This window comes from Panthera onca, chromosome B1 (genome assembly GCF_046562875.1).
Source record: "Panthera onca isolate mPanOnc1 chromosome B1, mPanOnc1 haplotype 2, whole genome shotgun sequence".
Lineage (NCBI taxonomy): Eukaryota > Metazoa > Chordata > Mammalia > Carnivora > Felidae > Panthera > Panthera onca.
Window position 1 is genome coordinate 142,115,124 of NC_138342.1, and position 144,179 is coordinate 142,259,302.

Sequence of the window (144,179 nt, forward strand, 5' to 3'; positions counted from 1 at the left end):
AGACAGTATGTGCAAGATGATAGAATGCATTTTTATTCTCTTAAGCCTCTAAATCAAAGTGCACAATGTTCTGTTCTCCAGCAAGACCTTGCAATAACTGAAAATCCAACTCTTGGGTTTGTGTTTGGACTATCAATACAGTCATTAGAGATCCATCAGAGGGACAAGGTAACTGGCTGCCAATACTTCTTTTCCTTCCTTCCTTCCTTCCTTTCCTTCCTTTCCTTCCTTCCTTCCTTCCTTTCCTTCCTTTCCTTCCTTTTCTTCCTTTCCTCCCTTCTTTCTTTCTTTCTTTCTTTCTTTCTTTCTTTCTTTCTTTCTTTCTTTCTTTTTCTGGAATATTCTCTAATTATCGGTGCATCAAGATGGAAACCCCGGTCTTAGAACAGATGTTACTTTAAAAGCCTCCACCAGCAACCCAAGGGTACTTTTCCGGTGCCGTGGGTCTCTCAATGACATCAACGTTCGCAGACCCAGCCCTGAGCTGTCACTTCACCTGCGTCGTCCCCTGCGCCATTCCGCGTTTGACGTGGTTCCGAGCCAAGCCCGCCCGCAGCCCTCCCCGACCACTACCGAATCCCGCTCGCGGGCGCCGGCCCCCTCCTCGCAGTGGTTTCTCCTGCTGCTCCCCTGGGCTCGGCGGCCGGTAGTGCGGCCCGGAGCCGCCGCTTCGCCCTTCCCCTGTGGGTGGCCCCAGCGCGCAGCGCGCACTCGGTGGCCCCGGGAAGGTGAGGCGGGCGGAGGCTGCTGCGGAACTTGGCGCCCCCAGCAGCGCCGGCCGGCAGAGTCGCCGAGCGCAGACAAAAGAGGCCGCGGGCGCAGCGAGGCACGGGAGGCGGCGGCGGCGCGGGGCGATGGCCGCGAGAGGAGGCCGGGCGCTGCTGGCGCTGTGCGGGGCACTGGCCGCCTGCGGGTGGCTGCTGGGCGCCCAAGCCCAGGAGCCCGGGGCGCCCGCGGCGGGCATGAGGCGGCGCCGGCGGCTGCAGCAGGAGGACGGCATCTCCTTCGAGTACCACCGTTACCCCGAGCTGCGCGAGGCGTTGGTGTCGGTGTGGCTGCAGTGCACCGCCATCAGCAGGATCTACACGGTGGGGCGCAGCTTCGAGGGCCGGGAGCTCCTGGTCATCGAGCTGTCCGACAACCCCGGTGTCCATGAGCCTGGTAAGGGCGCTGCACCCTGCCGTCTCTGGGGGGCGTCTCGGAGGGCCGCAGAGGGGTGGACTGGTGGCGGTGGGGCAAGGTGGGGCCCGGGTGCCCTATGGGAAAGGGCGGCTGGGGTGGAAGGTGAAGAGTGCAGGGAGGGATGGCGATGGAGATGAACCTGACCTAGAGCGTTGCGGGTCGCCGGGTCCCCCGTCTCTGCGGTCCTTCCTGCCCCCCCCCCCCGCCCCCCGCCTCGAGCCCACCCCAGCCCTTAGCTCGCCCTTTGGTGAACATGGGCCAGAGAGGCTGGCGGGGTGGAGGTGGGATCGCGGAGCAGGCGAATCTGCGCGCGAGCAAAACGCGGTGTTCACTTGGCCGAATCAACGACCCGGGAGAATAATTGAGAGTCCCCAGCGAGGACATCAGTCCTCCTTGCAGACGAGAGTAGAGAGACGAGGTGCAAAAGTCAGGGACTTAGAGGAAACGAGGAAGAGCCGTTTATCATTCGTTTCCTCATTTGCAGAGGACCAGCTTACTGGGTCCTGCGGGCTCTGCATACCCATCCCTACCTGTGTGTGTGTATGTGTGTGTGTGTGTTAGGTATGCGCGCCGCTGGCGTGCTCCCGGGGTGTTAAAGATAGCGGCAACACGGGGGGGGGGGGGGGGGGGAGTGGTGGGCAGACACGCAGGTCTTCCTTCCCAGGGTGCGAAAGTGGCCTCTTGACAGACGTTTCCATTTTGAAACCGCAGAAGGCCTAAGGAAAAAAAGGAATACCCCATTTCCCCTGCTTTAGCCAGTTGACACGAATAGTTTGTGACCAGGTTTTTATTTCAGCTGATGTTCCCATAAGGAACATTCCCATAAGGCGTTCTTAAGCACCTTCTTTCTAAATATGTTAAGCACGTTTTATTTACATTAAATATGATTCATTTAGTATCAATAAAGGGATTTAAAAAATGTTCTTGGGGCCCTTTTCAATATGCTTCTGCTCTTTGGAAATGATGTAACTCTTAGAGTGATATAAGGCCTGTCTTCTGATAGTAAAGATACTGTTAAAATAATCTGGCCTACTAATATCATCATGGGATGCTTGTTTGTTTGTTTTTTTATGACAAAGAAACCTAGAAAATAGGCTAAAAATTCTCAGTGTAGGGCCAGGATAGTTTTATAATGATATTTAAGAATCAAATTGAAAAAAGATGAAAGTAAGTGACTAATAGGGACACTTGGATCTTCAAATGCAGAGTGTATGGGTTGATCCATAGTAAATCTTCAAACAGGAAACATTTCTTACCTTCAGCTAATAGAAGAGGAAAGGTTTGAATAAATTTGCTGTCAAAACCCTAAAATGAAATCCTAGAAAACATTTTATGTAGTAAGGTCTAGTAGGACTCAGCGTGTAGACTTAGAAAGTTTGAAGATTAGTTTCTTACTTACTATTATCTGAAAATAAAGGAAAATTTAAAATGCGATGACTCCTTTTCGGTTATTTCCAATAACCAAAGTCCAGGTACCTCAAATAACCAAAATCTCCAATAACCAAAGCCATGATATCCCAGTCACAGATAAAGCTAATCTAAATATTTGTGTCTCCTGTTGCCTGCTTAATAAGAACCTTTTGTTATTCTGCTTTTAGAGACTGTTCCTCAGAATTTGTTACATTGTTTCTTCAAGATTATATGAAAGCTAATGTTAACGTTTTTGTTGTCTTGTTTCAAGTTTAGAAATAAAATTCTTAAAAAAACTTTTTTTTAATGTTTATTTATTTTTGAGAATAAGAGAGAGAGCACAAGTTGGGGAGGGGCAGAGAGAGGGAGACACAGAATCTGAAGCAGGCTCCAGGCTCTGAGCTGTCAGCACAGAACCCGTTGCGGGGCTGGAGCCCACGGACTGTGAGACTTGAGCCCAAGTCAGATGCTTAACCGACTGAGCCACATAGGCGCCCCTAGAAATAATATTCTAAAGTGATATTACTCTTAGAATGCAATGTGCTTTTGAAGATGAAAACAGTAATTTTTTTACTTTAATACCTGGAACGTATAGACTTTCAAGATTTGCCAATTTTTCTTTTAGATTGCAAACTCTATAAGCGGAAGGGAGGGGGTTGGTGGATGAGGGGGACTATGCCTCCAACACCTAGCCTGAATCTGGCACACAACAGGCACTCAATATGTATTACGGAAAAAATGAACTCAGTCATTAGTTGAATAACACAGTGTTTTAAAATAAAATGTTTTATTCCTCATAAAGACAACAACAAAAAAACAAGCAAACCCATTTTATAAAAGTGAACTCAAATGTTTTACATTACGTGCTTTATAGTTCCTTGTTAAATGAAGGGAACTTTAAGTTCATGGTATTACTTAATAACAAAATACAAATGTCTATCCATTGTATTTTCATTTGTTTTTATTTTATTATGATTTTTAGTTAGGCTCCACACCTGATGTGGGGCTCGAACTCACCACCCCAAGATCAAGAATCTAATGCTCCACCGATTGAGCCAGCCAGGTGCCCCATCCATTGTATTTTTAAAGGTAGAAATGACCTATTATGACCCAACACTAAAAATATCACAGGGGTAATTTCTCCCTCTACCACTTATAAGAGGAAATAAGTAGGTTAGAAATTTTCAGTGAACTAGTGTTAAAAAACAAAATTTAACAGTAAATTTTAAAGATCTTATCGGCTTTATTCACCGATTCATGAATGGGGTAGCATCCAATCTAGCAGATAGAAAGGAGCTCCAAGGAGTTGTGCAAAATGAGCACATTTTATGCAAAATAAGCAGTAGGGAGTGGGAAGAAAGAAGTTAGGCAAAAAAGCAGATTGATTATTGTAAGGTTACTTTCCTTTAGGGGATGGTAGGGATCTATCAGGCAGAATCCTTAACTAGTGCTGATCACTAGTTTTGATTGACTAGTGGTTCCTGATTGGCCAGTTTAAGATTTTATTTCTGGAACAGATAAAACTGTAAGTTAAGTCTTGGTTTGGTGATGTGGGGCTTAGCATAAATGACTCCACTTTGGGCCTGTTGTCTTATTTCTAAAACTAGTAAACAGAGAGGTCTGATTAATACATAAGTTTGATACGGGGCACCTGGGTGGCTCAGTTGGTTAAGCGTCCGACTCTTGGTTTCAGCTCAGGTCATGATTTCACGGTTCGTGATATCGAGACCCACGTCAGGCTCTGTGCTGTCAAGCTTGGGGCCTTCTTGGGGTTCTCTCTCTCCCTCTCTCTGCCCCTCCCCTGCTCCTGCTCTCGTGCTTGCAGTCTCTCTCTCTCTCTCTCTCAAAATAAATAAATAAACTGAAGTTTGACAGTACTTGTATGAATAACTTCTTAGGAAGTTGGAGAATATCCACCTTTCTCAAATGGTTTTCAAATTCTTTTTAGAGTAAAATATTTTAAGAAATGAAAAAGAAATATGCACACTTATTCTGAGGTAGAAATGGATGCATTCAATGCTTTTTTGTTGTTGGTTTTTGTTTTTGTTTTTTTGAGCACCCCACACTCTAAGTGGACCAAGTTCTTTTTTTTTTTTAATTTAATTAATTTTTTTTTTTTTTACATTTTCATCCAAGTTAGTGTATAGTGCAACAGTGATTTTGGGAGTAGATTCCTTAATGCCCCTTACCGATTTAGCCCATCCCCCCTCCCGCAACCCGTCCAGTAGCCCTGTTTGTTCTCCATATTTAAGAGTCTCTTATGTTTTGTCCGCCTCCCTGTTTTTAAATTGTTTTTGCTTCCCTTCCCTTATGTTCATCTGTTTTGTATCTTAAAGTCCTCATATGAGTGAAGTCATATGATATTTGTCTTTCTCTGACTGACTAATTTTGCTTAGCATAATATCTTTTAGTTCCATCCACGTAGTTGCAAATGGCAAGATTTCATTCTTTTTGATTGCTAAGTGGGCCAAGTTCTATGGGCTCTCAAGTGATACCCAAGCTACTCCCTGTGCTCTGGAGAATTGAGAATTAGGAACTGGAAGAACAGTGTGGGAGGACTGGGTAAAGGAGATTGGGAGCATTAAATTACTGAAGACTGGATGACAAGAGGGCAAGAAATGTGCAGTTGATGTATGTTTTAACAGAGTCCTGTGCATCTAAGGTCAATGTCTTAACTATTTTCACCTTGTAAGTATCCTTTTGTTTGTTTGAAGTAATATTTCTTTCCTTTTTTTTTAACTTTTTAATGTTTATTTTTGAGAGAGAGTGGGAGAGAGACAGAGCATGAGTGGGGGAGGGGCAGAGTGAGAGGGAGACACAGAATCCAAAGAAAGCTCCAGGCTCTGAGCTGTCAGCACGGAGCCTGCTGCAGGCTCGAACTCACAAACTGCAAGATCATGATCTGAGCTGAGTCGGATGCTTAACTGACTGAGCCGCCCAGGCACCCCTGAAATAATATTTCTGATTAAGCTAGTAGGAGATAATATTGGGGTTAACAAATTCATTTACTTGATTAGGACTTTGATCAACTTGCCAGTATTCATTTTACCTTCCAGTAAGAGAGAAGTGTCACTTTTGTTAGTTTCCTAACCAAAATTGTAGCGAATGAACTTTAAACTTAAAAAAAATGAACTTTAGAAAAATGTAGCAAATGACTAAGGATTTAGTTATTATAATAGAAGAGCTCTCCCAAAACAAAACAACATCTACAGTACACATAAAACTTTCCCTGTGGTAGAACTGGCAAGTAAGAGGTTTACTTGGTTAGATTAGCAGGTTACGGATGGAAGGTGTTGGTTGACATCATCAACTGTCTTTCTGAGCAGAAAGAAGTGACCATCATACTTGCTTGGTACTAGGCTGTGGGCTGAGCTCTAACTTCTCTACTGAAAATGATTCATTCTCTCAGATATTCTGCATTTGAATTCATCAAAAGGGAAAGAAAGTTCCATTTTGAATTGATCAGCAAGGAATATCCGTATTTATTCTGTCGTGGCCCCGGAGGAATCAACTTGATTCTTGACTGGTTGAATGTTGGGTCTTAGTTATTATTTTGTATCACTTGGAGACCCACAAAACTGTATTGGAGGAGGGTTGTGGGTATCAGCCATCCTCAGTTAGAAGAACCACAAGTAGTCCTGGAACCAGTTTCATCTCCTCACACTTTGTGAGTCTGGACCCCAGATGCAGGACTAGAATGAGGGCTGGGTTAACAGTGAGTGCGTCCTCCAACTGGGCTCTTGGCTGATCCTAGATTCTTAGATGTGTTCCCTTCCATACGATACCTTCCAGGACTTGTCATGTTCCTTATTTTTCTTCCTGTTTGCTTATATCTTATACTTTTAAAATATTTCTACACCTAGGGACTCATGTGCTCAAACCCAAACATATTCTCTCCTAAGCATGCATATCCATCATCGCAATACTCATAAAAGAAACCTATAGTATTAATTTATGTCTATGCAATGAATCTTTATTCCCAGACCACTCCTCCCAGAGTTGAACTGGAGTTTAGATTGGTGCATTTGAAGAAATAAACTAATTTGAAGAAGAAGACGTGAATTCTTTTACATGTAGTTTAAGATGGCTCTTGGGAAGTAAATCTGATTTATAGCTAAAATGCTATCTTAGAAACATTCTTTGGAGCATAGATTTTTCTCTCTCAAAGGCTGGAATGATTATTTTGGACCTATTCCTTCCAAAATCTGTTAAAATTGAAAGTGTACGAATGCCAGTATTCATTTGCCAAATATTGTGATGGAACATTTAATGTTGGCAAAATTTCTGTCCAAATTAAAAACAAAGTGGGGATTTTGATTATTTCGTATGGCCTTTTTCATACCAAGTTAGTATGTTATGTATTCATGGGAAGTGATTACAACTGAATAACACCTTATAGTTAGTGAACATAGAGGTTAGATTCTGGAGAAGGATCTAGATGTGTACCACATATGGTCAAGAGTTATTTTTAGACCTGAGTCATTGCAGCTCTTGCCAGAAATTGTGTATTTGATTGACGTGTGATTGGCTTATGGAAGCGAGGAAATGGGACTGGCCCCTAACATTATATCCTGTGCTCAGTACCAGTTTTTTATGGAAACTGATTTGAGAGATGGCAAAGGAATCACCTCCCAGCATCCCTTATTGGCATACCCTAGGGGTGAAATCCCCACATTTGCAGTTACTTCCTTTGGGAATGATATTTGTGACAAATACAAAAATAGCCCCCATAAAGGGTTACACATAACCTAGCTTTCCCCCAAGTATATTCAATGGAACATTTGGTCAGCTTGGCTTGAGAAATATTAGGTAAACAAAAATAAATAGGCTTGTATATTGCAAGCCTTATCAGAGCCCTTAAATAAGCTAGCCTATATTTCAAATCTCCAAGCTAGATGTATACTATACAGTATTTTCCAATATTTTTTCCCCAAGGGCTCTCCTCCCCCAACCCTCCCCTTTTTTTTTTTTTCCAAGGAACTCATCTTGGAACTAGTATTGCACAGAAGCATTAGTACATTATCATGCATTAACATATTATGCAGGATTAGTTTGGCAATTCTGTAGCTGAGAGACTCATACAAGGAGTTCCTCAGGGATGGAGAGCATATGTTTTCCTTTTTTATTTTTGCCCATAAACATCTAGCATAGTGATTTGTGTAAAGACTTTAGATATGCTTATTGAATTGAGAAATACGGTTCTGAGGCAATCATAGGACAGATAATTTTGATAGGAAAGGTTAAACTAACAAATGCGTTCCAATTCCTTTACTGGGAAGTAGCGTTATGCCTTTTTTTAAAACTTTTTTTTAATGTTTATTTATTTTTGAGAGAGAGAGAGACAGAGTGTGAGTGGGCGAGGTGTAGAGCGAGAGGGAAACACAGAATATGAAGGAGGTTCCAGGCTCGGAGCTGTCAGCACAGAGCCTGATGCGAGGCTCGAACTCATGAGCTGTGAGATCTGAGCTGAAGTCGGATGCCCAACCGACTGAGCCACCCGGGCGCCTCAGTAGCTTTGTGCTTTCAATTTCTGTTTACCTGTTCTTATCTCTAAAACAGGAATACTTAAAAACTCAGACCTCGTAGGGTTGCTGTGAGGCCGAAGTAGTAGAATACATAGCAAATAATTTAGTGAGGTCGCTTGCCTCTAGTTATTGAGAAGACGGGCTAATTTGTTAAAAATCTTCTCTTTCAGTCAGTCTGGAAAATGTGCTCCATTGGCTCTGCTCATTTGGAGAAGGCCTTCTTGGCCGTGTTTCCACGTGATACCTGACGGATGCTTACCTGTTCTGATGGTACCGCACAAGGCCAGCTGACAGCCCAGGGGGACTTTTCCCTGCTTGTCACTGTTTCTTGTTCACAAACGTTTGCCTTTTATCGATTTTTCAAATATGAGGCTTTTCTGCTTTTCTTCAGTTTAACATCTTCTTTTGCTTCATTCAGTAAGAACAGTGAAAGTGTTCATCGTTATTTGCGAATGTCTTTATGCTTGTTCCTTCAGGTAGCTAAATAAATCCAGGGCAATCCCAGGATTTACTTTGGCAGACTAACTTGTTTTTCCAAAAAGTTTATAATGAAACTGTTCAGGTCCTGAATACTTTATTCTTTTACAGACTCAGTGTGAGTGAAAGCTCTTTGAAACCTCCTTTCTCACCCCTCCCTCATTTTGTTACTCTCAGCGGGGTCCATTCTTTGTTTTCCATAGTTCTTTGAATAGCTGTACCATAAAGGTTTATAGTACACACATTGATGTCAGGAGGGTGTTGTTCAAATTTTGTCTCTTCCTATTTTTTTTTTTTTCTTTTCCATCTCTTCTTAGTTTTAATAGTTGCTCTTGGGTGAATTACTTAACTTCTCTTTAAGTCTGAAATTCATCACCTATGAGATGACAATAATCTGATGTTTAAATGAAATAGTAAGTATAAATTCCTCAGTCTATTATTACCTCTATTATGGTATTTTCCAATGTTGGTCTGTGTTCTCCTAGTGGACTGTGAGCTTTTTGTGGGCAGGGATTGTATTTATCCTGAATGTTTACTACTGTGTGTAAGACATAGTGGCCACTCAGAGAATGGTTGTGGAATAAATAAAATTTCTCAAACAGACAAAAAATGGTGCATCACAAAATGAAGCTGTATTGAAGGTCAGTGTTGATTTCATGCATGCTAGCATACCAGAAGTGTGACAACAAGAAGGGGTAGAACTGGGATTTTTCTTATATATACACTGATGCTTTACTGTGATGCATCCAGTTTTGCTTAATGGAGAATCCACCACCTGTACGTTTCAGTAATGGCTTGCTGTGTTTGTTGTCTGCTATAACTAGACTCCTCCCCTTGAGACATTGTAGAAAAATTAGGTGGCTTCTTAAGCATGAAATAAAAGTTCTAGAGATAATCAGTAAAAATTTACTTAGTAAAATTTTTGACCTTTAAAAAATCTGCATGAGCCTTTGGTGTTGTGTACTCTTTAAAAAAAAAAAATTAAGTTTATTTATTTTGAGAGAGAGACAGAGAGTGCACAAGCGGGGTAGGGACAGAGAGAGACAGGAGAGAGAGAGAATCCCAAGCAGTCTCTCTGCACTGTCAGTGGGGCTTGAACTCAGAACTGTGAAATCATGACCTGAGCTGAAACCAAGAGTTGGATGTTTAACTGAGGCACTCAGGCTTCCCTAAAACTGTATGCTCTTTTGAACATAGAAAGCACACTACCCAGGTTTTAATCATCCCTTCCTTCATGAGATGGCACTCAAATCATGCCTTTGAAAATGCCATAGAAAAGGAGGTTTATCTCAAAGCCAGCTGATGGGTCGAATGAGCTCAAATTTGAAATACGTTTAAATTTGCTCTTTCCTTCCCTTGTTAATTACTGTAATTGCTGCCAGTCCATTCCTCTGCGAATGTTTCTCTTTCTTTCAAAGTTCAGGCTATGGTGTTTTGTAGGCAATCCAGCAGCCAGCTCTTTCTAATAAAATGTGGCTTCAGAAGAGATCCTGTCTGTATTACCAGAGCCTTTTATTATTTTCAAATGATCGCCTACATCTTTAACTGTCCTCAAATAGTGATCCTTAATGGATAAGGTGGCTCATGTAGAGAATTACAGAGTTGATTCTTGAAGAAGAAATGAATGAATTATAATAAAACTCAGAAATAATTTTCTACTGCCAATAAATACCTTGTGTTCTTTTTATATAGAAATCTGTTTACTCTAAAGTCACTGCTGAGCATCATAGTTCTATAATAATAATAATAATAATAAAACAATAATAATACCTCTCATTTTTAAGACATTTGCTTTCAAAGACAGATTATTTAAAAAATGGATACAGATCGCTCATTTCAAAAATGAGACTAAGTATCTTTAACTTAAATCCTGGTTCCTAAAAAAAATCCCTTGTTGTGGTTTTGTGTGTTGGGTAATTGGGAAAAACAACAATGATCTCACATATTTGCATTTGCAGGCAACGACTCACATGTTCACATCCCAGAGTGATGCTGTCTGATTGGACCTACCCCATTTCTCTTATTACATGGCTTAAATTATTCAACACCAGAAAATTTTCTCTTTACCACATAGCTGCTATTCACTGCCATTGTGTAATTATTTTCTCCCAAGGAATATTTTGTTTCTAGAGCTCATTTCAACAACTTGCACAAATCATGAGCTTCACCATGAGTTCAGAGTAGGAAAACCTCGATATAAATATTGGGCTGTCACCTCCCTGACCAATATTCTGAAACTATACCCCCTCCTTTTTTTTCTTTTTCTAGTCAAGGGATAGTTTTAAAAATGGCCTGTTCTCATAACCATTATAAAAAATTGCTATGTAACATCTCAAGGTAAAGGCATCTTTCCAAGATGAAAAGAAAATGTAGGCTTTTGTCAGTGTAGCTAATACCATTCATTTAATTTAGAGAACTTTTACTGAATCCCCATTGAATCCCCACAATAAAATGCTATTTTATTTTCTCTGCTAGTCACCCCTTCAGGCAATGCCTTTGCATATCATGAAATGAGTTATTTAGTTTCTTGACTTGCATTTACTCTTTAACACACATTGAGCTTAATTTACATGCTGTGTCACTAGTGGTCACATTACTTTATTCTGTAAAATGTGTGCTGCATATAAATATAAGGGTCAATGGGTTCCCTATTCTATTCTTGCTGGATCACTCGTAAAAACAGTATCTGGAGGGGAAACTACTGGAAATGTTAGACATTTGCAAAACAAAATGTCTTCTGTCCTTTTTGTGTTTTGAAGGTGCAGTGTTGGACATCTGTTTTAAAGTACAGTCTTATTGAACTAGTTTAATTTGTCTCAAATTGTGACATTATTCAGCACAGATCTTTATTTTATTTTATTTTTTTTTGAAGTTTACTAGAGCAAACCAGTCTCATTCATTGTGGAAACTCAGTCAATCTTAAGCCAGATTCTTCCCATAATCAGCTTTATGGGAATTAAGTTAAGGGACTTTTGGGAACCTGTATTAACTCTACACAGTCAACAGGACCTCTAGAGTGCTCGCACAAAGAGAAACCCAATTGTTAAATGTATTTTCTCAAGAGTCAGGTTCAGTCTTTGGAAGATGCTAAAGCAATACAAAATATAGATAGATAATTCTCATGTGAATATTTTGTGGATGTGAATGATACTACATAGACAAATAGACTAAAATACTATATAGACATACAGGCTTTGTCTAGATGATGGCAAGATAATCATGAATGGAGAAATAATTTTAAATTATTTGAAATTTCAAATTGGTTTAAGTATTTATATTCAGAGATTCCACTTGCATCTCTAAAATAGCCTTCATTTTCCTTGTTTTCACTCCTACTCATAGCTACCATCAGGAATGAAAGACGTTTATCTTTTATCTAAGTGGCTTATTAAGAAAAAAGTCTTGGGGCGCCTGGGTGGCTCAGTCGGTTGGGCGGCCGACTTCGGCTCAGGTCATGATCTCGCGGTCCGTGAGTTCGAGCCCCGCGTCGGGCTCTGTGCTGACAGCTCGGAGCCTGGAGCCTGTTTCAGATTCTGTGTCTCCCTCTCTCTGACCCTCCCCCGTTCGTGCTCTGTCTCTCTCTGTCTCAAAAATAAATAAACGTTAAAAAAAAAATTAAAAAAAAAAAAGAAAAAAGTCTTGGGGCACCTGGCTGGCTCAGTCGGTAGAGCTTGCAACTCTTGATCTCGGGGTTGTGGGTTTGAGCCCCACGTTGGGTGTAGAGATTACTTAAAATTGAAATCATAGGGGCGCCTGGGTGGCTCAGTCAGGTGAGTGTCCAACTTCGGCTCAGGTCATGATCTCACAGTTCCTGAGATTGAGTCCCACGTCAGGTTCTGTGCTAACAGTGTGGAGCCTGCTTGGGAATCTCTGCCTCTCCCACTCTCCCTCTGCCTCTTCCCAATTGTGCGCTCTCTCTCAAAATAAATAAATAAACTGGAAAAAAAATTTTTTTAAAAAGTCTTCTCAGAAGCTTTTTTCTTTCAGGAAGGTTTTTTGAGTTATTGTTGCTTTCTCTAAATCTGGTCAGATATTCCACCAGGGTTTTAGATATTTGGTCAGAGTTGCCTTTATTTTCATGAGGATTCCAGCTAGATACCCTCTGAGGTAGGTTTGGAGAACCTAATGGGTTAATGTGGGCCCACATTGTGTTCCCATGCCACCTTTGGCTATTCCTTTCTTCTGTGGCTATTAGAATAGAGTCGTCATCGGAATAACGATTGGGAGGCTTTTGTCTGTTTCCTTGGGGTTGTAAACACTCAGGGATGTGTACCAGCTCTTTTACTGCCCAGCCTTTATTCAGCAGCTCTCCCTCTCTTTGTAAACAGCCTCCAGTTTGGTCCTACATGAACTGATTTTCCATACCCGTCACAGGTGAGGAATTGGAGAGTATTTATCTTAATGGGAACTTAAAGATGCAGAAAGAGTCTGCCTATTGTTGAAAAAAAAAAAAAAACCAAAACATTTGAAAGATTTCCTTGTGTGTTTTTTTTTAGGATCTTGTCACAAGTAATCTTAATTAATCCCCTGTAAAAATGCACATAACTTGCTGTTCTTTATGCATTAGAAAAGACTTCATAACCATATTAAGAATAGTTACACTATAAAAAAGACAGGTAACTTGAGGAGGTTATTTTTTAAGACCCTGAAATCAAGAGTCAGATGCTCCACCGATGGAGCCTGCCAGGCACCCTTCAAGGGGGTTATTTCTAAGATGTGGCATGGGGCCGGGCGCCATGAGTGGCTCAGTCGGTTAAGTGTCTGACTTCACCTCAGGTCGATCTCACAGTTTGTGGGTTCGAGCCCCCCATCGGGCCCTGTACTGACAGCTCGGAACCAGGAGCCTGCTTCGGATTCTGTCTTCCTCTCTGTCTGCCCCTCCCCTGCTCACACTCTGTCTCTCTCTCTCTTTCAAAAATAAACATTAAAAAAAAATTAAAAAAAAAAAAAAGAAGTGTTATAGGGCTGCAGAAAGAACAGTCTGAGTCCTCAGGCACATTTGGTTTAAGTCTATACTGCCTTTGTTTATCAAACAGGGACAGCCTATTATCAGCTACACAAAAAAGCCGAATTTCTTGGCTTCCATGTCTGGAGCATCGTCATTTCATTTATCGCAAAAATCAGAGTTGCAAAATGAAGTTTCAAAAATCTGGTTGTATATTCAGGTACAAGTTAATAATGTAAATCATTGCTTGTGCTGGAGTTTTCCTTTTCTCCAGGGGACTAGGCCTTCTTGCTAATTTCTTAATTGATTTGACAAATATACTATATACTATATTTAGCATGGAATTGAATACTCTTTCAATATTTGTAAGAGTAGTGTGGCATTGTCAAACAGAGTGATAATGGAAAGAAAGAAAATAGCTTTGAAACAAGATGGAAATTTCTTGGGGCATCTGGGTGGCTCAGTCAGTTAAGTGTCCGACTCCAGCTCAGGTCATCATCTCACTGTTGGTGGGTTTGAGCCCCTCGTCCGGCTCTGTGCTGACAGCTCGGAGCCTGGAGCCTGCTTCGGATTCTGTGTGTCCCTCTCTCTGCCCCTCCCCTGCTTGTGCTCTCTCTCTCTCTCTCTCTCAAAAATAAATAAACATTTAAAAAAATAAAAAAAATATTGAAAAGAAAGAAGCAAGATGGAAATTACTGAATTATTTTGAGAGCCAAGGAAGTACGAAGTCAAATTAGTGGTATAATCCCCTGGGAGGGAATTGCCAACTCCAATTTGTCTTGAAAATCAGATGAAGAGAGGGCATAAACCTAGGGAGGTGGGAAGGTCACCATTGCTCTCTTAAGTTTTGCAGTTCATGAAGTAGAAATTGAGCTCAACGTGACAGTCAAGGTGGTGACAAAAATTGCCCCCAATAGCTGTCAGCTTCATTTGACCAGAACTTCAGCCAACTGAGGTGGTAATGTGCCCACATTAGTCGAAAGATTAATCTTGTAATTCCAATAGGAAAGTGTGTTAATTATGATTTTTAAGATGAAACTTTAACAAGTTTGTAAACTGTATTAGAACATTAAGAGAACTTAAGAATCACCATGTATGGAGTAGGGTGTGGGAGAAATGGGTGAGCTGTTTTTGTTTTGTTTTTTTTTGTTTTGTTTAAATAAAATCAAAAGAAAGAATGATCATGTACATTTAATATTAAATTTACCATATTATTTAAGAAGGAATGCTTGTCAATCAGTCAAACAAAGTACTTAAAAAGGAAATTGAACGTGTTAAATTTAGTTTTACAGTTTGAAATATTTAAGATAATTTAATTCAGTGAGCAGATTTCCCTTGAAGGTAAGATTATAGAATCTGCTAGATTTGTAAATACATCCGTATGATTTATCAACTGAACTTAAATGCTTATGGAATAACTAGGATTTTGAGTTTATAATTTGTAGCTCTAATAAGTTCAATCTTGAATTTTAAAAAACAAATTAATTTCTAAATTGTTTCTGTTTGCATAAATCACTCTTTCGGGTGTCAAAAAGCTTGCATTTAGCATTACTTTCTGTATGCAGTGGCTCAGAACTCAGTAGGGAGATTAAAGTAGGGAGACATCCCCCTCTGAAAGAATTTTTGCTTCCCAATTCAGGAGCTATAGGAGATTTTGGAAGCGTTGTACATTTGCAAAATATCTGATAAGATGTTTCCTTCTGTCTGCTAATGCATGGGAAGGATCCTATAAGCTTTTCTTACATCACCTTTCTCCAGGTTAGAACAACATCTGGGCCTGTGTGTTGCTTAGAAGGTCTCCCCAATATACTTACCTGGTGTTTGGTTGATTCCAGTGTTTCACTGTCCACTGTAGTGTCTGGGATTAAGAGGTTCATGTTTTCATACAAGTGAGTGATGCACAATTTTACTGTACCTCTCAAATCCATTCCAGCAACTGATTTTTCTCTCCTCTGGTCACTGTGGACTGAACTGGAGAACCTTCATTAAAAAAGTGCAATAATTTTACTCACGTGTCTAAATTGGTGGTGTATGTTGGGAATGACTCTAAGCCTTGCACTTGCAGTGAAAACCATGAACTATGTGTCAGTTGTTTTTAATATTTCTGAGACCTTTGTTCCATTATTTTTAGACTTCTGGGTATGCTTTTTATAGTTGATTCAGATTGCTGGATAGATGGGAGTTGGGGTACTTGATACTGTTCTAAGAAACATTTCTCCTTCTCTTTTGACTGTATTTCAGTTTGCAAGACAGTATCTTAAAAAAATTACATGTAGGGGCGCCTGCGTGGCTCAGTCGGTTAAGCGTCCGACTTCAGCTCGGGTCATGATCTCACGGTTTGTGGGTTCGAGCCCCGCGTCGGGCTCTGGACTGACAGCTCGGAGCCTGGAGCCCACTTCGGATCCTGTGTCTCCCTCTCTCTCTGCCCATCCCCTGCTCATGCTCTGTCTCTCTCTCTGTGTCAAAAATAAGTAAAAATTAAAAATAATTAAAAAAAAATTACATGTAACTTTCAGGAACATTAAGTATTTCTTCCTGAATAGTTTTATCATTGCTGCCATTGTTATTTTAATATCGAAGGTGAACCATTGATCGCTATAATTCAGTGAACTCTGTGTACAGGGAGAGGGAATGAATGAGAATGTGTTTCTTAAATGAATGTACAGAAGGGTGAGACGGGCTGGTATTTCCCCCCAAATTCATAGAATAAAGTTGATGTATTTATGGAGTCTGTAAAGACAGTAGTATAAGCAAAGCATTTATACCTCTGCCAACATTTCCAAGAGGACAAGAAGGCTCTCATTTGTAGACCATACCACATTTTCCATGATGTTCTTAGTTCCCAGACCAAGGTAATAAGAACACTGTATTATCAAAAAAGGCCCTACTTATAACTTGCAGGTATAAATCACCCTAAATGCATAACTAAAAACATTCATTCACTAGGCATTTAGAAATGCTGGAGAGAAGTGCTTTTAACCCAGTTCACATTTGGAAATCCAACTCTGGGTAGTAGAAGTCAGTAAATGATGTGCATCTTTTATTACTGTATATTATTATATTTGTATCTCTAATGAACCTATTTAACAATAATAACAAGGTACTTATGACCGACATTCTGCAAATTGAAGAGATACTTACAAAAGGGAGCAACAAACGACAGTTTACCAAGTACTTATTATGAAAGTATTGACTCAGATTCTGTAAGGGGTTGATAGAGGAATCATGAAGGGAAGGCTTTCAGAAGGAAGGGGGACTTGAACAGGTCTTAAAGTGAATCAGATCTGGAAAGTGGAGGAGAGGAATTCATTCTATGCCAGTATAAGATCATTGTTGTATCTTTTTCTTCACTGTCCCTGTTAGTGGTGATATGTAAGTATTCAATAAATGTTGTGATAGATAATTACTTTTCACTAACATGTGAAATTTTTACCTCGTTAAAGAGAATACAGTGTTTAGAATGTTGTCCCTTGGGATAAATTTCCCTCCTCAGGAGGGTAAAACTATTCGGGATGGAGATTATGCTAACATTATATATTATAATGTTATATATATATGTAATATGTAACATATTGTGTACATTATATGTAACATTTTATAAATTAAGCATATAAATGATATGGTCATATCAGATATCATAATTATATTAAGCACATAATATATATTATATTGTAATAAGTAACAATTAATTACCAATAGTTTTCCACGTCTACCTAGCTATTACTGGAAATTCGCTAAAAGTCTTGGAGTAAAAAGATGTCAAGTAATTTTGATTTTGTTGGACCAAGTTCCTGCAGTTAAATATAGCTCAATTATACTTGACTATACATTTCAAAAACTGTCCTTAACAACAAAATAAGAGCAACACCAAAAAATGATGCAGTTTGAGTTATTGAAGGAGAATTCAGCCCATAGCTCTTCTCCATGTGTTGGCAGCCATTCCAGAATGTTCATCCAGATGTATTTGTGTAACATTTGAATAATGATCATGTAGTTTGTCAGACGATTTTGGGAGAGAAATTCACTATGCAGAAATATTTAGTATTTAACTAATTTTTCAAATTATAGCTTTTTGATTAGGGTAAAATTATTTTAAATTGTTCCTAATGTTAAGCCCAGTCTTTATTAGTGCTACATAGAATTGTGAAATGGAATCATAGAATTTTTTTTTTTTTTTTCCTATCTGGAAGGAACACTCACATTTTATAGATGAATAAATTGAACCCCAGAGACAGATTAAACAACCTGCCAAAGCTTATGTAGCCTAGGAGGCCTAGAACCCGTTTCCTGATAGACAGTTGGGCATTCTTTTTAGAGCATTTCCCATAGCGATGTGGATACAGAGAGGGGAATAAACATGACTGTTTCTTATGTGGCCGTTGAGGGTCATAAGCTATTTGCATGGACTGAAGTCTGTGCGGGAGTTTACAGGAATGTGACTTGTCCGTGTTTTCAATTCCTTGGATTAGATTTTCCTGCCTCTTGTGCTGTAATTGGGTATGGGTGTGCTGGAGGTGGATGGACAAGGCCAGGCCCGGGGAGGCCGGACAGTGTGTTAAGTGGCCGGATCAGGAAAGGATTGAAATGAATCACTTCAGCACACTCTTAAGTGTATATAGAAAATGTTATTTATTTCTTTCTTTTGGCTGTAGTAGCTACTCTCTAGGAAGAAATAAGCTTTTGTTGGAAGATTGCTCTGATGAACTCTTTTGAGGGCTGGACATTCAACCCTGAAGAATCCGCTAACTTGAATAATAAGGAGAGGAACATGTTCAGAGACGGTGTGGATGGTCAGAGAGGGAGAGAAAGACTTAACGGCTGATGGCTTACGAAACTTTGGGGAGGACAGAAATGCCGAATGCAGAAGTCAGCAGAATCTACTATCCTCTGTGATGCTTTGTGGAGTACATTACTTTGGGAGACAAGATGAGGTACTTTATCTTGCTTCAGGATAAACACTGACAAAACCAGAGGTTGTCCAAAGGACAGTTACACATACGCTACAATACATTTATGGGAATTTATTAACAAAGGTCAGATATGCACTATATCACAGCACTTCCTAGAAAACATATAGGCAATTTGGGGGGAATGTAATCCAGACATCTCCCATCTCACTGACCCTTTATAGTGATGTCTTAGATTCCTAAATTATGTATTCCAAATTGGAATCCTAGTCCCAGGAGAATGTAAACAGCGGGAGAAGACCATTGTGAGGGTGTTGTGGTTTGTAAGGCCAGCTCAAGGTTTGTGTGCCCCATGCAGAATGAATCATACATTGTGTTGTTGGAAGTCAGGGGTACAGAATAGAAATACGTAATATTGGGTGAGGTTTCTTTTTCAAAGATAGTACTTGTGTTGTCCTGTTCCTATGTCTACATTAAATTTTAATGTAAATAAAGTTACTTGTGCTAAAGAAGAGTACATATTTACTGAGAATTTTTTCAAACCAACAATCAGGACACAGTTTCTTAAAGAACTTTATTTCTAAGGGCACCTGGGTGGCTCAATTGGTTAAGCATCCAACTTCAGCTCAGGTCATGATCTCACAGTCCATGAGTTTGAGCCCCGCATCGGGCTCTGTGCTCACAGCTCAGAGCCTGGAGCCTGCTTCAGATTCTGTGTCTCCCTCTCTCTCTGCTCCTCCCCTGCTTGCACTGTGTCTCTCTCTCTCAAAGATAAATAAACATTAAAAAAAGAACTTTATTTCTATATTTGTGTATGTTTTATAAAACATAATGGTAGAAGAATTATTAATATTATACTGCATATCTAATAAATAGGCTATATCTAAAGGATACAGTTTTGTAGGTACTATACCTCGGAAAAATGCCCCTTAAATTATTGTACAGAAAATAGTGGTATGCATTATTGGAAGACATTAAGAATGTATATGAAATATATATGGGTGAATCATTTTTGTTTTGTGTTTTGCCATTTGCGAGACCCTATCACGATGATTCAATGATAGATTCTGTTGGTAATTTACAGGCAGCATTGGGCAAGCAGTAAAAATGCTAGAATCTTCAGGCTGATGTTTGAGTGAGAGGGAGGGTGTGTTCTCATGAGCAGGAAATGGGTTCATACTACAATGAAAAGAGTTGAGATAAGTTTAAGTTAATTCAGGATAAAATAACTTGCCTTCTGGTTATCATATTGTTTCAGATGAAAGCATTGTGTCTGAATTATTCAGACTCTGGCTCTAATTCCCCATTTGCTCTGTGGTCATTTGGGCATCCATGAGGGTGGGAGTCCAGAGGCCAATTGGCGTGAGGTCAGGAAGAAGGGGTGGGGAGACAGTCTTCTGTGTGTTAAGGGTCAGGGAATAATACTGGTAATGATTTGCTTGGGCAGTTTCGTCAGCAGCTACTTCTTTGCCAACTTAATAAAAAAGTGACTTTTTAGGGTCGTTTTCCAAGTTCTCTTATAGCAATGGATTAGAATGAAAAAGAGTGTGGATTACATTTCAGCTTGTTTCTTACTTTCCGTTAAGGATATACTCTGCTTAAAAGCTGAATAGACAACGCAGGATTAAACCTGAAATCACAGATGCTGCATTTTTATGTAGTTCAAAGGTTTTATGTGATATTTCACATAGAAAATTTTACAGGACTCTTGTGAAATTTCTTTTTGTTTTAAGTTTACTTATTTATTTTGAGAGAGAGAGAGGCTTGTGAGAGAGTGCACGTGAGTGGGGTGGGGACAGAGAGAGGACCCATCAGCACAGAGCCCGTCATGGGGCTTGATCTCAGGACCTACGAGATCATGACCTGAGCCGAAATCAAGAGTCAGACACTTAATAGGCTGAGCCACCCAGTCGTCCCTGGAAATTTTTTTCAGAGAATGCTAGCTGGGCACATACAAGGCCTGTTGATGACTGAAGGACTTCAGAAGTAGAATGACCAAAAATATTTATAGTGTTTGTGACAACCCAGTCTTGCGTGTATGGGCCAAAGCGTGGTCTAATTCTAGTATGAAGAAGAGCCATCCCTTGTCGTAAGTAAATAAAAACGAGTAGACTTTTTATCCAGTCAGTTATTCTAAGACCACTGCAACTTTTTTCTCCTCAAAAAAGGACTTCTTTTTTTCCTCATAAAAAGGAGTTACCACTCAAATGTTGCATTCACCCTTTCTTTTTTCCTCCCTTAAAAGGAAAAAGAAAGTGTGTTTGTATTGTGTGTGTTTACATATGTTGAAATTTTAAAGTTAGTTGTGTTTTCATGGAAAAAAATAAGTTTTAGTTAATCAAATGTGTTCTTTGTGCAATGAGGTTTTTTGTTCTTGGGAGATATATTACATCCCATTTCTGAATTCGTTTCCTGAGTTATCTTTAACTGGACTGAGTAATCTATTAGGTTGTGTGCTTGTGTCAGACTCATCACGGTTTACGGCCTGGGGTCTTTCTGCTATAGCTTCTACAGCCTATCTTTGAGGTAGCTCAAAATGGTATAAATAAGATAGAGTGAAAGAGAAAACATAAGCAAAATTATCGAAACGTTGTAAAAGGAATAGGAATTGATTTTATGTCTTTGCTCATACTTATATAATGCATAGTATGTGCCAAACACTGTTCAGAGGCTTAACTCCTCTAATCCTGAACCCCTGTGGGATTGGTACTATTATTATCCCCATTCTACAAATTTGAAAACAGACGCACAGAGAGGCGACATTTAACATCACAGGCTTGTAAGTGGCAAAATCCAGATTAGAATATACATGGGTATATAGCTACATTGTTAAATCAGTACACGAAATCAGTACATTAAGACACCTGTTTGCTTCATCCATCCCTTTCTTTTCTGCTCAGACCAGTTCCTCTCTTCTTGCCTTTCTCTCTCTTTTCTCTTTCGAGAAATTCTCCTTCTCATATGTGATTTGAGCAGGGGTTGCTGCTATGTTCCTAGACACCCTCTCTCCTTGCTTCCAAGGTCTCCTTGCTACCCCACCTTCATATCTTGAGTTTACAGTGTATTTCCAAACACTAGGTTCTCTGCATTTTCATCAGGTAAAACGAGGTTATCTGCCCTTGGGCAAATTATCATTTCAACTTAAAAATGGAGTTGAATTAAAAATAAGATTTAACTTATGTAATGTAAGTTATGCAATTTTATTCATATTAGATAGCTTAGAGGCTGGTAATAATACCATTCTGGTCGTTTGTACATTATTTATTTCCTTGATTAATCTCTTTAATCAGATATAATATTAGCAACAGACTCCTAAGAGTATGTACCAGTGAAAATTTTCTAAGACATTTGTCATTATATTTAGGACTTAGCCTACCAGTGTATGCACACACACACACACACACACACACACCTTTAAATGGAGCGTGTTTATCTAGGAAATCAAGAGAGTTAGAAACAGTATAGATAAACATTTCAAAATGGAAGGGCAAATGACTCTTCATAGGTGGACCTGATGTGAGATGAGTGAAAAGATCTAGTCAATTACTTTAGCTAAAGTAACCTGACCATCATAGCTTGGAGCATACTGGAGTTTTAAGATGGGTGCTCATTTTCACTGGAAGATCCAATATTTTTTCTGAAGTAGGTGTTGCCATGGTGACAGAATGGCTTAGCCACTGAAGACTAATTTCATTGGTTGAGTGTCTGAAGACTTGCTTGTTGAGTAACATTAATATGTTGCCTCCTGCTGTTTTTTTATTGAGGAGACCATCTGGCATTAAGCCGTATTTAAAGGTACAGTTCTGTTAGACAAAGACTATCGGGTGACGTACGCTGAGGTGTTAAAAATAGGTTTTGCAGGAATTAGTTGTTTTAACTAATCCGTGACTAAGAAGTTCTACTTCAAATTACTGCATATTGTAGCCAATTTTATTAATTCATCTAGGCTTTGACACTAGGAATTAAAAGCTTTATTTTTGAGCTTGTTTATGTTATACAAATTTATTTGCCTAAATATACACCTTTACATGATCATATTAATCTTGATGTGTCTAAAAATGAATCCACTTGATAAACTGTTCTCTCCCATTGTATCTCCACAAACCATATGGTTAGAGATATATTGTAAAAATAATGATTATTGAAGATGTTCAACATATTGGAACAGGAATAGTTGTCAGTTTTTCTTTTGTGTTTGAGGGTGATAAAAAGAATGGATTTTCAAGTAAGAAGTGAAAAGATGTGAAATGCATGTATTATCTAAATAAGTATCCATTCTAAATAATAAGTGTCTGTTGTGTATAAAGAGACATACCCAATTTTTAAGAAGCTTCCAATATGGTAGGAGGGGATAAGGTGCATATATATGATAATCAAAACAGAATATGGCAAGTACTTTAATAGAAATGCAAAGTGAAGTTTGAGATTAAAGAATGGAGGAAGATATATTCAATAAGGATTCCAAGAAGTCTCTGAGGAAGAAGTGGTGCCTGATTGGCCTGGATCTTAGCAAGCTTAGATGAAGAGAGGATTCTAGAAGAAGCAATAACACTCATGTAAATTATAACCCTTTCCCCCGAATTGTAACCCCAAGCTCTCTAAGAATGGGTTCCAAGGTAATTCATGTTTGGAGAATAACAACAGCATACTTTGTGTCCAGCGCTTACCGCACATGCAAAGGCAGCAAAATCTTAACAGACAGGCTTTAGTCATATTATGATGTCCTTAAGTAGAAAACGTATGGGCTGCTAGTTTAAGAAAAAAGGAATGTGTGCTTTTGACAGGTTTAGTGAGGTGTTGTGGACCAACCACCAGGAGAGAGATGTATGGTCATTGGTTTGAAATGAAAACTCTCAGGAGAGAGTTTGAAGACAGAGGAAGAGTTTGGGGAATCATTGGCATGGCTGGTGCAGGTGAAAGTGGTGGTTGTGGATGAGACCGCTGAGGGAGAGAGAATAGACCAAGGAAAGGAGGTGTCTCAGGGGAGAGCCTTAGGATTATATTGACATTTTAAAGATTAGAGGTGGTAGATGGAGCAGAGAAGTAGAGAAGTGGAGACAATTGATAAAATTCAGTGCCATAGAAATCATGGGAGGAGAAAGTTTCAAGGGCCGGGGGGCTAGGGCAATGCCAGGTGCTGTTGTGGAAGTTGATGAAACAGAGGTCTCAGTGAAGGTCACTGGCTTCCTGGACCAGCTGGAAGTCACTGTGACATGTCGGGGAGCAGGTTCAGTAGAACCGAGAGGAAAGAGCCAGACCAAGGAATAAGGAGTGAGTGGAGGGTCGTTTCCCCTCAAACACGAACCTTTTCTTATTCATCCATCAAACCAAGCTTCTTGAAAGATTAATCTCTCTCTGCCTCTTCATTGCACTCATTCCAAACTCACAGCAGTGTGATTTCCATGGCATCACGCTATTGAAACTGTTCTCATGAAGGGCACTCATGATCTCTTCCTAGGGTGACCTTGGGTCCTGGCTTTCACTGGAGCCATAATCTGTGGTCCTCGATCTGTGGTCCTTGAGTATTTGTTAACAGGGCCTCGCTTTGCTCTCGAAACTTCCTGGTTTGGGTGATAAGTTCTGAGTCACCTTGGCTCTCAACTACAACTTCCACTGAACAGTTTTCAGTCTTTGTTATACTTAACCTTATTTATTTATTTTTGCTTTATACAGTTGATCACATTCCTTTATTGTGACTTGTAGCTCCTCTTCTTTGAGTTGGGCTGGGTAAGTCCCCTGGTTCTCCTTTTATCTTCTCAATCTTTTATTTATTTTATTTTTTGAAGTTTATTTATTTATTTTGAGAGAAAGAGAGAGAGAGAGAGAGAGAGGCAGAGAGAGGGAGAGACAGAATCCCAAGCAGGCTCCGCACTGTCAGTGCAGAGCCTAATGCACGGCTCGATCCCATGAACCGTGAGATCGTGACCTGAGCCGAGATAAAGAGTCAGACACTTAACTGACTGAGCCACCCAGGTGCTCTTCTTATCAGTCTTTTTGAGGTATCCTCCTCTGTCTACTCTTTCAGTAGTGGCATTGCCCAGAGTTCTGTTGGTTTCTTCTCTTCTCGTTACACAGCTTCTCTTTGGACAAGCTCCTTCATAGAGATAGGTACAGTTAAGTACAAGCCAATGCCTGCAACACATAGCTCTAGTTTCTCCCCTTTAACTTCAGGTTTGCATATTCATCTACTTCGTCAACACCTTTACTATGAGGGAAACTCAACATACAGGCAAGAATTTGAGCATTGGAATAAGACACACATAGGTTGCCAGCTCTGCCATTTAGTAGTTTAGAGACCTTGAAGAAGATATTGAATCTCTCTATGGCTCAATTTTCATTCTGTAAGATTAGAAAACCTATCACATATGAATGGATAAAGAAGATGTAGTGTGTATATATATATACATATATATATATATATGTATATATATATATATATATATATATATATATATATATATACAATGGAGTATTACTTAGCCATCAAAAAGAATGAAATCCTGCCATTCGCAACTCTGTGCACGGAACTAGAGGGTATTATGAGGACTTTAAGACACAGAACAGATGAACACAAGGGAAGGGAAGCAAAAATAATATAAAAACAGAGAAGGGGACAAAACATAAGAGACTCTTAAATATGGAGAACAGAGGGTGATTGGGGGGGTTGTGGGAGGGGGGATGGGCTAAATGGTAAATCACTGTTGCACTGTATGCTAACTAACTTGGATGTAAATTAAAAACAAATAAAATAGAATAAAAAGAAAACCTATCACATAAGGTTTATGTGGGGATAAAATGAGATAGTGCATGTGAAGTGCTTTACATAGTTCATGGCACACAATGTACATTTAATGAATAATAGGGATTGTTTTTATTCCCCAAACCTTGTTCTCCTCCCATGTTTCCTGTTTTGATGAGATATGAATACCTATTCGAGTGGAGGAGGGCCCATGTTTGGGGGAACATGAAATATTTTTGAAGATTGGTGTGAGATGCTGAAAGCTGGACAGAGGAGTTTAGATATGATGGTGGGTAACAAGGGCTCTTGTGAGCTTTTAAGCATAAGGGTAAATCTATGAAACGTGGTATGTTTGTAAAATTTGTTATTTTAATGTTAAGCTAGATGTATTAAAAGTAAGGGTGGGGTAGGGGAGGCTGGCCAGGCAACTGTTGAAGTAAGAGTCAGATAATTTGAGGAGGAAAAGATAGGTAAAGAAAAGTGATAAATCTACAGATTATTTTTTTCATATTAGTTCTTCTTCAGCAGACTACAACTTTATTTTCATCTGCAAGATATATTTAATAAAGATTTAGTAATTTTTTATAGACCAGGATGTCATTACGTTTTGTTCCAATCTATTAGTGATAGAAAATGAGAATGTGCCAGTGATAATGATGGCAAACATTTTCAGCCTGATTTACTCACTATTTAACTTAGATGTTAACTTACCTCTTCAGGTTCAATCTTTGAATGAATTTTGTAAAAGACTGGTCCCATTTGTGGTACATTTACTATTGTCATAGTTACAGTCTGTTCGTGATATGTAATTCACTCTCGGAGGAGGTTTGTACTTCAAATGATTCTGGCCTATTGCATGGCACCATGTGAATTAAAATACAAACTTTCAAGTATATCACAGGAAGATATACTCTCCACTGAACAGGAAAGAGTCAATATTAAAAACTCAGAAATTTGGCAAATTGAAAAATGGAAAGGAGAAAACTAACCATGTCTTTAAAAATATTTGTAAATTTCCTTCTTCCCTCCCTCCCTCCCTCCCTCCCTCCCTTCTTTCCTTCCTTCCTTCCTTCCTTCCTCTTTCTTTCTTTCTTTCTTTCTTTCTTTCTTTCTTTCTTTCTTTCTTATTACTGTTTTGAAATCTGTAATGTAAAATGCAAGACTTTTCCTCCCTTTTTCAGGTTTTGAAATAACCAAACATTAGGAAATATTTGGTCCTGAAGTGAAGAGCAGACAGACCAAATTTGAACTCAGATTTAAAAAGTCAGCTCTGGGAAACACCTAACAATAATGGTGATCATGAAGATTATTTAGGGGCTACTGGGTGGCTCCATTGGTTAAGCATCTGACTTTGGCTCGGGTTGTGATCTCATAGTTCCCGAGTTTGAGCCCTGCGTTGGGCTCTGTGCTGACAACACAGAGCCTGGATCTGGCTTCCAGTTCTGTGTCTCCCTCTCTCTGTCCCTTCCTGCTCGCACTCTGTCTCTCTCTCTCAAAAATAAATTAACATTAAAAAAAAATGTATTTAGATGGCTACTTGATTCTTTCATAGCTCTGTATAAGTATCTAGACAAATTATTAAAAGGAAAAGTTTGAATGGTGGATGATTTATGATTTGTTTACATTACAAAGGAAACCATCACAGCAAAGGTTTAAGTCAATTAAGTGTGAAAAGAAGACAGTGTAAGAAATTTGAGATAAAAAAAATCCGCATTCTTCAGGCCGTGAAACATATGTTCCAGAAGACAGTTTATTAGAATTTCATTAAATAAAAACTAATGTTTGCATACTGATGGGGAAGCAGTGTGAAATGAAATGAAAAATGTTAAAGAAGTGTATTTTTATAAAATTAGGGGGTTGGAAATAGACCCTCACTGGAGCCCCTGCTCTCAAATCCTGCCATTACCATTAAATGTGACAGTTGATTTCATTGTTAAACAGAATTTAAGTTATGACATATGCTACTGATATTTGTTTTCTGGCTTGCTAATAACATAAAAAGAGGAAGTCAGAAACACTTTATAATTCATTTTTTTGGTCTCATTTTCTTCTTTGTATTTCTTTTGATACATTATAACAAGGAGTATATAATTGAACTGACTTCATAGTTTTTTTCTTGAGATTTCAGAGTTATACTGTTCTCAATCTTTATCCTAAAACTTTCCTCTTTTATTTTAATGGCTAAAAATCCTTGCTGTTATCATTTTTATTACAGATTTATTGAGATAGACTTCACACACCAAACAAGTCACATAGCGAAGGGATAAAATTCAGTGGTTTTTAGTATATTCACGGACCTGTGCAGCCTCCATCATAACCAATTTTAGAAAATTTTCATCCCCCTGAAAAGAAACCCTATGCTGATCAGCAGTCACTCTCCATTTCCCCATTTCCTCTCCACAGTCCCCCACCAACCCTAGGCAATCTACTTCTTTTTTGTCTTTGTAGATTTGTCTATTCCGGATACTTCCTATAAATGGCACCTTATTATATGTGTTCCTTTGTGACTGGCTTCTTTCATTTAGCATAATGTTTTCAGGATTCATCCATATTACAGCATGTATTAGTACTTACTTTTTATTACCGAGTAATATTCCATTATATGGATTTTTCCACTGTTTACTTATCCATTCACCAGTTGATAGACATTTGGGTTGTTTCCATTTCTTGACTATTATGAGTAAGGCTGCTATGAACATTTGGGTACAAGTGTTTGTATGTACATATGTTTTCATTTGGGCATATACCTTGCAGTGAAATTTTTGGGTCATATTGTAACTCTTAAACATTTTAAGGAACTGCCAGACTGTTTTCCAAAGTGGCTGCACCATTTTATATTTCTACCACCAGTGTACCAAGGTTCTAATTTTCCCACATCCTCTTGAACTTGTTATTTTCTGTCATTTTAATTATGGCCACCATCCAACTGAGTGTAAAGTAGTATTTAATTGTTGTTTTGATATATATGTCTCTAATGACTAATGAAATTGAGTATCTTTTTATGTGCTTATTGGCTATATGTATATCTTCTTTGGAGAAATATCCTTTCAAATCTTTTGCCCATTTTTGGTTGGGCTATTGTCTTTATTGTTGAATTGTAAGAGTTCTTTATATATTCTGGAATCAAGTCTCTTATCAGACATATGATTTGAAAAGTTTTCTCCTATTCTGTGGATTGTCTTTGCACTTTCCTCGTGGCATTCTCTGAAGCACAAATGCCTTTAATTTTGATGTAATTCAACTTATCTATTTTTTCTTTTGTTTCTTGTGTTCTTGGTGTTATATCTAAGAAGCCATTGCCTAATTCAAGGTCACAAAGATTTACATATATGTTTTCTTCTAAGAGTTTTACAGTTTTAATGCTTATACTTAGCTCTTTGATCCATTTTGAGGTAATTTTTGTATATGGTGTGAGGTAGGGGTCCAACTTCCTACTTTTGCATCTGGATATCCAATGTCCCAGCACCATTTATTGAAAAGAATATTGCTTTTATTTTTTTTTAACTTTTTATTCTTTATTTTTGAGAGAGAGAGAGAGAGAGAGAGAGAGAGAGACAGAGTTCAAGCAGGGGAGGAACAGAGAGAGAGGGGGGGACACAGAATCCGAAGCAGGCTCCAACCTGATGCGGGGCTTGAACTCATGAACCACGAGTTCATAACCTGAGCCAAAATCAGATGCTTAACTGACTGAGCCACCCAGGCGCCCTTGAAAAGACTATTTCTTTAAAAAGTAACTCTCCTTCACAATATTTTCACCTGTCATGAATAAGCTTTTTTGGTTCCCCCAGATATAAATGATTGAGATAACTCCCTAAGACCTTCTCTAAATCCCAGAATACAATATGGGTGGATAGTTATCTATTTCTGACTGAAAGGAGTTATTTAACAAACAACTTCTATAGTATAAAGTTTATGTGGATACTGTAAGTATTTGCAGTGACTGTTTAGGGATTTGGGATATTGATGTCTAAACTTTAGTCCTTTATGTCTAACAAAGAATGGAATTCTTATTGTGGCAAAGATATGTCAGGAGTTTGAGATAACAGGAGAGTCACTATGAGATAAAGCAGTAAGGATTATTGACCTAGAATATTTCCCCATTGGCATTTTACGTGACTTTCCTCTTCACCCATTACCTGTATCTATCAGTGGTGTTGCTTGCAGACACATGATTTGGTTCCCAATGGTCGTGCCTATTTTTTTAATTTCATTCAGTTCATTTGGTTTAGTTAGGTAAATAAATGTGAGAACAAAGTATTTTCAGTGTTGACTAGATACCTGGGGTTGATGATACAAAATACAAAGACAGCAGTATAAAAATAAAGACAGACATTATTTGTCATGCATCGTTTAGTGTTCTTTCCATTTCATAGATGAGGAGGGGCAACTCAGAGATGTCAAATCACTTACTTAATATCATCATGGTACAGTAGGAATTAAAAAAAACCAAACAAACAAAACCTTAGATTATCTGCTTCCCAAACCCATAGTTGTTTAAATATAGCGGAGGTTCTCAAACTTGAGCCCGCATCAGAATCACATCAAGGACTTGTTAAAAACGTAGGTTACTGGGACCCATCCCTAGAGTTTCTGACTCAATAGATCTGATGTGGAGCCTGAAAATTTGCATTTCTAACAAGTTTCCAGGGATGCTGATGCTGGTGGTCCAGGGACCACATTTTGAGAGTCACTGTAATATACTCTGATGATTCCCCTAGATATATGTATATGGTTTCCGATGCTCAAGGAGCTATTAGTTGGAGTGGAAGGAGACTCAAGAGAAAATAATATAAAGTCAATAATAGTTACAAAGTGCTAGGAGTACATAGAGGGAAAAAAACATATTAACTCTGATTATAGGATTAGGACAAGTTTCTGCAGGAGACATTGTGGGAATGGATTCATTTATGTATCACAAGAATTTACCTCCAACTGGTGAAATCACAGAGCAGCAACTGACCTTTCTGATACTCATTTTGTCACAAATATGTCTAGAGCAGCTAAGTGCATGACTGTATGAGCAAGCTCATCATGGAGGGCGTGGTGGTTCTGGGGAAGTATGGAAAGCAGCCAGATTATGAGGCTGAATACTAGAAAGTAAGGTGAGTGAAGCTGGTTGGAATCTATTAGGCACTCTTATATCCATGGTCAGGTTCAGTGACTTGATGCCATCTGTATGAAAGACTAAAAATAAACTTAATTTGATGATTCTTTTTGCTTCTGAGTCTTTCAGTGTACAAATGAAATCTTGATAAAGAAAACATCAAAAATAGCCGTGTCGCAATGCTTTTCGAAGAAGCTGCGAAATACTGTGGTGGTCTGGTCTACTATGCTAAGCTGGTCTTTATTGAATTGTTTTATGCCATAGTTTATTTAGGGCGTATGCTCACCTGGTACCCTTCATATTGCTGAGTTCTGTAAATACAGACTCAGTATTAATGGGCTATCCATAATCTCAGGACTGTGAACCTGTTGTCCCTCTTCCTGAAGTAGTTTTGTCTGTCAACTATACAAAGCTTTTAAATGAATTAATTTAAAAAAATTAGAGATCTTAATGGGTCAGTTTTGAAATGTATGAACAATTCACTCAGAAGAAAAACTTCAATTTATAAAGGGTCAAAAAAATAATCATTGAAACCCAGAGCTATGAACTGATCCCTTTTTAATGCAGCCTCATTATTAAAAGCCCTATTCACAGCTGTGCCTAAAGTAGAAATCACACTGAGCTGAGTGAGTAAACGAAAGGGACCAGTGACTCTCTCAGCTGCTAAAGGTCCAGCTATTAATGGAGATTTATTTTTGTTACACATTTGGAAACTTGTCATCCCAGAGGGTGCCGAAGTAGAATCTCAGTACTACTTGATTTAGGAGGCAGAGGTTTTATACGTGCAGTTACTAAAAAAAACAAACCAAAAAAAAAAAAAAAAAAAAAAAAAAAAAAAGAGGGAGGGGACCATATTTGTCTTTGTATTTGTTCCTTTCCCATAATGGAAAATGGAGTAATTTATCAGAAGATATTTTAAAGGCCTCACAGAAAACCTGGGATTAGTTTAGAGAGTGGGGAAATCTTGTTCAAAATTAATTTTCTTTTCATTTATGGTGCTGTCATCTCTTATGTGTGTGTGAGTGTGTGCACGCCCATGCAGGTGTATGTGTTGGAGTTTTTGAGGATGCCATAGGATCTGTGGCTTAAAGGACAACAATTTTGTAGAAAGCCTGGTTTCAGGGGATGTCAAAGGTAATTTCCTGGTGGCACTGGTAGATGAATCCAGGACCAGAGAGAATGGTGAATGTAGGACATTCTACAGTCTTTCCAATGTTCAAGGAAATAAGGAAATGACTATTTCAATATTATCTCATGGGATCTTGATCCCAGTATTACTTAAGATCAAAACCTAGCTCATTGTATCTAAGAGATGGTCTCTTTCTCTTCTCTAGAGGGAATATTCTCCCCCCCCGCCCTTTATTTTCTCTGAGGAGAGAAATTATTAAAATAAAAGACATTATTGGAAAGGAAGTTTTTGTTTGTTTGTTTTTTAGTAGCATAAGAGAAGTGCTATCAGTTCTTGTTTACTTAAAAATGGATTTTTTGGTCAAGTTTTTTTCTTTCATCCTTTCCTCTTCCGTTCCTTTGTTCCTTTTCCCCCTTTCTCCCTTCCTTCCCCTTTCTCTCCTCCTCTTTTTACTCCTTGCATTCCAACTTCCCTTGATTCCTTGTTTTACTTGGTTTATCTCACTCTGTGGAACTCACAGTCCATCAGGTAGACTATACTTGACGTTCTACACAGCTGATAAATCAGTGCCATATACATGGCTAAATCACTGGCCAAGAACAGCCTTGATCAATGAATGCACTTCCCCTCCTCATTCTCTGTTGAATGAAGATGGAGACCAGTTTTCTCCTCTTTGGGGGTGGGGGTATGGCCACTTGAATTCTAATTCTTTATAATACACAATGGAAACCTTGTGATGGGCTCAGAGCGGTTTTCTCATGGGTATCTAGATTCCTGTAAGGGTGTAGGCTACATGGCAAACACATTCTGTTTATCTGATCAAATGATTAATGAAATAGTTTTATTCAAAATGAAGAGTGTGCTCTCATAGTATGTGGTAAATTGTTCAGTGGATTCTAGTCCTGCTAGTTGAAACTCTACACCTGTTGCTGACAATTTGAGAAGCAGACCTTCCTTTACCAGAAATGGGGAGAAGAGCAGTGTGGGGAAGAGAGTGGGACCCGAGTGTCCCTTAGGTCCATGAGGATGAAACCATCTCTTTCAATATAAAAACATGTTCTGAACACAAGGGAACCGTCTTTTTTTGTAATTACTTGTAACTTTTAGCAGGGCTCATTGGCTGAGCTAATATGGCTTTTAAAGGTGTTGAAGCTGCATCCAAGGTCTTCCAGTGGAACAGCACCTCTGCACATGCAGAGTGGGTTTAGATGATTTTAGAGGGCACTTGGGTGCTAGCCAGCCTGAAGTTAAGGTGTACCAACTCATTCAACAGAAGAAGTCTTGTCTGAAGGAGTAAAGCACATTCTGAAAAACATAAGAAAGAAGCAAAAGAGAAGAATGTAAATGAACTTTCATGTTTAAAAGAACATAATTGTGTGGTTTATGTAGAGGCTGTGGATTTTTTTTTAACGTTTATTTATTTTTGAGAGAGAGAAAGAGACAGAGCGCGAGCAGGGGAGGGGCAGAGAGAGAGGGAGACACAGAATCCGAAGCAGGTTCTAGGCTCTGAGCTGTGAGCACAGAGCCCAACATGGCGCTTGAACTCACGAACTGTGAGCTCATGACCTGAGCTGAAGTCGGATGCTTCACTGACTGAGCCACTCAGGTGCCCCGAGGCTGTGGATTTTTAAAAATATAGTTTGGTGGCAGGAAAATTTTGGGCAAGTATATTCTACAGTTACAGTGACACCTTACAATGATGTAGTCCTTTATAGTATTACTAGTATCAGTAAGCATTTTCTACTTACCAGGCAGAGTTCTAGATGCTGGAGAAGGCAATAAATAAAACAGGCATTGTTCCATTAAGTCCTCTCAAGAAACACGATGAGTCACCTTCTATTATTATCTCTATTTTGTGTATTTTATGTGTTAAGAAACTGAGTCACAGAGAGGTTTCAGAGGAAGAAACTGAGTCACAGAGAGGAAGTAGAGGAGCCAGGATAACACCCAGACTGTCTCACTCCAGAGTCTGTGCCCTTCACCAGCACACTGTCCCATCTCATGCGATCAGCTCTGTCCCCACGCATTGAATCTTAAAAACAACCCTGTGAAGGAGGCAGTGTTTTATTCACACTTAAAAAATGTGCAACTACGAAAAAAATTTAAAAGTGACCTATTTAAAATTCTATGCCAGGAAGAAGTTATACAGTCTTCCTCGTCTCTTGCTTTGATTAATGCCCGTCTCCTTGGCTTCCCAGCCTCTCAGCAGTCACATCCCTCCATTGCCCTTTCTTCCAATTGTGGCAGAGTGGTTTTTCTCAAACACAAAATCTTTGTTGCTCCTCTGCTTAAAACCGTTTGCTTGTACTCTTAGGATCGTGCCCAAACTTCTCAGCATGCTTTCTTGCTCTCTCTCATTTAAAAAATTGAGATAGAGTTGACATATCACACTGAATGAGTTCAGGGTATACGATGTGTTGATTTGATACATTTATCTGTTGCAGCAGAGCCGCCGCAGCATCATGAGCTGTCACATCTGGTAATTGTCATTTCCTTTTTTTGTGGTGAGAACAATTAGGATCTAGTGTCTTAGCAGCCTTGAAGTTTCTGGTGCAGTACCGTGGAGACTTCTTGACGGACTCTTGCTCCCCTCTGCTGCCTCATCACTTGCTACTCCCCTCTCCCCCTCGAGCTCTGGCCCTACTCAGTTTTGTTTATTTTAAACTTTTTAAAAAGTTTAATTATTTTGAGAATGAGAGAGAGTGGGGGAGGGGAAGAAAGCAAGGGAGGGAGAGAGAATCCCCAGCAGGCTCCGCACCAGAGGCATGAAGCCCCACATGGGGCTCGAACTCACAAATCGCGAGATCATGACCTGAGCAGAAGTCCACTCTTAACGGGCAGAGCCACCGAGGCGCCCCTCAACTTTGCTTATTTTAACAAGACGTTCCATTTCTTGCCTCTTCCATGTTACATATGCCTTTCCTCTGCCTCAAGCATCTTATCTTCCCTTCCTTCCTCTTACCTGCCTTTCTTTTTAAAGTTGTTAAATCCTATTTCTTTTTCAATCTTCACCTAGATACCACTTCTCCACAACGTGTTGTATGTTCATTACTTCCTACCCTGGCCTGGAAACCCCATGACGATGGAGCTGAAGTGGAGGCTGGGGGGACAGGGGATGGCGATCTTATTCACTCTTGTTCTCTCTAACACAGAATGCGATGCAATCATACGTTTACTCAATACACGGACATCTTTTGAACAACAGCATTGGCAGGTACGATGCTAGGTATTGAGCAGAAGTGAAGTATAATGGGGAGTGAGGGACTTTGGCATCAGATAGCTCTAAACTGAATTCTAGCTTTTTCACTTACTACTTTCGAGACTTTAAACCAGTTATTTAACCTTTCTGTGCTGTTTTCCCAAATGAAAAAAAACAAGGATCACTCAAATGGCTTGGAAACGTATGTGTGGGAAACTGACTTGTGCATAGGTGATTACGGCACATGCTATGTGTTGGGCATGGGCAGATTGCTGTGGGAACATAGACTGAGGGGCAGCCAGCACAGCCCAAGAGATCAGGGAAGATACCATTGAAGCCTTTCCATCGTCTTCCTCAGAGCTTCTGGCATAGAGGTGCCTCGAGATACCTGAAAATTGGCAAGCTGCTCATCTTTATGGAAAAGGGTAGTCCAAAGTCTTTCTGAGCAAGTGATCTTCCATTCATGCATATTTATGATTCTACTCTAAGTTAAATTATTAATAACATTTGGAGAAATATTCTATTTTTAATACGGACAAGAAGAATGTTCAGTTTGAAACATTTCCTGAGCTTTCTTATGGCATACTGAGAAAAATTGTCTTAGCTTTGTTATTTTCTCAAGATAGTTATATGTTTTTCCTGCAATAAAATAACAAAATAAAATCCATGAAGGATTTAAATTACATAAAGCTTATGTAATTCACATTTTAAGCTTTTATTGTTTTATTAGTTTTCCTAAAATAACTTAAAGGATTACTATTTGAAGAGAGTCTTAATCTATCAAATTGACCAGATGAATGTATCTTGAAAATAATTCTGCATGTTTGGATAAAATTGGTTTTATTCCAAAGAAAGCTTTTTTATGATAAACAAAAGCAAAGCTATATAATTTTAAGAATCTTATGATAAATAGGATGATCTGCTTTAAAGAAGGGTGAGTTTAAATAATCTTAGTGTATTTGTATAGAACTTAAAGCCAGATGTTCTTACTTGAAAAGCAAAATTTTGTTATGCTTCTAAGAATAGTTTTTATGTAAGAAAAATGAAAACAGCGATGCAATCAGGAAGCTAAGAACATTTTCTTACATAAATTGTGTTGTGTGTGTTAATAGCTTGAATTGTGTTCCCTCATAGACTACCTGGCTCCATCAGTACAATATTTGGTGAAAATCAACTGGTTTACACAGTTTGTCCAAAGAAATGTTGGACAGAAATAACACACACACACACACACACACACACACACACACACACGCAAAGTAAAGTAATCCAGAAGAAGGCATCCAGAGATAAAATGGAGCTTGAAAAGTACCACCTCGCATGAGGAAGGGATAGCTGGTTATTTGCTTAGGATAATATTTGCATTTAGAAGTGACCTGTAGTGACTGCAAAGTGCCACGTTGGGAGAGCAGGAAGCCATTTTTTTAAAAATAAAGTATAATTTACAGTAGAAGAATGAGTTTTCCTATAACTACCTAATTATAAGTGCATTCCAAATGAATATGTTGAATGAGACATTGGTCTGGAGTCTGTATTTCACCCTTAGCCTTGAGGCTCCCAAATTGTAAGCAAGTACAATGGTGAAGATGTCCGTAGTGCCAAACCTGAAACTGTGTGTGGGTCATTGACCTGATTTGAGGAAGAGTCTTCAGAGAAAGGTTTTTACAGGTTTCCACGGCAGGGAGCTAATCTACTTCCAACATGGGGGCAGCAGACAAGTGTGTTTCTTCCTATGTTACTTTGTAGGATCCGTTGCTGTTCTCTGGGGAGCTATTGTGTAAGAACTGACTTGAATTATCTTTTAAAGCTACTGCTACCTGGAGGGTAATGTTAATAAATTCTTTTATCATGTGGATTAAATGCAGCAAAGTGAAAGCAGCACTATTCAGGGTAAGTGTCACCACAATCCTTACTATTTTCTCAGCATTATTTGCCCTGAGAGTATGCTTTGGGATAATTAGCAATAAACTAATACTTAAGTTTTCACCATGAGTACAAGCTCATTGGTGAACATTTGTATTCCGTGTCTCTCTCTTGTCTCTCTCCCAATCATCACCTAATTATTTTATAGCTTGAAAGTGTATAATTTCAATGTTCATTTTATTTATATTTTGAGAGAGAGAGCAGGGGAGTGGCAGAGAGGGAGACAGAGAATCCCAAGCCCTAACACTGCAGAGCCCGATGCGAAGCTTCAGCTCATGAAACATGAGATGATGACCTGGGCCAAAGTCAAGAGTCGGACACTTAACTGACTGAGCCACCTGGGCGTGCCGAAAGTGTGTAATTTCAATTGAGTACAATGTGTAGATAAAAATTAGTACAAATACATTTAGTTAGTGACATATTACATGCTATCTTTGCCGCATATAGGCCTTCATCTACTTTGTAAGTAAGAACTGGAGACAGTAAGAACAGGAGAATGAACTAAGCATCATTATGCCATTATATACACTCTTCAAAGGAGACAGATGTTTTTGTTTGTTTAGTGTTGTTTAGGATGGAGACCCACCAGAGGTAAACACTAAATGCAAAGAAGAATTCAACCTTGGCTTTAGTTTTCCAGTTCTAGGCGTGGCATTAATGTTTTTTTGGAAATGTAGGTGCCGGACGAGGTCAGGGATGTTCTCATCTGTCCTCCCTTGGCAGTTCAGCCACCGTCTACACTCCTGTACCAGCTCACTCATAACTTTTGATGAGGCCAAATCAGTGCTGTCAGGTGAGGGAGGTGTAAGGAAACTCTCTGGCCTCCTCAAGAAGGCTAAGCCACATCTTCCGCATCCAGTGCTGGAGGAGAATGTAAATGGGGAGGGTTTAGCCGAGCCTCTGACCCTGAATCTGCCCACCTCCATTCACCTGCCTCTCTGAGTGTCTCCTCAGCTACGCTGCCACTGTGGGGCCAGCTCTATGGTGCTGCTCTCCTTAGCTCTGTCCCAAGTAGGGACACATAAAATACTGTTTCAAATTTCCAGTAGCACAGCTCCTGGTAGGGTGAGATACTTAAACAAAAGGGAGCTGGAGGCTTTGAGTTAACAGAAGGAACCAGCAAGGGGAGAAAACGCAGTGGACAATTTAGATCCCTCCATGTAACTTGCTTGATCTCCAGAGTCCCAAAGCCTTTTCCACGCTAGGCTTTGCACTTGCCTTTCCTCTGCTGACACTGTTCTTCTCCATCAATGTCTGGCTATCTATCCCATTCACTAGATTTCAGTGTCGCTGTGATGTCCCCCTGATTCTCCAGGCCTGGCTTGGGTTTGTTTGTTCCGTATGCTCTAGTAACCCTACACATGCCTCCTCATTGCCCCGGATATCCTATTTTGCAGTTGGATATCTTATTAGGGCCACAACTCAGTGAGGTGGGAACTTAGTTTTTTCCCTGCTGTACCCTCAGCACGGTGCTTGGCACAATGTGGCACTCAACAGATATTTTTGAATGAGTCAGTGAGTGAATGTCCAGGATTCCAGAGAAAAAGAGTCCATCTAGCTTCCCTTCACTAAATGGGATGCTTCTTTTACTGTAACCTTGCAGGATCGGGGTTGGATTTTATTTAGAGAATTGGTGGGTTTCCTTACAAAAAGTGCACATCAACCAATGAATTTAAGAGGCAGAGAGAAAAGCCCATTTTTGTTATCTTTTTTTTTTAATTGAGATGCAATTGCCATATAACTTTATATTAGTTTCAGATATACAATATAATGATTTGATATCTGAGTTTATGGCAGAATGATCACTATGATAAGTCTAGTTAACATCCATCATCACACAGAGTTAAAAATTTTCTTTTCTTCTGATGAGAACTTTTAAGATCTACTCTCAGCCCTTTTCAAACATACAGTGCAGTATTATTAACTGTAGTCACCATGCTGTATGGCACATCCTGTGACTTATTTATTTTATAACTGCAAGTTTGTACCTTTGACCCCCTTCACCTGTTTTGCCCACTCCCCACCCTGCCTCTGGCAACCACCGATCTGTTCTATCTATGAGTTTGATTTGTTTGTTTCTTTTGGAGTCTATGTATGAGTGAGATTATACAGTATTTGTCTTCCTCTGACTTATCTCACTTAGCATAATAGGGCCATTTTCTCAAACTAGAAAATAATATGGAAGGGAGTCGGGGGTGAGGGATCACTGCCAGGTGTGGTGTTGATGGTTATGGAAATTGGGAAACTGTCCAGTTCCTTAGTTGGGATTTTTTTTTTTTTTTTTAATGAATGAACTTCCTAACAGTCAGATGTAGCCTTATAAAAATATTTGGACTAAGTTAAATATGATTCCTTTGATATTATTGGATGATATCTGATGTAGAGACAGATCATTATTGAACAATATCTATGGGCCAGGACTTCATATGGACCATCTCCTTTAATACAAAATCTGATGAAGTGGGAATTGTACTTTCATTTTACAGATATGGAAACAAGCTCAAGGAGATTCATTAACTTTAGAGTTGTAAAACAAACAGTAAAGCTGGAGCTTTCATTTATTCATTCACTCATAAACAAATATTTATTGGCAGTAAGTGTTTTTCATCACTGGTTTTGTCTTTTTGGATGGCATTTCACTTAGAACCATGATTTAATTTAAAAAATTGTAATGTTTATTTATTTTTGAGAGAGAGAGAGACAGAGACAGAGTGTGAGTGGGGAAGGGGCAGAGAGAATGGGAAACACAGAATCCAAAGCAGGCTCCAGGCTCTGAACTGCCAGCACAGAGCCCAACGCAGGGCTTGAATTCACGAACCGTGAGATCATGACCTGAGCTGAAGTTGGACACTTAACCGACTGAGCCACGCAGGTGCCCTGATAACCATGATTTTAATCCAGAGAAAGCTATATAAACAAGAGCATGAAATTATAGTACATCACACATCAGTATAACTGTGAAGCTGTGCCTGGACGTTGGTGGGAACTTAGCAAATGATGGATAGTGGAAGAGAGAAGTCAGAACTGTAAATCATTTTCTGTTCAGTATTAACAAAGTCTGACATATTTGGGTTTGGTATCTGGGTTTTGGTTTAGTTCTGTGTAAGGAGTATTTTGTCAAATGTACATTATGAAACACTTTAAGGATCAAATTCATGTGCCACTGTTACACACACGTTTGAATTGAATTCTGAGGGGAAATGAGAATTTCTCATCTTCTAAGCATTTACCTTAAGACAGATGACATCAATGTAGGAAGTCGTGAAGAATAACAGATTTAAGAACTTAATAAATGTGTTGATTTAAAACACAAATGTCATCAGCTAGCAGTGAGGCAAACAGATTCTGTGTGAATGAGAACTTAGCCCACTGGTTGACATTCAAGACCCATTGGAAAAATCAGGAAACACAAGGGTGGAAAGAGCCCAGAGTCAGATTGGAGCAGCTATCCAAAAACACAGAAGGCCAGAAGGTGGTGAGAAAAATGCCAGACAACAGACTGTGGAGAAAAATAAACAAGCCAAGAAATGTCCTATTTGGCCTTAAAAGAGGCAGATGGTGACAGGAAGTATTCAGTGAGCAGTGATTGTGCTAAAAATCACAAAGACTGTAAAATTATCCGTCTGTAGTTTGCAGTTTTGGGGAAAAATGAAAACTCTTTGCTAGCATTACAGGAAAGGATGATTGGTACAGAAACAGAATATTAAGTAAGTATGCATTTAGTCAGGATAATAGAAATGTGAGATGCATTATTCTATTAGAACAGAAGTTTTGTTTGTCTAGAGATTGTGACCAAAATTATCAAAAGTATTTTGTTTTGCCTAAAAAGAGTTGGATTAGTATTGAGTCTGTTTCTTTCACATTTTTGACGTAAGAAAGAATTACCCTGAGAATATTAATAGGTTGCTAAGGTAACAATCATAATTTTCTAACTAAAGAGTGCACAAAACACTCTTTCTCAGTCTTTCTCTCTCTCTCTTGCTCTCTCCTTCCCTAGAAAGGTCTTTGGGATGGGAAATAGAAAATGAGAAATAACAGTGTCGAGGTTTGAAGTAAAGAATATTAATTTGAAAGTTGAGATTGTAGCAGAGAAAATCGATGGTTTAAAGTAGTATTGGGAGAATTTGAAAAAAAAAATCATTGTCGGTGTTTCAGGATAGACACAGTCGAACGTTTAGAATGGGGAATAGTTTTTACCTAACGGACCTAAGTTTAAATTTTGATTGAGAACTACCTATTTCATTTTCTTACAGCAGTGTCCAGCTTATGAAGTCAGATAAAGCGTGGGTTTTTACAACCCTATTCTGGACCACTGAAGCATTTCTGCTATGTGCTGGAATATGTCTCTGATTTCACGCAGTGGAGATGTTAGGTGCTTCACTTCCTTCTCTAGAAGAAGCAGTTAATAATGTAATATATTTTATTCTTATCTATTTTCATTGTTTTGCTCTTGGTTTTTTAACTACTTAAGATTAAGTATTGTATTTTAAGTTGGAATGAGTCAAGTAAAAGACTGGGAAGTGCATTATGTGATGATGTTTCAGCCCCTTTCCTTGAGAACCAAAGGCAAAGAATTAGATATACTAAGAAAATTTGTTTTACTCAAAAAAACACAGTTTTCAGAGAAACAAGCTTATATATCAGTATACTTTTAAATGAGCCAGAATCATGAGATCTGGACACTTTACATAAACTATTTTATTTGATCTTAAAATAACATTTTGAAGTAGGTATTATCATCCTCATTTTATAATAGGGGAAGCAGAGGATCATCTAAACCAAGTCAGCGCCCTCAAGTCACATACCTAATAAGTAACAGAGTCAGGATTTGAACTCAGTTCTATACGTCCTCCAGCTCTTGCCATTATGTCAGTGCTTCTTAATAGGGGAAGGGGAGCTGCACATTACAGTACTTAATTCCATTGTCCATTGGACTACTTGACTTTTACACTTATCCAAGGGTGGTACCTTGGCAGATGAAGGGTGAAAAAATTTCAGAGGATGTTCTGATTCCAGCCTTTAGTTGGCAACTGCTGAATGCAAAGTTTCAAAAACCAGCCAACCAACCAACCAACCAACCAACTAACCAGCCAGCCAACCACCCAGTTAACCAACCAACCAACCAACCAACCAACCAACCAACTGCCCCACTCATCCACCCACCCACTCAATTATAGGGTGGTAGGTGAAGTGCTAAACATTATTTTCTGCAAGTTGCTAGCCAATTGATCTTGTATTTTTTAACCTCAGATTTAGAATGCCTTTTTTTTTTTTTTTTAAATCAGTGATTAGGAAATATAATAGGTTATTTCTGGGAGGTATATACAGCTAATTATTTTTCTCTTCTTGTTCTCATATGTAGATTTTTCACTTCTATGGCTTTATATGTGTGGGTATCTCTTAATATCTCAAACGATTAGTGCTATCCTCATGCTAATTCTCAGGTCTCATCTCTTTACTGATTTTCTTTGTTTTGTTATTCCCACCATTTTTATTTTCTTTTTTTTTTTTTTTTTTTTTTTTTTAATTTTTTTTTCAACGTTTTTTATTTATTTTTGGGACAGAGAGAGACAGAGCATGAACGGGGGAGGGGCAGAGAGAGAGGGAGACACAGAATCGGAAACAGGCTCCAGGCTCCGAGCCATCAGCCCAGAGCCTGACGCGGGGCTCGAACTCACGGACCATGAGATCGTGACCTGGCTGAAGTCGGACACTTAACCGGCTGCGCCACCCAGGCGCCCCCCCACCATTTTTATTTTCTAAGAGGTCTTAAGAATCATTTTGTCGTGTGAAACAAAAATATCTTCTTTTATTTTGACCGAAGATACATCAAAATACGAATCTGGGAAAAATGGAAATATTTTATGTCTTTTTTCCAGAAAATTTTAGCAGTTTTGTTAATATTGGTAATCTACTTCTCATTGAAGTCATGGCCATATGAACAGTATTTTTCTTGCTACTGTGGATTAATTCTCTTTCATCGTATTTGTAACTCGTTATTTCTGCAGTAAAAGAACTACTAACTTGTCATATCTATCTATCTATCTATCTATCTATCTATCTCCTGTTTTGGCCATTGCTGAGCTTTCTTTTTAAAAAAAATTTTTTTAACGTTTTTATTTATTTTTGAGACTGAGAAAGACAGAGCATGAATGGGGGAGAGGCAGAGAGAGAGGGAGACACAGAAACAGAAGCAGGCTCCAGGTTCTGAGTCATCAGCCCAGAGCCCGACGCGGGGCTTGAACCCACGGACCGCGAGATCGTGACCTGAGCTGAAGTCGGACGCTTAACCGACTGAGCCACCCAGGCTCCCCTGAGCTTTCAATTCTAATGGTTGTCTGGTTGATTCTTTTCAGTTCTTCTGAGTATACTGTGTAATCTGTATACAATGTTTGCATGATTTGTCAAAGTTTATATATCCCAGTTTATTTCACACACACGTATTAAAAGTGCAGAATTTCTAGTACGTTGTTACATGGTAACATCAATAAGCATCTTTGCCTTCTGCCTTCTTGGGAATGGATGGCCCTTCTGCTCACCGTGTATAAGCGCCAGTGTGCGAACCTGAGCACATCAATGACTGTACTCCTGTAGTTGCAGATGAGATACGTTACACCTTTGCAATACTTAATTAGTTTTATCAAATGTCATTTTGATTTGAAATGAATTTTTATTTAAGGGATACTAGGAATAAACTGGGGCAGATTATTCTTTTAATGTATTTCTACTCTGATATTTTATTTAGATATTAATATCTACATTCATGAAGGAGATTGGCCTGTACTTTATGTAAACGTCCTCAGATTTGAAGTTGTAACTTATTTTGAGAAAATTATTTCATTGAGGTCTACCTATTTGTTAATGTAATAAGAAATGGCTCTATTTAGGTCTGCATCATACAGGAAAATTATAGTTCTTAGCACTCTGCCAGATGACTAGTTATTTCCCTTTGACTGCCTCGGACTGGCCAAATTAAGCATTCTCTTAAGGCAGAAACTTACTGGGAGTGCAGTAATAAAGTAGAAAATATTTTACAGTCCACCTAGGATTTGGAGACTTTTCATTACTGTGCTCTGCAGGCTAATGGTTTCTTTAGGGCAGAAAACAACAAATCTATTGAAAGGTGTACTTTTAGGGCAGGGAAGGTACTGAATCTTAATTTTGATGTACCTTGTATGGTTGGTCAGCAAATGACCTCTGCCCCCATTCCACCTCCTGGACTTGGCAGTTGATAGTGTGGGTCCTCTGCGTCCTCCTGTCAGAGATAGGGTTCATTCCCAGATTGGTGGATTTCTTGTTCTTCTTTAGGTTTGCCCAAAGAACTCACATTGCCTAGAAAACCACGTTTCTTTCCTGCTTTTACAATAGGGACCCTGGACGTTTGTCTCTCCTCACATAATATAGCTTTCCACCCAGGAGAGGACAATGTGAGTTGTAGTTATAAAATGCTCACTTAAAGTTTGATATAAGCTAATATTTTCTGCTCACATTTTCATCCATTTCATAATTGGAGTTAAAATCACATCCTAATTTAAATCCCAAGTTTTATATAACCTGGAAGGCATATCTTGACAACGAGCACTTTCTTAAATCATGTTCTCCCATTTAAATTAACGTGTAATTGTGCACAGACTTCCTTTTAACACATACTTCCATTTCATTGTTTCTAATCTATTTCTACTTTTTCTCCTTGATGGTTTTGCTAAGGGTTTTTCTGTTTCAGTATTTTGCAAAGCTCTTCTCCTCTGAATACTAAAAAATGGCAAGTGAACTTGGGAAATTCTACTAAATACCCCTCTTGAGGATTCAAAGTACATATTAACATAAGAAAAGATCAGAGAAGTTTTAAAGTAAAAAAGAAAACTTGTGAAGTCTATTTAATGTTTTAAAGAACTTAAAAATAAAGAACTTATTTGTGTAGAGGAAGACTTTTTCTTGGCATGGTTATTGGTTTTTTTTTCTTAACACCAGTTTGAGAAGTGCTAGCCCATTCCATCATTATTATCACTTCAAATGAGGAACTTTGGAATTTGTTTATTCAATTCATTGTTTTTCTTTCTTATTATTTTGTGCTTATATTTTAATTATTTTTTACTTTTTTTTTTTTTTTTTTTTTTTTTTTTTTTTTTTAAGAGAGGGAGAGATAGCTCCCATGTGAGAGGGGGCAGAGAAAGAGGGAGGGAGAGAATCCTAAGCAGGCTGCATGCTCAGCACAAAACAAGGTCTCAATCCCACGATCCCGAGATCATGACTTGAGCTGAAATCAAGAGTCATATGCTCAACCAGCTGAGCCACCCAGGGGCCCCTAATTTTTTTTTTTTTTACTTCTTAAAGAAGTTTTTCCATCTTTTTACAATTTAAAACTAGTCTTGCTCATTTATTTTCATATGTAAACTTGAAAAAAAATTAAAGCTATGACAATGTCTCTGAGAACCAATCCTAAAGGTTTTAATATTTAGCAACCTCATTATTGTTCTTTTATAAATACTTTTTTATATTTAATTTTTCCTTTGCTCTCTAAGAAAAATTTCCAATTCTAGGCTTCTTTTCAAACTTTTATTAATTTCTAGTTTCGTTGTATGATTATTGGAGAATATGATCTAGTCTTATGTAAAATTTTGCTTTCTAAAATATATTAAATGTTTCTTTATGACCGGTTATGTAATTAGCCATCATGTTTCATATGTACATTAGAAAGTGAATTCTCAGGGCACCTGGGTGGCTCAGTCAGTTAAGCGTCTGACTTTAGCTCAGGTCATGATCTCCCAGTTCATGAGTTCAAGCCCTGCATCGGGCTCTGTGCTGTGACAGCTCAGAACTGGAGCCTGCCTCTGATTCCGTGTCTCCCACTCTCTCTGCCCCTTTCCTGCTCATGTTTTGTCTCTCTCTCACAAATAAAAAATGAACATTAAAAAAAAATTAAAATAAAAAGAAAGTGAATTCCCCATTTCTAGATTATCCAGTTGGATATGTTTTGGTTAATTTTATCTTTCTTTTAAAAACCTCCACTATCCCTTCTTTTTGTCTACTTGACTGATTGTAAACTGGTGAAGGCGTGTTGGTCTCTTATGTAACTGAGCTTTGACTGTTTTCTGCTTTGATTTCCAAGGGTGTTTGTTGCATATGCTTTTCTTAATGCATTATCCAGAGTTACATACTCAGTAGATACTGTGACTTCAAAATACTGCTTACTTCTTTTTTAAAAAAGTTAAAGTCAACTTGGCATAACTACTTTACTTGTTTTTTAGTTTTGGGTTTGCTTAATATGATGTGCAAATTCTGGTTTTCTGTTTTTGTTTTTTTTGTCTCTCCATATAACTTTTTTAAGGTATATTTATCAGAAGTTGTAGAATCAGTTATTTTCTCATGATGTTATAAACTTCTTTTCCTCTTTTATATTTAATGTTTATTTATTTTTGAGAGAGAGAGAGACAGAGACAGAGCACAAGCAGGGCAGCGGTGGAGGAGGGCAGAGAGAGAGGGAGACACAGAATCTGAAGCAGGCTCCAGGCTTTGAGCTGTCAGCACGGAGCCTGACATGGGGCTCAAACCCATGAACTCCAAGATCATGACCTGAGCTGAAGTCGAATGCTTAACCGACTGAGCCACCCAGGCGCCCCTCATTGATGTAATTATTATTATTGATCCTATCATTATTTTTATGCTTTTATTTTTTATTACTATTTGCTTTCTATTCTGCATTGTCCAATGAATGACATCTTCTTTACTTTTAGTTTCTGTAATGATTTAAAAAGTCAAAATCTCTTTAAAAAAAAATTTTTTTTTAATGCTTATTTATTTTTGAGGGAGGGAGAGAGAGAGCAAGCAGGAGAGGGGCAGAGAGAGAGGGAGACACAGAATCTGAAGCAGGCTCCTGGCCTCGAGCTGTCAGCACAGAGCCCGATGCAGGGCTCGAACCCATGAACCGTGAGATTGTGACCTGATCTGAAGTCATACGGTTAACCGGCTGAGCCACTCAGGTGTCCATAAACCTCTTTTTTTTTTTAAATGTTTATTTATTTTTGAGGGAGTGCATGAGCCGGGATGTGCAGACAGAGGGGGACAGAGGATGTGAAGTGGGATCCTCACTGATAGCAGAGAGTCTGAAATGGGCCTTGAACTCACTAACAGTGAAATCACAACCTGAGCTGAAGTATGAGGCTCAACTGACTAAGCCACCCAGGTGCCTCAGAAACCTCTTTTAAATTACATTGTTTCTTACCATAAATATAGATCTGTATTTTCATAGTAATAAGGAAATTATAAATCTATATTATCTTTCAGCTTTTGTTTGTTCTTTGTATTTAACTCAGGAGGTTTTACTCTGATTTTTAAGTCTTTTTATCTTGTGAAAGAAAATGCTATAGGGCCTTTTTTTACTACTTCTTCTAGTTCTTAAATTAATTTCTTGAGCCTGAGGAATTTACAGAACTCTGCTCAAGCAATATTTTGGGTAAGTATTCCCTTTATGTACCTACAGATAGAAGAGAGAGTGAAAGGTTTGCCTGCTTTTTATTTAGGAAAATAGAAAATTCCACCTGCCTATTTCTTAGTTGGATAAAGATGAGCAAGAAGTAAAAAATAATCTGCCAGAGTTACTAAGATGTTGATAATACAGTGAGACCCTGCAAATATTGTTTAAGGTCAGATCCATTTGAAAACCAAATATTTCTTCTAAAAGTCACTTAATACCAATAAAGTCCAAGTGGACATTTTATTTTTTTATTTTTTATTTAAAAAAAAATTAACGTTTATTTATTTTTGAGACAGAGACAGAGCATGAACGGGGGAGGGTCAGAGAGAGGGAGACACAGAATCTGAAACAGGCTCCAGGCTCTGAGCTGTCAGCACAGAGCCCGACGTGGGGCTCGAACTCACGGACCGCGGGATCATGATCTGAGCTGAAGTCGGCCGCTTAACTGACTGAGCCACCCAGGCGCCCCCCAAGTAGACATTTTAGACTAGTGGTTCTCAACCGGGGGAGATTTTGCTCCTCAGGGAACTTGTGGCAATGTCTGGAGACATTTTTGGTTGTCACAACTCATGGAGAGGTGTTACTGGCATCTGTTGGGTAGAGGCTGTAGATGCTGTTAAACATCCTGTAATGCATGGAACCACCTCTCACAACAGCGGGTGATCTGGTCCCAAAGGTCAATAGTGCCAGTTACACCTGCTTTGGCTTAGGTGACTCCTTAAACTAAATGAATATGTACAACAGGAAAAATAGATTTTTATAATGTAGATGTGCATTGCGAGACAGAATGTCTTTTCTAAGACAGAAGCACACATCTAAATACCTATCTAAATACCTGAAAGAATTACTTGAAGACTTGAGTAATAAGCTTTTCTGTATTATTCTCTGTATTTTGGATTTCAGGGCTCTCACCAGCAACACTGTAGGGTCTTCAGCCAAATCAAAATAGCTGATAATTTTCCACACTCAAAAAAATTCTCTTGGGGAATGTCGTTCAACATTAGAATTTTAAGTCTCTGTCAGCTCTATCTTTAGTGGTTCAACCAAAACTTTATGTAAATCTGTAAATGCTATTCCTTCAAGAGGGATGTGAAACAAGCTTCTGTTCTGTATTTTTAAAAATGTGAAATTGAAGGCCAGGTTATTGGAGCAATCCTTTTCACTGAATTATAGTTTAAAGTTAGCCTTTGTTATGTGTAGTGATTTATTCTGTTTAAACAGCTGCGGAAGACGATAAACCAGTCCAGTTATAGTGATTAAGTCATCTCAGGTGCCCCACGCCATCTGCTCCCTGTGTCTTTCCTTGTTGCTTAGTGTGGTGCCCACCCCTGTCCCTTCTATCGGTGGCATCACCAACATGTAGATCTTGCTCAAAATGCAGGCTCTTGAGTCCCAGACCTGACGCCTCGAATCAGAATCTCCATGTAAGTAATCCCCAGGTGATGGATATGAACAGGAAAGTTTGAGATACAGCTCTTTTGTTGGCTTCGGTTTTATTTTCCATTTCAGTGGTCTAGTGTATGTAATATTAAATCGTATAAAATGCCGCAAATTCATTTAGAAGTAGGAAGAAGTAAAACTTTTCATTTCTATCTGAGGGGGGCCATTTTTGTTTTATAAAAGAAACATACACACACGCACGTGTTTGGGAAAATTCAAAAAAGTAGAAATAGTTTAGCTGTAGTAATCCTTCGGCATTGTTCCCTTTTTGTCCTCTTTTTATGTGTATATATGTACATGTTATAATTTTGTTCTGCCTTTTAAAAATATTGTGTCATAAACACTTTCTCAACCGTTTTCTACAGTTATTTGGAGGACATATTAATTGTTGTGTTAAATCTTGTTTAATGGATATGGCATAATTTAGTTACTTATTTTGTGGAGGATTATTTCTAAATTAAAGTGGAAAAAAAATAATGTGGGCATTGGTTAAGACTCTACAAGAATTTTCAATTATTTCTTTCTGAATATTAGATTCTCTAAAGGAGACCCTGTCTTCTACAGTTTGTATGGATCTCTTTGTCTTTGATGCTTTATTCCTCTAAGAACGTATCAGAAGTATCCCGTTGTACTAGTCGGATGAAATAGAAGTGGATATAATACTTCCCAATATTTTCTATGACATGTTTCCTAGCAATAAGGTATAGTGTAGTGATTTAGAACCTACACCAGTGTTAGGGTGTAGTCCAAAGCAACTATATCTTGCACATTTGATATTTATTTTAGATGTCATTTTCTTCTTGAAAATATTCATATGAATTCATATTTCATTCTACAAATGTGAAAATAATGTTCTTTATTACTTACTAGTTAAATGGGCACTTTCCTTAAATTTTCCTTAAGATTATACACTTTATGTTGTATTTTCTTAAACTCCTGGGCAAGATTTAAATATTCCGATGTGAAAATACCCAAACATGACCTGGTGCTCAACAAAAAAAGACTTGTCTATAATGGTGTTGCAGGATTTTTTTTTACCTCAATATCCAGGATTTGTTGTCTCGCCACTTTGAAAAATGAAGAGGTGGACCCAAAATGAGCTGCAAGCAAAAGTTTATTAGATTATAAGGTCAGAAAGGAAGACTAGTATGAAAGTTCTCTTTACAGAGAGGAGACATCTGAAAGTGAAAGCCCGCGACTATGAAACCTTGTTTTATAAGGTTCTGGTCAGCTCCCCCTTCCCTTCCCCCTTCTTTTTTCCCAGGTTCTATCTTTATTGGCTTGATAGCTCTAGGTGCTGTGTTGTCCATTCCCAACTGGCTCGTTTCCATTGTGTGAGGGGTAGTCTATGGCCGTACCTTTACTTGTGGGTCATGTGTTTTATGGTCTACCACTTATTTTTTGTCAAATTCCTGAGGGGAACCAGAGGTGGAGTAAGTGGTGTCTGTTACTTTCTTTCTTTTCTTTTTTTAAACATTTATTTATTGTTGAGAGACAGAGACAGACAGAGCATGAGCAGGGGAGGTGCAAAGAGAGAGGGAGACACAGAATTCGAAGCAGGTTCCAGGCTCTGAGCTGTCAGCACAGAGCCCGATGCGGGGCTTGAACCCACAAACCGTGAGATCATGACCTGAGCCGAAGTCGGACGCTCAACTGACTGGGCTACCCAGGTGCCCCTGTCTGTTACATTCTTAAGAGGAACTTTATGCCTGAGGGTGTTTGCTGTGGTCAGACACTCCCAGAATTGTTCCAAAATATGTGTTTTTCCCCACCCAGGACCTCAGGTATGAGGTCCTAATCTTTCCCTCTCTGCCTATTTTATCCTATCTTTTCCCTATCAAAATGGGAGATAATTTTTCCCTTGGCATCACAACATAAAGACCTCCTGGTCTCCCATATACATGCATTACCCAATATATTAGTTTCCTGTGGGTTCTGTAACAAATTACCACAAACCTGGTGGTTTAGAACAGATGTTTATGCTTTAAGATTTTGGAGGCCAGGATTTCAAAGTTAGTATTTGCTGGGGTGAAATCAAGGTGTTGGCAGGGCCACTGCTCCCTCGAGAGGCTCTAGGGGAGAATCCCTTCCTTTCCTCCTCCAGCTTCCCATTCCTTGTCTTCTCCTCTTCTGTATGGGAAACCTCCATTATAAGGACATGTGTGGTTGTGGCTAGGACCCACGCAGATAATCCAGCATAATCGCTCCATCTCGAGATTCTCAACATAATCACATGTGCAAAGACTCTTTCATTTTTGCCACATAAGACAATACTCACAGGCTCGAGGATTAGGGCATGGATATCTGTTAAAGGGCCATTTTCAGCCTACTACCCTGTTAAAAACAAAACAGGCCCAAAATGGAGTTGCTTATGCTTAGCCCCACATCACTAAACTGAGATTTAATTAGTTTCATCTCTTCCAGAAATGGAATTTTAAGCCAGTTAGTCGGGCATCATCAGATCAGCACTAGTTAGGTAATCTTGATAGACCCCTGCCATCACCTAAAGGAAGTAACCTTGCAGTAACCAGTCCGCTTTTTTTTTTTCTTTTTTGCCTAGTATAACTTCTTTGTTCCTGCTCCCTTCTGCCTTTACAAGTCATTTCGTACAGCTCCTTGGAGCTCCTTTCTATCCACTAGATTGGATGCAGCCTGATTCGAATTAATTCGTGCTCAAATGAACTCCTAATTTTTACTGTGCCTGAGTTTATCTTTTAACAGCACCAATCTTTACTATTTTTCTTAACCAATCTTGTCACTCTTCTCTCTTATATTAGTTATCTATTGTTACCTAACACACCACCCCCAAAACTCAGTGGCTTAAAAACAGTCATTTGCTTTTCTCGTAAATCTGTGGGTCAGCAATTTGGGCTATGCTCAGCCGGGCAATTCTTCTGCTAGCTTGCTGTAGTTCACTTAGAAACTGGCTGGTTCAGGGGTGCCTGGGTGGCTCAGTCGGTTAAGCGGCTGACTTCGGCTCAGGTCATGATCTCGCGGTGAGTTCGAGCCCCGCATTGTGCTCTGTGCTGACAGCTCAGAGCCTGGAGCCTGTTTCAGATTCTGTGTCTCCCTCTCTCTGACCCTCCCCGTTCATGCTCTGTCTCTCCCTGTCTCAAAAATAAATAAAACGTTAAAAAAAAAAATTAGAAACTGGCTGGTTCAATGGTTTCAATTATTCCTGTCTATGCTGGATAACCAGCTGTGGATAACCAGCAGGCCAGGGGGCACTATACATGGATGCAGGCTCAGGGAGTTGTGACTCTGAAGACCATTAATTTAACAATTTCTAATTCCCTTCATCTCCTGTTTTCAATGCTTTTAAAAATTGAAGTTTGTACAATAACATTTCCAGACTAAATGTATTGGCAAGATTCTTTGTTCTTTTACACACACTTTATTTAAAAAAAATTTTTTTTAATGTTTATTTATTTTTTTGAGACAGAGCATGAACGGGGGAGGGTCAGAGAGAGAGGGAGACAAAGAATCCGAAACAGGCTCCAGGCTCCAAGCTGTCGGCACAGAGCCCGACGCGGGGCTCGAACTCACAGACCGTGAGATCTTGACCCGAGCCGAAGTCAGATGCTGAACCGACTGAGCCACCCAGGCGCCCCTACACACACTTTATTTTTATTTTTTTAAAGTTCTTATTTAAATTCCAGTTGGTTAACACATGTAATACTAGTTTCAGGTGTACAATATGGTGATTCAACGCTTCTGTACAAACACCCAGTGCTCAGCACAAGTGCCCCTCTAAGTCCCCATCACCTGTTTCGCCCATCCTCCCAGCATCCCCACCCCTGAGCCATCAGTTTGTTCTCTCTATAGTTAAGAGTCCTTTTACACATACTTTAAAGATGATTAAGCTCCTGCCAGGTTAACAGCACTTCAAATTTATAAGAAAAATTAAATACACACATAAAAAATAAAATATAAAGGCGATGATAAACACCAAGACAAAATAAGGAATTATTATAAGTCCTTGTTTATACTGTGCTTGTGCTTTTGGGTTGTTTTTTTTATGCTGTATATATGACTCATAGGTAAGAACAAATTTTATGCCTGACATCTAATCCCCAGGAAAATCGTAACCTCAGCTGGCAAGAGGCCTGCCATGACTGTGTGGGAATCATTCCACAGGTAATTGTTGTGCACCTGGAGAATCTGATTGTTTGAAAGCTGAGTGGAAATATCAAAGAAAAATAGAATAATGTTATCATTATTGCTACTTTACTTTTTTTTTTTTTTTTTTTAATTTTTTTTCAACGTTTTTTATTTATTTTTGGGACAGAGAGAGACATAGCATGAACGGGGGAGGGGCAGAGAGAGAGGGAGACACAGAATCGGAAACAGGCTCCAGGCTCCGAGCCATCAGCCCAGAGCCTGACTCGGGGCTCGAACTCATGGACCGTGAGATCGTGACCTGGCTGAAGTCGGACGCTTAACCGACTGCGCCACCCAGGCGCCCCGCTACTCTACTTTTTAAAACGGATTGAGTCTAGTCTTTATTTTTCTACCAGTTTTTACTAGCTACAGAAATTACATAGCCTAGAGGTAGTTTTCATTAAAAAAAATTACTGCTTGCAAGTAACCATATGTGGCCAAATTGATTGCATGTGTTAACTCAATTTTTGGAAGAGGTACTCTTAGCTACACTTAACTACAAGACTTTCTTGTTCTCTGAGGAAAATGTCACTTTGGGAAGTTTGCATAAAATTTTTTGAAAGCAGTGCAAAACAACATGTGACAAAAATAACATAAAAAATATTGTTTTGGGCCTGATTCCAAACTTAAGTGCTTGTGTGGGATTTCAGAATGATGTTTATAGATATATTCTGCAGGATCCCATTTCAGTGACATTTTGAAGGTAACAGACTAAGAGTGTTGTCAATTAATATTTAAGCTTCATCATTTCTAGCACAAATCTCCAAAAGAAGATAAGGACTATGATTGATAGTTGAAATTGGGTGGTAGTAAAATATATAATTGTCACTCCATGTTGAAGTTTGCAAAAAAACATAGATCTACATGAAAGTGATTTTTATTTGTATCTAATATATGGTTCACAGAAGAAATATAAAAAGCAAGTTACTTTAAAAAAAAAAACAAAGAAAGCTATTTTAGGGTATATACTTTCCAGGCCTACTAAGAGAAATGAAATTAAAAATTTTTTTAATGCTTATTTATTTATTTATTTAATTTTTTTTTAACGTTTATTTTTGAGACACAGAGAGACAGAGCATGAACAGGGGAGGAGCAGAGAGAGAGGGAGACACAGATTCTGAAACAGGCTCCAGGCCCTGAGCTGCCAGCACAGAGCCCGACGCGGGGCCCGAACTCACGGACCGTGAGATCATGACCTGAGCCGAAGTCGGACGCTTAACCGACCAAGCCACCCAGGCGCCCCAATGCTTATTTATTTTTGAGAGAGAGAGAGAGGGGGGAGGGAGGGGCCGGGAGAGAGGGAGACACAGAATCTGAAGCAGGCTCCAGGCTCTGAGCTCAAAGCCGTCAGCACAGAGCCCCACGTGGGGCTCAAATTCACAAACTGAGATCATGACCCGAGCTGAAGTCGGATGCTTAACCGACTGAGCCACCCAGGCGCCCTGAGAATGAAATTTAGAGTGAAGAAGTTGTAACTTAAAAGCAAAAAAGAACAATCGGAAAATGAGTTGAGTTAAATATTTGGACACCAAGGTTGAAGAATGCTGGCACGGTCCTGAGGAAACCAGGGACTGAATGGAACTATGGGTAAGGCCTGAGCCACCATCTTGTTATTACGAATGCAGCCCCCCTGCCTGACTGGAAGAAATTCTGGCTTTCACGGTTGCTCATGACTGGCTCTATCTTTTCACTTTTTCCAATAAACTTGTCTTACCTGAGTGGAGACTTTGTGATCATTCCAAAGACAGCTCTTCAGCACCTGGCACCAGCTCCCTGCTGAGAGTGCTCAGTCTGGAATGGAGCCTGAGCCCCATTTCTGGTGTTTCCAATGTGTGCCCTGCCTTTTCCCAGCCTCCTGGCTTTCTTACCTTAGATGTCCTTATGTTGAGCTATGAGTCATATTTCTACTAAGCTTCAGGAGTTATAGTGTTGAGTTTTCTCCATATCTCTCATTTTCTACTCTGGTAGGGCTTCTCTGTCCTAAGGTGGTACCTCTGTTTTCCACTGTCTTACATTATGCCACCTGGGTTAGCCTCAGCATTTGTTTTTGTATCTAAATACTAGCCTGGCTATGGTTCAGGCATGTCAGTGCTACAAAATCACCCTTTCAAGAAAGGGGAAAGGACTAGCAAAGCTATCTTTCTGTATTAGAGAGGGAAAGAGAAAGGGAGAGATAGACGAAAATATGTTGAGGGCATTCGGCCAGGTGCTTTCCATATATAATCTCTGTATTTAATTCCCATAGCTTTCTGTGAAGAGGTGTTAATATCCTCATCAAGTAAGAACACGCAGTTGATAATGGGGGGAGTTTTTCTGACAAAGACCCAGCTTTTTTTCACCAAAAGATGCTGTTTTCTCACAAGTTTGAAACATCTGAAATAGATTCTGCTCTTTCCATACAACATAAATGGCAGCAACTGAAATGAAGTAGCTAAGAATTTGGTGTTTGGAGCAGATATATGTGAAAGTTGATTAGATTTCTGTTTGAACACAAAGACATTAAAATATGGTAATGGGTGATAAAGGCCCCAGAGAATAATGAGAATATTTTAAATATATGAGAAGAGAGCCGAAGGAAGGGAAGTACATTGAAGGCTTTATGGAATAAAGTAGTCATTCCTATCCAGTGCAGTGGCTAATAGAGAACCTAGGTAACAAAGATACGAGAGATAAATATAATAGACAAACAAAACAAAAAGCATCCCCTTTCCTGTTTACACACCACCCCACTGAAGAAAAAAGAAACCGTCAATGTAAGACAGACAGTGTAAGACTAACAATGTAAGACTATCAGGATGATGCCAGAGAAAATGGTCCAGGAAGACATAAACACTTCTAAAACATTTCAGCTCCTTAAAAAATGAGAAGCTCATTGGTGTAGGTAGATTTATTTGTGCCTGTCTTCCATCATTCCATATTCTAGTCATTGTGCTGGGCACAGATAATAGATTCACCAAATATGGATTATTCTTATTTGTAGCTATAGTTCAAGACCATTTTGATCTGCTCCCTTAAACTCAGTTTATTCTTTGTTTCCTAATTGCATAAGTGGTACCTCCTTACCGCTTGCTGCTCCTACCAGAAACCTGGGAGTCACAGTGGATCCCTCCTTTGCCTCACCCCAGCCATCACCAAAATCTGCCAGTTCTAGTTTTTAATCTTTCTCAAATCTGTCCATGTTCTCCAAGACCCCCACCACTATCCTAATCCAATAGCATCTCCTGCTTGGACCATCACAGTGTCTCCTGACTTCTTTCCTTATTACCTTCTTGGTCTTTGCAAGTCATTATCCACACCAGAGGTCGGCAAACTCTTTCTGTAAAGGGCCAGATCATAAATACTTTTAGCTTTGTTGGCCATACAGTTTCTGTCTCAACTACTCAGTCTGCCACTGAAGGGGAAGAGGCCAGAGACTGTATACAAACCAACCCATCTGCCAAACGGATAGCAGCAGGGCTGGTGTTCTGGCCACCGCTTACTGAGGATCCTTGCTCTACAGCGTGGCTAGTAATCCTTCTGAAATGCAAATCTAACCGCTTCTGACCCTTTCGGGAAGCTATTTAATTGCTTCACTGCTCTGCAATAAATAGGCAAAGCGTGGTTTCTTTGGTTTCTTTATTCTGCGTATCTTGAGCCCCTTCCTTCTTGATCATTTTGAGCCAGTCCTAGTGGCCCTATTTCATTCAGATCCATGAAAGCTTCAAGTTCCTTCCTGACTTGGGGCCTTTACACAAGCTGTTTTCCTCTCCCTGGAAAACTTCACTTTCCTGACTCCCACTCAGCCTTCTGTTCTCAGCTTAAATGGTTTCAGGGAAACCTTCCCTATCCTTCCAGACTTAGATTTTTTCTGTTATATCCATACTTATTTCATAACTTCTATCTCACTTTTAATTAAGTAAGTACTTGTGTGATTGTTTGTCTGACATTTAGTTCCTTGTTAGACTATGAAATCTGAGGGTCAGGGAACATGTCTGGTGTTTTGACTATCAGTTCTCATCATCAAATCCTGTGCTTTGTATAGTAGTCAGTTAGCAACTATTTGCTAAGTGAATACATTTCTTTTTCTTTTTGTTTATTTTGAGAGAGTGTGTGAGAGTGGAAGCTGGGGAGGGGGAAGAGAAAGAAGGAGAGAATCCCAAGCAGGCTCCATGCTGTCAGTGCAGAACCCTACTTGGGTCTCAATCCCAACAACCGTGAGATCATGACCTGAGCCGAAATCAAGAGTCAGATGCTTAACTGTCTGAGCCACCCAGGTGCCCCAAATGAATACATTTCCATCTATAATTTGTATCTATAATGTGAAAATTGGTATTAGAGAAACTTGCCAGCTGGAGAATCAAAGTGAAATGGAGATGTGGTAGTGTTTGATTAGTGACCATGAAGGACACACAGGTTTTGCAAGAAAAACTTTTAGGCCGAACCGTATGAAACTGCCTATATTTGGCTATTCTTGGCCTACAGAGAGGGCAATTTCATGTGCCTCAACCTAATACTAAATATTTTGTGTGCCCTCTTTCTTCTAGCTATTCACTTCTAGCACCCGAAGAACTCGGTGGAACTGATGAGCATCAACCGTGGGTCACAGTGCCCACCTGGCTTATGTTGCATTGAAATTTGTATTTCATAAGCTCTTGGTGGATGTGAGGTCCTGGAAGTACGAACAAGGGAAGCTGCCAATAGGGTATAAACAAGAAGACAGGTAGCAACAACTGGTAATTGAGTTCATGATAACGAACGATCTTCAGAGCTAGTTGGTCAAAACTATCGGAAAAGATATGAAAAAACCATAGTCTCACATAATTTACATGGACTCAGTTAAATGAAAAGGAACCATGGTTTTGCCTATATGACTTTCTGAGAGAATTCAGATGCCAGTGTGTTTCAGGCTGCAGTAGAAAAGATCCCTGGAAAATAATTCAGAGAAGCAAAAGAAGAAAGGACGAAAGCTTGAGTGTGTGCTTATAAAGGACAGATATATAGTGAATTAATTAGTGGAACATGTTATGGGTTGGTTAATAATAGGAAGGAATTATAAACATGATGTAAAATATTAACAACCCCTGAAAGTTCTGGGAGTACGAAGACTGTAACCACTCACGTGCCCTTTTAGCTTTATGATTCATGAAAGGTGTAGAGGGAAGCAAAAAAATAATAAGTTTGAACATATTTGATATACCATATGTGATATTATGTGTGCTGACATTTGTTCAGTTTGATATCATGTTCCTTAAAAATTTTAAGTAGCAATCTGTGCCATTTTACTGCAAAACTTTTTTCTGTCAGCCTTCACTCTCCTTGTTGTTTTGAATAAATTTCAATTAAGCTTTTGAGCCTACAGCTCCATTGAAGGTTACCATCTCTGTCACTGTCAGGATCATCGGTACCCACACTGCTAAGTACGATAGTAATTGTTTGGCAGTTGACTTTGTTGACCATGCCTTCTTTCTTAAAAAGCAAATACTTTCATGCTTGATTTCCAGGACTTGGTGGTTTCTTAATGCTCCTCTTCCCCTATTGGGTGATTCTCCTCTACCCCTTTCACAGTTTGCTCTCCACTTCCCAAACTTAAATATTTAGAATACTCTCGGACTTTGTCCTCGATCTCTTCTTTCCCTGCACACATTTCCCAGGTCAGTGACTTTCAAACTTGTTTCGATCCCTATGCAGTAAAAAACGCATTTTCCAACATTGCTGAGTACACACACACACACACACACACTGAATCAAAGTCCTCACAAAACAATGCATTTTGATATATTCTTTACTCTTTTCTATTTCATTAAAAAAGCCTCTTCACACCCACAAGCTTGATTTCACTACCCACTCAATGAGTCACAACTTACAGTTGAAAAAACATTTTTCTAAGTAGGTCTCGTATAGTCTCATGGCTTTAGATGCCACTTTTATGCAGATGATGTCAAAGTATATAAGCAGTTTTCACTTTGCATGGGAGTGTAGGATCATAGAAATGACTGTACAAACTGGAAGCATGCAAAACAATCTTCATAATCAAGGGAACAAGTCAGTCTTTGAAACTTTTTGTTAAAACGTTAAAAACTCTTTTAGGTTCTGGTCATAAATATAGAGGGAAATGGAAAATAGTAAGCCTCATATTGTTTAGTGCACTGTAACTGAAAATTATAGAAATACTGAGAATCAGTGTTCTATTGCTTGGTAAAGAATGAATCAAGAGTAGTTTGAACAGTTCTTGCTTGCTTCTTGTATAACTTACCTTGTAGAATGAACTAAATGCCTTGGTAAGTTGTAGTGCTGCTTTCTGAATTTGGATCAGCTACCAACATTTTATTCTTTGCACTTTCGGTGTTGTAAAACATCTCCAAAAGTTCCTTTAAAGCTGAATGTTTTGCCACCGTTGCTTCCTCTAGGACCCCTTTATCTTTTTCCTCACCACCGCTTTCCTCATTTATGTAGATCCGTTACCCTTCACTAAGTTCCTGTGGCTTCAGAGCTAGAGTCTCTCACATGGAAGCTGTGTCCTTGTAGCTAGTATTCCCACGGTCAGCTGTCTCTTCCAGGACTCCATTGGAGTTCAGTTTGAATTTTACTTCCCGCAGTATTACCCTCCATTGCTTTGGTGCAATCTCATCTTTGTTGACCATTTTTCTCTTTTAATGATCCCATTTGTGAAAAGTCATACGTGTTTATTACTGTGAGGTAAGAAGGCAACACAACGACGTGCTTTGCTGTCTGGGCATAAACAGAATGACAGATGTCCTGTAGCCAGTCACCAAGAAACTTTAAAAGAAGGGACATGATTGGTCACTCATCATGATTCACACCCGTTATTTTAAGGAGTTATTTGTGGACAGAAGGGTTAGCAGTGACATTTGGACTTTATGCAAACACTCACACCTAATACACCATGAAATTTGAGCCATGTTGTTGGGGACTGGTGTTTTTTAGCTAAACCATGGTAGCCAATATTCATGCATACTGGATCGATGCAGAGTGAAGACTGCATGTGTAACCCCAGAGAAGTTCAGACTTCTCTCTGAACTCCAGCATAATATATCTTAACTTTAATTTCTTATAGGTGGTTTGAACTCAATTTGTCTAAAACAGAATCTCTGAGGAGCAGAGACTGACGAGTCAGTCCTAAAGAGAGGTAGCCAATCTTTGGTTTGGGTCACTTTCATTCCTCTAATGGTCTCATTTGCCTTTTCTTCTGAAGGACCAGATAATAATTATTTTTGACTTTGTGGTCGTGCAAAAACAGCCATAGACAATACATAAGTGAATAGGTGTGGCTTTGTCCTAATAAAACTTTATTTACCAAAAACAGGTGGCCAGATCATGGACTATAGATTGCTAAGCCCTGATCTAGACTATTCCAAAGACTTTTTGGCAGAATCATTATTGAATCACTTTAGACATAGAAAATATGTTTTCGAATAAATCTTCGAACCGAGGAAATAGCTTTCATAATTCCTTTCAGAATATCTACCCTAATTTTACCAGCCCTACGATCATCTACATTTCTAACACATAGCCTGAAGATACACCAGAGACCCATTTCTTTTTACCCGCTTTTGATGGACCTAGGAAAGACCCAGTTATTAACTTTTGTTTAATGTTTCCTCACATTGCAATGAGTATTATTAAGTCAGACTCCTGGCTTTTCTCCTGAAGGAAAACAACTGTGTTCTTTTATTATAGCATTCTTTTTTTCCAAACTAAACTATGCTTTGTGACTTTTTCCAATTTTAGGTTCTTGCAGTGTTCTGTAATTTTGTAATCTTGGTTATGTAACAATCGAAATGGTAATAATAACTGCATATCACGGGTGAAAGGGATGCTTTTGTATAGAGTCAGAATAAATGCTTTTTAGCTGTGTGGATAGTCGATATTTTTCAGAGCAACAGCCTGGGATGGTGAGGGTATCTACTTTTGGGATAGGAGGGTCCAAATCTGGATTCTAGTATTGCAACTTGCTGGCAAAGCGACCTTGAACAAGTCACTTTACTTGGTTTCTGTTTTCTCACCTATCAAGTGAGATTATTAATATCAGGTCTGCATCATCTCAGAGGCTTGTGCTAAGGTAAAGTGATGATCAAATATAACAATAATGTATAAAAAATACCCCATAAATTGAAGAACACTATGTGAATATAATAAGGTTTTTTTCTGCTTACTTCCTTTTATCTGTGTAGGCTTGGTGTACAATATTTGCTATCTCTTTCTACAGTTTACCAGTATTCTAACAACTGCCAACTTGCATTGTGAGTAAAACCAATTCAACTGTTTTGTTCAATGTGAACCACGTTTGGGAGGGGTGTGCCCTATGCCATTGTCTGTGTTCAGCCCTGAGCTGGATGGCATGGTCACCATATAAAGCTCTTTCTGTGTCTGAACTTTCACATGTCCCAAGGGCTCACCTTCCACTGGGGACCTCTCTCATGCCTGCTGCCTCAATACCAGACTTGCTCCCCTTCATGTCTGTTCTCCAATCAGGGATGGCTGCCCTGGCTGCGGATGAGAACCTTAGGGTAGTTCATTTTCCTAAGCTGAAGGTGAGAAGCCCCCTCTACTTCCGGCCCAGACCCCTGCCCATCTGTGGATGGAGGTCAGAGGTGAAGGACCTTAAACCAGTGGCCTCTACAGACCCTGTGACCAAAGGTGGCGCTAATTCTTGGCATCCTGAAAGACTTCCTTGTGTTTGGGAGTTTTGTATCATTATGCAACTTCACCTTTAAAGCTCTTCCATCAAACAGTTTTTCTTCAAGTTAGTGTATGATGCTTTTACTCTACTTAAAATGCCCCTAGACATTTAGTCTGTTTCCTATCAAAACACATTTAAAGAATAACATTACGTTATTATTGGGCCAGAGTTTTCCAAAGCCCAGCCAATTTCTTATTTGGTCTATTTTAGAGACAGTCCAATGTAAAACAGATTTTAATAATTTATTTAATGTGTTTCAATTTTTATTTTATTTTTTTGCACCTCAAGTGTATTATAGAGGAATTCGGGGAGTAAAAAAACCCTCAATTTTGACATACAGAAGAATTTTAATCTTCGCTAGTTACTATTCTTTATTACTTTATGTATTCAAAATTGGTCTGGTTTGGGAGTTTTGATATCTCAAGTGGTTATTTAAGTTGGACACTGTATAGAAATTTTCACGGTGAGTGACAGACAGCCTAACTCCAGGGAAAAAGAGGATATATTGGTTTGTAGAAATGGCAGATCCTAGGATAGATCTTGCCAGCTTCAGGCATGGTTGGATCAGAGTGAAAGTGAGATCTCAAGGACTTGGTCAGGGAGAATGTTCTTCTCCTTGTTGTCTGCTATTTCAGACGGGCACTTCTCTTGGGAAGGATAAGTTTCCACAGAAGTCTTTCACTGAGTCTTCTTGGTCTGACTTGTATCACATGTTCATATCTGAAACAGTTGTTGTAGTCAGAGAGACGGAGTATGCTGATTGGGTGTGGTTCATATGAATTGAGAGTGGAGGAAATCATGGTGCTATTATTACTCAACAAAGGGAATATGAATTCTGGACCAGCAAAAGCATCAGATGTCCACTTTAGATCTCGTTTAAGTTAGGGATCTTTATTGAGGGTATGGATCCTGAATGAACCAGCTCTATTCTGTCAACCTCCCTGCACCTGAGTTTATTGTTTTCTCAAGGACTGGAAACTGGAAGTGGGGGGGGGGGGAGGATTAAACTGAATACTTGTTAAATAATAAATTCAGGCAGTCTGCTAGATCTTGGATATATAAATAGAGAAGGCACCGTTGTGGCTCTTGAAGTCATTATGTTTAATAGGAGCCATATAAACATATGAATTTAAGACAATGGAAGATTTACTATGATGTCATCGTGTGCTGGGTATCATGGGAGGAAAGGTATACAGCCAGTCTGGGGGCAGCGAGTGGGGTATGGAAAGAATTCAGGCAAGGTTTTCTGGAGGAGCTAACATCTTAACTGAATCTTGAAGTCTGAGTAAGTTCTTTTGGATGAAAAAGTGGGGAATGAAGAATCTGGGCGGACAGAACATAATGTGCACACATATGGAGATGTGATAGAACGAAGTGTAAATGGTGAGCTACGAATGATTTAATGTTGTTGAGGATGAAGTATGAGTCAGAGAGAGGCTAGAAGGGGTGGATGAGGGCCAGATATTGGACATCAACATAAGCTACCTAGAGTTTAGATTAAGTTCAAATACAAAATAATTTGAACTTTATCCTGTGAGGGCTAAGGAGATCTCAAAGGAGCTTAGTTAGGGGAAAGGTAGTCTGATGTGCATTTCAGAAGCATCACTCTGGCCATCGTGGGGAGGATGAATGAGGGGAGGGTCAGTTCTGGTAGGAAGTCACCTTAGGAGACTATTTTAATAGACTCAGTGAGAGATGATGAGGAGAGTGAAAGGAAGAATATTCAGAAAGGATATAAGAATGGATATAAGAAATATTGGCAAATTGTGGTAATTGGATCAATGTAGGGGGTTTGTTTTGCGGTACAGATCTCTTCTAGGTGCCAACGCTCAGGTTAGGGAGACCATTTTGGTCTAGCCAAAGCAACAGGTGTATTTAGAAGTACAAAAAAGCCACTGAGGAAAGAGTAGGGGAAATAATTGGGCATCTCTTCTTCTTTATTTGAGGCACAGATATGCTGCACCACGTTTCCCCCTCTATTGATCATTCCATCAACATGTATCTATTGAGCATCTTCTTTTATGATGGTCGCTGTGCTAGGGTCCTCATAATGGACAAAACAGTCACAGTCCCTGCTCCCATGTACCCTACAGTCTAGTGGAGAAGACAAATGGATAATTTGAACAGGAAATTTCAAACATTAGTGTTACAAATCCACGCAAAAATATGGTTTTAAAAAGATAAGACAGTTTTAACTCAGTGAAAGGGCGCATTCTGGCTTTAAGGCTAATGTGTATTAAGAACTGGATGGCTTTAAGGCTAATTAAGAACTGGAAAGATTCATGCCAGTGGCTGCTACTGGGGCAATATATGGAACTGATTTTGGATTTCTTGTAACTCATGGATGGCAGAGTTCCTAATAGAGTTTCAAGGAGTGTTTGCTCAACGGATGAGCACCAACAGCCAAAAGCAGAGGTGGAGATACTTAGACTGACCTGTAGTGCAAAGACTTGTCCCTTTAACCTAGGGCAGACTTGGTGCAAGGCACTCCTGACTGAGATGTGTCCTGGTATTTTAAAAGAGCGTGTGTAATTTTCCAAGATGTCTGACCAGTAGTCAGGAAGAGGGCATAAGCTTTCAGAGAATCTGGCTCTTATAATTCTGACCTAGAAAAAAGGGAATAATGAGGAAAACTTCATTTGTCTGGTTCATGAAAGGTGTTTTTGGATAAAAAGCCTAGCTTTATGTTTGAAAAAACCAACCAATCAACCAACCACCCCAATATGAACAACTATAATAAAAAAAAAACCCAAAAGCCCAAACCCCAAATAACAACATAAATGTGATTTGTCTCGTAATTGCCAGAAGGTAGCCTTGGGTTGAAGCAACTTTAAACTTGGGTAAGGCAACAGAATATATGAAAAGGGAAATGGGTAAGGTAAAAGAAGAGGAGGTAAAGACCAAAGACTTAACTGGGGATAGTAGACCATGTCTTTGTTGTTCATCATTCTGATTTGTAAGTCAAGAGGAATTCATTTCCTAGTTAAATTGTTAGAAATAAATTATTCATGGAGGAGCCATCTGTGTTCTCTATTGCTGATTTATTCACATAGAAGGAACAATATGTTGTAGCAGAAGTCTGCTGAAACAATTTTTTATGTGACTCATAACACTTTGAAGATATACTTCAGTTTCAAACTTTTATCTTATATCTCAATGTGACAGGAAGTTCATGCTATACTTCTCATTGTTACAAAAAATTCAGAGAGACTACCAACAAAGGATACCGTTACTAGTGAGAATATATGTTTATTGTGGGTGTTAGAACTTTCTATATACCGTGAGATTGGGGCAGCCATCTGATTAGAAAAGGGGAGCAGCTTTCTTAAGTTGTACGCGCCAGTGTTCTAGATAAAAGAACGTTGAGGTGATGGGGAGCTGGAGGAATAATGAGAGCTAAACCATTCCCCAGATCAGCTCTAGACTGATGAATGAACACAATGTAATTTGTTTGTTTGTCGAGTTAGCTTCTCTGCTTTCTAGAATTTTTTAGATTTTAATACCTTAGCTCAAAGCTTATCATTTGCATAATACAATTATGCTGTTATATAGCTTCATGTAACACTTCCACATCAGCCTGTCTTGCTTTCTTTAGTTTTTCCTGCTAAAAACACTGTGCTGTGTGTGTTTTTCTCTTTTCACTCTCCGTGTATCCTCTCCAAATTTTCAACATGCATCTCATGCCGTGACGTATTTAACCAGAAAGGCTGTGTTTTTGTCAGTGCTGAATCACCGGGAGGGAGGAAGAAAGGTGGTTTTAAAGTTACTTTGTCATTATAGAACATAACCTTGTCTCTTCATGTATCCAGAAGTCAGATCAGTTTGAGCCATGTCCCTCTTATAATCCAGATGTTGGCCATTGGAAGTGTTACCAAGATAATCATTCATAGCAGAAATGAACCAAACGTTAGTTTCAGAATTCCCCCAGCTACCTGCCATACCGCTCCCAATAAGGTTTCTGGAGCAGTGGTATGATTGCCAGGGCTTGAGAAAATGTCACTGGTATCACGGTTCATAGGAACATGACGGAATAAACAAGAGTACATTTCCATAATAATGTATGCACTTAAAGCCCTATGCACTTTATAAGATATCCTCCTCATACCCTCCCAATTACATTCCCATATGGTGTCATGACAACCTGCAGCCCTTAGTAAACATGAGAATCAGTGCTGGGAGAATTCCAGGGAGTGCGCGAGAAACTACCACCTCTGCCCCTATTTCTCAAATTGGGAAGTATTTGCCATGAGGGATTTTGCTCAGGGTCATTTGAGTCCTTAATAAACACTGGTGATTATTAGTGCTTGAAAATTCCCTCTGAGATTGGGACTTTTCAGTTCCCAGAGAGGCTCTGGTGCTCCTTATCTCATGGACAGCATCAGCAAATGGCAGCAAAAAATTTATGACAAAAATCTTAAAAATTCAGTCTTGACAATTTAATCTCAACAATAAAAGAAGGATACAAAATACTGTTATGTTAAAGGAACTGCAGGATGTCTCTGGATGGAAAATTCATGGAAGAGGAGTGAAACCTAACAGTGGCACATCTGTCCCAGAACTCAGAATCCAAGACCTAGGATACTTTCAGGTTCAGGTCTAAGTCTGTTTTGTTTTCCATTGTAACCCCAGAGTCTGGCACATAGTAGACATTCAATAAATACTTCTGTGATTGAATAAATGAAGGGGCTCAGCCAAGTTCATTTAAAGGGGCCGACTACAAAAATGTGGGCACTCGTTGGGGTTTGGATCATTCTGAAGGTTCTCAAGGAATTAGGAGGAAGAGTAAGTAAGAGTCATTGGAAAAGTCTATATAGAAGTCAACAAAGAATAGAGCATTTTCTTAGTGGTTCTTCCTTTTCCTTCTCTTCCTTTTCTTTCATCTTCCCTCACCTTCACTGCCATCATTATCAAGTAGCTAAACTTTTTGGACATTTATTACATGTAAGCCACTGATCTGTTTTTAATAGATTTTAAAAGTTGAATCCTCTCAATAATCCTGTATGTAGGTATTCTTGTCATTGCTACATCTGAGTTGAGGAAACCGAGGTACAGAGAATAAATAACTTGCCCAAAGTCTCACAGCTGGTAAATGTTGGAACACAGACATGTAGCCTAATTCAGGACTTCCACGTTTAACCACTGGGGAGCGGTACTGCATCTTCTTAAGTTGGCAGCCCATTTGGGTTTGAAACTAATTAGAAAAAGAAATAACTGCTGATTGAGGTGGGGTATGGAGGGTAATGACAGCCAAGTGGGGGAGACAGGGCACAGCCATTGTTGTTACTGGCTTCTGCTATTCTTTGTTATGCTTGCCAATTCTAGTTCCCGCAGACTTCCTGCTACCCCAGCCATATCCTCTCTTCCTAGCCTCACTGTATTCCCCCCAGTTTTATTTGGTGAGCGGAGGGATTCATCTTGGGCTGTAGCAATGCTCAGTTGCACTAGCCCCGTGAACAGGATGGCTGTAGCAACTGAAGAACAAGATGCTCGTTATTGAAAACTGGATGACATTCTCCAGTTGCTTTGCTTTTCTTCTTCTATTATTATGGTAAGAACACAACGTGAGATCTATCCTTTTAACAGATTTTTAGAAGTACAGTATTGTTGGGGTGCTTGGGTGGCTCAGTGGGTTGAGAGACTGACTCTTGATTTTGGCTCAGGTCATGATCCCAGGGGCTTGGGATAGAGGCCTGCATTGGGCTCCAAGCTGGGTGTGGAAGCCTGCTTGGGATTCTTTTTCTCTCTCTCTCTCTCTCTCTCTCTCTCTGCCCTTCTCCCCCACTTGTGCACACACACACACACTCTCAAAATAAATAAATAAACAGTTTTTAAAAAAGAGTACAGAATTGTTAACTCTAGGTACAGTAGATCTCTAGAACTTACTCACTTTGCATAACTGAAGTTTTATACACGTTGACATGGATTTCCCCTACCCCAGCCCTGGCAACCATCATTCTCTTTTTTGCTTCTATTGAGTTAGACTATTTTGGATACTTCATATAATTAGAATCATACAATATTTGTCTTTCTGAGACTGGCTTATTCCACTTAGCATAATGTCCTCAAGATTTATCCATGCTGTCACATATTGCAGGATTTCCTTCCTTTTTAAATTTTTTTTTTAATGTTTATTTAATTTTGAGAGAGAAAGAGAGAGACAGAGCACAAGCAAGGGAGGGCAGAGAGAGAGGGAGAACAGAATCCGAAGCAGGCTTCAGGCTCTGAGCTGTCAGCACAGAGTCCAATGTGGGGCTTGAACCCATGAACTGTGAGATCGTGACCTGTGCTGAAGTCAGACGCTTAACCAACTGAGCCTCTCAGGTGCCCCAGATTTCCTTGCTTTTTAAGGCTGAATAATGTGCCATTGTATTTACCCGCTTTCTTTATCCATTCATCTGTCAACGTTCACTTAGGTTGCTTCTACATCTTGGCTATTGTGAATAGTGCCACAGTGAACATGGGATTGCGATACCTCTTTCTTACAGTCCATACCATAGCTGCATCTTGTGATGTGTGGCACCTAACTGGGACAGGAAATGCCTTACTTCTGTCTGGGGAAGGGAACCATAAGAAGGAGACGCTGCTGGCTCTGACCCTGCTGGGAACTAATAAAGACTAAAACAAAAGGCGACCTCATTTATTACTGGGTGTACTCTTATCCTTCCTACCTGACCCCTTCGTTCTACCACACCTGTAGCAGTGGGCTGCCACGCTAAGACACTTTTGATCTTTCATCCAGTGTCCAATGGATTATTGGATATCAGTACCCTAGAATTTGGATATTCAGGACAAAGCAGAATGGAATATTAAAATTTGATTAAGTGAGGCAGATAGCAAGGTAGTTAAATAATTTGCTATGGTGCTCAGTCATGGGTGTTGAATCCCAGCACTGCTCTTAGTAAGGTGTGTGATATTGAGGACACTAGATTCCCAAACCCTTGGTTTCTTCATCTGTGAAATGCAGATGAAAGTAGTGCCTACCTCATAGGATGTGTGTGCATGTGTGATTAATTAATAAATAGAAAGTCCTTGGAACAACCCCTGCCACAGGGTAAGACCTTAGCACGTGCAGGCCGTTGTTAATATCACCAAACCTAGGTCTCATACACGGTATAGTTGTGACATGATTAGTCTGTGTTTACGATGTCGTAATGATAATGCCTACATGTATACCATGAGTTGAAGAAGGATAAGATGAGATGGAGGTTAATAAACATTTGAACATTGCCGTGTGTGTTAATGGGTTCACGTGTGACACCAGAAACGTTGAGCTGCTAATTTTGCTTTCCAGAATACCAGTTTATCTAAGGAGGGATCTAATTCTTTTTGTGACTTCTGTTTGTTAATTTTCATGACTGCCCTTCTTGCTCTGTTAGGTATGTCTTTTCATATTTACACGCTGTGGGGATAAGACATATATAGATCGGAGAAGTGAGTATGAAGACAGGAGAGTCATTGGTAAATAATGAAAGGAGAGTACCAGATATTTGAAGGAAATAACTGTACTTTCTACCTTAAAGTTGAGATATGCGATGAAACTATGTAGATAAAGCTGTAAAAGTTTTCGTGCGTTTGCTTTGGTGTCGTGCAATTTCATGAAGGATTTTTTGGGTTGTTTTTTGTTATTTAATTATCTTACCAGAAAAGAAATTCTTTTCTTGCTGGGCTTGGGATACAGTTATTTATCCTTTTTTTTTTTTTTGAGCGGTTAAGCACTTAGAAATTATTTTTAAATGGCAACTTTTGATATAGATGATTATTTTTACCATTACACTTGAAAACCAATAGCCATTTATTTTGTTTACAAAGAAATGTTTCAATAAGAATATTTTGGACATCATATCTCACACCATCCAAATACAGAATCTTAAATAACTTTAAAAGAATCATGAACAAGAAAAATGACAAGGTTTCAATATAAAATATTATATTGATGTTTTGGGGTTGTAGGTATTGTTTACTTGGGGACAAATGAAATTAAAGACAATTAATTAATACTTAGTAACTGTCCTTATTTGTTTTTTTTTAAATTTTATTTAGCAGAGTATTTCCATATTATTTTTTTATATAAAAAAATAAAACGTATTATAGGATCAGAAATCTCAGTCTTTGTTGGGGAGTGCGTGTATCTGTTTAGTTGCCAACTTGTCCTTGGATGAGATTTTGTTCCCCTCATTGTACTACCCTCTCCTTTTCATTGCAAAAAAAAAAAAAAAAAAAAGAAAAAGAAAAAGAAAAGGAAAGAAAGAAAACAATAATCTCAAGTGCTTATCTTAGTCCCCAAAGAAATAAATAAAAGAGTAGCAGAAGATGGGTGAGATGGAGTGGGAGATAAAATTAGGATAGGTGCAATATGTAAAAATCTTGAAAGTACTTTACTGGGAGAATTATACACAAAATATGATACTGCATAGCCTATAAGAATCCATGACTATTCATAATTTATTCATAACTACATTAAAAATGTAGAGCCATGCATAATTATTTAATGTATTTTTAAAATTTAAATATTGGATATAAAATTGAGAAAAGCCATATACTTTCCTATAATCTGACGAGTTCTAGAGCAGTATAGGGATGTTTCAAGAAGTCCTGTAATACTCTACCATCCTCTTGTATCTAACATTGGGTTCAGTATACATCAGCAGATATTTTTTTGTTCATGCAGTTTAGCATTTACAGTGAATCTTAGGCCTGAGGCCATGTAGCGGCCTCCAAAATTATACTGTGTGCCTTTGGGTGGGCGGGCACACAAGTTGGTTGCAGCAAGCCAACACTAAGAAAAAACACTCAAGTTCCCAAAGAGTCTTTTTGTTATTTGAAAGTCAGTCTCTTGGGGCACCTGGGTGGCTCAGTCAGTTAAGCGGCTGACTTCGGCTCAGGTCGTGATCTCACAGCTTGTGAGTTCAAGTGATCTCACAGCTTGTGAGTTCAAGCCCCGCATCGGGCTCTGTGCTGACAGCTCAGAGCCTGGAGCCTGCTTTGGCTTCTGTGCCTCCCTCTCTCTGCCCCTCCTCGACTCACTCTGTCTCTCTCTCTCTCTCTCTCAGAAAATAAATAACATTAAAAAAAATTTAAAGGAAGTCAGTCACTTGCTTTTTCTTTTTCTCTCTATCCCCCACTCTTGATTCTGGAGGTTCCGAAAGGCCCTCCTATACTCAGAGTGCTCCACAGACCAGCAGCAAGTGCACCCCCCCCCTCCCCGCCCCACCCCAGCACACACACACAAGGGGGCTCATTAGAGTTTCAGGCGGGCCCTCCTCCAGATCTGCTGAATTGGAATCTGCATGTTAACAGGATCTTCAGGTGATTGACAGCCAAGTTTGAGGAGCCTGCCCTATGGAATAGGTCAACACTAGGCTGATATTTTTATCTATACTCCTAGAAGGATTGGTTAATTTTCCAAACTCACTTAGGCTCCACAGCTCTTTGAAAGATCCCAGGACCACCTTGTATTACTGTTGGAAGCTTCTAGCTTCTATCTGTTTCCAGTATGGAAGATTGTTTATATTATGTTAATAGCGTCAGTCATGAGCAACCATTTATTGGTTACCTATTGGTTGTGGGCATGGCACAAAATGTCTCAAGCTGTATATTTTCTCACTTAATCTTCTCAAGAACTCAGCAAAATAAGTTTTAGTAAGCCAATTTACAGAAAAGAATCCTGAGGCTTGGGGAAGAGGTTATTTGCAAAAGCTTAGATATATCATGTTAGAGCTGAAATTCAAACCCAAGTCTGTCTTCTTTAAGTCCATGCTCCCCAATCTCCTAACTTTCTTTTGAACAGTGCTTTGTTGCTGCCGTATTGCTGTGTTCCATTTGCAGTAAGGAAGGGCATGAAATAGTCTATTTATCTGGATCAGGAAACAAGCTTATGTAAGAAATGTATGTTGATATTTATCTGGGCTGCGATTTCTCTCTTTCCAGATTCTGACTTCTAAATGTCTAGTACAAATTCCTTAAGTCTGTAAGATCTTTGTATAGTTTTGCGAACTTTTTTTTGCAAATGTGAGGGAAGAGAACTCATACTTTTGTTTAAATCAAATTTTAACAAAAGCTCCAATGACTCAAATTAAGAGCTATCATCCTACTCAGTCTGTATCCCACTGACCCTCACCATTGGAATTCCCAATTTTCGGCTGGCATCATTGAACTCCTCTCCATTACTAGACTTTCCCTGAACCTACTCCCAAATCATTCTTTCTTAATCCCAGAAGGGCATCAGGATCATCTCAAGATCTTTAAAAAAAATACAGTTGCTCAGACCTCTTCTCAGACCTCTTGAAGTATGATCTTTGGGACTGGCACTCAGAAATCCGTATTTGTAAGAAGCCCACAACTGATTCTTACCTAGAGAGCAGTTAGTCAGCAGTGTTTTCTTTAACAACTTTGAATAAAAGGGGATACTTCACGCATGCCCTGGTATGGAATAATCTCCCGGCGGGAGACCTAGAGGAGACCCAGCCCTCCCACAAGGGAATCATCACCACCTAGTACAGGCTTTCTAAGGTGCTGAGGCATGCAGAGAGATCTGGAGGGCTCTGTTTTGCTCCTTACTCTCTAAAGTATACTCTCTTATATTGCCCACTGCTTCTGATACTAGTGTGTGTTTAGCGTTGCCAGCCTTTAGTTATGATTGAGAAAATAACAACCTGAAGATGTTTTGATAAGTCCGTTTGACCTTTGAGTTATCTTCTTCCTGAGAAGAAGGAAAAGAAAGTTCCAAGGAGTTTCTGGGAGGAGACTGTTCAATGAAGTTTTTGTGCTGCTGATACTGTTTTAGGTAGTTGGTATTGCTACCACTCACCTGCTTATTAGCAAACTGAAATTTTTCTCCACTCATCCGTGTCGCTAGAAATGCTTGACATTTTCCACCCACATAGGTTCTGATGACATCACTTTCACTATCACCTTTGGAGTAAGATGGGCTGCTTTTTCATACGCATGCAGAGTGGTGATTGCTGGATACGGACTTGTGTTTTTCCATTACTTTTTTGTAATCTTGTTTTAGTTCACGATGATGATCTACCTTTTTCTCTTTGTTCCAGAGAACTGTACAAGCTGTCAGGTAACATTTATTGAGAACTACAATTTGTGTAGGGCAAGTTTAGAAGCTCAAACACCAATAGTTTGTCAAAGAAAAGCTATTAGGCTCTGTTTCTGTGGAATCCTAGGATCTGAGGTCATCCAGTCCAGCTTCTGCAGCATGGCTTCGAGATGACTCTGTGCCTTCTAGGGGAGTTGATGACTTCACAACAGCCGTTCTGGCTTTCAACAGCTTGAGCTGAAAGAAAGTCTGTTCTTTAGCTGTGCTAAATACTCTCTCTTTAGACTTTCTAGTCACGATTCCAGTTTTGTCTTCTGGAGCTTTGCAGAATTGTCCAGACCTTTCCCCTCACAACAGCCTTTGGGAACCCGATGCTGCACCTAAACTTCTCTTCCCAAGCTACAACATGACTCCTCATGGACATTATTTTCTAAAACGGACACATTAATCACAACCACATATGTTAGTGAGAGATCCAGCAAAGACTGAATTGTCATCATTTGCTAGAAACCAGGTCCATTTATGTTTTCTTTCCCTGTCTTCTGGTGCCAGTTCATTGAACTCTTCTGTTCTTGGCCCCTTAAATATGTTAATCCTCACATTTTATTTTATATAATAAAAATACTGGTGAAAGACAAGAGAGCCTTTAAGAGTTATGTAAAATACAATTACTTTTATTTTTATTTTTTATTTTTTTGATTAAAATTTTTTTTAATGTCTACTTATTTTTGAGAGAGAGAGAGAAGAGAGAGGAGAGAGGAGAGAGAGAGAGAGAGAGAGAGAGAGAGAGAGAGAGAGAGAGAGAATGAATGGGGGAGAGAAAGACACAGAATCCAAAACAGGCTCCAGGCTCTGAGCTGTCAGCACAGAACCCGATGTGGGGCTTGAACCCATGAACCATGAGATCATGACCTGAGCCAAAGTCAGATGCTTAACTGACTGAGCCACCCAGGTGCCCCAAAATAAAATTACTAAAAGATGCTTTAAGGTCCAGAATCCATTTTCTGTAAATACTTGCACAAAGGCATTCTGATAAACATTTGATGTTATAGATATAACTATTATAGTACTTTAAAAATAATTCTGTCTTTCCTGGTGATTAATATCTGCAGAAAGATTTCATGATACTGCATCATTAAAATAATCTCTGCCTTATCTGGTTTCTATATTAAAATTTGTTCTATGTTCATGTCACGATGCTCTTAAACAAATCAAAGATTTTTTTGAATCTAAGACTTTTCTAGTTAGCCTTTCTTTAGATAGTAACTATAAAAAGTTTCATATTACTAATTTTAAATAATCAATTACTGTGATTTTTAAACTATGGATTTCTGTGAGTGGGCATGGGAATTATACTGCCTTTTTCATTGTGAAGATAGACTTGAAGGTCAAGACAATAGGAAGAACAGAAGAAATTTTGAATACCTGGAATGATAAATTTTTAGAAAAACTACTTCATAGGTTAAAGTAAATTTTTTTCATTGATTTATTATAATTAGCTTTACACCAAAGAGTGATATAATCCAGTCAATCAGTAACTGCTAGAATAAATCACTCAGCCCCCCCACCCCCCCAAAAAAAATTTCTCTACTCTTCTCTTCCTTTCCTTCTCCCTAGAATGAATGGATAATGGTGCAGTGCTTTAGTAAAAAGCTCTATCTCAATAGAAAAAAAACTCAAACCTCTTTTAATTCTTACTGCATAAAATGAAACATAATGAAAGTATGGTAGATGCTAGCCTAAAAAAATATATAAATATAAATAAGCAAAAACACACATATTTAAACAAATCTATGTGTGTGTTTGTTTTTGTTTTTGTTTTTTTTGAGAGAGAGAGAGAGAGAGAGAGAGAGAGAGAGAGTGTGCATGTGCCTGCATGCGAGCTGGGGAGGGAGACAATCTTAGGCAGGTTCCTCTTCCAACTCGGGGCTCCATCTCATAACCCCAGGATCACAATCCCGCAAAAACCAAGAGTCGGAAGCTTAACCGACTGAGCCAATCAGGTGCCCCATGGTTTTATTTCTTATAATGTGTTTGAAAATCCTTCAGATTTCTTAGACCTCAGATTCCGCTCCTGGAGAACTGGTGAAGAAACTGTAAACCATATATTCCAAATGATTGCTCTCCATATGCAGTGGTGTGTGTAGTCTTCAACTGGTTTATGAGACCTATTTTTAATTTTCAGGAAATTTGTGAGCTGACTGACCTCACATTGATAGCTTCAGATTGGCCATGATGGGTGTATTTATACCATGGAAATTGGCAAAGAGCTCAGAGCTGGTTGTTAAACATTTACTTGCTCATCATTGAGTATGGGTATTTGTAAAAAGTTTCTAGGATACTTGTATAAAAACAAATGTTTTAATTTAAAAAATTAAAGGTATATGTTAATATTGGGAACTCTGACATTGTTTTTATAGACTTGTAAGGCTAGGAGTATCTTCTGCTCTTTTGTTTATCCGTCTTTCCTCAGGATCTTACTAGACACATGCTAGATGTCATTTGTAAGAGAACTTTAAAATTACATGTTATGGCTAATGCATAACTAATATTTTCAAAAATAATTCTGGAATGCATCTCTGCAGGAAAATTCTGTAATGCATTCTCTTTTGGCTGCCCATTAAAAATCAGATGAAGTAAGATTTTACTTTCAAGATGTCATGTAAATTTAGTTATTTTAAAATAGGACTATGAAGGAGGAAGCAAGGGGAGGTAATATAATCTTCCATACTCTGTGTTGTCTTCTGCAACTGATTTGTTCTTCTTTTGCCCTTCTTTGGTTTATTTTCTCGCCTTCCTTCTTTATTCTCTCTTCATCTTTTCCGTGGAAGAAGAATCTATTTTCATGTCTATACCCACCCTCTTCCGTTACTTATTTGACCCTTGGAGATTTTTTTAGGAATATGCTCAGCATTTTTGGCCGCTAAAATGTGCTAAAACGTGAGCCAATTAATGACATATTTATTGACAAGTTTTAGGAAACTTGCAGGGTTCATTCTGTGAGAATGATTTGCAAGCTATAATATGTTAGAATGTCAAGCAAGTGGAAACAATTAGTAGCACTAATGTCTTAACCCCAGGTTTACCACTGAGAGAGGGAGATCATTGATGAAAAGGCCCATCTGTTCCATAGATGGTTCCAACTTGCTTGCATAGCCATTTGTAAAGCAAATCAGTTCAGAGATTATACTGCCTGTATAGCTATTTATAGATCTATTTCTCAAAATCGTTGGTTTTGTGCACATTTTACCATGTTTTTGAGATATAAGACTTTATTTTTGGATACTATAGTTATTCAGCAATGTGTTTAGTATATTACACGCACCAGGAACATGTATTTTGAAATTGTTGCCAGCTCTAAGAATTGTGAAATCAGTGAGTTAAGTATACCTTTCAGATGAGTTAGTGGACTTAACATTTTGGCAATAATTTGATGTTGGAGGAATAGATTCATCTCAGGATGAGTTTCATTTCTATTTACAGAATGAAAGATGGTAGAGTTCTGTTACTAGAATCAAGTTCTTTCTTAAAATACCCTTAACCTACTTATCTTTTTCTAAATAATGATGCTACACTTCTTACATAGAGTTTCACGGTTTACCACCTGTTTTTACATTTATCTCATTTTTCCATTAGGTATCTGTCCTCTGCTCTTTTCTTCCCATGTGGAAGTCATTGAATTATTGACTCTAAGATTTGAAAGGGCCTTACAAGTCATCTGATCAAGTCCTCTACCCAAGTGATCAGCCTGTCAGCTGTTTCCAAGAGGAGAAAATATTAGAGACAGACAGGGTGACCACTGGGTCAAATAAGGTAGTGAAAGTAGAATTTCTTTTTTTGTAAGAAAGGCAGACAGTATGATTTCTTTACTTTTACCCCTTTATTTGATGATGATGATGATGATGATGATTAATTATTTTGGCTCAGCCTACTGAGCCTGTGAACTTCTGCTTTAGAGGCTCTCCGGTCACTTTAAGGCCATCAATTCCTACCATTCGGGGCCTTTGTCAGTCTGTCAGCTTCAACCTTTACCCATGGGCCAAGCCTAAGGCGTGTGACTTTCTGGGATTGTAAAATACTTGTGTTTTATTCCTGCAGCGATTGATATTTCTTCAAGTTTTTTTCTTTTCTTTCTTTCTTTCTTTCTTTCTTTTTTTTTTTTAGTGATTTAGTTATTTCAAATCACATTAATAAACAATTGGAACAAATGAAGAGTTAAAAGTACGGAACGTAAAAATCGTTTGCCTGCTCCAGTTTGAAATTTACTTATTTCTGACTTCAGTAAATCTTTGGCTCTTATTTTAAAATACTTGTCAGTTATTCTTCTCTTGTTGAGATGAGGATACAAATCCAGGCAGGTACATTGATTGTTCTGTGACGCAGATGGAAAAGACAGAAGCCCAGCCAGGCTGGGGCTTGGTTTGTCAGGTGATTATCTTTTAATCGTGGCTTGATCGATGACTGTATGCCATGTGCAGTCACTGGAAAACTGATGGTTACGTGAAATTGTGGAAAGATTGATGCAACAGGGGGACCTGTGCTTCCTGAGTCAATGCAATTGGCAATTTGGCAAATTGCGCAAATATGATTCGTCAGCTGCAGGATCAGGAACTCAGGGTAATCACTGTGTAAAAAGGAAAATGAATTCGCTAGCGAGTGCAGAAGGTAAGATGAATGTAAAATCGACCATCTCCAACTGCACTAAGAGTAGTTCCTGCCGCCTTGGCTTCCCGTTGCCAGGAGAGGGATGAGCTAACACCTGGGTGTGTGTGCGTTACCAACTGTGTCCACAGGAGATGATACACCTGCTAAACCCGGGATTCGTTCTGTATGGACACCGTAAACAGGCATGCACACGTCCTCCATTTCACAGCCCATTGTTAACTACGGCTTTAGAGCCACAGAAAAGAAAATGAAGTGTTGATGAAAAGCCGTCAGTCGTCCTGTAAACAAGTGTAAGGTAAACGGACTTAGAGGGGCTTATTGTAAGTTCAGAGTCTTCAATTTTATCTCTGTTTCCAAATGAAGGATTCTGAAGCAAAGCCTCTCCAGGACTCTTTGTTTAGACTTTACAACAAAAATAGTCTTAGGGAGTTCTTGCCTAGAGGTTTTGTGGTTCTCTTGTGACCATGGAGATTAATCTTCTTCCTGGGAAATCAGCTGTTCACAACACTGCTGCTTTCATTCCCAGAGAATTTCCATTCCCGCCTGGGAATGTCGGATACAGCAACAGGCATTGAGGTCTCTAAATATTGCCCCCAAGTCACGAACTCCCTGACCCTGTCTCAAGTCCCCTTCAGTTATTCATTTTCCTCCTCACTGTGCCAGAAAGTTTTCAGGTGGCCACAGCCCAGCTGCATCTCAAGGGCACTTTCTGCTGTCGGTGATACTGCTGGGAGGTTGGGAGTGAAAAGCAAGACCCTTCATTTATTCATTTACTCATGGATTTATTTAGTCAGTATTTATTGTGCTCTTGTTGTGTTTCAGGCTCTACGTTGGGTAGGAGTAGTGCACTAGTGAGCTAAAAGAGACACCATCCCAAGACTGACAGACCGTGTAGTCTGGGGGTGCAAGATCGAACAATCACACTGATTAATGTATATTTTCACACTGAGGTATTAAACATAACAGAAGAACTGGAGTTAGACTAGAGATACTCTGAGGAGACCATAGTTTTCCATGACTGGAAGAATGTGAAGGCAGAATGGGTGGGAGAGAAGTAAAGAGGCCAGAGCCCCAGTGAAGGAGGTGCCTATGGAGACTAGGGAGGTGCAGTAGGCCGAACTGCAAGGAAATTAAAGCCCTTGTAGAGAATTTTGGTCTTTATGGTGAAAGCAAATGGGAAGCTAGTTTGCTGACGGGTTTTAGATGGAGGAAACCCAATGGGGGTTGTGTCATGAAAAGATAATTTTGGCAGTGGGAGGGAGGAGGGCCATATAGGTGGCAGGGATATTCCTTCCACTTTAGAACCTTGAAGCTGGTTGGTTATGTATCCAACATTTCTTCATCGTTGCCTCACTGCCGAATACTGTTTGTGTGCACATCTGTGTCCTCCTCCAGCCCCTACATTCTTTGAAGTTTGGGACGCTCTTCTATTGGCTTTCGGGTCTCCTGTAGTGTCAGACACCAGTTTTGCATGTGCATCCAACAGATGCTTTATTTAAATATTTATTTATTTTTGAAAGAGAGAGACAGTGTGAGTGGGGGAGGGGCAGAGAGAGAGGGAGACACAGAATCCGAAGCAGGCTCCAGGCTCTGAGCTGTCAGCACAGAGCCCGACACGGGGCTCGAGCCCGCAAACCGTGAGATCACGACCTGAACCAAAGTCAGCACTTAACCGACTGAGCCACCCAGGCGCCCCCAACAGATGCTATATTTAAAAAGTGTGGCTCTTCTTCATCTCACAAGACACGTCAGTAGGCTTAACACAGCTCTTCTGTATTCTGGGGATGGCATTATCTAGCAATCTAATTTGTTCCAGAAGACAGTGGAAGATAAAAATACACTTGCCTTTTTCTTTTGCTAAGTCACATGTGCCTTGAATTCCATTTCCATACATTAATGTCTTCTAGAAAATGACCTTTACAGTTCTCTCTTCACGTCGAACTAAAGCATTGCTATTGTCATTATTATTACTATCTCCTCATAAATATAAGAGACATTTTAGGGGAGATTTGCTTCTCAGAGAAATTTCCTACAGAGTTGAGGAAACAAAATCACATCGGAAATTTTCTGACTTTGAAAACTAGGCGTTTTTGAGGCCATAAGGATGGTAATGCCTGTGTCAGAGCCTAGAGAGCAAGTTCTTTGCAGAAGCATTCAGATTCAAATATAAAATATACTGTGATGACCAAACACACACTGGGGGGCTAAGCGAGTATGAGTTTGCTATTTCTCCTTTAAATGAGTAAATGTGTATATATATATGTGTATGTGTGTGTGTATGTACATATATATATATATATATATATACACATTTTTTTTAACCAGAGAAGTAATACAAAATTTCAGTGAGTTAATCTATCTTATCTATATCTTATATATATCTTATATATCTTATATATATCATATATATATATCATATATATATATATATCATATATATATATCATATATATATGATATATATATACACATTTTTTTTTAAACCAGAGAAGTAATACAAAATTTCAGTGAGTTAATCTACTATTTTGGGTTGTGGGCCAAGCTCCTCTGAGTGACTGAAGCCTCCAGCAAAGCTGTGCTTAGGTGAGGGGCAGGACCAGACTGCCTCCCACAGTGCAGTCTTCTCAATAACTTTGTCAAAGAGGCTTGTAATCTTCCCCTGGCTGTTTGATCTCTATTTTCTTTTGTAGTGGACTGCTACAGTTTCTTTTGTGCCTCAATCAGATTAATATCCAGTAGGGGAAGGTATAAAGCACATGAGTTTGACAGAAAGGAAGAAGGTTATTATGACATTTGAAATCAGAAGCAAAGAAAAGATCTCTTCTCATATACCTTGTGGGCAAGTCCCTGGGGGTAGTTTTATTAGCGACTTTCACTGAAAGTAAAAAAATGAGGGGCATATAAATAGCACTGATCCTGCTCCTGCCTAGATTAAGATTAGCTTAAGTGCGGGCTGAAAGGTCACACAAGGGCATGGTTCTCTGTAATAGGTAATCATTTAAATCACACACTCAGGAATCTCATGCAAAGGATGTTCAGATAACATATTTCCAGAAGAAAAATATTTCCAGCTTTTCTTTTACCAGGGGTGAGAAGTTCTAGTTGATTTTGTAAGTGGGAAAATTCTTTCCACTGCAGAAATTGGGCCTGGGGGAAGGATAAAGCAGAAGGGAACAGAACAACAGGATTAATTAAGATCATTTGCTGCTCTGCTCCACAATTTTATTACTCCTCCTAAAATGCAATGGAGAGCAGCAGAAACGGGCCACAGTGATTTGTGTTTGAATTCTGAGCCCTTCAGCAAAACGTATCCTCTATGGGCTGCATTTGTGCAAGAAGAATGGCAATAAAAATATCTGTCTTTCCCATTTTAGTGGGCTTTTGTAAAGAAAAAATTAGATTATGTAAGGAAAACACCACACTTGTTATTTGCCGGGCACCGTTCTAAGCATTTATACTCATTCTTTCACTTGGTTCTTAAAATAATCTTGTAGGTAGACTCTATTCTCTCCTTTTATAGGGAAAACAGAGCCACGGAGAGCCAAAGTAACTTGCTCAAGGCTGGCCAGTAAGTCTTGGTGCTAGGATTTGAACCCATGCGCTCGGGTTCCAGAAGTTCATGCTTTTAATCACTCGGATTAAAAAGAGGAAAAACAACAACAACAACAACAACAACAACAACAACAACAACAACGACTCTTAACTAAATGAGAAGACCAGTTTTTGAATCCTGGCTTCATGGGCTGTGTTACTGTGGTCAGGCCTCTTAAGCACTCTGAACTTCAGTTTGCTCATCATAAAATAACACCTACTTTTAGATGTTTGGTGAGGACTAAGTAAGAAAAAAATGCAAAGTTCAGTTTTCAACCAATAGGAGGCATGCAGTATATTATTATTTATTGAGGGTGGGATGGTATATTTGTCTGCTCGGGTTGCCCTAATAAAATACCGCTGACTGGGTGAACAGTCAGAACAACAGAAATCGATTTTCTTACAGTCCTGAAAGCTGGAAGTTCAAGGTTAAGGGACAAGCAGGGTTGATTTCTGAGACCTCTCCCTGGTTTTCAGGTAGTCTTCTCGCTGTGTCCTCAAATGGCCTTTCTCCATGCACCTGGGGAGAGAGAAGAGGGATTGCTGGTGTCTCTTCTTCTTGTTGAAAGGATTAGGGTCTGACCCTTATGATCTCATTTAACCTTAATTATTTCCTTAAAGGTCCTGTCTCCAAATATAGTCACATTGGAGATTAGGGCTTCAACAAATGAATTTGGAGGAGACACAGTTCAGTCCTTATCAAGCTGGTAAGCTGGGGAGAGAGAATTGGAAGGAAAGAAGCATTTGGAGTATTTTTGATATTTAAAGTAGATTTCTTAGGTAGCAATTCGGGAGGCAGAAGAAACTGTCAGCTATGTGTAGTAAATTAGGAGATATACAATATACTCATAACTGTATGCCATTTGTATTCCATTTGGAGCTATAGAAAGTGTCTCCATACTATCGATTTTTGCTCTTTTAGGTGAGCCTGAATTTAAATACATTGGGAATATGCATGGTAATGAGGCCGTTGGACGGGAACTGCTCATTTTCCTGGCCCAATACCTGTGCAACGAATACCAAAAGGGGAACGAGACCATCGTCAAGCTGATCCACAACACTCGTATCCACATCATGCCTTCCCTCAACCCCGATGGCTTTGAGAAGGCTGCATCTCAGGTGAGTTCTGGCCAGCTCAGAGCAGGGCACGCTTTCTTCATTTCGTATGTTTGTACCTATGTGCTTATGTGTAAGTAATATACTCATATGAAGTTTACATAGAGGGCAGAGGAGGATATAAGGGACATGCCATTCAACTTGCTGGCAAGAAAAAAAATTAGAAGGAAAGAGATGGTGGGTGAGTTTCTTCAGCAGAGATTGCCAATGAGAAATTTTGTTAATAAGTCAATATTCAATTAATGTTTTGTTGTTAAATAAATCATATTTATTCACCCACGTTTGTGACTAGATAAATTTCCTTTCTTCTAAAAATCTAAAAATAGGACTATTGCCAAGTGTTGAAGAGTAATGCCATGGCTGTCTCTGAATGAGGTGATGTCATAGCGCCCTCTACTGACAACGAGGAAGAAATATTTTGGCCAGATGAATGTTTAATTCTTGTCTATGTATGATGAGTAAAGTAAAAAACAACAACAACAAGAACTCTTCCTACATCAAACATGAAATTAATTTAATACATTGTAACTGTTAGAGAACCTGGGAAGTAATGACAAAATTGTAAGAGAAAATATATGGTATGCGTTCCCTTTTTGTTTGCACAGGTATGGAGAACCTTAGCTGCAGTTTTCTTATTTCATAGGAAGGTACTAAAGTATATAATAGGATGCTTATCTCCAGGTAGAAAGTTGATTTGTACTCTAAAAATGAAAGATCCAGTGATCTGTCGGTTTGACATTGTAAGAAACCCAGACAGTGAATTTCTGTAAATAACATCGATACAATTTCTAAAGTGATAAAAGGAAAATTCTAATAATAGAGAATTAAATTATTTACTATCTTAAGAACTGTAATATTATTTATTATAATTAATAATTATAAATATAATTATTTATATTCAGAATTGTGAGACAGAAGGACAAAAAGGTTATCATTTTTATTTTCTGTTTTAGATTTTTATTCCTTAGAGTCTAAGTCATCTGGGCTTATATAATCTCAAGAATATGGGAATTAGCTCTATATCATAGATTATGTATAATTTAATAGTAAAACAAGAAATATGCATTATGGAATATAGCTAAATGTCTTGGAAATTCATTAAATTTCCAGATTATGCCATTACTGGAATAAAGGGCTTAAAATTGAACAGAAATTTTTGAACTTACAGAGCTCTATGAAATTGTTCATGAAGACTGTAAGAGGGAGGTATATTACTAATACGTAAATAATTTATGTTAAACTCATTTAAAACCTCCGATCTTTAGTAATTTCTTTTGAATACTAAAAAGATTGATTGCTGTGATTTACAAAGCCAATGAATATTTTACTTAAACCCAAATCTAGACTGGCATGATTCGTTTAATAAATTTTTTTTTAAGTGTTTTTTACTTTTGAGAGAGAGACAGAGACAGAGAGAGAGAGACAGAGCATGAGCGGGGGAGGAGCAAAGAGAGAGGGAGACACAGAATCCAAAGCAGGCTCCAGGCCCTGAGCTGTCAGCCCGATGTGGGGCTTGAACCCTGGAATCTTGAGATCATGACCTGAGCTGAAGTCAGATGCTTAACCGACTGAGCCACCCAGGTGCCCCTAGATTGGCATGCTGTGAAAGGTATCATCTATTACTAATATACACAGATATTTTTTGCAGTTTGATGATACATATCTTTTAAATGTAATTATTATTACATTTAAAATATTATTATTTAAAATATTATTCATTGAAAATATTTTTGAAATGAGCATAACAAATACTTTAAACCTGATACCTTCATGTGTTTGTCAGTAAGAGAGTGAAAATGCAGCTTTGAGAGGATATTGCTGAAATAATTAATCTTAATAAATTATTTTAAAAATCATTAATGAAAACCTTCATTAGATAGTAACAGTGGTACTAAATAACTTATTATTTTGCCCCTTGATCTTTTTCAGCCTGGTGAGCTCAAGGACTGGTTTGTGGGTCGAAGCAATGCCCAGGGAATAGATCTGAACCGGAACTTTCCAGACCTGGATAGGATAGTTTATGTGAATGAGAAAGAAGGTGGTCCAAATAATCATCTGTTGAAAAATCTGAAGAAGATTGTGGATCAAAACACGAAGGTAGCGAATATGTGTAGTTTTCCTGGGTTCTGTCCTCTAGCCTAAGGAAATGTGTTCTAATATCTTCAACATAATGGAGGACTTAAGAGTAATACTAAAGCTTGTATGGGATAATTAGCCAGTGCCTGGAAAGTCAAGGCTGGAGACCATGGAATTGGGCAGGGGGTCAGGGGAATAAGAAGTGGGGTGGGGACATGAAGGAAGAACCCAGTTGGGGGTGTCTTAAAAAGTCTTCACGGCCTTTCAGAGGTGCTTTATCAGCACATCAGAGCATTTCACACTGTTGATCTTTTTCTTTTTTTCCAGAACTTTCTCCTTCTTTGCTTTGCACAACTCCACTCTCTCATGCCCCTTCTACTGCCTTTCCAATTACTGCTCAGCTTCTTTCCCTGCTTCCTCTACCTTGGCTAAGTGCTGGCCTTCAGGGTGCAATCTGCTACCCTTATCTCTTTCCCTGCAGACCCATCTCTGCAACTCCCGATCTCCTGTGGAGTTCTCTTTCTCTATTTTACTTACTCACTGAGTCCCTTTATCTGGCGACACCCAGGGCCTCAAAAAGAAACATTTTCCATAAGAAAACAGTGTTTTCTCATTTACCCTATCATCAAAGCCTTGATTTTCTCATCACTGTTACCACCCACCAGCAATCAGTTGGATCCCAGTGATTTGAGGGCCATAACACTTCTTCAGTTTCCTCTACTCTGCAAATTCATTCCACTTTTTGGTTCAGGCCCCCACTGTCTCCTGCTCTGATGAATACAGTAGTCCCCTATTCTTGCTTTGGGTTTCAGCCTCTCCCAATTCTGTTCAATCTTCTCAAATTCCTCCAGAGTGATCTTCATACACAGATTACTGCCCCATTGCTTATAAAGCCTTGCCAGCTGTCCACTGTCCAGAGGATAAAGTAAAAACTCAGTATGTCAGAATTGTGTGATGGCTTGGCATGGAGACTCTGGAAGCAGCCACCTTGGCCGTCCTGGCTCCATATTTGCTGCATGAGTTTTGGAAAGTTATTTAACCACTATATGCTTCTGCTTCTTCATCTGATATGGAGATGATAATGTCTACCCCATAGGATGGTTACAAGGATTGAACGAGTTAATAGATATAAAGTACTTGAAGTCAGGACCCAGAACTACTGTTACTATTTCAGCATACTTTCTCAGTGCTCTGTGTTATGTACGTCAGAGTGAGATGGATGCATTGACATCTCCACTAAACTTCGATGCTCCTTCAAACCAATATTGTTTGAACGTTGTTTTCAGTTACCTGGAGAGAGATAGAGCCCATAGTGGAGGAAAGGTGGAGAACCGCTGTTGGCAGCTTTCAGTTCCTCTTCGATTTTTCTAGGCCATTCTGCTTTGGCTCACCAACTACTTCTTGTACCTTTCCTAAGTGAGAATGTGGAAAGTATGATTTCTCCATTTTACTATAATGCCAAGGCTGCTCAAGTGTCCCTTGGGGTCCGGCAGCTGCTGGCCGACCCGTTCCTTAATTGGGCTCTCATAGTCCATATACCTAGTCCACCGACTCCTTTTTTGCTCCCTAAGCACACCATTTTCTAATGATTTTTTTAACGTTTATATATTTGTGAGAGAGCGAGTGAGTGGAGGAGGGGCAGAGAGAGAGAGAGGGGGACAGAGGATCTGGCTGCTCTGCACTGACAGCAGCCAGCCCAACGCAGGGCTCAAACACACAAACTGTGAGATCATGACCTGAGCCGAAGTCAGACACTCAACTGACTGAGCCACCCAGGCATCCCCCTTTTCTTATTATTTTATGCCTATTTATGTGTTGTTCCAACTGTCTGGCATGCTCTTTCCTTTCTTTTCCATGTCATCTCCTCTGTGAAGCCTTCTTCAGCTCTTCCAGACAGATCCTGTTAAGCTTCTTCGATGTTCTTTATAAATACTTCAGTGTGGTGCTTACAATTATATAGAGCTTTGTGTTTGTTATAATTACTTCTATAACTATTTTGCCTTTTAATTCTAGATTTCAGTCTTTTGGTTGCAAGAATTATAGTTTATATTTGAGCCTGACATAGCAGGCTGGAAATCTGTTATGAATGAATGCAATCGAGCTTGGCAAGCAAATCACAATATCTGAAAATCCACAGCTGGGGTTTCAGACAAGCATTCATCATGTGGTTGGGGCACCAGAGAGAGGATCCAGGAGATAAGGAGGGTCCTGGATTCTTGGTGTAAAGTTCTTAAAACTCTCCTGCCTATATTTAGGATTCATTCCAGAAACTTGGGCTATGCCTACAAGTGGAAACTGGTCTCAGAAAAGGGCTGGCAGGGGCTGAGGATTCTAGTAGAACCTGGTGAGTGGGTGACTTAAACATTCCTGCTTCTGATTCACAGATACAGTTGCATTTTCTCAGTCCCCATGCATCTTTCCTGGATGAAGGGAGAGCTGGAAAGGCAGGGGAGTGGGTGGGGTCAGCAGAGGTGAAAAGAGGGCAGTCCTGTGTGATAAGCTGTGAGGGAGCAGGAAATGAAAAATTGTTGTGGGAGCCCAATGCTGATATTAGCCTACAGACTTTACCCACTGCTTGCATTAACCTGCCTGTGCTGTCTTCACCAAATCTGAGAAATGAGAAAAGCAATTCCTGTCACCTCGCAAAGAAGAATCTATGAAATAAGTTCATGTTGACAGGACATTTGATTGGCAGCCTTTGTGCAATGCCATTATTTTCTGTCAGCACTACCTTCCTCTTCCCCAATAGAGCTTGTGTAATATTTGCATAATCTCTGTATTGGATATTTTCTTATTTCCAGCTTAAGCAATACTTACTTAAAAGGTGTATCTTCATGATACTTAAAAAAAATTAGAGCTTTCATTGAAACAATCTCAATGCCAATACTTTTTCTGGGTAAAGGTAAATTAAAGAGAAATACGTAAAAATTAAAAAATTGGTCTCTTTTCTGGAACAGAAGCAAGGTGTGTTTACATTAGACTAAATCTTCAGTAAACCTGCCTAATAATCCTGGGATGATATTGCTCATGTCTGGCTCATCTTGTCTTGTTTCCATCTCTGTCATTAAGACTGAGACAGTGTTTAGACTGTGCCTGGTAGGAGACATATAGTAGGCATTTACTTAATATTATTACACATTTCCCCTTTTCTGACTTCTCCTTCTCAGCTTCTATATCCCTATAGTAGTTTCTATGTTTATTTATTTATTTTTATGGAGATACAGTTGACATATAACAGAACATTAGTTTCAAATGTGCAGCATAATGATTTGGTGTTTGCATATATTGTGAAATAACCACAATAAATCAGTTAACCATTAGTCACCATACATACAGTTTTTTCTTGTGCTAGAACATTTAAGATCTACTCTCTTAGAAACCTCAAATATAGAGTACAGTATTATTAATATAGTCACCCTGTTGTACATTATATCTCCATGACTTATTTTATAACTGGAAGTTTATACCTTTTGACCACCTTCACCCATTTCCCTCCCCATCCCCCAACACTGCCTCTGGCAACCGCCCATCTGTCCTTATAATGGTTTTTAAATGTCCAGATTTGTAGGAATTAGGGGTTAAAAATGCAGATTAAAAAAAAAAGTTTTTATTTGTTTATTTTGAGAGAGAAAGAGAGAGCAGGGGAAGGGCAGAGAGAGAGAGAGAGAGAGAGAGAGAGAGAATTCCAACCAGGCTCTCAGTGTGGAGCCCAACACCGCTGGAAACCACGAACCGTGAGATCTCGACCAGAGAGCTGAAATCAAAAGTCGATGCTTAGCCTATTGAGCCACCCAGGTGCCCCCCCCCCCCCAACATGCAGATTTTTATGAATGCTGATTCAGGAAGTCTGGTGTGTGTGTCCTGGGGAAATGGGTGATGAAGAGGAGTCTACATTTTTACCAAGTGCTCCAGCTGTTTCCTTGTTCTTCTGAGCCTCTGAATAAAAGTTCTCTCTTGCTCCTGTCTTTTCTCATCTGTTCTTGAGCTCTTTGGCCTGGTCACCACCACTGTTATCTGGGTTTAGTACATGAGCCTTGGCCTGGATTGTTTCAAAGCAGAGTGGATTAAATCAAACAATTTTATTAAATTTATACTTGTCTTTAGTGGCTAGAGTTGTGAAGAAAAGGAAATAAATACAGCTTTAATATATTTTAAAAGCCAAAGCCATCTAATTATAGAACATAACATTTGAGCTCTATTTACAGTTCTTAAATGGAAATTTTAAAGGTGGGTCATAATTGATTCTAGCTTCTGTTGGGGCTTAATCTTGAAGGTGTTCCAGAAGTTTCTCTATGGATTACTTAAAGACATAATTACAGTACAAAGAGGATCTCATCATTTAGACAGCCTAAAGCATTCTATTAATAGCCAAAGACAAACTGAGTTTAATTTGTCAAATTGTGGAATTTACTCACTTAATTTACTCACGTGTTACTGGTAACACGTCTATTAACAACAGTGTATATATAAGAATTAACAGTAGGTCAAACCTAATGGCCGAATATGATTTTGTGTATTAAGGACTGTAAAATTTATTTCAAAAGTGATTCTTAAAAATGTTTTTTATTACAAAATTAATATGTTATTATGAACAAAAAGATAAAGTAAATATAAATGAGGAGAAAAATAACCCTTTACCCTATAGTCTTACATGACCGCCATTCACATTTTGGCATGTATCCTTCAGGATTATTATTATCTTTTAATTTTTTTAATGTTTATTTTTGAGAGAGAGAGAGAGAGAGAGAACAAACACAAGGGGGGTAAGGGCAGAGAGAGAGGGAGGCACAGAATCCAAGGCAGGCTCCAGGCTCTGAGCTGTCAGCACAGAGCCCAACGCAGGGCTGGAACTCACCAACCATGAGATCTCATGACCTGTCTGAGCCGAAGTCCGACGCTTAACCGACTGAGCCACCCAAGCACCCCAGAATTATTTTGTATGCATGTATCAATCTGTGAATGTATGGAAGCATACATGCACACTGTTTTGAACCCTCTCAGGTGAATAATAAATACAACAGTAGAGTCTGTCACTGTATGGCTTTGCCTCCTGACCTCCCACTCAAACCAGTCCTTTGCCCCCGGGGGGTGCTTGCCTACTTCCTCCAAGTGTGCTCTTCTCCTTTCTTATTTTTACCACTCCCCTTTCCCCCTGTCCAAACCCTGCCTTATTTTCCCCCGAGGCATAGTGGAGTTACACCCTCTTCCTAAAGTCTTCAGAGATTTCTGTCTCTTCTCAACTCATTGAAACAATTGTCAGTACCAATCACTGGGTTTGAGTGAATAGGAGGAATGAAAAGGTTGAACACGGAAGGGGATTGACAAGAAATTCAATAGTACAATGAAAACTTTAAGCAGAACATCCTAAAAGAATGTGTTACACTCATATCATATGACACTATTGCCATTTTTTGAACAGTCGAGCCTAATAAACCATAAATTCATCGCAAAGAAAAGCATATGCATTTTTTGGATTAAAGATTTTTTTGATTAAGTGATCCATATATGTTCTTTTAAGGTTGATTTAAATCAAAATTTAAACTGGATTTAACAAATTAATTTGAATTTCAGAAACAAATTTAAGTATGTGTAAGAATTTAGTATATGGTAAGGGAATGTTTCAGATCATTGTGGAAAGAAAGGATAAATTCTATATATGAAATTGAGACAAATCCATCTCACAAATATCAGCATAAATCAACATAAAATGTATCTATCTATCTATCTATCTATCTATCTATCTAAACATGAACCTCATAAAGGAAAACTTTGGTAAATATATAATTTTTAGAGGGGGATAGAGCTTCTAAATGCCTTATATAGAAAAACTGGCACATGGTGACCACTTAATAGCTTTTGAGTGAATGAATAAAATAAAAAAACAAAGGAAGAGACCATAAAGAAAAGATCAGATTTGACAACATAAATACCTTAATATTTTGTATTTTAATTATTATCATTATTAAATTTGAAAGAAATAAACTTGAAAGACAAATGACAAACTTAGAAAGTGTCTATAATATAGATGGTCATGTTTTTACTGAGTAAAAAACTCTTACAAATTAATAAAAAAAGATCAACATTTCAATAGAAAAATCAGTTAAACCATGTATAAAAGTGTCACCAAAGAATAAACATGAATGGTGACTAACATATAAAAATGGTTCTAGTGTTGTTAATTAAAGAGGCATATTTAAAAAAAATTCTAATTTGTCGTGTATCAAAGTGACAGATTAAAACACACACACATATCCTATGTTGGTAAGAGTGATGAGAAATAGGTTTAATATACTATTGCTGTATTTTACAGACAAGCAATTTAGAATGCGTGTTTAAAATTTAAAAAATGTGCTTAGCTTTTGGTTTGATCATTCAATTTTTAGGGAAATTTCCTTAAGCAAAGTATAGATCTGCACAAAGAGTAACTACAAGCATGTTCATAGAATTTTCTTTTATAGTGAACAACTCAATACCCAATAATTAGAGATCCTATCCCCTAGCTTTGTTGAAATGTAATTGACAAAAATTGTATAGATGTAAGGTGTACAACGTGATGATTCGATATATGTATACATTGTGAAATGATTATCACAATCAAGGTAATTAACATATCCATCCCCTCACATAGATGCCTTAGTTTTCTTTTGTGGTGAGAACAGCTTATAATCTACTCTTTCAGCAAATTTCAAGTATACGATACAGTATTATTAAGTCACCATGCTATGCATTAGATCCCCAGAACTTATCTTATAACTGAAAGTTTGTACCCTCAGACCAAAATGCTCCCTTTCTCCCCAAAACCTCCCACCAATTGGAGATTGTCAGTGCTGGTGCATTGGTCTGGAGCCAGACTGACTGGGCTTGAGTCCAGGCCCTGCCACTTACAACTGACTGGCCTCATGCTATATTGCCTAAATTCTCTGTGTCTCAATATGCTCATCTGTAAAATGGGAGTACATATAGTCCCTATTTCATAGGATGGATGCGAGACTTCAATGTGTCACACAGAAAGTGTTTAGTAAGTATTAACCATTATTTTATTCATGTTTAAGAACGATACATCTAGGGGCGCCTGGGTGGCTCAGTCGGTTGAGCGTCCGACTTCGGCTCAGGTCATGATCTCACGGTCTGTGAGTTTGAGCCCCGCGTCGGGCTCTGTGCTGACAGCTCAGAGCCTGGAGCCTGCTTCCGATTCTGTGTCTCCCTCTCTCTCTGACCCTCCCCCGTTCATGCTCTGTCTCTCTCTGTCTCAAAAATAAATAAACATTAAAAAAAAATTTAAAAAAAAAGAATGATACATCTATACATTATATACTACCCAGACATTACCACAATAATTTAGAAGGCTATTCAATGACATGAAAAAGTATTTGTTACCTGTTGTCAAACAAAAAAGGTCACATATGAAATGATACATAAATTATCACGTTTAGAAAATATATAAGTGTTTGGAAAAAGACTGAGAAAGATATATGTAAATGTTAGCAATGGGTATCCTTAGAAGGTAAAATTATGAATAAAATAATCTTCTTTCTTTGTGTTTGTCTCCTTTACATTTTCTATAATAAACATTTTTTAAAGGTTATTTTATTTTGAGAGAGAGAGAGAGAGAGAGAGAAAGGGAGAGAAAGGATCCCACGCAGGCTCCGCACTGAGTGCAGAGCCCGACATGGGGCTCCATGTCAAGAACTGTGAGGTTATGACCTGAGCCGAAAGGCTGAGTCAGACGTTTAATCTACTAAGCCACCCAGGTGCCACTACAATAAACAGTTTTTATAGGGAGAATGAGATAAGCCATTAAACAAATAATAAAAACATCACCCTATTCTAAATCACACTTTTTCACAAATTGTAAGTTGCCTACGTGGAAAATAAGATATTTTTGATACATTAAAAAAGTTGACATACTGACAATAACATGGGCTTTATAGTTTCATAGACTGAATCCTCAGCTGTGTGAACTTGGATGTATTATTGACACACTCAACCCCTAGATTCTTCCCTGTGAAAGGGGGATGAAGATCTGTGTATACAATGGGGATGTGTGATGCTCATTCATAAATTGAACAGAGCTATAGAAATACAAGATCTTACTGTAACCATTAAACCCTACTGATGCTGTTAGATTTTCTGTCCCAAGGAACAGTACAGATCACATCTCCAGGAAAATATTTCTCTTTTTTTAAATCAATGAGGTACTTGGGAGTTTGAGAGTCTTCCTAGTTAGTATTGAAAACTCATCACATGAAAGATCAAGCTTCTGGCTCCAGATTAATTCTTTGCTATAAATTTCTTCCGTCTTTTATTACCAAGATATGAAGGGCTGTGAGTCGTTAAAAGACAACATGAATTTCTGAAACTTTTGCCTTTGGTTAAGATGGTTTTCTTAAAGTAAAGTGGTGTTTTACAGTGAGTTTTGAAAGAGACCCAGTTTAATATTTTTTACAGGGACAGTGTTAGAAGTAGAGGGAATTGGAAAAATAGTAAGCAATAAAAGAAAATAATAAATAATAATTATTAATAATAAAAGAAATAAAATCTCCCATATATTTCTAGAGTTTAATCACCATAGGGAAAGAACCTAGTTCTTCAGTCCAACTATTTTCTTTTTTCATTTTCTTACTCTTAGCTATTATTAACAAAGATCAGATGGAGACGCCCCAGAATTTGAAAGTGATTTGCACAATGGTTTTCAAGTTTCAAAGAGAAAAAAGCTGGCAGCTCACAAAAGTAAAACTTCTAACGAAACTTAAACACTATTGCAATATATTTTTTTATTATAAGTGAGAATATAGAGATGGAAATACTGTTCTTACTGGAATCTTTTTTATTTTTATGAAAACAGCCGCAAAGTGCTTGAAATATGGCCTATGCCCAGCTTTCAATGATTGTTGTTCTTGTTGTTTTTCTTTTCTGTGCCTTTCCTGTCAAGCGATCCCCCCAATGATAATCAAATTTATAATCCTTTTAATCTCTAATCTTGAATACAGCTTGCTCCTGAGACCAAGGCAGTCATTCATTGGATTATGGATATTCCTTTCGTGCTCTCTGCCAATCTCCACGGAGGAGACCTCGTGGCCAATTACCCATATGATGAGACTCGGAGTGGTAAGTGTTTTTCTTGTTTCTTTAATGGTTCAAGGTTTACACTTACCTTATGAGGATTTATAGAATGATTTCTATAATATCCTTTTAAGGAACTGGTCCGTAAGTGATTTTACCTATAGAAATACATACGTTTAATAGGAATATCCCTTATTTCATGTGGCACGGGTATATATGTATATTTCATGTGGCACGGGTATGCAGCAAAGGACTGTAAGTTTTTCATAAGCTTAGTTGAAGAGGAATGTGATCTTGACAGAATGCAGGAGAAAGAGAGAAAACAGACATTATGAACTTGGGTCATTCTTGAACCCTGGAAGAATGGAGAGATAATGGGAGGTATATAGGTGTGTGGACAAGATGGCTTAAAAGTGGAAGCAGTCTTTTCAGAAGTTGATGAGGGCCCATGTGGATCTCTACGTGTTTTAACATACACTCACACTTTCACATTTGGAATGATGGTGTCGGGCGCGGGGGTGGGGAGTGGTACTTTGACTTTCTCTAACTAGTTTTAGTTAAATTTCAGGCACAGCAAGCTTTAGCCAGAGAGTTATTTTCAACTTTTTTTTTTTTTTTTTTTTTGCTCCAAGAAATTTCCTGCTTTGGATGGATTCTGAGGGTGTTTGGAGAATTGCTTTTTGTAAGCACAGGATAATAATTTTATTTTTTTATTTTTTTTTTAAATTTTTTTAACGTTTATTTATTTTTGAGACAGAGAGAGACAGAGCATGAACGGGAGAGGGTCAGAGAGAGAGGGAGACACAGAATCTGAAACAGGCTCCAGGCTCTGAGCAGTCAGCACAGAGCCCGATGCGGGGCTTGAACTCATGGACCGTGAGATCATGACCTGAGCCGAAGTCAGACGCTTAACCGACTGAGCCACCCAGGCGCCCCACGGATAATAATTTTAGATATTGGAAACTCTGAGCTTTGAGGAAAAGTCTCTGCTGAAACATCATTAAAATTTAGAGATTTCTTAGTTTGTCAATAGCTGGGAAATTTAAAAGCTTAGCATATTTTATAACATATGAAGAAGAATATAGTGTATCAAAATATATATTATTTATTTACATATTACACATAGGAGATTTTTTAAAACATTTAAACTCAAATACTAAAAATATGTGTGAGAGTGGCTCACGGTGGCTGTGAGGTTGGTACAGGTACATTTTTAAAATTAAAAATTTTAGCAATGGAAATCTTACTGTTTTTTCAGGTCTAGTTCACCACAAGTTTATCACCTTTTCTCCTGAAGCTTTCAATTCATAAATAGAATGTGCATTCTACCCAATTTCTACATTGTTGCATGGAACGGAATGTTATAGAATTTAAAAGCTAAGTGTAGCTTTTGAGCACTTAAACCTTCACTCCTTTCCCATAGTGATGTAGCTAAAGAAATACATCAGCAAGAAACAACACTGAATCACTCTTCAGAAAACAAGGAGTGCTCCTTGGTCTGTGTTAATTTCTTTAATCTGTGGGTTTATTTACTAGGTAGTGCTCACGAATATAGCTCCTGCCCAGATGATGCCATTTTCCAAAGCTTGGCTCGAGCGTATTCTGCTTTTAACCCACCCATGTCTGATCCCAATCGGCCACCATGTCGCAAGAATGACGATGACAGCAGCTTCATAGATGGAACAACCAATGGTGCTGCTTGGTATAGTGTACCTGGTGGTGAGTTTCCGTTTCGCTTTTTGATCATGTGATAGTGAATTCTTTATAATTACCATTTCACTTTAGAGATTTTTCAGTCCTCCTCAAACATTAAGAAATAGGCTAACCCTATAGTTCATTAAAATTAGCTTTCTGCATGAATGGTTGTTGTGTACAGGTTTGTTTTTGTTGATTTTTAAAGATCAAGATGCTAATTGAAGACATAGAAGAAATGAACTAAAGACACGTATTGGGAAAATATAAACTGAATATTATTAACTACCCTACTTTTGAAATTCTGGCCCTAGGGAATAAGATAGCTTCCTTATTACATGTTAGTTAAGCTTTTACTGTAGGCAAATGTATTTTTTGGAGGGCAGGCTTTGGCTTTTAGCATATCTTGGTCTAGATACCTTTTTTTTTTTTTTTTTCTTTTAGATGATGGGATAATGGGGACTGTTTGATGTGTAATATTAGTTTTATCTTCACTGCTATAATAAGCACTATTATGTCATGAAACTCTTCACCTTTTATGGGGTCTGAAAAGGGAAAAGCCCACATGCAGCTCAGATGCTGGAGAAAGCATCTTCTAGACAACCAGGGGAGCACTCCTGAGTCCCTTTGCCCCATATGGACTTTAGAGCTGTGGTTTTCCTTCCTTCCTTCCTTCCTTCCTTCCTTCCTTCCTTCCTTCCTTCCTTCCTTTTTAAAGCTTATTTATTTTCAGAGAGAGAGAGAGAGACAGACAGAGAGGGAGAGAACAAGGAGGGGAGGGGCAGAGAGAGGGGGATCCCAAGCAGGCTCTGTGCTGTCAGCACAGAGCCCAATGCAGGTTTTGAACTCATGAACCATGAGATCATGACCTAATCCAAAACCAAGAGTCTGTCACTTAACCGAGCCCCTACAGAGCTCTTATTTTCATGGCTACCCGGACCACCACAGTTGTGTAAGAGTCACTCTACTGAAGATGAAGAATGAAATGTAAAGCTACTGATGTGGTCTTTTCCCCCTCTTTGCCCAAGAAGGATTGTCTATGACCCACCTGAAAATGCAGGAGAATTAGGGCAGTAGCAGCACTAGCTAATTATAGGGTTTGGTTTGTTTATTTCTTTTATTGAATTATGCCCTGAGGAAAATATTATTCCTGATTTTGTTTCTGATATATGTCTATTCTGTTTCAACTTATATTTTGCATCATGCCAGATCAGATTTAGCACTTTTCTCCTCTATACCTTGAGGAATAAAGTCAGATTTAGGATTTAGACTATGTTGAATACATCATATGGGAAGAAATTTTATAATTCAGTTTTTATAAAAGCTTTAATGATACTTTTGGTCTTCCCTTTATGGACAAACAGTGTATTGTCTACAGAATACCAAGAAATCCCTATCTGTAAAATAATGACTATGATATTAATAGTATTAATCTTAGAGATCATAAACCACAGTAATCAGTCAAAGAAAGCCTTGACTTTCTTTAACTCTCTAGTGAATGAAATCAGTGCCCCTTATGTCCATGTTTTCTAGAAGCAGAGCCTGAGATAGGGATTTGGATGCTTGTAATTTATTGAGGAAGTGCTTTTTTAGGAAAAACCCTGTATGGAAGTGAGGGAAGCAGAGTAAGGAAGGGGATAGAGCTGAACAAGGAAGTGATCCCAGGGACAGTGTAGCCTTGGCTTGGGCTTTTGGGAGAAAGTATAAATCACAGGCAAGGTTGTCCTGCCTTGATGATTGCTGTGGAGGGTTTTGGAATGGGATATAGGAGATAGAACCCTGAAGCCAAGTGGGGTTTCCAATTCTCCTGGAAAACAGGGGCAGCTCTGAGCTCTTAATAGCCAACACTTCAACAGCAGTTTGGGGTGGACACTCCAGCTCAGGAAAAGCAAGGTCACTTTGGTGGCTCAGTCGGTTAAGCATCCAGCTTCGGCTCAGATCATGATCTTGCGGTTTTTAAGTTTGAACCCCACATGGGGCTCACTGCTGTCAGCACAGAGCCTGCTTTGATTCTCTGTCCCCCTATCTGTGCCTCCCCTGCTCACGCTCTCTCTCTCAAAAATAAATAAAAAACAACAAAATAAATAAACAAAAAGCAATCTGGTGGAACCAACAGCATTCACTATTAACTTGAATCAGGTTCAGAGTAAAATTGTTCTGGTTATAGAATCTTCTCTCTTGGTGCAGTTTGAATTGTTATTATTGTGCCTCAAATGTAGGAGATATTCAGTGATTGTTAAATTAATATGTACTATATATTTTTTTAAATTTTTAACGTTTACTTTTCCTTGAGAGAGAGACAGAGTGTGAGTGGGGTAGGGTAGAGAGAGAGGGAGACACAGAATCTGAAGTCGGCTTCAGGCTCCGACCTGTCTGCACAGAGCCTGATGTGATGCAGGGCTTGAACCCACAAACCGTGAGATCATAACCTGAGTCAAAGTTGGACACTTAACTGACTGAGCCACCCAGGTGCCCCAATATGTAGTATATTATTAAGACTCTCAATCCCTCAGGATGATACTGGGATATTGGTTAGACTTAAAGAATAAAATAGTATGTTAGATCATCTTACATGACTGTTCAAGCTCTTCCTTGATAGAAAAGTAGGTTTAGAGGGACGCATGTTTCTTCTGCAGGCCAGTAAGGGTTGAGTATTTGTCTTTTTTTTTTTTTTAAAATTATTATTATTTAAGAAATTAATTTTTTCCCCAGCTTCATTAACATATAATTGTATATAACATCATGTAAGTTTAAGGTGTCTGATGTGATTTATTTCATGTATGCATTATATAAATGATTACCTAATAAGGTTAGTTAACACATCCATCACTTGACATAATTACCATTTTTCTTTTTTTTGTGTGTGATCAGAACATTTAATATCTACTCTCTCAACAGCTTTCAAGTATATAACATAGTATCATTAACTGTAGTCACCTTGCTGTATATTACATGCCCAGGACTTACTCATAATTGACAGTGAGTACCCTTTGACCAACATCTCCTTATTTCCCTGTCCCCCTCTAGGCAACCACTGCTCTACTCTGTTTCTATGAGTTTGGCTTTTTAAAATTTCACTTATAAGTGAGATCATTTAGTATTTGTCTTTCTCTGTCTGACTTCTTTCACTTAGTATAATGCCTTCAGGGTCCATCCATGTTGTCACAAATGGGAGAATTTTCTTATTTTTATGGCCAAATAATATTCCCTTGTTTATATATCCCACATTTTCTTTATCCATTCATCTGTTCATGGACACGTGAGTTGTTTCCATGTCTTGGCTACTGTGAATAATGCCTCAGTGAACATGGGAGTGCAGATATCTTCCCTGGATAATGATTTCTTTTTCTTTGGATGTATATTCAGAATTGAGATTGCTAGATCATATGGTAGTTCTATTTTTAATTTTTTGGGGAAGCCTCTGAACCTACCATTTTCCATAGTGAATGTAGCAATTTACATTCTCGCCAACAGTCCACAAGGGTTCTCTTTTCTTTGCATTTTTGCCAGCAATTATCTCTTATCTTTTTGATAATCACCATTCTAACAATGAGTGGCATCTCATTGTGGTTTTGATTTGCATTTCCCTGATGATGAGTGATGTTGAGCATCTTTTCATGTCTGTTGGCCATCTCTAGGTCTTCTTTGGAAAAAATGTTTAGTCAGGTTGTCTGTCCATTTTTAATTGGATTATTTGTTTTTTGTTTTTTGAGTTGTATGAGTTCCTTATATACTTTTTATATTAACCCCTTATCAGATAGTTTGCAAATATTTTTTCCCATTCTGTGTATTGATTGCCTTTTCATTTTTTGGCTGTTTCCTTTTCTGTGCAGAAGTTTTCAGTTTGATGTAGTCCTGCTTGTTTATTTTTGCCTTTTTTGCTTGTGTTTTGCTGTTATAGCCAAAAAAACTATTGCCAAGACCAATTTCAAAGAGCTTTTTCTCTATGCTTTCTTCTAGGAGCTTTATGATTTCACTTCTTACATTTACTTTTTCAATCCATTTTGAGTTAGTTTTTGTGTATGGTGTAAGATAAAATTCCAATGTCCTTCATTTGCATGTGGATATCCAGTTTTCCCAACACCTTTGATTAAAGAGACTATTTTTTCCCCATTGAGTATTCTTGGTTTCCTTGTCAAAAATTAGTTGATTGTATGTGCAGGATTTATTTCTGGGCTCTTGATTCTGTACCTTTGATTTGTGTGTCTGTTTTTATGCCAGTATCACACCATTTTGATTACTATAGCTTTGTAGTATAGATCGAAATAGGAAAATGTAATGTCTCCAGGTTTATTCTTATTTCTCAAAATTGCTTCTGTTATTTGGTGTCTTTTATGGTTCCATAAATTTTAGGATTTTTTTTCTGTCTGTAAAAAAATGCCATTGGAATTTTGATAGGGATTGCATTGAATCTGTAGATGTTTTTGAGTAGTATGGATGTTTTAATCATATTAATTCTGATCTATGAACACAAGATATCTTTCCATTTATTTGTGTCTTCTTCAGTTTCTTTCATCAATGTCTTACAGTGTTTAGTTTATAGATCTTTCACCTCCTTGGTTAAATGTATTCCTGAGTATTTTATTGTTTTTGATACTATTGTAACTGAGATTGTTTACTTTCTTTGTTTTTTAGATAGCTCATTGTTGGTGTATAGAAGTGTAATTAATTTTTATAGGTTTATTTTGTAGCTTGCAACTTTAATGAATTTGGTTATTAGTTCCAACAGTTTTTTGGTGGGATTTTTAGGACTTTCTATGCATAAGACCATATTATATGCAAACAATAACAGTTCTACTTCATTTTTTTTTTTTTTTCCAATTTGGATGTCTTTTTTGTTTTTCTTGCCTGATTACTTTGGCTAGGATTTCTAATACTATGTTGCAAGGAGTGTTGAGAGTGGGCACCTTTTTCTTGTTCCTGATCTTAGAGGAAGCTTTTGGCCTTTCACCACTGAGTATGATGTTAGTTGTGGGCTTGTCAGATTGCCCATTATTATATTGAGGTACATTCCTTTTATATCTAATTTGCTGAGAGTTTTTATCATGAAAAGATGTTGAATTTTGTCAAAATCTTTTTATGCAGTTTTTGAGATGATTATGATTTTTATCTTTTATTCTATCAGTGTTGTGCCACATTTGTTGATTTGCCTATGTTGAACCAACTTTGCATCCCAAGTATGAATTCTGTGTGATCATTCTTTTTTTTTTTTTTTTTCAACGTTTTTTTTTTTTTTTTTTTATTTATTTTTGGGACAGAGAGAGACAGAGCATGAACGGGGGAGGGACAGAGAGAGAGGGAGACACAGAATTGGAAACAGGCTCCAGGCTCCGAGCCATCAGCCCAGAGCCTGACGCGGGGCTCGAACTCACGGACCGCGAGATCGTGACCTGGCTGAAGTCAGACACTTAACCGACTGCGCCACCCAGGCGCCCCTGTGTGATCATTCTTTATGATCCTTTTAATGAACTGTGGAAATCAGTTTGCTAGTATTTTATTGAGAATTTTTGCAACTGTATTCATCGGGGATATTGACCTGTAGTTTCCTTTTCTTGTAATGTCCTTATCTGGCTTTGGTATCAGGGTAATGCTGACCTGTAAAATGAGCTTGGGAGTGTTTCCTCCTCTTCAATTTTTTTGGGAAGAGTTTTAGAAGGATTGGTGTTAATTCTTCTTTAAATGTTTGGTAGAATTCACCAGTAAACCATCTTGTCCTGGGCTTTTCTTTGTTGGGAAATTTTTGATTACTGGTTCAATCTCCTTACTAGTAATAGGTCTATTTTAGATTTTCTGTTTCTTCATAATTCAGTCTTGATAGGCTATATTCCTCTAGGAATTTATCTGTTTTTTCAGGTTATCCAATTGTTGGCCTCATTCACAGTAGTCTCTCTCTCTCTCTCTCTCTCTGTCTCTTGAAAGGTAAAGTTTTGTTGGTGCCTGTCTCTAAAAGGGTTGGGATCATTTTAATAAAAAAGTAAATAAATAAAATAGTTCCACTATCTCTGTTCTGTAACAGCAAGTTATTATAGCAAAAAAGAGAGAGTGTAGGTTTCAGATTCATCATGGGGGCTGATGCCCAGTTACACCACTTTCTAGTTGTATTCACCCCAACTGCGACACATCAAACATATGATATAAGGATGACTTTTAGCATCTATATAAACAACACTGCCCTGAAAATTTTTAGCCAGTGCAATAGAATAGACAAGAAAAAACAAAGATGGAGAAAAAACATGGAAACATGAAGCATCATGTTGCATTGAAACAGTCATTGTGTAGAAGACAGAATTGCCTACTTTCTTGATTAGAAGTCCCAATAGATTTTACTGGCTAAATATGGTATATACACATACAATAGAATATCATTCAATCTTCAAAAGGAAGAAGATCCTGGCATTACGACAACATGGTTGAACCTGAAGGACATTATGCCAAGGGAACTAAGTTAATCTCACAAAAACAAATACTGCATGATCGACTTATATGAGGTGTCTAAAATAGTCAAGCTCATAGAAACCCAGAATATAGTAGGCTGAGAGTAGAGGGGAATGGGGAGTTCAATGGGTATCAAGTTTCAGCTATGCCAGATAAGTAAGTTCTGGAGGTCTGCTGTATGACAAACTGCCTATAGAGAATGATACAGTATTAGGCACATGACAATTTGTTAAGAGGGTAGATCTTATGTTAAATATTCTTAGCACAAAAGAAAAAAGAAGCATGTATTTCTGTCATATCAGTTGTAATGTCTTCTCTTCAATTTCTGATTTTTTTTTGAGTCATCACTCTCTTAATTCTTAAGTCTAGTTAAATGTTTGTCAGTTTTGTTTATCTTTAAAGAAAACCCAGCTGTTAGGCTTGTTGATCTTTTGTTTTACTTGTCTCTATTTCATTTGTTTCTGCTCTGATCTTTGTTATTTCCTTCCTTCTGCTAACTTTGGGCTTAGTTTGTTCTTCTTTTTCTAGTTTCTTGATGTATCAAGTTAGACTGTTATTTGAGATTTTTCTTTTTAATTAATGCAGGCATTTATTGCAATCAACTTTCCCCTTAGAACTGCTTTTGCTGCATCCCATAAATTTTGGTATGGTGTGTTTCTATTTTTGTTTTACGATATTTTGGTTTCCCTTTTTATTGCTTTTTTGACCCATTAGTTTTTCAGAAATGTGTAGTTTTAATTTTCTACATAATTGCGACTCTATACTGGACAATATTCCATGTGGGCTTGAGAAGCCATGTGTAACTCCATGTGTAATTCTGCTGTTGGATGGAATGTTCCGTATATGTGTGTTAGGTACATTTGGTCTAACATATGGTTCAAGGGCAGCTGTTTCCTTATTGATTTCTGACTAGATGATCTATCATTATTAAAAGTGGGATGTTGAAATCTCCCACTATTATTGTATTGCTGTCTGTTTTTCCCTTCAGGTCTTAAGTATTTGCTTAATATATTTATTTATTTATTAAAAAATTTTTTTAATGTTTATTTATTTTTGAGAGAGAGAGAGCGTGAACAAGAGAGGAGCAGAGAGAGAGAGAGACAGAGAGAGAGACAGAGAGAGAGAGACAGAATCTGAAGCAGGTTCCAGGCTCTAGCTGTCAGCACAGAGCCCGATGCGGGGCTTGAACCCACAAACTGTGAGATCATGACCTGAGCTGAAGTCGGACGCTTAACTGACTGAGCCACCCAGGCGCCCCTTGCTTAATATATTTAGATGCTTTAGTGTTGAGTGCATATATAATTTTCAAGAGTTATGTCCTTTGATGAACTTACCCTTTCATCATTTTTTAATGACCTTCTTTGTCTTTTGTTATAGTTTTTTGGCTCAAAGTGTATTTTGTCTGATAAAAGTATAGCTACCCCTGATTTTTTTAGGTTTCCGCTTGCATGGAATATCTTTTTCCATTCCTTCATTCTGAGCTTTCATTGTCCTTAAAGATGACGTGAGGCTCTGGTAGGCACCATATAGTTGAGTCTTGTTTTATTTTGTTTTGTTTTCTTTTTTAATCCACTCTGATGCTCTATGTCTTTATGGAGAATTCAAACTATTAATATTTAAAGTAATTATTGATAGGTAAGAACACAATACCATCTTATTGGTTCCTGGCTGTTTTGTAGTTCCCTAGTTCTTTTCTTCCCCTCTTTCTGCCCTTCTTTGTGAATTGATGATTTTCCTTAGTGATATACTTTGATTCTTATACCTTTATCTTTTGTGAATTTACTATGTTTTTGCTTTGTTGTTAGCATGAGGCTTACATCTTATAGACATAACAGTCCATTTTAAGGTGATAACAACTTAATTTTGATCACTTACAAAAACTCTTTGTACTCCTTTTCCCACCAAACATTTTATGTTTTTTGATGTCACAGTTCACATTTTTTCCTGTTGTGTATCCATTAACAAATTACTGTTGCTATAGTGGTTTTTAATACTTTTGTCCTTTAATCTTCATACTAGAGTTCAGTGATTAACACATTACTATATTATAGTGTTAGAGTATTTTGAATTTGACTATATATTTATCTTTACCAGTCAGTATGTTGCATATTTTTATGTTTCCATGTTACAGATTAGTATCCCTTCATTTCAGCTTGAAGAACTCCTTTCAGCATTTCTTGTAAGACATTTCTAATGGTGATGAACTCCCTCAGCTTTTGTTTGGGAATGTCTTTATCTCTTCTTCATTTCTGAAGGATAGCTTTGCTGAGTAAAGTATTCTTGGTTGGCAGTTTTTTCTTTTAGCACTTTGAACATATCATTCCACTCTCTCCTGGCCTATAAGGTTTTTGCTGAGAAATCTGTTGATAGCCTTACTTGGGGGTGGGGAGGGATTCTTTTGTAAGTTACAGACTGCCCCCCCCCCACCAGCTGCTTTTAAGATTATCTCTTTGTCTTTGATTTTTTGGCTGTTTTATTATAATATGTCTTGGAGAAGATCTTTTTGAACTGAAATTTTGGGGGGACCTATGAGCTTCCTGAACTTGGATGTCCAAATTTCTCCCTGGATTTGGGAAGTTCTAAACCATTATTTCTTGATATTACCTTTCTGCCTTTTCTGTCTCTCTTCTCCTTCTGGGACTCTAGTGATGTGTAGATTATTTTCTTCATGGTATTCTGTAATCTTGTAGGCTTTCTTCACTCTTTTTCATTCTTTTTTCTTTGTTTTCCTATGACTGGATAATTTCAAATGACCTGTTTCTGCCCACTGATTCTTCTGTTTGATCCAGTCTTCTGTTAATGCTCTCTATTGCATTATACCCACTCCTCCCCTGCCATTTAATTCTTTATACTTTTTAGCTCTCAGACTTCTGTTTGGTTCTTATGATTTCTGTCTTCTGTTAAAATTCCCATTTTGTCCACATATTATTTTCCTGATTTCATTGAATTGTGTTTCTATTATTGAATTGTGTTTTCTTATAGCTCACTGAGCTTCCTTAAAACAACTATTTTGAATTTTTTATTGGGAAAATCACAAATCTCCATTTCTTTGCAGTTGGCTACCAGAAAATTATTGTGTTCCTTTGATAGTATCATGTTTCCTTTGTTTTTTTAATGTTCCTTGAAGTCTTGTGTTTCTGCCTTCACATTTGAAGTAGTTACCTCCTTCTGTCTTTACTGACTGGCTTTGGTAGAGTAATAACTTGTTAGCCCTGCTAGAGATTCTGAGGCTTTCCCAGACCTTTTCTGTGACATACCTGCTCCAAACTTCTTAGGGGGAGAATACTTAAAATTGCATGCCTTCTTTTGATCCTACAAGGTCCAGATCAATTGCTGATAGACTCTTGTTTGTTTTCCCCAGGGCAGTGCTAAATGCTCAAATTTGTGTCCTTTCTCTCAGGCCTGCAGATCTGGGCCAGCTTCATGCATGCTGTATGACTCATGAGACATCTTCAAATGCTTGCTGTTGCTATTGTCAGTGGCACACACAGAGAGCTGGCTATAGGGTGAGAGGTGTGTGGATGGTGTATGCAGAATGTTAGGAGTGCCTGTGGGCCATTGTGGGGGGTGGATATTCAGGAAAGGTGGCCCCAGCAGCTAATGGGCAGGCTTCCTGATGGGATCTGTGACATGGTTAGTAAGATTCACATCCCTTTGATGCACTCTGAAAGTCTTGGCTACTGTTTGCTCAGCCAAGCCATGTAGCATACTTTAGTTTTCTGGATGGGATGAGAAAGAAGCTGTGACAAGCACAGCTCATTCACAGGATCCTACTTTTCCTTGTGGGAGGAATCGTGGATGAAAAAGTTCTCTCTTGGCACTGAGCTATGCCACCGTGGGGAAGGGGTGATACAAGTAAAGCAAAACCATTACTGTCATTTTCTTCAATGCATCCAATCTTCGACTTTTTCCACCAATGGTGTACTGGAACTTCTACACTGGACTCTCAGCCTTCCACAAAGGCACTCTGTTCCATGGGTGATTGCCCAAATCGGTATTCTTTTTCGAGGAAGATGGTAAGAAAACCCCTATTTTGTCATTTGGATGTCATTGTTCCCAGTTTTCTTCTTTGAAGTCAATGCCAACAATACGGAACACGGTTGATGCCTGCTTTGGCACCCTACAACAGCAATGCACTAAGTAAATGCTTAAGAACCTGAGAGATTTTGTGCTCTAAGGCAGTAACAGTCTCCCAATTATGTTGTTCTGTCCCTTACAGGAGGTGATTTTCCTTGTGGTTTCCCATAGGCTACTCAAAATGTACTGGTTGGTGTGTCTTTTACTTGGCTCTCCATTCAGCAGAACGGCTTGTGTAGAGTTTTAGTCTCCACATGTGTATTTTGACTTTTCATTTGGTGCTTTGGCAGGAATGCAAGACTTCAATTACCTCAGCAGCAACTGTTTCGAGATCACCGTGGAGCTTAGCTGTGAAAAGTTTCCACCTGAAGAGACTCTAAAGAGCTACTGGGAGGATAACAAAAACTCCCTTATTAGCTACCTCGAGCAGGTAAACACCATCTCCAGCATAAAATGGGAGATCTAAGAGCATTTAAATCTGGCATACAATGATTTCCTCAGAGGAGTCTGGTCCAGAGGAGTCCATCTGACTCATAATGAGGACTCTACATTTGGAAAACATGTCAGTAGTGGTCCAAACAGGCTTTCATTTGTCAGAGATTTTGTGGTTCATAAATATTCCCTGAGAACTGATTAAACTGAGATTTGTGGGAAGTGACGTGATACCCTGTTTTCATTCATATTGCTCTAAGCCAGGCAGTCCTAGAACCCTCCTCCATCCTGCTCATCTTGGGCCAGTCAGCCATCCCTGGCAGGACTAGGACAAGAGTGAGGTAAGTGAGGCACTGAGGGCCCAAAATTTAAGGAGGCACTTTTTCTTGGAGGCACGTGGGTATAGGATTAGCACCTGAGTGTGAGTGCTTCCTTAAATTCTGTGCCTCACATGCTCCACTTGTCTCAGCCTCGACTTAGATCTCAGGTAATCATAATAATTACCTTTATGGGGTGTTTACTGTTTCCCATGCATTGTTCTGAACGCCTTACATGTAATTGTTAATGCATTTAATTTTCACAACAAACCTGTGGGGGAAGTGGTATCATCATCATCATCATCATCATCGTCATCTTCATCATCTTCATCATCTTCATCGTCATCATCATCCCTGAATTAAAAGTGAGGAATCAGAGACCAGACAAGTTAAACAGCCTGCCTGAAGTCAATCAGGCAGAATTTCATTTCATTTTATTTTATTTTATTTTATTTTATTTTATTTTTTTAAATATTTTATTTATTTTTGAGACAGAGACAGAGCATGAGCGGGGGAGGGGCAGAGAGAGAGGGAGACACAGAATCCGAAGCAGGCTCCAAGCTCTGAGCTGTCAGCACAGAACCCGACGCAGGGCTCGAACTCACAAACCGCGAGATGATGACCTGAGCTGAAGTCGGACGCTTAACTGACTGAACCACCCAGGGGCCCCAATCAGGCAGAATTTTAAACCAGGCTATCTAGTTCCAGAATCACCATGCCATATTGCCTCTGATGACAGAAACTTAGATCTTCACTAGACAGGCACTTATATAACCATTCCTGTGGAGTCTGTACAGAATTTGGGGGGGGGGGAGGGGAAATCTCATCATCTACCAGAGTTAGATACCTTACCTACTGAGACTCAATACAGGCCACACCCTGCCAACCCCACATCTCTATACTATGTAGACATTGGCACCAGCGGCCATGGGGGCGAAACAGACCTAAAGACTCTGTTCCTTGCCTGCAGTGCCGTGACAGTCTTCAAATTGCATTCTGTATATGTCTGTTTACACCCAAAGCCAGATAGGGTGATATCAGTTTCACATGCCAGCAGATAGTCCAGATTAATTTAAAAACTAATTTGATACAAACAAATGCTATGAAATAAACGTGAATCTATTTGCATATATGTTGACATACAAACATGCATATGAGACTGATGCATTTAAAAAGCTGTAAAATCAGCTCAAGTATTCTTTTACATGTGTCAGATATCCATATAGTACCTTACCAAAAGAGATTCTCATGGAATAGATCCACTGTTACTCACAATGATTAAAAATTACTTATTACACAGGATTTTTTCAATCAGTGGAATCCCGCTTCATGTTAATATAGAAAGGCATTTTCAGCAACAGAGGCTAAGGATAATTAGCCATGTCGACCCTAGAATGACCTTGATAGGAACCCCTCTAATAGTGTCTCCTTCAAGGAGAGCTGTAAATGTATTTTCTGAGTAGAGGAAGTAAGACTGGGCTATTTGGTATGTGTTCTCCATTTAGATATCAGATAATGTCTCTTTAATACAGTGCTTTTCATTTTATTTACATATTTTTTCAACAAAAATGTATTCAGCTACTCTAGTGTCCTAGGCACATGGTGAGGCACTGGGGATAGTGACTGACTTCATATTAGTGGAGTTCAGAGACATCAATACCTAATCACAAGAGAGGATGATAAATGCTAAAATAAAAGTCCATTACAAAATCGGTGGCAGTACACTGGGTCCCTAATCCAGTCCTGGTGGTTCAGCAAAGGCTTCTTGGGACTACTGTAAGATTTACTATAGTTGAAACACCAGTAAGATGATTACTCTGATCATCAATTGAAAAAACAGATTCAGCTGCTGCTTAAGTCTTGTTCTTAAGAAAAAAACTCAATATAAAACAAAACCCACAAAGGTATACCATCAGGAAAGAGGAGAATATTTGTTATATTTATGGTGGCAGTTAGGCATGTATTAATTCATCTAAGAGCTATATCAATTTATATAGAAATAAACTGAAAAGAAGAGGGTTGTACAGACCTGTTTTATGCCACTTGGAATAAGAATGTGATCTGTCCACAGATCAAGTGGTCCACCCTATAGGACATCAGTATTACGGTGCAAGTTGTGTAGAAGCAAGAAGAGTGATATTTACAATGAGCTCATCCAACTTGCTTCATAGAACACTCTAAGTTAGGGACTCAAAGGCTGATAACATATGAGTGAAGACTGCCAGAAGTTCTGTGTTGAAATTATTTCATTGACAATGAGGCACAGTATGGTGGGAATTAGTAATTGAACACCTGGACCTAAAGCCTAACCATGGATTAGTTTACGACTCATGGAAAATAGGTGATTAGGGGGTCTAATTCTATAATTGGTTGAGAGGAAATCTCTTGCAGAGTTTTAAAGGGATGTTTGTAGGAATTGGAATTGTAAAGTTAATTAGTACAGTTTGCTGTGGTGGAATGCCTCTCTCTCAATAGCTTTGGAACAGTCTAATTCTCAAAATTCCTCACAAAATTCACAAAGAATGGTTCATGGGTGCCTGCACCAGAATCACCTAGATTCTTGTTAAAAATGAGTTTCCTGTTCCGTCACTGAATCCCACTCCCTGCATGGTAGGACCCCCAAGTCTCCATTTCAGCAAGCTCTCTGGGTAACACTTAAGTATAGGAGGGCTTAAGGGTTACTGCTATGCACAGTTTTAGTAACTGTGGAGAATCTTCTGGATGTTCTTTGTTTCTCCAGCTTTGGTTGATTGATGTCCTGGAATCTGAGGAGAGAACATTACAGCAGGGACAAGTGTAGCAAATAGTTTCTTCAGGCATGAGTGAAATTTGAATTTCTCTGTGATTTCCTTTGCAAAAGCCATAAAGTGACAGCTGCATTCATGTAGAGTTGTGAGAGCCCATAACATTTCTATTGAGATTTATTACTACAGTGGAAGTTTTCCAACAGAGAAGTTTGCTCCAAAAACTGGCTTATCAGGGACAGATACTTATTTCACTATTTGTTAAGCTACAGACCATAAATCTTGGGTTGCAGAGGCTGAAAAAAGTAATGAATATTAACTGGGTGTATTTGTGCCTAATGCAGGTGAACTATATGTTTTTGGAGTGATTGTTTGGCTTATTTTCCAATGATAAGGAAATTTAAAAATTTATTTCTCTAAGGTTTATAATATTGATAATACCGGGATTTTGGTGCCTCAAGATGAATAAAGTACATGTAGGTAAATAATTGCTTGTTTGCAAGCTTTCTAAATTTCTTTGATGAGCCCTCATCTTAAGAAATGTAAAGTTTGTATTTTTTTCCCTGATTTTCTTCTCTATGTATATCTCTCTTCCTTTTCTGTAAAATTTTTCAGATCCCCAAATTGCCTTTAGAGGAAAGAAGTACATGTGATTTTTGTAGAGTTTCAGAGGTTTTGCTTTAAAAAAAAAATAGCAAATGCAAAAGGATTTGCTGATAATCAGGGGCATCCCCTTGCTAAAACATTGTACCACTGCCAGATTTATTCTCTGATGACAAAAGCATACTTGACACTTATTGTGCCTTCTGTAGGAAGGATTCCTGTATCATCGGTAGCAAAAGAATATTCACTCTCTAGGGTTAAATTGAGTGAGGAGGAACCTGAGCCAACCTGAGCCTTTGAGAGTTCGGGAATCTTCTGTTAAGTAATTAAGCTTAATGAATTACCATTTGGTTTTCCAGAAGCACTTTCCAAGAGACCTGAAGTGACTCTCTGTCACTTCAAACACATATTGATTTAGCTGAACCATTGTTTCAAAATGAGGGGAAAAAAATCTGCTTTTGTAGTTTGTATTGCTTTAGTTGTTGACTGCAACTTAATGTGGGGGGCATTATTCTTGACAGCATCTCCTTCATTTTCTTTCTGAATCGAATCTTCAGTTTTGAAGTTCACAGATCTTTCATGTCACTTATTTTCAAGCAAATAATACTGTTCGATTGCAAGAGCAGTCACAGTATGTGTTTTCATTCAACATGAACAAATATTAAAGGGCTGTAATGTAATATTATTCTTAACTGGCAGTGGCCATACAACCTATATATAGGTGACCCAATAAAAGAGGGACAAAGTCATGAAATATGCTAAGACCAGAACTACTTTACAGATGTGATAGACAATTTTGTTTTTGTTTTTGTTTTTCATTCTGGTGGTTTGGAAGGTACTTTAATGCCTTTCTTTCACTCAGAACGAGATTTCAGTTTTCAGGGTTTTTTTTTTTTCTCATTTGTCTACTTGAGGAAAAGCAGTGTAAAGAGTGTTCAACAAAATTCAGCAGCCTCTTCAGCATATTTTGATCCTTAAACAATGAGGATCTACAGTATTTTGCTAGCAAATAAGGAGATTCTTGACAGAGATGTGTCGTCAGATCATTTCTAGTATGATTTTTGTGGTTGTTCTTGACCTTTACAGATACACCGAGGAGTTAAAGGCTTCGTCCGGGACCTTCAAGGTAACCCAATTGCCAATGCAACCATCTCCGTGGAAGGAATAGACCATGACGTTACATCTGGTGGGTGTTCTCTGCCGTGATCTGGAGGCTCTAGTGTTATACACAGAGCACGATTACTTGTTATTATAGTTAACAATTTTTATGCTATTCTAAGCAAAACAATTGAATGCCTCCTGTCTCTTTACCTCCCTCTCCCCCAGCTTTGACCTAGTTAAATTTCCTTTGTGGGAGCGAATCAGGCACTCTGGATGGCTGCTGGCTTAGAAATTGGGGTGCAGCAGGTGGCGCCCTTTCCTCAGCTGTCTCAGCCTGGAGCTGCCGGGTGGTGCCACCCACTGGAGATTCTGTGGAATTCCTGAGGCAAAGGCAGATGAACTAGCTGGAGTTGAATTATCAGTGTCTTTCCCTTCTGTCTTAAGTGCTAATAAGCTGTTAATGGGACGACCTCAGGAGGGAGTGAAAAGAGGAGGAAAGAAAAATGCCAGTGTCTAGGATTCCTCACACATTTCTTTATTTCATCTGTATGAAAAATCCAGACTCATTCAGGGTTAAACAGGATGTTAACAGAATTGAGCTGGATGTTAGCTATTTCTGAGTTCCAAATGCCGTTTCCATTTTCCCTATTTGGAGACAAGGATGTATTTTCCTGGAAAACCTACATAGTCCCATTCCATTTATCCAGCAACAATATGTTTTTATGTATAATCTACTCATTTATTTCTAGACCTTATAATTAATGAACCTTTACCTTATTTTCCAAACCACTCTATACCATTACTTCTTTCTTAACCTCCTCATTTATAACTTGTATATTTTAAAAATCCTTAACGTTTCCCCTTTAAAGCTCCATTTATTTATTTATTTAACAAATATTTATTAAAACCCCAGAAGATGTGGCCAGCACATCTTGCCAACCAATATACCAGAATCTGTGCCAAGACATTGCTCCCTTAGCCCTCGGGGAGCCCAGACCTTGATCCCCTCTGCCACATGAAGTCTCTTCTGTCTGTGAACCCTGGTGCCATAGAGATATGATTTCCTCTGCATTCCATGGTATGAGAATTTTAGGAGAATGTAACGGGGGAAAAACATAGGTAAGAGTGAAATCTGAGGAGTAAGAGTGAAACATAGGTAAGAGTGAAACTGTGGAACACTCCACCCCTTTGAGGGCAAAGTAGTAAGGAGGAATGGAGTCTGAGGTAGAGAGAGAACCAAGTGCATTTTCCTGGGAGCCCGGAAGTATTTCAAGATGGAGGGACTGATCCGGAGTGCCAGGTAAGCTAAACCTTTCGCATGAACCAGTGTGAAGAATCCCGACAGAATCTGTTTCCACGGACCAGTGGGAGCCTGATCGGAGGGTCTAAGAGAGACTAGGAGAGACATTAGAAAAAAGAGAGTATTGACAAATCTCTTCAGACATTTTGCTGTAAAGTGAAAGAGATAAATGATGGCACCTGTTGAAAGGAGATGTGGGGGTCAGAGGAAGACCAGAAGAGGTGGCCATGAGGGTTTTCTTTATTCTGATTCCATTTTCATAGTGAAATAAGATGTAAAGCATCTACTGGGAGTGAGGATGAAGAGGATGTGTCGGCGGTGTTAGGAAAAAGGAAAAAGTGTGAAATGTCCACTAGGGCCTTGCTACTCAAAGCTCAGCCCCCACCAGCAGGTGAATTCAGCACTGCCCTGGAGCTGGTTAGGAATGCAGAATTTCAGGCCTCACACCAGGGCTAGTGAATTAGAATTCGCACAGTACCAAGTTTTCCAGGTGATTGATATGCACTGGTCTAGGAAGATGAGAGTGTGAAAGGACCAGGGAGGAAGGGACCAGAAGGAAAGCAGGGCGGTTCCATGCCCTCAGTTAGGTTGGTGTGTATGTGTCGGAGACTGATGAGCGTGACGGTGTGTTTCCTCTGGCTGCATGCAGCTGGTGACAGGCGGAAGGCCGAAAATTATCCAGGATTGGTGGCTTGCCAGGCATGTATAACCAAGAGGGAAAAGCAAATGAGTTGAAGGCACGTGCTTTCAGTGATTATAGGGTGACCAGGGAACCTAACCTAGGTTAGGAGGGAGCTGTGGACCTGTGGGGTGAGAAAGATTGTGAACCTTACTTCTGCTTAAGAATTCTTCGGAGAACTAACTGAAAATGCAGTCCCTCCAAGACCAGCACTCCAGAACAACGTATTCTGAATCTTCAGAAGGAGATTTCTCACAAGTTTCTCAGGGTTCTTTATCCCTGATGGATAAAGAAGATGTGGTATATACATACAATGGAATGTTACTCGGTGATCCAAAAGAATGAAATCTTGCCATTTGCAACAATGTGGATAGAACTAGAGGGTATTATGCTAAGTGAAATAAGTCAAAGAAAGATCAATATCATATGATTTCACTCATATGTGGAATTTAAGAAACAAAACAGATGGGGAAAGGAAGGAAAATAAGATAAAAAGAGAGAGGGAGACAAACCATAAGAAACTCAAATACAGAGAACAAACAGGGCTGTTGGAAGGGTGTTGGTAGGGGATGGGCTAAATGGATGATGGGTATTAAGGAGGGCAATGTTGGGCTGAGCTCTGGGTGATGAATCACTAAATTCTACTCCTGAAATCATTATTACGCTATATGTTAACTAACTTGGATTTAAATAAAACTCGAAAATTATAAAATAAATAAATAAAATCTAAAAAACAAAACAAAAAACAAGAACAAGTACCTCAGGTTTCTGATGAGGCTTTCTTGGACCACACTTTGTGAAGCACTGATCTAGACTTATACCATTGGGTCTTCATGTCAAGATACTTGGCCAGAATCAAAACACAGCATCAGATGCCCTGACTCCATGTTTGGGGGCTTTCTATATCTTTTTACCTGTGGCACACCTGACATGATTATGAAGATCCATTATCTTATAAGATTTATTGACAATTTGACATTAATATTTGTAAAATTGCTATTAGAAATTACTTCTTCTAAGAGAATGTAACACTGATTTCAATGGAATGTTATCAAATTCCATAAACATTTACTTTCAAAGTAGGGAATCAAAGAAATTAAACGGAGGTATACTGGGTATTCCAAAAATGGCATAATTATGTGATTTGATATTTTGTTTCCTTACAGCAAAGGATGGCGATTACTGGAGATTGCTTGTACCTGGAAACTATAAACTCACAGCTTCAGCTCCAGGGTATCTGGCAATAACAAAGAAAGTAGCAGTCCCTTATAGCCCTGCTGTTGGGGTAAGAAATCATAATTGCTAAGATTTATTAAGCAATTAATATGTGTCAGGTATATTTAAGTGATTTATATTTAGTCTTTGTAATAACCCTATGAGGTAGGTACCACTAATACCCCCATTTAACAGATGAGAAAACTGAAGCTGGCAAAGTTAAGTGACTTGACCAAGGGCTCCTTGGTTGATTTTATACCATTCAATGTGAAGCTCCCTTATTGCTTCTCAGTTTTTTGAAGACATACCCAAGAACATCAAAGACAACTTAAAAAAATTAAACTTTTATTTGCCACAGTGATTTCAGTTTAAATGAGATTTCTGTTCCATTTATCTTTTTATTTCCAGCATCCAATATAATACTTTACTGAATGAGTATTTGGAAAAATTGATCATGCCTGCAAGGTGATTTTAGGCACTAACCAAACTTTTATTAAGCACATATTATGAGAAAGACCCTCTGCTAAGCGGTATCAAAAAGTGCATCTCATTTAAGGAGGTACCACCTATTTTGCTAGGAAGGTGAGGATTCTACTGCTATCTTTGCATTACATTTTTGGAACCAGGAAATGGCCTGCAGACTTTCCAGTCGAAAGACTTACCTGTAAAGAATTTATTGCATTTTTGTTCATGCCCCTGAGTTGGAGTATAAGGGCTTGGTTTTGCAAACAGAATACCTTGAGTTTTTTAACTGATGCTTTGGTTTTCTTTGTGTGTATGTGTACATTAGGCTGTATATGTATTAAAATCAGAGATAAATTTGGGCAAATGAAACCTGGAAAAAAGTAGCCCCAGAAATAGGTTGTAAAACATTTAATTATTTGGATCTTAGCCTTTCTGGCCTGCGTTAACTTCAAGGAGGTAGTGAGTATAGTCATATTCCTAAATATCTAGGGGCTTAAGTGGCCAGATGAAGGAACTCTTGGTTCCTTTTTTTTTAAACATCATTTTTATTTCTGATTCATTTTTCTGTTTATTTGCTTAGTTTTTTGAGACAGAGATAGAGTGACAGAGAGAGGAAGCACGCTCGTGCATGCGAGCAGGGGAGGTGCAGAGGGAGAGGGAGAGAGAATCTTAAGCGGGCTCCACACCCAGCAAGGAGCCCCACAGGCAGGGCTTGATCTCATGACCATGAGATCCCGATCGGAGCTGAAATCTGAAGTCAGAAGCTTAACCAACTGAGTCACCCAGGTGCCCCAAGGAACTCTTAGTTCTGTTTGCAATGGGGACAGAAGTATCTAGAGGTCCTGAGAAGGGTTGGGGTTGGGGAGTACAGATTTTGAATAGCCTTTTGTGTAGATGTAGGGATTGTCCACAGACCTGATGAAAACTCCCAGTTCACACTGAGAGTTGAGTTCCTGGGCCCCTGGCCTCTGTGGTTGTTTGGAGATGTATGTGCCTCCATCAGTTTCTTTAACAGATTCAAGATTCTAGAAAGCAGAACTTATGGTTTGGGACACCAGGACACTGAACTACATTCTTCCATATTTTCCCAGCTATTAGGAGAAAACTCAAGGTTTATAGGAGAAGCTCAGTGAAGAGTCAAAGTTAGAAAATTCATTCTAAATTACATCTTCTTATTGGAGGGAAAATTGACTTAAAAAAATCTGCTTTTAAATAATCCTACAAGGCTATTAGATCAAAGCACATTTCAAACATAATGGCTTTTGATTTTTTTTTTCCTCTGAAAGTATCTTTTGTTTATCACAAGAGATCTTTAGGATATACTATATATAGCTCAGGTGGCTATACTGAGCTTATCCTATAAGATCTAAAACTGCACTAATTTTTTTACTTAATTTCAGCTTTTAAAAGTACACATGCAGTTGGTAACAAAATATTCTTGTTTTTCTCCTTTAGGTTGATTTTGAACTGGAGTCATTTTCTGAAAGGAAAGAAGTGGAAAAGGAAGAATTGATGGAATGGTGGAAAATGATGTCAGAAACTTTAAATTTTTAAAAAGCTTCTAATTAGCTGCTTTTAATCAATCTATCTATACAATGTAGTATGATGTAATGTGGCCATTTTCTTTTAGATCTTGTGCAATATTTAACATTGATTTATTTTTAATCATTTAAATATTAATAGATATCACTTAAAATAAACAACTAGACTTTTAGGTAAAAGTATAAGAACTTGGTCTGTTTCTTCTCATATAACATTCATTTTCCTACATATATTACATGGAGAACTATAGGAAAGGTTTGAGTGATCTGCCATTTTAGACTTAAATGAAATATTCCACGTGTTATTTACGATCCAGAAGTTTTTGAGTAATTCTGGCTTTTAAAAACTAATGAAGTCCTTTTAGTGTAATGGTAACAGTGCCACATAGTGAATGCCACTGAAAAGGTCAACAGCTACATTTTGGCGTTGTGAGCATTATACCGCGAGACTTACATAGTTCAGTATAAATTGTCATTTGTCTTGTGCTGACTAGCTATATAAGCATGATCTTGTTAATGCATTTTTTGGATGGGAAGGAAAAATAAATGTTTAGAAAGGTATTTTATGATGAGAGTTGACTTCCTGCTTGCACATATGGGGGCGATACTGTTATATTATTCAGCCTGCTAACACTACTTAAAAGCTTAGGGTTTTCTCTTGGCTGTAGATTGGTCTAGAATTGTATTCTGAATGAATAAAGGTAAAAAAAAAATATCCCCATGGTCTTTATTTTAATTCTCTGTGATTTTTGGTCTAGAGCGGTAGTCTTGTCATTAAAAAGTGTATTTCCTTGATAATGGGCTCTCACTTGTTAATCCTCGCCGTTTTAAAATTTGACTGTGATGGCTGTTTGCCAAGCACAGTGCAAACTCCGTGTATATTACTGTGGTGGACAAAAGGTTTTGAAGCTATGGATCTTATGGATCAGTTTTGGACATAAGCTTTAAATATATGTACACAGAAATGAGTATGTAATTATCCATTGTGATAAGTAAAATGGCAGGAAGAACAGGATGTGCAGGAAGAGAGCATGATAGAGAAACTTAAAATGAGACCAGCTGAGGGGACTCAGAAATAACCTCTTGATGTATGTAAGCCCGGGTCCAAAATATGAGCAGGTGTGAGCAATGCAGTGACTGAGTGTATGGGTGTGTGTGTGTGTGTGTGTGTGTGTGGTGGTGGTGGTGGTATGGTTGATCAACATCCAGGTATGGGTTTTTGTTAAAGTAGTGTTAACTGTTGTAATACTAGAACCACAAATATATAATGGCTTAAGCACAATCAAAGCATAGTTTTGACTCAGACACATGTAAGAGATACCTGAAGTCATTTCCACCCATGGCTTATTGCCCAGAGCTAGTCACACAGCCCCGTTGGATGACAATCTTTAGTGAGCAACACTGTCACTAGTGTAGCTCTGCCTTCTGGTTGCCAACATAGGTTTGCTCTCCTTTCTTCCAAATATAGAAGTCACTTAACCCCGTAACAAGTGAGGCAACTTAAATCAAGGCTTTGAGCTTCAAGTTTGGGATTTCTGAGTGATCCCACAATAATCTCTATATCAGATCAGCATGTGGCCCCTCTTGCTCTACAAATCTACAAACAAAAAAGACAGGTTATTGCATCCTTCACTCCCAACATACAACAGAATAGGGTCAAGATAATGTCATAAACCCTCCAACTTGAAATGGTGAGGAATGAGAGGTGCATAGTATCCACTGGTCTACAGCAATTCTGAAATCTTGCCAAGTGGGTATTCTAGGGCTCCTCTTCTGGGGATGGAGAATGGTCCTGGTTTCAGAATTGATTCTGGACTCTGGAAGGTGCTTTTCTGCTTTTATTCTGCAAGACCGTGATGTGACACTCTTGAACTCCTTCTCTGTCTTTCATTTAAGACCTAGGTTAATGGAGGTGCACCACCTGATATGTGGGACCTCCCCAAGTCACTGAAGCAGATGGAAAGAGAGACTGAAGAATCAAGAATGGACCTTTTATTGACTTAGCCTGGGGAAGACACATGTCAGCTCTTTTTGCAATCTGTTGGCCAGGGCTAGTCATATACGTTTGCCTAACTGAGCAGGATGAAGGAAATATGGAGGAACAAATAGAATATCTGTCTCTGCCACCAGACCAAGTCAGCTACGCATTCAGCTATTGGAAGGAAGGTGTTCACTCCATGTAGTCTTGCCCTTGAATCTATTTGTTATGAAACAGGGTTTCAAAGGTCTCCGCTTTCCTGGCCACGCTCTCAACATGCTCTGATTTACCAAATGAAGGGTTTAGAATCGAGTGCTGTTGGGAGGGAAATTCCTCTTGGTCAGTGTTTCTCTGTTGAAGGACCTCCACTGGGATAAAACTGGCCTCTGTTCCCATGTCTCACTCACTCTTCCTACAGTGAAGTCAATCACTTAATTGTTAGGTGATGGCAGGTAAGCTAACCTAATCGGGTGAACAAATCTATCAAAGGACTGTAAGCTTCCTCTTTCCCTTTCTTCTCTGACCTGGACAGAGGCAGTTCCAGACTCTCCCTTAGGTGCTGCGGTAGGTTTTGGGTGTGTGCGCAGGGACAGGAAGGGCTTGTGGGCATAGAAAATTAATAGGCTCTTTGTACCACAGATCTAATGTCACTTTTTCCAATTAGTTTATCAATAACAAAGCCGTTTAACCTGTCTGTTGGTTTCCTGTGTCTTACTTTTCAACTGGTTCTGAACTCAGGAATGGAAGAAATGGGTACTATATGTTGGATCCCTAAAATTTTAAGAGGTATAATACTTTAATACATGAGGGGTTTCTGTTTTTGTTTTTGTTTCTTTCCAAAAGTCAAGAGGGACCAGCTGCTATCTCATTTTGGTTACCATACTTCTCTTAATACACTCTAAAATGGACAGACATTTTTTGGAGGTTTTATGTCACATTCCTGCCTCATATAAATTTAGCATAAATGAAAACTCTGCGTTAAAGCTTTGATTTAGTTTGAAAGTAACTGTTAGAGCAGGTAAGAATCTGGAGGCTATGAGGGCTGAGGATTAACCAGATCTGGATTATGAACAACGGAGCTAAATTGTTGTAGGTAACAAAAATCAGAAAGGGAGGGGGCTGGGGAATTGATTTTCATGAAACAATGAACACATTTTAAACTGCTTTTTTCCCCTTCATAGACAGAGAAAATCAGACATGTTATGGAAGAAATAGCTAATCTCCACTCACATTTTGATTTTCAATTCTTTGCATAAACAAAGATAAACATTACTTGCAGAAAGGGAACCATGAACTTTGATATTCATATTTTATTTATACAACCTCTGAAATCTTTCCATGATTTGGTATTGCGGGAGGCTAAAAAATCATCACTTGTTCCAACATATGACTCAACTTCTCTTTTCTAAATCCTCATGAGGATTTCTTCTGTGGATAAAACTGGACAGCCTTTGGAGTTTCTGCCTCAGAAATGTCAAGATAGAATGTACTTGGACCTTTAGTTCAAAAATAAATACACTACATCCTGGTCTTGCTGTTCTTAGGTAAATATCATTTCTGGTGCTTACAAATGTTCTGATTCTCTACCCTTTGCTTCTTTTTACTAGACAGCCAGTGAATCAATTCAATTATAACCGGGGTTTCCAGGGTAGTGTATAACTTTAGTTTCGTGCGATTAACTTAAATCATTGAAACATTTCCTGAGGATCAGTGGTTTTTTTGTAAGTTTTTTTTTAAAGTTTATTTTTATTTATTTTGAGAGGAAGCTAGAGAGAAAGCAGGGGAGGGCAGAGAGAGAGGGAGATAGAATCCTAAGCAGGCTCCGCGGTGTCAGCTGGGAGCTGTCCACGCTTTGTGTTGGGCATTTGAAATATAGGATTTTGAAACCCCACCACAAAGCTGTAAGCTAGGAACTATTGCAACATTGCTGTTGAACAGATGAAGAAATAGGCTCAGTATTTAAGCTAAATTTTTTTACCTCACAGAACTGGTAAGTGGTCAGACCAAGATTAAAACTCATGTCTGTCTGATTCCAAGTGTGTTTTTACCCTACTTTGTTTCTTTAAAAAAATTTTTTTTAATGCTTATTTATTTTGAGAGAGAGAGAGTGCGTGAGCGTGAGCAGAGGAGGAGCAGAGGGAAAGGGAGAGAGAATCCCAAGCAGGCTCTGCACTCCCAGCACAGAGCTAGGTGCGGAGCTCAAACTCATGAACCGGGAGATCATGTCCTGAGCTGAAGTCAGACGCTTAACCGACTGAGCCTACCTCATCTCTTTAGCATGACCTGGAAAGGACTGAATTCTTGATGAAACATATCTTTGTTTTATATTCCATTGACTACTTCACATGTGCTGATCACTACACTTCTGGGTTCTGAGCACGATTTATGACCTACCCTTTAAAGGTAATTTTAAAACATTTTGCAAATAAATACAAGTTCCTGTTTTATGGCTTCTTGCTATGTAGAATTACTAGGAATCCAGTTAGTTTGGTCCTGTTCCCTGTGGACATGGTGATGTTTGGCCCAGATATTATGCTTGACCCCAACATTAATGCTGTGAAGAGACACATTTCAGGATACCAGGGCACGGCCAGTAACTTAACAGCAGAACAGGGCATGTGAGGATAGAATGATGTGGCATCATAACTTCCTCCTTGCCTCTCACTTGCCCCATGGGGGCAGGGACTTCTGGGAGCCTGACCAGCTGCAGGTTCTGGTTGCAGAGGTCGTGTCTCTCTTGAAGTTGTAGTCAGGGCAAACTACAGCAAGGTAGAGTAGGAGGGTAGAAAATTAAGTATTACGGTTCCTGAAATCAGGCAGAAAATTGATGAAGATAGTGCTTTGATAAAGACACAAGCTAAGGGACACAGTCCCTTAGTTTCAAGGTGGCTATCCGTGGATAGTGAGGCTTTTGCTCCTGGACATTCATTCCTGGTCAGTCTGTCATCCTAGAAGGAAGGCTGGCAAGGAGGACCCGTGTTGCACATATTAAATTAATTAATATATGTAAAGCACTTAGAAAACTGTCTGATATACAGCAAGTGATAAAAATGGAATTGCCTTCATTATTACTCAACAATACATGACTATTATTCAAAAAAGTGTGGTTATTTCTATTCCTACTACCTTCACTGCCAGGTTAAGTTATGAGATTTGCTACTTAGAAGCTGGGACCACAGAAGAAACCCAGGTAAAAGACCCACAAATGGGACCAGCACTTGGGGATGAGGTGAAAGCCTAGCTATTATAAGAGTGATGGTGTAATATTGGGGTAGAGATAGGATATAAATATGCCTATGTTAGATCAAGATCAGTTAGGCAAGCGCAGTTCACCTGAGTCTGCTGATGGTGCTCAGTGGAGAGCAGAAATAAAGAGGCATAAAACTGGCCGGACCTCATGTAAAAAGGTATTCTTTAGTAATAATGTTAGCATCAACTATAGTCGTATTTAGATACCTTAAAAATTATTTAAATAATTATTTGTATTGTTTCTACTTGCTGTTGTGTTTAATCAGCAATATGAAGGTCATCTGATAAAATGAAAAAGAGAGACAAAACCATAATGAATTTATACCTCAAGATTTGTGAGGTCAGTGTCCAACTTGCATTGTGAAAGCTTAGTGCTTCTGAAATGTTATCGGCTAAGTGTCCATCCGGTGATGACAGTGACCGAAGATGGAGAGATTGCCCAGAAGTTCTGGGTGATTGTGCATGTCTATCTGCAGGGATTTGTCGGAGGAATGAATGCATGTTCAGAGAGGAGAGAGCACAGTGACAGGTGAGCGGCATACACTTGAACTAAAGTGCTCCAACATCAACCTATAAATAAAATCAGAGCCTCATTGGCAGCATGCAATCTGACACAGAAATATAGTGGGAAGAAAACACTTCCCATTGCCATCGGTGCAGATAACCATGCACTTCTACTTCGTAAACTCCCTCAACACACATTTACCTACTGCAGTTGCTACAAAACAGGAAGAAATACAGTCTTTTTGTCATAATTATTTTCTACGTAATTTTTGAGAATTAAACTTAATGGCTTGGTGTCTTCAAATTGATCTGGTTGAAATCGTATTCATAGACTTAAGACTGACACATGAATAGGGTATTTAATGAATTACTAAGACATCACAGGTGATTATTAGAAGACAGAACATAACACATATGTAAAATATGTAAACCAGAAAATGACATAATGACTTTTTTGAGTAGCTGAATCAGCGGTTGATTAGCCAAATTTCATGACTTTGAATATCATAATAATACGTTCTACCTGGGGCGCCTGGGTGGCTCAGTAGGTTGAGTCCGACTTCAGCTCAGGTCATGGTATCTTGGTTTGTGAGTTTCAGCCCCACGTCTGGCTCTGTGCTGACAGCTCAGAGCCTGGAGTCTGCTTGGATTCTGTGTCTCCCTCTCTCTCTTCCCCTCCCTGCTCGTGCTCTGTCTCTCAAAAATAAATGTTAAAATAAAATAATAGTATGTTCTTCCTATTGTCCTGATTATGTGACTTACAGTTTTTCAGTGAACTCTCTGGCTAAAACTGCTATTTCCTCTTACCTACATTTACACTAATATTTATTCTAGAAATTCCTTAAAAAATCAGCCCTGATACTACCAGGCACATTCCCATTCCCTGCCCTTGCAATGAAACAATCTCAAAGCAGCTGGCCATAGTCATTGGTCTACTGCTGTCCTTTGCTCCAGAAACTTCATTGCAGCTTCTCCTCTGTGTTTATTTTAAATCTTACATTTGAAGAGCAAGGTGGTGAGAAAACAGCATTGAGTCTAACCAGAGCTTTGTAGATTTGTTGCTGTGGCTTATCTGGTTACATGAACCACTGTTATGGGATTTGGGGTCTCGTGAGGGGAGATGAAAACGGTGGGTGGTGTAGCATTCTTTGCTTTAAACCTAAAATACACTTTCTTATGCATTAAATACACGGAGGTATTTCAAAGCCAAGTATGGGTGTAATTAAAGCGAGAAAACGCCAGCTTAACGTGCACACCTCCAGGTCCCAACCACCACATGTGCTCTTTGTCAATCCACGGGAGGCACCAACAGATATGCAGAGCTGACAGGCAGACATGAAAAGGAGGATTAGATGCTGGATTTTTGGTTGAGTGCTTTGCCAAGTGGAACAGGCCTGCAGGCTCCTGCCTGCACAGACGTGGTCATAGTATCTCCTCTTCCTCTTATTCACCCGTGCAGAAGTGAGAAAACGCCCCCCGGCTATCACAGCACCAGACTCTAATTGTGTAGCTGAGGCAGCCGTGAACCACCCATCCACGTGAGCTGTATGTGGCCTTCTTAGGTGCTTGGAGAACGTGCTCATTACAGACAGATGCTTTGGGATTGCAGCTCAACAAACAAACAAATGGAAAAGCCGAAAGTAATTTTTTTCCCCACTTAGGAATCATTTTCAAACCCAATATCGTCTTGAGTTTTTGCAACCTAAAATACGGTGCCCATTTCTCTTGCATTTCTACTTTTCTGTTTTCCTGATCTCCTGTCTCCCAGATACATTTTGTCTGTCACAGGCTTCCGTAACTTCCCTTTGCCTGGTGTCTGTCCTTCTCTTCTGCCTCCTCTATTTTTCTTCCTTTGCTCTCTCTCCCTTTGCCTTTCTGGACCTCTCTGGGTCATGGCCACATTTAGGCAGAAAAGAGGCTGAGAGCAAGCTGTGCAGACTGTCTTCTTCCTCCTCCTTTCCTTGGGAAGGGGCCTTCCTCAGAAGGAGTCTTCCTAGCCTCAGCCATTCCCAGGGTGGGTTGCCTTCTAGAGAACCCCCTTGACCTTCTCCACAGCCATGTAACTCCCCCAACCCTGGCCCTGACCCCAAAGAGCACAGATCCTCATTTTGGAATCTGTCCTGGCTTATCTGAAACCAGGTCCCCTGGGCGAAACAAATTTCATGAAGAGTTAGGTTGCTTCCTTCACTATTGACAAATATGAGAAACTGCAACCAGATACATTAAATACTGGGAAGGATCGGGGCACCTGAGTGGCTCAGTCAGTTAAGCTTCCGACTTTGGCTCAGGTCATGATCTCATGGTTTGTGAGTTCAAACCCCGCATTAGGCTGTGCACTGGCACTGAGAAGACTGCTTGGGATTCTCTCTCTCTCTCTCTCTCTCTGCCCCTCCCTGACTCAAGCTTTCTCTGTCTCAAAATAAAATAAATAAAAACTTAAAAAAAAACAAAAAACACTGAGAAGGATGAACTCAGAAGAGCAGGAAGTGTGGTGGAAAAGAAAGAGCCCTGGACGTGGCTCAAACACCCAAGCAGCAACCTCAACTTGTTGAGTGACAGGCTCGGTGAATGGGCGGGCACCTTTCAGAACTTCCATGTTCCCGTACTTAACTAGAAGACAGTTGTTATTAAGATATTATTAAAGTTCTTTTCCTAATAATCTCCTAAATCTATGAATAGGAAATTTCCTGTAGAACGTAAGGGAAGGTCAAAATGGAAAGCACAGGAAAATCTTGAGGTTGTGATTAAAATGTGCCATGGCTCAGAAATCGCTTTCTACTGGCCATGCTATGTGACCATAGAACGTGCTGACTCATAACTGTTGGTCATGTTGCCTCTCTGAGCACAACACACGCTCAAGTCTTTAGACATACTCCCTCCACCACCACACCCTCACAGAGTGACTCCTAAGAATGTAAAGAAGCCTCTGAGTCAGACGAAGCAACCATAGGGGGAGAGGAGTCAGTGAAAACTGGTCCTGATGATGGCGTACAGGTGCTGGGGCAAGAGGGAGCAGGGCAGTGGGGCAGGAATGCTCAGCAGGAGTCAAATCTGAACTATACGGGGATGCTCTGAGTCCAACCATGCCCTGCTGATATGGGACATATCTTATCCTTTCCCCCTCTCTCCCTCGCCCTCCCCCTCATCCTCTTCTCTCCATCCCTGTCTCTACGCCTATAGTTAGCTATGCCCAGGAGCTATCAGCACCTCATTCAGTATCAGCCGCATCCAAGGTGGTTGGGGGCTAGGTAGCAGAACTCTGAGGGGATCCCGTCCCAGAACCAGGGATGTGGGAGAAAAGACAGGTAGGTAGAGGGTGCCACTACTGCCTTCATCTACTTTCTGTATTCAAAACAGACCTGCTTCTTTTTCATTTTTAAGAACCTCCTGTGAAAATGCCCACCTCTTAGAGTAAGCCTAAATAAGCTGTCTTTAAACTCCTCTCCATGGCTCAGATGGCACTTTGAAGTAGTTTTTCTGCTTAGTTATCCGAATAGTGTAGAAAAACAATGGGATTGTATGGCAAAACTATTGTGCTGTGGACATGTATGCAATTATGAGGATGTCTGTTTCCATGTTAAGTGTGTGTGCCAAATAATAGCAAGGCAGTTAAGATGCCTCTGTGGGAACATTGTGCATAATTTCTTGGGGGAAAAATCATTTCTGAATTTTAAAAAGGATATTACTTTTTTCTTGCAGGAGGTTGTTTTGCTAAAAGACAGAAGCAAGTATGAAACAGGGTCCAAGTGAGAAAAAGACGCTCCGCCTGAAGCTGCTTTGCGGTAACATGTAGCCACAAAGGTTCCTCAAGTATAAACATTCTTTGTAGAGTTCAGACCACACAAACTCTTAGTTTTAAAATATTGCAATTTATGTGAACTTCTGATAATTATTGAATGTCAAATTTTGTCCTGGTCTTCCATTCTTTTTCTCCTTCTCCTTCCCCTTCTCTTCCCCCGCCTCCCCTCTCCCCACTCCCCCTTCCTACATCCTCTTCTCCTTCCCTTTATTTTTTATATTAAAAAATTTTTTAATGTTTACTTATTTTTGAGAGAGAGAGAGAGTGCTCGCTTTGGCAGCACATATACTAACATTGGAACGAGAGAGAGAGAGAGAGACAGAGCACAAGTGGGGGAAGGGGCAGAAGGAGAGAGGGAGACACAGAATCCAAAACAGACTCCAGGCTCTGAGCTGTCAGCACAGAGCTTGAACTCATGAACCGTAAGATCATGACCTGAGCTGAAGCCGGATGCTTAACCAACTGAGCCACCCAGGCGCTCCTTCCCTTTAAAGATAATCATTTGGGGTATAAGAACAGGCAAGTGCATGCTGGTTAGCTAGTGACTAAATAATTCAGGATGCAAATATTAACCTAAACTGAGAGTAGGTCTTTGCTGCTAGGAGGGAACAGTTGGTACTTCCCATTTGCTAGAAGTCACATTTAAGAGGAAGGAGCTCCTTTTATTTTTTTCTTTTCCCTCCATATGTACATACCATTGAAGAACCACTTAGCACAGTGCCTGCGTCATCATAAGTGCTCAACAAATACTATTATTAAGTCTGCTCTGGTTAATTTTGGCATCCTTTACCAGTGAGCTATAGGTGTGTGAGAGAGGGTATCACAGAATCTGCCAGGAAAATGAACTTTGGCTGTGTATCTAAGGTCTAGAAGAAATTACAACAGGACAGGATAAGCTCACGAGGGAAACAAATGAACATTTTGAGAACACGAGGGAAAGAAAATGAACATTCCTGTGCTCTTTCTGTGTCCCCATTTGGGTTCGGGTTGGCATGGTTTTCTCTGGAATCTCCTTTTGGAGAACCACAGTCCATTTGCTCCGACAAGCATTTATGCTCTCTGAGTTCCAAACAGCAGCTGGACTGAAGGGTGGGTGCAAGAAACAAATGGGGTGTGAAATAAAGGGGCAAAACAGTTATAGATTTGGTAGCCTGGCAAGGGCTGGAATGTTTCAAAATTGGTTTTAATGTTTTTTAATGTTCATTTATTTTTGAGGGAGAGGGAGAGAGAGAGAGAGGTAGAAAACGGGCGACACAAAATCCAAAGCAGGCTCCAGGCTTTGAGCTGTCAACACAGAGCCCAATGCAGGGCTCGAACTCATGAACCATGAGATCATGACCTGAGCCTCAGTCGGACATTTAGTCAACAGAGCCACTAGGCGCCCTGCGATGTTCTACCTTTTTAAAAGAACTATGATAAGCAAAAACGAACTTAAGTATGTTTACAGAACTTGTAACCAGCTTAATTTTACATAAAATAATCGAAATATTTCTTAGACACATAACTGAATAGTGAAAAATCCAGAATTGTTCTGGCTAAACCATTAAAGAAATGAATATAGAGTGGGGATTTTTTTTCTTTTTATTTACAAAATAAGGAAATGGCGAACAGAAACTTGAGTCTGTCATGGTAAGGATATGGAGTAATTCAAAGGAAAATGGGATTTCCATTTAGCATTTAGTGGCAGTTTGATACGTTTCTGTGGAATTGGATTTGGGTTTTATTTTAGAATTTTTGTCTAAGATCAGCAATTCGTTTTTCAGGAGATCTCACGGAATCAGGTCATGTCAAAACAGAGACAACTCAGAAGTGAGATGGGACAAAGTGGTGGTGGACCATGGTCCCCGGGACTCAGGTGGTAGTGATGGTGGTAATAATCATGATGATAATACTCGCGATGATACTCGCGATACTTGCGATGATAATAATAATAGTTGGCATTGTTGGAGGAGTTACTGTGCAAAAGCACATTTCCTACTGGGTTTCCTTTCCTCTCCCTAGAAAATCTAGGGAGAGGCCCATTTCACAGATGGGATCTGTGGGAATCTAGGGAGATGGAATTTAGGGAGATGGGTCTAGGGATCTAGGGAGATGAGATCCGTGGGAATCTAGGGAGATCCCCATTTCACAGATGAGGAAACCAAAGAACAGTTAAAAATGCTGTCGATTAGGGGGTGAGTGGTAAATCATGAAGCCTATGCTTGCAGTAGCCAGTGACCAGTAGTCATTTAGCATCTCTGGGATGTGCCCTTGTAAGCCTTCTACTAATAATCTTCATTAGGATTAATGTGCATTCGCTCATTGTTTCTGTAGTTACAAATCATTTTCCCACTTTATGATCCTGGAATATTCCTTTAGATGGGGGTTTCCCAGCCTCAACACTACTGACGCTGCAGGGGAAAATTCTTTGTTGTCGTGGGCTGGCCAGTGCGTTGTAGGATGGTTGGTAGCATCGCTGGCCTCTATGCATTTAGATACAAGTAGCATTCCCCAACTGTGACAACAACCAAAAAATGTCTCCAGATGTGCCAATGACCCCCAGGGCGGGGGCAAAAGAGGCTCTAGCTGAGAAGCTATGCTTTAGAGTGTTTAGAAAAGCTTCTGAGATCATCACAAAAATGTCCCATTCAAGGTAGTTATAGGAACATCTTATATCACCTAGGTACTGGTCACCTAAAAAATTCATAGTTTTTATGAGTACTAGTGAATGGTAGTGACACTGCCCCCCTCTCATTTTTTTTTTTTTTTTTTTTTTTTTTTTTTTTTTAATTTTTGGGACAGAGAGAGACAGAGCATGAACGGGGGAGGGGCAGAGAGAGAGAGGGAGACACAGAATCGGAAACAGGCTCCAGGCTCCGAGCCATCAGCCCAGAGCCTGACGCGGGGCTCGAACTCACGGACCGCGAGATCGTGACCTGGCTGAAGTCGGACGCTTCACCGACTGCGCCACCCAGGCGCCCCCCCCCCCCCCTCATTTTAAAAAGATAAAGATAGGGGCACCTGGGTGGCTCAGTTGGTTGAGCGTCCGACTTCAACTCAGGTCATGATCTCGCGGTTCATGAGTTGGAACCCCGCGTCGGGCTCTGTGCTGACAGCTCAGAGCCTGGAGCCTGTTTTCCATTGTGTGTCTTCCTCTCTCTGCCCCTCCCCCATTTGCCCTGCCTTTCTCTCTCAAAAATAAATAACCACAAAAAATAAGATAAAGATAACTCATCCCTCCTGAAACCATTACTTCTGAGAACAGCTTTTCATTTGACATATTTTCACTGAAGCACAGTAACACCAGCGCATTGATGCTGATATGGGGTCTATCATCTACGGTATACATGGTCGTCTAGTTTTCTAAGGCTGCTATATAATAAACCACCACCAATTTGGATAGCTTAAAATGATAGCTATTTACTAAGTCACAGTTCTGGGACTAGAAGTCCAAAATCAAGGGAGAGGTGGGGCTGTGATGTCTTCAGAGCCTCTAGGGGAGGATCCCTCCTTGCCTCTTCCTAGCGTCTGGTGGTTGCTGGCAATCCTTGGCATTTCTTGGTTTGCAGATGCATCGCTTCAATCTCTGCCTTTGCAGTCTTATAGTGTTTTCCCTGGGCCTGTGTCCAAATTCTCCTCCTCTTATGAGGACACCAGTCATTGGTTAGGACCCACCCTAATCCTGTAGGACCTCATTGTAACTTGATTACATGTGCAAAGGCCCTACTTTTAGATGAGGCCATGTAAACAGGAACAAGGGATTAGGACTTGAACATATATTTTTGGAGGATCCAGTTCAATACACAACGCGTCATCTATTCCCACATAAGACAAAACATATAAAGGATCCTTGTCGAACTATTTTTTGTTTCTCCTTCCAGCTCCATCTCTACTTTTCATGCTCTGTCCTGGACTACATCCAGGCACTCCTCTGCCTTTGGGCTTGTGATTGGGTGACACCAAAGGAAGATGTCAAGGTTGGAGGTCAGGAGGAATGTGTGCCTTCTTCCCCAGGCTACCTCCATTCCTTGGCACTGAGTGTTGTCTCCATTCTTCCACCAAATACCACCAATCTTGTCAGGTGGCCCTTGCTGTACGGCTTCTCTCTCTCAGTCTGTCCCCTCGCCCCAGGCTTAGGGTGGCAATAAGTGGCTCCTCTGTTTCTGGCTCTAGTGCTGCCCCATGCCTGTCGGTTTCCCTGGTTTCCCTCAAGTCTGTCTTCTACTGTCGTTAACTCTCCCCCTGAGCTAAGAGGGAGTGTGCCCTCTGGTCTCTGCCAGAGTCTGACTGCTTGCAGTAGTAAACACAGCAATAATTTGTTTAGAAATAATGTCTGTGCCTGCCTCTTTAAGTTACAGACCAGAACTATGTTCCAAATTCATATTTTTCCTACCTCTTACATGAACAGATGAAGTCTCCGACAGGTTGGCTCTGGGCCACATCAGATGAAGACATACAGTCTCTTCTGTTTAGTCTTCTGGAACAACTGTAGTAAAGAGGCACCGGCCTTTGCAGGGCAACAGTCTTCCCTCTTAAGAACAATTCACTGTTTGCATCCGTCCCCTCTTTTTTTTTTTTTTTTTTTTTTTTTTTTTTGCTCATGACATCTCATTTGCCTTTGGCTGCAGCAGAGCACAGGTGAGGAAAATTGGTCTCCTTGTATTTTGGAACCAAACCAATCAAAGCTTATAAATCATTCATCAAAATGGAAAGAAACTGAATTTCTTGGTTGGCCCATAGCAGCCCAAGCCAAGTCAGGTGCCATTAAGCAGCTCTCCACAGAGGGTAATGTAATGTCAGGGCGGGGCTCTGTGGCTCCCTCTCTCCCCCTGTGAATGGACATTGCTCCTTGGGGACCAGGTCTGGGCTATATCTGACCCCACTCACTGGAGTCTTGCAAAAGTACTGGTGAGTAGGAAAGAATGTCACCTTGTTGATGGTAAAGGCAGCACATAATAAATATTCACTTTCTCTTTTTTTCCTTCTTTTCTCATTTTCCTACTTTTAAAAGGCAAGTGGGAGAGGGGAGCTGAGGCAGAGCGGGAGGGGAGGACTTTGGAAGGAGGAGAGAAAACATCGTAGGTCTTGGAGACGGAAGGGGGACTGGTGGGGTTGTGGAGCTTTGATGAAACTTTGTTGGCTCTGGAATGTTTGCTCATAGACTTTTGGTTTGACAGTGTCTGGGGGGCCCTGGAGTGTACCCTCCCTCCTCTTCTGCTGTCTTTTTGGCTCTGTGGAGGTATGCGGTGCTGGAAGCACCCGTCAATTCTGATTTGCAATTCTGAAGCATTGGTAGAAAAGCCTCGTTCGAACTTGGCACATCAGCCACTTTGTTCAGCACTTTAGGTCCCATCTCCTAGGGGACACAAGTTCTAGCACCTGAGGGCTTGACTTCACCATTACCTTCAATAAAGTTAGCTTAACAAGCTTTTTCATGTATGCAAATTGGTTTTATTTTATAACAACCCTGTGAGATGGAGCAGCCGGGTATGGCATTTCCATTTTTAGATGAGAACATTGAGGTTTGGAGAAGTTAAATGGCTTGCCCTAGATCATGCAGCTCACGCGTGTTTCTACCAGTGCTTCAGAATTGCCAAAGATCTTTTTGGAAAGTAGGGTTTAAACGCAGGAGTTGTTTGACGATATTTGAGCCAGACATAGAAAAATCACTCCAGTTGAGAAGAACACTCAAAGGTTTTTCTTTTAAGGTAGGGTGTTTGAATCTAGAGAATAGTTGCATTTTTTAAATGAATTAGAGCTTAAAAATCATGGGGCCAATATGAGTATTCTCGTTTTACAGATGACTATCTCTGACTCTCAGAGATGTTAAGTAATGTGTAGTAAAGAATTTGGCCTTGCCCAAAGAGAGATCTGGCCTCTGCCCTTGATTTCTGGGAGGTGATCTATATCACACCTGATAGAATGTCTTTGTTTACAGTGGAGGCTGACCACGCCTGACAGTCTCAGGGTGGTGGCCATGCCAAAGAGATCAACCATGTGATTTAGGGTGAGGGTCATAGGTTTTCAAAGTATCAGTTGGCCTGAAGGCTGAGTTCAACCACGAAGCCAAACAATGAATCCTGTCTATGTAATGGAGCCTCAATAAAAACTCTGAATGTGGAAACTTGAGTGAGTACTCCATGTATATTGTCACACATTGATGCTGAGAGGGTAACAGGTCTCCAGGAAAATGGTAACTTCACATTTGGAATCCTTCTGGACTCTGCCCTATGCATAAATTGCTTTGCTAATTTTAATTTGTATCCTTGCCCTATAATAAACTACAAGCATGACTATAGCAGCTTTCAGTGAATTCTGAGTCCTCCTCATGAACTGTCATACTTGAGGTAGTTTTGGGAAACTCCCAAACTTGCAGTTGATGTCAGAAGCAAGGACCGTCTTTTGTGGACGTTCCCAAGATTGTAGTTGGACTCTAACTTCTTGCAGGTGGTTCCAGAAGTCTTGAGCAGACTTGGAAGCCTGTAGGACTGTGCCCTTGAACTTTGCAGTTTGGCTTACTCCAGGTGAGTAAGCTGTCCACAGTCACAAGAACCAGGTCCAGAAATGGAACTCAACTGCTTATAACACAAATACATATACTACTACATATGAAACCCCAAATGCTGTTATTTACTTATTGTGGTGTGTCCTACAGGAATGTCTCAACTAGTGAAGAAACTGCCAAATCATTTTGCAGCAACAGCAGTGACAAACAGGGCATCTAGAAAGTGGGAGAAGATATGGAGGAGTCAGTGCACCAGCTAGATGAGGCTAGCGGCAAGGGGGGGAGGAACTGGGAGATCTTGGAATCGGATCAGTTGGCATATAGCAGGAAGCAAGGTGGTGGCTCCTAACACCTGACTTTATATACTTATGGGCAGTGCCTCAGGTGTGCTGAGATAGTGCTTCCATCCATCAAAAGCGGAAGTGGCTAAGCCCTCTCTAGCCTGTCATGCAAAGAGCTCTTAGGGCAAGATAGGGAAGTCAGCTTTGGATTTGAATACCCATTTCTTTTAAAAAAAAAAACAAAACATTTTTTTAAACCTTTATTTATTTTTGAGACAGAGAGGGACAGAGCATGAACGGGGGAGGGTCAGAGAGAGGGAGACACAGAATCCGAAACAGGCTCCAGGCTCCAAGCTGTCAGCACAGAGCCCGACGCGGGGCTCGAACTCACGGACCGCGAGATCGTGACCTGAGCCGAAGTCGGACGCCCAACCGACTGAGCCACCCAGGTGTCCCTGAATACCCATTTCAATAGACTTCTGGCCTACGCTAAACCAGAGGGATAGGTTATGAGATTAAAGTATCACATATACCTTTTCTTTATAGATCACAAATTGTTACTGCTTTCTTCCTGAAACTTCAATATGTCAGGAAAGGAGTACAGCTGCAAGCGTTTCCCACCTTGAAGCTAGTGTAAGATGTATTATAGTACAGCGAAGTAATCACCTTCAACAAGTTTCTGTTCACTGTGCCCAGAAGCCCCGGGAGGCTTTGTGTTCAGTCAGGCCATCTTTTCTCTTCAAAGAAAATAACAGAAACCATCGTAATCCTCCATAAAATCTGCTATAATGTTCAGCTTAACTTTGGGGCTTTTTGATAAAGCTATCAGTTTACTTGTTTTGACCAATTCGAAGAGATAATTTTGTTCAGCAGTCTGGCTGTATTAAAAGCAAACATTTGAATGAGTTATTTGACTATATTTTTAGGTAAAGAGCATCTTAAAATGATCAAGGTGAATGGGTATGTAGTCATGGGGATTAGGGAAACAATGGAGGAAAATGGGTCACTGGGTACCCCCTTTGTACCAGCCACTTTTCCTACCTTATTTATTCTCACACCAACCTGCTAAATATGTGTTAATGTCTCTGCTTTACAGATGATAAACTGAGGCTCAGGGAATTTAACCAACTTGCCAAAGATTATAAAAAATGGCAGAGACAACACTGAAACCCAGACCGTTTTGCTACCATCTGTTGACCTCTCATTATTCTCTGCTCTCTGCCTGTTAGAAATATAATCAGAAATATATTTCACCACCAGATCATCCCAGGGGAATATTAATTTAGGAGTGTAAGTAAGAAATTCTGAGGTAGGCTCTAAATTTATCTCTGATTTATGGTATATGTGTGTGTATATCTTTTCCTCTGATCTTGTCCAAATGTGTAGAATTCAAATAACTTCAACATCTATTCACTAAATATAGTTTGTCCAACCATTCCTCCTCCTTTTCCTAGGAAAGATTGATTCCAATTTAGAACCTGCTATGGATATAAATACATTCACTTATATTTCCTTTGTATGTTATATAGTTTACACCCAGAAGTGCGTTGCACTATCTTTTGAGTATAGACATAATATACTAAGTGCTTCACTTTGGAGTGGTTGCTGCTTTGTGGGATTTGCAATTATATGTATTAATTGGCAATCTAGACTGGCATGCGAGATTTGGCATAATTCTGAATAATTCTACCACCCAGATCTTAAGGGTGGTAGGTTTCACCCTTCAGTCTCCATTCCTGAACCTCACCTAACCCCTTCTCTTGCCTCATAGTCACCTAATGCACCTCATCCTGTCCTTTTGGCTGCAAAAGGATGTCTTTCTCTCAAATGATGGAGGCTTTAGTCACACAAGTATTTACTGTATGTTTCAGGACTGCTCCCCATGTAAGGGCACAACGCCGAACCCAGTGGACCCAAATCCTGCCCTTAAGGAGTTTCTGTTCTTGCGGGACATGTCCACATCAAAACTTCTATTGATGAGTATTTTAGCTGTGTTTGAGGCAATTTGATTATCTTATTATCTTTGGATGCCAAGGTAGGACACGAAGGACTTACAGGGAGTCTTTTCTTGGGGGGGAAAAAAAACCCAAAACACTGGTAATTTAAATATCCGTCTGATGAATAATATATAAGAGATATGTATCTACCTTTCCCCCTTTCCCCTCCTCTGAGATTGATTCTTCTTCTTCTTCTTCTTCTTCTTCTTCTTCTTCTTCTTCTCCTCCTCCTCCTCCTCCTCCTCTTCCTCCTTCTTCTTCATTTTGAGAGAGACAGAGAGAGAGAGAGAAAGCGCACGAGTCGGGTAAGGACAAAGAAAAAGAGAGGGAGAGAGAATCCCAAGCAGGCTCTGCACTGTCAGTACAGAGCCAGATGCAGGGCCTGAACTCACAAACTGCAAGATCATGCCCTGAACTGAAGTTGGTCACTCAACCCTACTGAGCCACCTTGGTACTCCAAGATGGGTTCTTTTAACTCGCGAATAATGAATTATAGAAAGAATGTCTTACAGGGATATTTAAAATTAAACTATTTGTAAGTTCTAACATTAAAGGCTATTTTCAAATGTTTCTCATTTTTCCTTTATGTATGTACGTTATATGTTTCCTGTGGGTGGCACTGGGGATAACAGTTGTTGCTGTTTACGCAGCCAGCAAGTGAGAGAGTGGAAACTCAAACCTAACCCAATTCCATTCTAAGACTGGTGTTCAAATCTCTAAATTCTGGCTGCCTTTCTATACGTAGTTTTAACACAGCCATTACGATTGACATAAAACTTTGGAACCAGTGCTGTCTTATTTTGAAACTTGCAACGTCAAGGAAGAAGATTACAGAACAGACATTTCAATGTCACTGTCAACCTAAAGTGGAGACAACCTGATGGGGGTTTATACACATTTAAAATATATTTCTGTGGTTCACCTTAAAACTTTTTGTACTTGTAGCTAGCTGGATATCCCCAGTTCACAAGTCAAACAATACGTCAAGAAGGCCTGATGTTGCTGCTTAGAATAGCGTTCTCTTTGGAAACAACTCTTACGTTACGCTATGTTAGCATTTGGCATTACAAAAACAAACAGACGAAAAACCCAAAAACTCTGTTGCTTTAATTTTGTACTGAATTAGACATCCAGAGGCAGTTGCATGCAGACCCACTAATGCCAAATCCAAATCTTTGCATAGCTGTAAATTTCAAAGAGAGAAAGCTAAAGCCTTAGGGACAACTTAATAAATTACTATCAATTTGTTTTGTATATATCTGTGCTCTTCTAAAATCTTATTAAGAAATAAAACAATCTCTTTAAAATTGCTGTTGGCAAATTTAAAAATAATCAACAGAGGAGATTAAGTGAGGATAGGTACGTTTTCTCATATTGAGGTAGTGTTAGAACTTCTCACTGTCCTTTTATTGAGTTTGGATATTGTTAGCAGACCATTATCAACTTTATCATACCATCTGTTTCTAAATGGTTTAATTGGGGCGCCTGGGTGGCTCAGTTGGTTGAGTGTCCGACTTCGGCTCAGGTCATGATCTCACGGTCTGTGAGTTCGAGCCCCGCGTCATGCTCTGTGCTGACTGCTCGGAGCCTGGAGCCTGTTTCAGATTCTGTGTCTCCCTCTCTCTGACCCTCCCCCGTTCATGCTCTGTCTCTCTCTGTCTCAAAAATAAATAAACGTTTAAAAAAAATAAATGGTTTAATTAAAGAAGCACTCTGTCTTAACTTGCCTAAAAAAGTTGCAGATTGAAAAAGGAATGGGGGCAACATATCCCACTTTTTTTTCTGGTGAAGATTACCCACACAGACGTTCAGGTAAAGGAAATTTGGCATGGCTATCAAATGCCAGTGGGTGAAACAAACCAGAATGTCCACTGTCGCCTGGAATTTGCAGCAGACAGTATTGCTTTTCCATGGATTAGCGTGTGGATTGACAACATGCTCCTCTACTTTTTGCTAGCATTATACGCTGACGGTTTTATTGGACAAACCCAGACTATGAGGTGTGAGTGTACTTGTATAGTTTAATATTCTGGTCGAATGAAATGCATGATAAAAATGTTATGATAATCATGCATAACTAAACTGTGTAATAATTAGGCAACTGGTAACCAATTTCCATAAGTAAGATCATTTGTGTTAATTTACTGAGACAAACTCCATTTCTACTTTTTAAAAATCATTTTAAAAGATTGATTCTATTAATAATTATTCTCCTATTTCTTATAATATATGTAATATTTTAGCAGTATTATCTTTACAAAAAAAAATTTTTTAATGTTTATTTATTTTTGAGAGAGAAAGAGAGACAGAGTGAGCGTAAGGGAGGGGCAGAGAGAAAGGGAAACAGAATCGGAAGCAGGCTCCAGGCTCTGAGCTGTCAGCAAGGATCCCAATGCGGGGCTTGAACACACAAACTGTGAGATCATGACCTGAGTGGAAGTTGGATGCTTAACTGACTGAGCCACCCAGGTGACCCTCAGCATTATTATCTTAATCAGAATGTTCACCAACAGCGAAACACATAACTGATACACATGAAAAGAGAGAGATTCTGGACTTTCTGTCTGGGAAGGCAAGGGAAATTGATTGGTTTTATATGGAGGGGGACAGAGATGACACTTTCTGGAACAAGGAAGACTCTCTGGGGTGCTTCTTGGTATTTTCACATTCATTTGTAAAAGTTAATGGAAAACTACAAAAGTGGAAGCAGGCAACTGGGGATTCAGACCCATCCATCACACATGAAGGTTTGGTCACCCTATCAGTTAAGAACCCCAAGTAACTGAGGTCCTGGGGGAGGGCAAAAAAAAAAAAATCATGGAATTAGAAATAAAAGAAGGAAATTGTAAACATCAATGGGCCCCTCCCCCAAGTCTCTTGTATGTATGTATGTATGTATGTATGTATGTATTTATAAGTTTATTTATTTGTTTGTTTAATATTTATTTATTTATTTATTTTTGAGACAGAGAGAGCATGAGGGGATGGGGCAGAGAGAGAGAAGCCTGATGTGGGGCTCAAACTCACCAACTGTGAGATCATGACCTGAGCCAAAACCAAGAGTTGAGTGCTTAACTGACTGAGCCACCCAGGTGCCCCAAGTCTTTAACATATAATCATTTCAAGCTCTTCCCTTCATTTCCTTAGTCCTACAGATGGCAATCGCTTCCTGCAGTTACTACCTGTATTATGTCTCTTTTCACCCTTTAAGTCACCTAGTTAACAATTTTTCATCTACTAAACTATTCTGGAAATCAAATTCTCTCTGTTCAAACATGGGGTGTAGTTTCTGCCTTCCTTAGGCTGGACCCTAACTGATAGAGTTCTCTTATTCCATACTTTATAAGTGCAACTCTACGGGCTTCAATCTTATAGTTCTATCCTGTTTCTTAAAATTTGAGGGGGCCTAAGCTGGTGAATTCCATCTTCCTAGTTATCTCAATAGGCCTCACAGCACAGCACTGTTCATTGATGAGGCTGTCTTATTTTGTGCCTTAAATATCAGAATGTAGGACTTGGGGAGCTACTGAGGAACCTCACAGAGTGTGGGGTGAGAAACAGAAAATGGGAGCAGGAAAGGGCAGGAATCACATCAGGCAGACTTGTTAGAAGCTGGTTGCAAGTTATGTACAGTGTGGTCACCATCTGTCCAGGGATGACAGCAGTGGGAATGAAAATAAAGATACTGAAACAAGTGTGAGGGAAGTGAAGAAAAAAATATCTGTGACAGAGGACTTTAGCAAAGGGACCTGGGTCCTACTTGCCAAGCAGCTGCAGCAGGATTGAGAGTCAGCATCTAGTCTGGGCCCAAACACAAGCCGACCTCTGTGTTTGCACATAGATACTTCCTGAACAGTGTGCAAAATAGACCATCAGTAAAGCCAGAACTCAAGAGCCTAATTAATTTATGATATTTTATGATGTAGACTGTAGCACAGGGAACACACCTGAAAGCACGATTAGAAATCGGCAGAGGTAAGTTAGTTTGGAAGATTAAAGATAAGATCTGAGGAGGCAGGAGTGAGAAAAGTCCCAGAGTACAGGCACAGAGATCATGACAAACAGGCTTGTAAAGGCATTTCATTAACATGGCGTCAGGCATTTCGGAGCATTCACGAATGCTTAAAGCACTTGATAGTGTTTCCTTCCCCTTCTGTACCTAAGAAAGTCATAGGTCAAGGGAAGCCCTTCAGTGTATATTTTATATGACAGCTTGGTAATAAATCCTCTCCAAAGGTGTGCTGGCCTTCAACCACCAGCTGCCTGTATGTCTCTGCCCTATAAGCTTCATTATTGCATTATTGATAAATAAAGGAAAAGGGGAGATAAAGATGACCTTTAACTGCATCCTTTGTGGTAACCATTTGATGCAGAATCCTTTAGTTACATAAATTCTGGTCATGAGGTGTGTTGGGGGCAGGAAACAGGAAACATGCAAAAGTAGCCGATGCGTCTGTCAAGTCCCCATCGTCCATGACCCTAATAAGTCAAGCATTTGAGTCACTCAAAATTGGAAGAGTGCTTAGCTTATCCCTCTTGCCACTGGCTAGGTTTTGGCAGCAAAGCAGTGGTTTTAGACGTGCAGTGAGGAGGCCAGGGCTCTGAAGATCAGCCATCCAGTTTAGGAACGCTTAAACGCATGAGGAACATGGAAGGATTCTGGAAAATATAAAGCTCTACAAAAGCTGGGAACTATCCCAGGAAGAGGAGAGAGGCTAGTGAGTCAGGAAGCTCTGAACTGAAGTTCCCGTTCTGCTCAATGCCTTGTTTCATTCCACAAAGCACTGGTGGCCTGCCTGACGATCAGGCCTCATTTTTACTCATTCTTCCCCTGGCTTGGAGGACTGCAGCCACTCCATGGTCATTTCCTGGAATGAGCCAGGCTGCTTCCTGTCTGAGGACATTTGAGACTCCTGATTCTTCTGGATAGAAGCAGGCTCCCCCTTCCCTCACTAGTCACTTTTGCCTTTGTACAGGATTTTACCTCATCCTCTGGCTTTACATTTTATGCTACTTTCTCAGAGATGCCAGGCCTGGAGGAAAATGTATGCATTTGATAAGTATTTATAGAATGAATGAATGCTTTGTAGTGGCTGAAAGAGGTAAGGTGTATGAAGAATATAATGGAATGTTTGACAAACAGTAGGGGCTTCTGAATTACTGGTTTCTTTACTCTAAAGTTCAGGGATTTTGAAACAGTCTTAACCACACAGGAAGAGTTATCTTTAGTTGTAATCCCAATACCCATTAACCATTGAAAAGTTTTGCAATATGTATACACATATTATTATGATTCAAAACAATCCCATGAGAGACAGAAAGAGAACAGTGTTTGCTATCTCTTTTGATGGAGATTTTCTTTGTATTATCTTGCTTGGAGTCCTCTGAGCTTCTTCTGTGGCCTGTTTGCCTCTTACTAATTTTAGAAAATTGCTGTCCATTATCATTTCAAATAGTTCTTCCTCTCTTCCTTTTTCTGAGACTCCGACTACCTGTTTCTTTTAGGCTATTTAATATTGTTTCACAAATATTAGATGCTCTTTTCCATTTTGACTTTCTTTTTTTCTTCATTGTGTTTCAGTTTGGATCATTTTTATTGACCTATCTTCAGATGCATTTTCTTTTCTTATGTTATGTCCAACCTAGTGAAGGAATTCTTCATCTTTGGAACAGTATTTTTCACTCATTGCATTTCCACTGGGCTCTTCTTCTCCTCCTCCTTTCTCCTTCTCCTTCTCCTCCTCCTCCTCCTCCTCCTCCTCCTCCTCCTTCTTCTTCTTCTTCTTCTTCCTCCTCCTCTTCTTTTTCTTCGAGTTTCCATCTCTCTGCTGAAATTTCTCATCTGTTTACAAAGATTGTCCACCTTTTCTACTAGATCATTTAAAATTTTAATGCTAGTTATTTTAAAGTCTCAGTCTGATAATGGCAACAACTTAGGCCATTTATGTGTCTGATTCTATTGACTCTTTTATCTCTTGACAATGTCGCTATTTTATATTTTGACAATGAGTCATATTTTCCCTTCTTTTGAATGTTGTATAATTTTGTTTTTGAGTGCTGGGAATTATGTGTAAAAGAGCAATAGAGATGGAGGTATACAATTTTTATGCTCAGTAATGGCATGCCTCTTCTATAAAGTCATCAGTGTGTGTGTATGGGGGGGAAAGCAAGTCAATATAGACTAGAGCTGAGTTGGGTTTTATTGGTGTGTTAGTGCATCAAAGTCTGTGAATTCCTTTTGCAGGGTACTGCTGCTGCCTTGTGCTTAGGGTGAGACCTGGAGCACCGAAGTTTCTCTCAGTATCTCTGTTCTATTCTCAGATTTCAGAAGCTCTGGCATGACTGTACCCTGGTGCAGAAGGTCTCTCTCCATGCCTTCTGCTAATAGTAGGTGATTATTCTTTGGTATTTGATGTAAGACTTGGAATCACAAGAAGAAGATTTCTTGGTTTTCCTGTACCAGTCTCAGTCTTAGGGAGGCCTATATGGCTGATCTTAGGGATAAGGCTTTTTCAAAATTCCTGATCCTCCCTAGTGGCAAACAATCCCTGCCTTCTTACTTGAAACAGGGTCTGGAGTACAGTTGTTTATTCTCAGGGACCTGGTATCAGTGCAAGGTTTTTTTAAAAAAATAATTTAATGTTTATTTATTATTTTTGAAAGAGAGAGTGCGAGTGGGGAGGGGAAAAGAGGAGAGGGAGACACAGAATCTGAAGCAGGCTCCAGGCTCTGAGGTGTCAGCACAAAGTCAGATGCAGGGCTCCAACTCATGAACTTAGAGATCATGACCTGAGCCAAAGTCGGATGCTTAACCGAATAAGCCACCCACATGCCCCAGTGCAAGGTTTTTGATAACTGGTTTTCTTGCCTATATCCCTCCCTTCAACAGCAGCAGATGGCTTCTGTCTGCTGTCATTAAAGGATCTGGGATAGGCGGGTTTCCTGTTCTTCTTTCACTGGCAGAGAGTTTTTATAAGGGCACTTTGTAGTTTCAAATTATTGCTTTTTCCAGATATATGTGTTACACCCCAAGAGTTCCCCAAAGAAAACACTAAGATTTGGGTGCTGACTTTAAACTTATGGAAAGCAGATAGTTCATCTAAATCTTCCCCACAGTCCTTGACAACTTGACAACTTCTCCTTGTAGATTAATTACAATTTATGTCATCTTTAGTTCTTACAGATCTGGTTTATTTTCTTGCCCCATTCTACCTTGTAGATGAGTAAAGGAGTCTTAAAAAAATTTTTTTTAACATTAATTTATTTTTGAGAGACAGATTGAGACAGAACGAGAGCGGGGGAGGATCAGAGAGAGAGGGAGACACAGAATCTGAAGCAGGCTCCAGACTCTGAGCTGTCAGCACAGAGCCTGATGTGGGGCTTGAACTCACGAACCATGAGATCATGACCTGAGCTGAAGTTGGATGCTTAACTGACTGAGCCACCCAGGCACCCTGAGTAAAGGAGTCTTAATCAACTTTTAAATTAATTAATATAGTGCTTAGTAATTCTGAGAAAGTCGGGTACATGAGGATAAAAAAAAATGTGTGCTCCTTAGAAGGGCAATGGCAGCCCTTTTAGTTACTAGGGATGCCATATGGAGGCTGCTTTAGCACATGCTCAACTGCATATGATGCAGACAAATTCCCATCTGCAGATTTCTGAGGCTTCCAAAGTTAAGATTTTAAGATCACTTAAGATGTTAACTAATCTCTTAGGATGTTGACTTCTGGTCTGTGCTTTATCTCCTACATTATATATATACATTAATGGTCTTCAGGTGTGTTCTCTGCTTTTCCTTTGAGACACTTGCTTTTATAGCCTGGATCACACTTCTAGATCACAGACTTGTGAAAGCCTGATGCACAATCTCAGAATTAAGGAAGGAAAACGTTTCATATGTCTTTTACAGCTATGTGTGTAAAACTTTTGTAATAAACAGAATTGTGAGAAATAAGAATATATCATTCTGAAAAAAATAATAAATAGCGAGCGTCTTTCGCCTATTTCTAAAGTAGAGATATCTTCATAACTCATTATCCCGGTTCCTATTAGTCCTATGCTTACTTTATTCGAGGAAATCCATTGTTCTGTACATACTGTAAGTTCACATTATTTTTTAAGTCGTATTCATTTACTTTTTCTTTCTTCACTTCGCATGATAAGCGATTCAAAAAGAGAGGGCATACTTTTTTTTTTTTTAACGTTTATTTATTTTTGAGACAGAGAGACAGAGCATGAACAGGGGAGGGGCAGAGAGAGAGGGAGACACAGAATCTGAAACAGGCTCCAGGCTCTGAGATGTCAGCACAGAGCCCTACGCGGGGCTTGAACTCACGGACAGTGAGATCATGACCTGAGCCGAAGTCGGACGTTTAACCTACACCGAGCCACCCAGGCGCCCCAAGAGGGCATACTTTTTAAAAGCAAATGAATGTGTTCTGAAAACTTTCAAGATTCATATACATGCAGCTATGGTCACTTGATTTCCACCGCTTTGGGCTTCGCTCTGGCATTCCCCGGGCTTCCAAAAGAACTGCTGTCCAACGTGGCCCTTGGGTTGCTGTCAAGAGATCCCAAGAGTTCTCTCTGAAAGGCAAACAGAATACTACAGCACAGATGAATTTTGTTGTTGCTTCTTTCTTGAACATGTGTGGGTATGAGGATATGTATTCCCCATGTATGTGCACATGCAGGAATACTCCGTAGCCATGGCATGCTACGAGGCCATTCTGTTCCCTTCCTCTTCCTAAATGAGTCAAAATGTTTGTGTTCTCATAACATTGTAACTCTGTCATTGTGTGTGTCGCCGTTCATATGTATCACTTACATTCTCATTTGGGATGTTCCAGGCCACTCCCTGCTTTACTTGTGCCCTTCTAATCTTGAAGTCATTAGAAAAGCTTGACGTTGGGTGAGTTCTGAGTCACGTGAATCTGATTCAATAATTTCAAGAATCATGGAATTCTTGTGAGGATTAAACGATTTAACACATGTCAGGTATTCAGTATAACACCTGGCATGTATTAAGTACTTAAGAGGTCTACTAGGGGGAAAAAAAAAAAGAGGTTTACTATTGTTATTATCAGTAATTATTAAAAGTAGTAGTAAGAGTAGAGGTAGTAGGAGTTGCAGTGGTAACAGGTGTGGGCTGAAATGACCAATGGTTCTTTACACTGGATATACATATAAGTCTGTTTTATTATCTACAAAAGTAGCTTTTGGATATAACTTTGTTTCTGACAGCTCAAATCTATAATAAAACATCCTTTTGCAATTCAATTATTATTTACTAAATGCTTGTGCTATGTCAGATACTTTTCTAAGCTTTAGAGACCACACGACGGAGGGGACAGAATGAAAATTTAAAAAGGAACATATATCATTTGAGGCAGTGATAGGTGATGGGAAGAAAATAGGACAAAGTAAGGATGTAGAAGGTAACAAGGGGAGAGTTTGGAATGAGAGGGTGTGTGATCTGAGGGATGGGTTGAAAAGATTGTTCTGATTCTATTTACCATTTTATTCTTAATGGTATTATATTTCAAAGTGTCCTGATTGTCTTGAATCCTTACCACATCGCACCATTTAGCAGTCAGTGAAGGATCCCAAAGTTACCTACTCCTTTTCATTTTCAGCTTTATTAAAATATAATTGACAAATGAAAAGGTAAGATATTTAATGTGTACATCATTGATGATTTGATATACATATACATTGTGAGAGAATTCCCCCATCTAGTTAATGAACGCATCTATTGCCTCACTTATTTATCTTTGTTGTTGTTGTTGTTTTTGTCCCATGCTTTTACTGCATCTATTGAGATGATCATGATTTTTATGTTTCATTTTGTTAATGTGGTGTATCACATCAATTGATTTGTGGATGTCCAGCCACTCCAGCATCCCTGGAATAAATCCCACTTGACCATGGTGTATGATCCTTTTAATGTATTGCTGAATTTGGTTTGCTAATACTGTGTTGTTGAGGATTTTTGAATCTATGTTTGTCAGGGATATTGGCCCATAATTTAGTTTTCTTTTTTTGTAGTGTCCTTGTCTGGCATCAGGGTAATGTCGGCCTTGACAATGAGTTTTTAAGTGTTCCATCCTCTCCTATTTTTTGGAAGAGTTTGAGAAGGAGTGGCATTAATTCTTTAAATGTTTGGTGGAATTCATCTGTGAAGCCATCTGTTCATGGACTTTTGCTTGTTAGGAGGTTTCTGATTACTGATTCAGTCTCCTTATTAGCCATTGGTCTGCCCATATTTTCTATTTCTTCATGATTCAGTCTTGGTAGGTTGTGCATTTCTAGGAATTTATCCATTTCTTCTAGGTTGTCCAATTTTTTGTAAAATTGTTCCCAAACTTATTTGATTTTGTACCCATTTTTCACATTAACGCCTGTTAACATCCATAGCACTATTTGGAGAA

The 144,179-nt window shown here is 39.3% G+C and overlaps 1 protein-coding gene across 1 annotated transcript; it reads left to right on the forward strand.

Moving 5' to 3' along the window:
- Positions 1-529: 529 nt before the first annotated feature.
- Positions 530-116,252, forward strand: CPE (carboxypeptidase E). Its single transcript, XM_060653828.3, has 9 exons — positions 530-1,161; positions 81,521-81,717; positions 83,644-83,811; positions 92,781-92,898; positions 94,390-94,572; positions 105,348-105,487; positions 110,240-110,339; positions 113,400-113,518; positions 115,369-116,252. The coding sequence occupies exons 1-9, from the start codon at positions 855-857 to the stop codon at positions 115,465-115,467; spliced, it is 1,431 nt and encodes a 476-aa protein (XP_060509811.1). The 5' UTR covers positions 530-854; the 3' UTR covers positions 115,468-116,252.
- The last annotated feature ends 27,927 nt before the right edge of the window (positions 116,253-144,179 follow it).

Excerpts from the sequence above, each read along its gene's own strand:
- CPE (XM_060653828.3), top strand. The coding sequence starts at position 855 with ATGGCCGCGAGAGGAGGCCGGGCGCTGCTGGCGCTGTGCGGGGCACTG. Across the intron at positions 105,488-110,239 it reads TTATTAGCTACCTCGAGCAG|ATACACCGAGGAGTTAAAGG; the intron begins GTAAACACCATC and ends TGACCTTTACAG. Across the intron at positions 110,340-113,399 it reads AGACCATGACGTTACATCTG|CAAAGGATGGCGATTACTGG; the intron begins GTGGGTGTTCTC and ends GTTTCCTTACAG.